Source organism: Aristolochia californica, unplaced genomic scaffold, assembly GCF_029961685.1.
Source record: "Aristolochia californica isolate CCGP_79_NKW_82.1479 unplaced genomic scaffold, dmAriCali1.0.hap1 SCAF_6, whole genome shotgun sequence".
NCBI lineage: Eukaryota > Viridiplantae > Streptophyta > Magnoliopsida > Piperales > Aristolochiaceae > Aristolochia > Aristolochia californica.
In genome coordinates, this window is record NW_027182257.1 from 8,643,140 (window position 1) to 8,787,318 (window position 144,179).

Below are 144,179 nucleotides of genomic sequence, written 5' to 3' on the forward strand. Positions count from 1 at the left end.
GAGTCAACACTCAGTTTAAAAATCACCCTTTTCCCGATGATTGCAAAACCTAATATATAAAAACTAAAAAGAGTTTACAATCCCTAAAAATTACAGACATTTTTTAGAATTATCACCTTCTACATTTGTGCATTATGCATTTCCATTTTAGATGTTTGATTTTTTCTTAAATCAAAACTTGAGTTTCCACTTCCCCTTCTTCTCATAAACAAGAAAAGAGATGAAAACGGATACAGATCAAAACAAAATAAAAATTTTAGAATTTATGTATGGAAAAATTTTAAAACAATAACAAATGTAAGTAAAGAAAATTTATTCACACACCACAAATGAACACCAAAGTTTTGTTATCCAAGTTGCGAAAAATCCACTAGTTCAACCCTAATAGCTTGGAACTTTATAAGAGAGAGATTTCTACACATGTTTTAGTAATGGATATGCATGCTTGAAACATGTTAAATATGAAAATGACCTATGGATCCAAACCTTTTAAAGAGAATCACAAACGCTCATTAAATTCTCAAGTGAACGTGCGGTGGGATATTTACCTGAGTCAAACAAGCCATTATTTTACCCACTTAAAAAAATTTGACCTAACAATCAGAGATGATTGTAAAGTGATTTATCATGCGTAATGGGCTATATTTTTATATGAAATGACTTATGGATTGGGAATCAACACTCAGTTTAAAAATCCCCCTTTTCCCGACGATTGCAAGACCTAATATATGAAAATAAAAAAAAGTTTACAATCCCTAAAAATTACAGACACTTTTTGGAATTATCTCCCTCTACATTTATATATTGTGTATTTTCATTTCAGATGTATACTTTTTTCTTTAATCAATACTTGAGTTTCCACATCCCCATCATCTCGTAAACAAGAAAAGAGATGAAAAAGCAAATAGATCACAAAAAAAATGAAAATTTTAGAGTTTAGGTATGGAAAAACTTTAAAACAATAAAAATTTTAAGTAAATAAAATTTACTCACACACCACAAATGAACACAAAAGTTTTGTTATCCAAGTTTGGAAAATTCCACTAGTTCAACCCTAATAGCTTGGCATTTTATAAGAAAGAGATTTCTACACATGTTTTAAAAATAGATATGCATGCTTGAAACATGTTAAAGATGTAAATGACCTATGGATCCAAACCTTTTCAAGAGAATCACAAATGCTCATTAAATTCTCAAGTGAACGTGCAGTGGGATATTTACCTGAGTCTAACATGCCATTATTTTGTCCACTTACAAAAAGCTGACCTACGATCAGAGATGATCGTAAAGCGATTTATCATGCATAACTGACTATATTTTTCTAAGAAATGACTTTTGGATTGGGAGTCAACACTCAGTTTAAAAATCCCCCTTTTTCCCGACGATTGCAAAACCTAATATATAAAGACAAAAAAGAATTTAAAATCCCTAAAAATTACAGACTCTTTTTGGAATTTTCCCCCTCTACATTTGTGCATTGTGCATTTCCATTTTAGATGTATACTTTTTTCTTTAATCAAAACTTGAGTTTCCACTTCCCCATCATCTCATAAACAAGAAAAGAGATGAAAAAGTAAATAGATCACAACAAAATGAAAATTTTAGAGTTTATGTATGGACAAAGTTTAAAACAATAGCAAATGTAAGTAAAGAAAATTTATTCACACACCACAAATGAACACAAAAATTTTGTTATCTAAGTTTGGGAAATTCCATTGTTCAACCTTAATAGCTTTGAATTTTATATGAAAGTGATTTCTACACATGTTTTAAAAATGGATATGCATACTTGAAACCAGTTTAAGATGCAAATGACCTATGGAACCTTTTAAAGAGAATAACAAACGCTCACTAAATTTTCATGTGAACATGCGGTGGGATATTTAGCCGAGTCAAACAAGCCATCATTTTGCTCACTTAAAAAAAGATGACCTAACAATCATAGATGATTGTAAAGCGATTTATCATGCGGAATGGGCTATATTTTTTTAAGAAATGACTTATGGATTGGTTGTCAACACTCAGTTTAAAAATCCCCCTTTTCCCGACGATATCAAAACCTAATATATAAAAAGTAAAAGGAGTTTACTATCCCTAAAAATTACAAACACTATTTGGAATTATCTCCCTCTACATTTGTGCATTGTGTATTTCCATTTTAGATGTATACTTTTTTCTAAAATCAAAACTTGAGTTTGCACTTTCCCTTCATCTCATAAACAAGAAAAGAGATGAAAACACGAATAGATCACATAGAAATGAAAATTTTAGAGTTTATTTATGGAAAAGGTTTAAAAAAATAACAAAATTAAGTAAAGAAAATTTATACACACATCACAAATGAACACAAAAGTTTTGTTATCCAAGTATGGGAAATTCCTCTAGTACAATCCTAATAGCTTGGAATTTTATAAGAAAGAGATGTATGCACAGGTTTTAAAAATGGATATACATGCTTGAAACATGTTAAAGATGCAAATGACCTATGGATCCAAACCTTTTCAAAAGAATCACAAACGCTCATTAAATTCTCAAGTGAACGTCCAGTGGGATATTTACCTGAGTCAAAAAAGCCATTATTTTGCCCACTAACAAATAAAATCGACTTTAAGCTTAAGATCACGTACCCAGGTTAAAGGTAAGGGATAAGATCCATAAAAGGTGGAACAATTTGTTAAAAACTGGATCTTTCCGTCATCAAAATATGTGGTATAGGGGTTGTACGTGCCATCTACCTATTGGCTAAAGACTTGCTTACTAGTATGTTTGAGATACTTACGGGGAACGAGTCTGCGGTGAATGATACATTTGGTGCAGCCGGAGTCAACTAAAGCATCTAAAACAAGAGAATGTTTATCTGGAAAAGTAATCTTGGCTCTAACTAGGATACTGGAGAAGGATTTATCTTGATTACAGACTAAAGAGGTTTCTGGTTCATCTAATCCTACTGTGATACCGTCATAAGTATCTTTCTCAATAGTATCTAGTCTGTGTTTAAGCAAGGATATTTCTGCTTCACAATTATCTATTTTTCTAGCCATAATTTCTAATTTTTTATTATAAATTTTATTAGGTTGAGGTTGATCTGTGGGAGTGATGCCTAACTGTTTAAGGCAAGGAAGACAGGCTTCTAGGAAGCATAAGGAACATTTGGCGCGTTGTTTCTTACTGGGATACCATTTACATTGGAAACAAGGGTTACTATCTAATCCTGTATACCATAACCACGAATGTGTGCAGTCTAAGGTTGTATCCATGAGTTCTAGGTGTTCTTCTAAATCTAGATCCAAAATAAGGTCTTCGTCAGAATCTGATGTCTCAGATGGACCGTTGGGGATACTGACTATGCTATAGATAGATTCTGTGTCTGACATGTACTCATCTACTTCAATAAGGTCTTGTTGAACATTTTCTACTAGAGTTGATCTTCTAGAATTAATATTTTGGTGTTTTGGACAGGTGTTAGCTAAATGTTCTGTCTGACCATAGATATAACATGAAAGCCTATTTTTATAAGTTCTTTTAGGGTTAAATCGCCTAACATGTCTATCTTTATTAAGATATGGTTTTCTACTTTTGGATCTTCTAGTAAAGTATCCTTTTCTGACCAATCTTTTGGGTTTCCTTGCTTTTTGCCTAGAATCTTTGAAGCCATAAGCTTGTGTAGTGTATATTTGTTTACAAAATCCAAAATCATCTCCTGTTAGTTGCCTCTGGATTTGAATATTTGTACATTTTTCTTGTAATACTGTCATAATAAACTTAGTCCTTTGCCCTATGGAGTATACGGAAGTATGGTTAGTGTTTTCTATATTTTGCCATTTCTCATATATTTCTTTTCCTAGGGCTCCAGGTAATTTTCTAAAGAGTTTAATTCCTAAATCTTTGTTAAATGCATTTCCTGAAATGCAAGTATAATAAAAATAATCTTGTAGGAATTTTTTAACATATTTGTAATTATGTAAGCTAAGTTGTTCTAGATAGATTACTGCATCTTTCTGTAGTGTGATAGAACCTAAATTCGGGTCATCCCCTGTTACTAGTTGGAAAACCTTATTTACAAAATTATAGGGATTTGATCCTAAGCTCATTAATTGTCCAAATTCTTCCGGATTGCACCTTTTATAACTTTCCAAAAAAGCTTTAACACTTTCTCCTAAAAATGTTTCTAAATACCTATACATTTCTTCTACATCTTGGGAAAAGGAAAAATTCTAAATCTACCAGCTCATGATCCCCAAGAGTGGACTACTGTTTTAGACTTAGGGAAAAACCTAGTATCAGACTATATTTTGCCTTTATTACTATATTTCGCCTTCCTTTCTATATTTTTACTCTTTTTCTATATTTTGTCTTTCTTTATTTATTTCATCGTTCTTTCTATATTTCGTATTTCTTTATCTATTTCGCCTTTCATTCTATATTTTGTCTTTCTTTCTATTTGTTCGTCTTTGTTTCTGTATTTGACCTATTCTTTCTATATTTTCACCTTTTATTTCTATTTTTCTTCTTACTTTCTATATTTCGTCTTTCTTTTTATATTTTGCCTTTCATTATATATTTTTCCTTTCCTTTTTAAATTTCACCTTTTCTTTCTATATTTCACCTTTTCTTTCTAAATAATTTCACCTTCCATGGCTCTGACGTGGAAGAGGTCTCCAAGGTTCCTGACGAGTCTTTTGATGAGACTGTCTTTTGGGATATCTTCTACTCTGGTGTGAGTAGGGTTCCGATCTCTTAGAATGAGAGACTTTCCCTTTGCCCTTCTTTGATGGGAAGGTGGTGTTTCTGTGTCACAAGCAAATTGATCACAGAATTCACCAAGCTCACGCTTTCCAGTAAGATTTTGTTTCTTAAGCTGAGCTTGAAGCTTTAAATCATTACATAAGGTCAGTCCTTCTTGAATGACAGCACTGATAAGGAGACCGTATGTATATTGTTGGTAGTTGATTATTCCTACCTCATTACTTAACCTTTTGTGTACCTTATTAGCAAAAAGTGTGGGTAATCCATCAATAAATTTAGCTTTCCAATATTCATTATTGGCATCGGTTCTTTGCATAACCTTAGTAAGGAAAACGTCTTTATACCATCTAAAATGGCTAAGTGTTCTACACCTCAGATTTTGCAAAACCTCTCGTCCCTTGTCAGTAGTGGACATCAAATTGCCAATAAAATGGTGGACAATACATGAAATCAAGGTATAAATTGCATCATCCTCGCCTAGGTAGGCTTGGCCTGCTTCAGTTTTAATTACCTTTTTTGAATTATAAATTTCATGATGTTGTGTGGGAGTAAGGATATTATCCCACCAACCTTTTAAGTGTCCAGAAAATCCAGCAGTTATCATTTATGCTATACCTTGATCTGAATTCTTATGTTGTCTATAAATAGTAGCATACATAAGCATTCTTCGACAATGTTCTAAAATCTGATATTCAGACAGAGCATCGATGTTCCATTCATAAATGGATCGACCATCATAAGCTTTTTGATCTAAATACGCATTCTCTTCATAGAATAGGTCCTGAGGTGTAGGCCTATGATAATAGATTTTGCGATTTAGATCCCAATCCCGAGTAGATACTTTTGTATAATTCAATTTGTGTATACTCGGTTGGTCCTTAATCATTTCCTGAAGAATTGCTTCAGTCTGATTATTATTGGTTAAACCCAAATCATGAAGGTTAGGGTTTTGGCCTATATCAGAATCAGAATATGCTGAAGGAGTGAAATCCTCAGTATTATTTTGCGATAAAGATTCTTCTTGAGACTCTTCATCATTAGATTCGTCAGCTTCCAAAACATGGAGACTTTTGCGAACCATATTAGCTTGGGCTTCATGAGCCTGTTGGGCTTGTTTGATTTGATCATCGGAAAGATTTAATTTGCCCAATCTGGATAACAATTCCTCAACGACTTCGGAAGTATTATCCAATTTAAAGTTCCTGATTGGAACAGGTGGTTTGATGAGTGGTTTACCATCCATCAACAAAGGTAATTTCCGAGAAGATAAGTCAAAAGGGTTGTGACAAGATTTCTCGGGTGTATCTTTGTCCAATAAATCTTCAATACGAGTAAGCTGTTGGCCTATCGTTTGGAGATTTAAATTGGTGAAGTTGTTTTGTCTACTAATTTGGCCCATTGGAGTTTTGGCCAATTCGGGGTTGACAAAAGCAACTGTTTCTATTATTTCAGGGGATTTCCCTGACGGACCTGGAAATTCCAGTCGAATTGGATCAGTAGGAGGATGAACTGATCTGATATTACGGCCAGACATAAGCTGCCATTCTTTCGTTAAAGTAGAAAGAGTAGGGGCATGGGAAGAAACTAAGGGTCGTTTCTCCGCTTGCTTGAATCTGGTTTGCACCAATCAACAAAGGACATAATAACTTTATTTGTTTCCAAATAAAGATAAAAGTCATTTGAAAATTCCATGCGTTCTGCGGCCCCATAGGTGTCAAAAAAAAAATTTGAAACCTAGATTATTGGGGCGAAATAATTCAGCTTTGATTGCTGCTCTGTCCACCACAAAAGGTGGTGGATCTGGGTTACTCTGGTAAGGTGTAAAAATCATAATCACAGAGTAAAACCAGTCATTTCACTGGGAGTGGGAGAAGTCCGGTCTTGCTCCCTTACTCGGTAGACCCCATGAGGTATCTGGGTGTTTGATAGGTGGATTCCTTTTAATGAGGAATCATCCTTTATGGATTGTTTTTCATCCAATTCCTGTAGGCGAGTAGAGGGACCTACATCCGAATATCGGGATGACGTGGGTGGTAAAGAGACTCGATATGGAGTCTTGTCTTTGAAATTGATTACCACATCGCCATCGGTTGATTGGATTACATGATCAATATCCTGATTAATCAGTAGACGTGGAGGAACAGCCTGAGGAATAGTCCAGTTGGTTGGGAAATGAATTTTCTCCCAATTGATCATCCTTGGAGTAGCAACATTTGCACTCATAAGATCGTCTCGATCAAAACAGTCTTACCTTGATCTGGTAAGTGTAATACCTTAGGGACTAGGGTATTCATAATTTTGAAATGAATCCTTGCAATTACTGCAATGGTTTCAGTTCCAGGGATAAAATTGTACCCTTGTGTTAGAATCCTCAACTGGATAGATTCTAACAAATTCCTATCTGTTAATGATAGGGTAAGGTTTGGATGAACATTAAAATAAACAGGTCCCCTACTGAGACTTGTTTCCACAATACCCATTAATGAGGGTTTCCAATCCAAACAGCGACCATCGCGAAGTATGGCCTGCAGACATGTGTTCATCCCTAGTAAGGTCAAGGGTTTGAACGCAATCTGTATGCATCCAATATGCATATATTTCTTCTCAGTATCTGCTAGATACTTATTGAGATCTGTTAACTCTAATAATTTAAGAGTTGAATCTTGATTTTCAAGATTAATTGTTTGTTCCATGGTTTTAATTCCCATGGTACTCGAAAGGGTGAAAGTTCCTTTCTTATAGATTGATGTAGGTTTAATGGACGGAATTGTCCAATCATTCAATTGTTGTTGAACTTTATATTCAACTAAAGATGCATTCTTAACCGATCCAGTACTCCTACTACTGGATGCCATCTTTGGACTAATTAAAGCAAATTTAAAACACAAATTAAACTAACAGTAAACTAAATTAACCTACAGCAAAGAGTGGTAGAGAACCAGAAGGAGGAATATCCTAGTATGAAGTAAACATATTATAAACTTATTATATGAGAATCATGAACGAAGCAAACTTTGATTCCTAATATCATAATTAATTTAATGTTCATCATCTTCTTGATCAGATACACGTCTGTCAACGATTTAAGAGTATAGCGGCCCTTCAACGCCTATGCCTATCCATGGCAACGGCAACACGGGCATACCTCAACGCGACTTGGGTGACGTCCCATATCATAACAAGAACGAAGATGAATAGTAAAAGTATTATAACATTACCAACTAAGTTAACTCCCCTGATGATTAAGATATAAAAAATTTATAATAGCTTACTCCATACTTGGATATTCAAGGTTTAGCCTTCCATGGCTCTTGTCCTCATCTCAATCATGGAGATAAAGATGATAAAGATGATAAAGATGACTCATCCAAGAATCACAATTATAAAGATAATGACTCACAACCACCTCAATCATAGAGGTTACTTTTATGTTTATTGGTGGATGTCAAATGTTTCCAATCCACTTATGGTTGACTCCGTCTATATAAGGAGTTAGTTTCATTAGGTAAGGCATAACTTGAAAAACCTTCCCTTTTGTCATCAAGGTTGCCTACTTGTGTGTTTCCATTACTGAGAATTTATTGTAAGTACTTTATGATTTTGTGAATAAATTAGTAGTGAGTTAAAGTTATTCTCTGCCTATGCTTACAATCCCGAGTAGAAGAATTGGTATCAGAACCATGGAAGGCTAAACCTTGAATATCCAGGTATGGAGTAAGCTATTATAAATTTTTTATATCTTAATCATCAGGGGAGTTAACTTAGTTTGTAATGTTATAATACTTTTACTATTCATCTTCGTTCTTGTTATGATATGGGACGTCACCCAAGTCGCGTTGAGGTATGCCCGTGTTGCCGTTGCCGTGGATAGGCGTAGGCGTTGAAGGGCCGCTATACTCTTAAATCGTTGACAGACGTGTATCTGATCAAGAAGATGATGAACAGTAAATTAATTATGATATTAGGAATCAAAGTTTGCTTCGTTCATGATTCTCATATAATAAGTTTATAATATGTTTACTTCATACTAGGATATTCCTCCTTCTGGTTCTCTACCACTCTTTGCTGTAGGTTAATTTAGTTTACTGTTAGTTTAATTTGTGTTTTAAATTTGCTTTAATTAGTCCAAAGATGGCATCCAGTAGTAGGAGTACTGGATCGGTTAAGAATGCATCTTTAGTTGAATATAAAGTTCAACAACAATTGAATGATTGGACAATTCCGTCCATTAAACCTACATCAATCTATAAGAAAGGAACTTTCACCCTTTCGAGTACCATGGGAATTAAAACCATGGAACAAACAATTAATCTTGAAAATCAAGATTCAACTCTTAAATTATTAGAGTTAACAGATCTCAATAAGTATCTAGCAGATACTGAGAAGAAATATATGCATATTGGATGCATACAGATTGCGTTCAAACCCTTGACCTTACTAGGGATGAACACATGTCTGCAGGCCATACTTCGCGATGGTCGCTATTTGGATTGGAAACCCTCATTAATGGGTATTGTGGAAACAAGTCTCAGTAGGGGACCTGTTTATTTTAATGTCCATCCAAACCTTACCCTATCATTAACAGATAGGAATTTGTTAGAATCTATCCAGTTGAGGATTCTAACACAAGGATACAATTTTATCCTTGGAACTGAAACCATTGCAGTAATTGCAAGGATTCATTTCAAAATTATGAATACCCTAGTCCCTATGGTATTACACTTACTAGATCAAGGTAAGACTGTTTTGATCGAGACCGATCTTATGAGTGCAAATGTTGCCACTCCAGGGATGATCAATTGGGAGGAAATTCATTTCCCAGCCAGCTGGACTATTCCTCAGGCTGTTCCTCCACAACTACTGATTAATCAGGATATTGATCATGTCATCCAATCAACCGATGGCGATGTGGTAATCAATTTCAAAGACAAGACTCCATATCGAGTCTCTTTACCACCCACGTCATCCCGATATTCAGATGTAGGTCCCTCTACTCGCCTACAGGAATTGGATGAAAAACAATCCATAAAGGATGATTCCTCATTAAAAGGAATCCACCTATCAGACACCCAGATACCTCATAGGGTCTACCGAGTAAGGGAGCAAGACCGGACTTCTCCCACTCCTAGTGAAATGACTGGTTTTACTCTGTGATTATGATTTTTACACCTTACCAGAGTAACCCAGATCCACCACCTTTTGTGGTGGACAGAGCAGCAATCAAAGCTGAATTCTTTCGCCCCAATAATCTAGGTTTCAAAAATTGGTTTTTTGACACCTATGGGGCCGCAGAACGCATGGAATTTTCAAATGACTTTTATCTTTATTTGGAAACAAATAAAGTTATTATGTCCTTTGTTGATTGGTTCATGCAAACCTGACTCAAGCAAGCGGAGAAACGACCCTTAGTTTCTTCCCATGCCCCTACTCTTTCTACTTTAACGAAAGAATGGCTGCTTATGTCTGGCCATAATATCAGATCAGTTCATCCTCCTACTGATCCAATTCGACTGGAATTTCCAGGTCCGTCAGGGAAATCCCCTGAAATAATAGAAACAGTTGCTTTTGTCAACCCCGAATTGGCCAAAACTCTAATGGGCCAAATTAGTAGACAAAACAACTTCACCAATTTAAATCTCCAAACGATAGGCCAACAGCTTACTCGTATTGAAGATTTATTGGACAAAGATACACCCGAGAAATCTTGTCACAACCCTTTTGACTTATCTTCTCGGAAATTACCTTTGTTGATGGATGGTAAACCACTCATCGAACCACCTGTTCCAATCAGGAACTTTAAATTGGATAATACTTCCAAAGTCGTTGAGGAATTGTTATCCAGATTGGGCAAATTAAATCTTTCCGATGATCAAATCAAACAAGCCCAACAGGCTCATGAAGCCCAAGCTAATATGGTTCGCAAAAGTCTCCATGTTTTGGAAGCTGACGAATCTAATGATGAAGAGTCTCAAGAAGAATCTTTATCGCAAAATAATACTGAGTATTTCACTCCTTCAGCATATTCTGATTTTGATATAGGCCAAAACCCTAACCTTCATGATTTGGGTTTAACCAATATTAATCAGACTGAAGCAATTCTTCAGGAAATGATTAAGGACCAGCTGAGTATACACAAATTGAATTATACAAAAGTATCTACTCGGGATTGGGATCTAAATCGCAAAATCTATTATCATAGGCCTACACCTCAGGACCTATTTTATGAAGAGAATGAGTATTTAGATCAAAAAGCTTATGATGGTCGATCCATTTATGAATGGAACATCGATGCTCTGTCTGAATATCAGATTTTAGAACATTGTCGAAGAATGCTTATGTATGCTACTATTTGTAGACAACATAAGAATTCAGATCAAGGTATAGCAGAAATGATAACTGCTAGATTTTCTAGACACTTAAAAGGTTGGTGGGATAATATCCTTACTCCCGCACAACATCATGAAATCTATAATTCAAAAAAGGTAATTAAAACTGAAGCAGGCCAAGCCTACCTAGGCAAGGATGATGCAGTTTATACCTTGATTTCATGTATTGTCCACCATTTTATTGGCAATTTGATGTCCACTACTGACAAGGGACGAGAGGTTTTGCAAAATCTGAGGTGTAGAACACTTCGCCATTTTAGATGGTATAAAGATGTTTTCCTTACTAAGGTTATGCAAAGAACCGATGCCAATAATGAATATTGGAAAGCTAAATTTATTGATGGATTACCCACACTTTTTGCTAATAAGGTACGCAAAAGGTTAGGTAATGAGGTAGGAATAATCAACTACCAACAATATACATACGGTCTCCTTATCAGTGCTGTCATTCAAGAAGGAATGACCTTATGTATTGATTTAAAGCTTCAAGCTCAGCTTAAGAAACAAAATCTTACTGGAAAGCGTGAGCTTGGTGAATTCTGTGATCAATTTGCTTGTGACACATAACCACCACCTTCCAATCAAAGGAAGGGCAAAGGGAAAGTCTCTCATTCTAAGAGATCGGAACCCTACTCACACCAGAGTAGAAGATATCCCAAAAGACAGTCTCATCAAAAGACTCGTCAGGAACCTAGGAGACCTCTTCCACGTCAGAGACCTCCTCCTAGGAGAAATCCCCCAGACAAAAAGAAAATTGTCTATTATAAATGTGGTAAATTAGGCCACTATTCAAATAGATGCAAAACAAAAGAGAAATTAAACCAACTCCAAATAGATGAAGGATTGAGAATCCAGTTGGCTAAAATTCTCTTAAATTCTGATTCTGGAGATGATATTGATTATGCCTCATCCAGCCAATCAGAAGATGATCCAGATTGCAGTTATTCTCATCTCTAATCTGTAGCTCAAATGCATCAGATTAATGTTCTGACCAATGATCAACAGCTTATGCTTAAGAACATTGATCAAGAGGAAGATCCTCATACAAAAAGATATTTAATAAAAGAATATCTTGATCAAATTCAAAGTACTTCAAAGAGTGTGCAAGGAGTCAAACCTTATTCTTTGATGGAAATTCTTGGTCGTAATGGGGAACTTAATTCTCCAAAACAACCTATATCTATCTCCTCATTACAAGGAGAAATTAAAGCAATCAAGCAAGAATTAAAAGAATTAAAATCTTTATATAAAAAGCTTGAACAAAAATCAGAGCAAAAACATTTGCCTCCCGAAAAGAAATCTGGGGATTCTTTTCTAAATCAAATTACCAAAGTCATCCATCAAAGATGGCATACTATGATTAATTTGGTTATTGATCAGAACTTTGTCATTCCTAAATTGACAGCTCTGATTGATAGTGAAGCAGACTTAAACTGCATCCAGGAAGGGTTGATTCCAACCCAATATTTTGAGAAAATAACTCAAACTTTAGCTAATGCTAATGGAGACAAAATGAAGATTAAATATAAACTCAATAATGCCTCCATCTGCACTAATAATCAGTGCATTATTACTGACTTTTTATTAGTCAAAAATATGACACAACAGGTCATATTAGGTACTCCTTTTTTGGAGAAAATTATGCCAATAAAAGGCATAGATAACCATGGAATTCATGGACAGGTTAATAATAAACCTATATATTTCTCTTTCAAATCTCCTCCTCAAATTAGTTTTATCAATGAGATTTCCGAATTGAGAAATGTAAAAGAACAGCATCTTAGTTTCCTGCATAAAGAAATACAATTTTTAACCCTTGAACAGCAGTTGGAAACCCTAGAGATCAAAGAGAAAATTAGTTCTCTTCAAAAATTATTAACCCAAGAAATTTGTAGTGACATTCCCACAGCATTCTGGGATCGACATAAATATATTGTGTCTTTACCATATATTGATGGGTTCAATGAAAGAAACATCCCCACCAAAGCCAGACCTAGCCAAATGAAACATGCTTTACTAGATCTGTGCAAGAAGGAAATCCAAAATCTCTTGGATAAGAAATTAATTAGAAAATCTTACTCCCCATGGAGTTGTACTGCTTTTTATGTCAATAAAAATGCAGAAAAGGAATGAGGTGTTCCAAGATTAGTGGTTAATTATAAACCACTCAATGACTGTTTGAGATGGATTCGCTATCCTATCCCAAACAAAAAATATTTATTAGACAAATTATTTTCTGCTAAAATCTTTTCCAAATTTGATTTGAAATCTGGATATTGGCAAATTCAAATTAATGAAGAGGATAAATATAAAACTGCATTCACTATCCCTTTTGGTCACTTTGAATGGAATGTTATGCCTTTCGGTTTGAAAAATGCTCCATCTGAATTTCAAAATATCATGAATGATATATTTGCTCCTTATTCTGAATTTACCATTGTTTATATTGATGACATCCTTGTTTATTCAGAATCTATTGATGCTCATTTTAAGCATGTACATGTTTTCAAATCAGTTATTAGAACACATGGGTTGGTGATATCAGCACCGAAAATGAAATTGTTTCAGACCTCTGTTCGATTTTTAGGTCACAATATTCACAAGGGAAAAATAGTTCCCATTGATCGAAGCATTGAGTTTGCCTCTAAGTTCCCGAATGAACTACTAGAGAAAACTCAACTTCAGAGATTTCTAGGAAGTCTCAATTATATTGCGGATTATTATCCTCATCTTGCACAAGACTCCGCAATATTGCATAAAAGACTCAGAAAGAATCCTGAGCTTTGGACTCCCAAACATACACAGGCAGTCCAATTAATTAAAAGTAAGGTTAAACAACTTCCTTGTCTTAACCTAACCAACCCTTCTTATCCGAAGGTTGTAGAGACCGATGCTTCCCATATAGGCTATGGTGGCATCTTAAAACAAAGAAATCCATCAGGTAAAGAAGAACTTGTTCGATTTACCTCTGGAAATTGGCATGATGCACAGGTTAATTATTCCACTATGAAACAGGAAATATTGGCAATAATTAAGTGCATTCATAAATTCCAGGATGATTTATTAAATCAGAAATTCCTTTTAAGAGTTGATTGTTCAGCAGCCAAATCGATTCTTAAGAAGGATGTGAAGAATCTTACTTCCAAACAAATCTTTGCCAGATGGCAGGCGGAATTAAGCGCCTTTGATTTTGATATAGAACATATCAAAGGAGAATTAAACTCCTTACTTGATTTTCTAACCCGTGAATTTCTCCAGGTCAAAATCATGTATAACCCCGCAAGGGGCAATCCACTCCCAATGAGAGGACGTGGTAATCAACAATCCAGAGGCCGAGGCCGAAAGAATCCATAAAGAGGAAATTCCTCAGACAAGAAGGGCAAAGCCCCAGTGTCGTATAAGGAGACACTTGAAATAGAGCCAGAGTATATTACTCTTTCGGATACGGAGATAATTTTGCTCCTCAATAAAGAGGACCTTGAGGGTACATTGGATTCCTAGAAGATGTTACAGAAATGGCTTGGAGAAGCCTACTGTCCCATCCGTGCAGGAAAACGATGGTATTCCTTTGAATCTATTTTGGTTCATCTGAATTCTATATCAGTGCATCATACACTGACAAATGTGGCTAAATGGGATAGCCCAAGAGCGTACAGCAAATGTACAATACAAAGATTCATGCATCCCTCAACATGGGGAAAATTTGATTTAGCTAAAGCAGCTAATCTTCCTAATGATAAGGAATTTAATTATTGGGATTATATGGATTCTAGGTATAATACCTTTTATTACCAAAATCCTTCCCATAGGCATTCTTGGTTTTTCCAATGGGAAAAGAATGTCTTTCAGAGGTCATTACCTCTACCCAGTTGGGTATTTGCATGGTGGAACAAATTTGGGCCACCCATTTCAATATTACCTGAGCCCAATATGGCTTGTTTTATTAAATGGACTCAATCCAGTCTTGAGCTTAAAGCTCTGGGTTATGAAAAACCCCCAAAGAATTGGGACAATCTTATCTTCTTTATGGTATTTTCTCTACCATGGATTTGGAGATGGGATTGTACTACAGGCTTTAATGATAAAAGCCTACCAGTATTATTACGAACTTTTCATGTTCGATGGTGGAAAAATTTCCCCAATATTGATACCAAAGTTGCAGAAATTAAGTCTGCTATCATGCAAAATGAAAACAATATTGGATTGCATCGCGTCTCGGAAGTCCATTATGACTCCGATAATTTATTTGCAAGCTTCAAAACTCAATTGAAGAGTTTGATTCCGAATATATCGGAAAAAGATATTATGAAAAAATTATTAGAATCAATGAAGGATTCTATGGCTCCTAAGTGCAATGAAGGCACATCTTCTTCTCACGATGACAACATGTCCATTTCGGCACCGTCAGCTGCAGAAGATGAAGATATTGATGACTTTACTAGTACTGAGCATGATGATAATGCTAATGAATTTCTACCGGATAGTCAGCCACCCGATGAGGATCCGAAAGAATATATTAATCTTATGTTGCAGGCATTCAAAGCAACATCTAAAAAGAAATAATTTCTGCAGGATATGACTATGACAGACACATCTGTTCCAGATTCGTCGGCCAAGTCCGTCCAAAAGCAGCAGAGGAAATCTTATCCTCCGGCCCACAGTTGGCCTATTTGTCACATGACACCAGGCTCCTATAGTATATTTGGTCGGCCATTTTCCATAAAGTCACATTCATGGGATGCCGCCAATAGCCGCCTGCATTGGATAAGAGTGAAAGCTCTTCGTCAACAAAAGATGCTATGGGACCAAGCCCATCAAAGGTCTTGTCCTCATCTCAATCATGGAGATAAAGATGATAAAGATGATAAAGATGACTCATCCAAGAATCTCAATTATAGAGATAATGACTCACAACCACCTCAATCATAGAGGTTACTTTTATGTTTATTGGTGGATGTCAAATGTTTTCCAATCCACTTATGGTTGACTCCATCTATATAAGGAGTTAGTTTCATTAGGTAAGGCATAACTTGAAAAACCTTCCCTTTTGTCATCAAGGTTGCCTACTCGTGTGTTTCCATTACTGAGAATTTATTGTAAGTACTTTATGATTTTGTGAATAAATTAGTAGTGAGTTAAAGTTATTCTCTGCCTGTGCTTAGTTTATTTGCCTTCTGTCAATTTCCCTTCTTCCCGCTGTAATTGGTATCAGAGCAGGTGATTTTCCTAATGAAACCAATTAGGTAAGGGAAATTTCTTTTATTGTTTATGTTTCTTTCATTTATTTTTCTCTATTTCTTTCTTAATTTCTTCAGCTTTCTTTCAATCTTTCCAATTTCTTTCTTTGTTCTTTCTTTATTTCTTTCTCCCTCTCTTCTTCTATCTTTCTTTTTTATTTCAATCTTTATTTCTATCTTGTTTCTTGCATTTTTATTTCTTTTTTTCTTTCTTTCTTATTCTTCCTATCTATCAATCTTTCTTTTTCCCATCTTTCTTTGTTACAATGATTTGTCTTTATTTTTTTGTTTTCTTTATTTCTTATTTTTATTTTTCCTTTTCTTTTTAATCATTCATTCATTCCTTCTTTCTTTCTTTCTTTAATCTTTCTTGTTTCTTTCCTTATTGATTCTTTCTTTTCTCTTCTTTCATTTTTGTTCTTTTGTCTTTCTTTCTTACATCTTCTTTGTTTCTATCTTTTGTCTTTCTTTTGTTTGTTTGTTTGTTTCTTCATCTTTTTTAATCCTATTTCTTTCTTTGTTTCTTTAATCTTTCTTTACTCTTTCTTGCTTCATTCTTTCTTGATTCTTTATTTTCTCTTCTTTCACTTTTTATTATTTTTTTCTTTCTTTCATTCTTCTTTCTATCTTTTTGTCTTCTTTGTTTCTTTCTTCCTCTTTTCTTGTCTCTATCTTCTTTATTTTCATCTTTCTTTCTATCTTGTTTCTTGTTTTTTTGTTTCTTTTTTTTTTTTGGGTCCTTATTCTGTCTATCTATCTTTCTTCTTTTTATCTTACTTTCTTTCTATATTTTGTCTTTCTTTATTTATATCATCGTTCTTTCTATATTTCGTATTTCTTTATCTATTTCGCCTTTCATTCTATATTTTGTCTTTCTTTCTATTTGTTCGTCTTTGTTTCTGTATTTGACCTATTCTTTCTATATTTTCACCTTTTATTTCTATTTTTCTTCTTACTTTCTATATTTCGTCTTTCTTTTTATATTTTGCCTTTCATTATATATTTTCCCTTTCCTTTTTAAATTTCACCTTTTCTTTCTATATTTCACCTTTTCTTTCTAAATTTTGCCTTTTCTTTCTATATTTCACTTTTTCCTTCTATATTTCTCCTTTTCTTTCTACATTACAGATTAGCAAGAAACAAGATTGAAAGAAAGATAAAAATAAACAAGAAAGACACAAGAAGTGAGGAAGAAAGAAAGAAAGAAAGAAAGAAAGAAAGAAGAATGAAAGAATGAAAGACAAAAGAAAAAAATGAAAGAAGAGAAAAGAAAGAATCAATAAGGAAAGAAATAAGAAATATTAAAGAAAGAAAGAAAGAAAGAAATAATGATTAAAAATAAAAAGGAAAATAAAAATAAGAAATAAAGTAAACAAAAAAATAAAGACAAATCATAGAAACAAAGAAAGATAGAAAGAAGAAAGATTGGTAGACAGAAAGAATAAGAAAGAAAGAAAAAAAGAAACAAAAAGCGCAAGAAACAAGATAGAAAGAAAGATGAAAATAAAAAAGAAAGAAAAAAGAAGAGAGGAAGAAAGAAAGAAGAAAGAAGAAAGGAAGAAAAGAGAAGAAGAGCAAAGAAAGAAATTGGAAAGATTGAAAGAAAGTTGAAGAAATGAAGAAAGAAACATGGAAAAACGAACGAAAGAAACATAAACAATGAAAGAAATAAGCAAAAAAGAACAAATGAGAGAATGAGAGAGAAGAAATAAAGAGAAAAGAATAAATAAAGAAATAAGGCACATTGACAGAAATAGGAAAGAAGAAAGAATGAATGAAGAAAGAAAAAAACAAGAAAGTACAAATAAAGAAGGCACATAGAAATACATAAGTAATATGGAAAGAAGAAGAAAGAAAGAATCACGATAGAAAAAAACAAACAAACAAACAACAAGTCAGAAAGAAAGAATAAGAAAGTAAGAAAAAATAAAGAAAGAAAAAATGAAATAGAAAGGAAGAATAAAAATAAAAAAATAAAAAAATGAAAGAATGAAAGAAGAAAAAAGAAAGAATCAAGACCAAAAGAAGCAAGAAAAAACAAGAAACAAAGAAGAAGAAAGAAAGAAAAATAAGAAAGATATAAGGCAAGAAACAAGAAAGGAAGAATGATGAAAGAAAGAAAAAGGATAGAAGAAAGAAAAAAAGTAAGAAAGAAAGACAGAAATAAGAAAGATAAAGGATAAAACAAAGAAACATAAAAAAAAGAAAGAAAGAAACTAGAAAGAAAGAATAAAAGAAAGAAATAAGGAAAGAAATAAGCAAGAATCAAGAAATAAAGAGAAAATAAGGAAAGAAGACAAAAAGAAAGAATGAAGAAAGAAAGAAAGAAAGAAAAAATGAAAGAATCAAGAAAGAAAGAAGCAAGAAATAAAGAAGCAGAAAACAAAGAAATAAGAAAGAAACATGAAAGAAAGAAAGAAATAAGAAAAAAAATTAAAAAATAATAAAGATATAAAGCAAGAAACTAGAAACAAAGAATTAGGATAGAAACAAACAAACAAGTCTGAAAGAAAGAAGAAAGAAAGAAAGAAAGAAAGAAAGAAAGAAAGAAAGAAAGAAAGAAAGAAAGAAAAATGAAAAAAAAGAAGAAGAAGAAAGAAACAAGATGAAAAATAAAGAAACAAGATGAAAAGAAAGAAAGACGAAATAGAGAAAGAAAGAAAAAATAATGGAAGAAGAAAGAACAAAATAAAGAACAAGAAAAAATAAATAAATAATCAAAGAAAAAAGAGAGAAACAAGAAAGATAAGAATGAAAAAGGAAAGAAAGAAACTAGAAAGAAGGAATAAAAGAAACAAATAAATACATGAGAAAGAAAGAAACAAAGAATAAAATAAATAAAGAAAGAAAGAAGATAGATAAGCGAAAGAAAGAAAGAAACAACAATGAAAAGAAAGAAAGGGGACGAAAAGAAAGAAGTCCTAAAGAAAGAAAGAAGAAAGAAAGATGAAATATATTTGTTGTTTCATTCTTTATTTTTTATTTTATTTATTTTCTTCTTTGTTTAATTATGAAAGAAAGAAAGAAAGTTGGAAGAAAGAAAGAACAATAAACAAAGAAAAATAAATAAAAAAATAAAAAAGAAAAAACTAGACAGAAAGAAAGAAAAAATAAGAAACAACAAAAAATAAATAAACAAAGAAAGAAGAACGAAACAAGAAAGATAAGAAAGAAAGAAGATGAAATATATTTTTTTGTTTCATTCTTTATTTCTTTATTCTTTTTTCTATCTTGATTCTTTCTTTCTTCTTGTCTTCTTTCTTATTTTTTTCAATGTGCCTTATTTCATTATTTATTCTTGCTCGTTTCTTTCTTTCTTTTTTCTTGTTTCTTCATAGAAAGAAAAAGGAATGAAACTAGCAAGGAGGAAAGAAAGACAAAGTTAAAGAAAGAAACATGAAATAAATAAACAAGAAAGATCAAATAAATAAAAGGCACCTAGAAAGAAATAAGAAATAAATGAAGAAGAAGAAAGAATCACAATAGAAACAAATAAATAAACAAGTCAAAAAAAGAATAAGAAAGAAATAAGAAAAAGTAATGAAAAAAATCACAATAGAAACAAATAAACAAACAAGTCAAAAAAAGAATAAGAAAGAAATAAGAAAATGTAATGAAAAAAATGAAACAGAAAGGAAGAAAGAAAGAAAGAAGACAAAAATAAAGAAAAAAAAGAAAAAAGTGAAAGAAGAAAAAAGAAAAATCAAGAAAGAAAGAAGCAAGAAAGAAAGAAATAAGCTAGAAAGAAAAAAAAAATATAGGAACAAGAAAGAAAGAAAGAAAGACCAATAAACAAAAAAAGAAAAGAAAAAAAAAGAAACAATAAAGAAACAGACAAGAAAGATAAGAAAGAAAGAAGATGAAAAGAAATAAAGAATAAAGAAAGACGATTCTTCTTCTTCTTTCTTTTTTCTTTCTTCTTGTTTATATATCCTTGGCTAACAAGAGTAAATTAAAATATAGAAAGTAAAATGAATTAAAGAATGAAAGACAAAATATAGAAAATAAAAGAAATATAGGAAGAAAGATGAAATATATAAAGTAACATTTCTTTCATTTATTTTCTATATTTTATCTTTATTTCAATATTTCATTTTACTTTCTATATTTCAACTACCTTTCTATATTTCATATTACTTTCTATATTTCATCTTTCTCTCTATTTTTCATTTTACTTTTTGTATTTCATCTTCTTTCTATATTTCATTTTACTTTCAATATTTCAACTTTCATTATATATTTAATTTTATTTTCTATATTTCATCTTTCTTTCCATATTTCATTTTTCTTTCGATATTTCATCTTTCTTTCAATATTTCATTTTACTTTCTATATTTCAACTGCTTTTCTATATTTTATTTTAATTTCTATATTTCATCTTACTATCTATTTTTCATTTTACTTTCTATATTTCATCTTCTTTCAATATTTCATCTTTCTTTCTATATTTCTTCTTTCTCTCTTTATTTCATTTTACTTTCTATAGTTCATCTTTCTTTTTGTATTACATTTTAATTTCTATATTTCATCTTTCTATCTGTATTTCATATTACTTTCTATATTTCATCTTACTCTCTATTTTTTATTTTACTTTTTATATTTCATCTTCTTTCTATATTTTATTTTACTTTCAATATTTCAACTTTTATTTTATATTTAATTTTACTTTCCATATTTCATCTTTCTTTCCATATTTTATTTTTCTTTCGATATTTCATCTTTCTTTCCATATTTCAACTGCTTTTCTATATTTCATTTTACTTTCTATATTTCATCTTACTACCTATTTTTCATTTTACTTTCTATATTTCATCTTCTTTCAATATTTCATCTTTCTTTCTATATTTCTTCTTTCTCTCTTTATTTCATTTTACTTTCTATAGTTCATCTTTCTTTTTGTATTACATTTTAATTTCTATATTTCATCTTTCTATCTGTATTTTATTTTAATTTCTAAATCTCATCTTCATTTCTATATTTCATTTTACTTTCTATATTTCAACTTTTTTTCTATATTTCATATTTATTTTTAAATTTCTTCTCTATTTATGTATTAAATTTTTACTTTCTTTCTATATTTCATTTTGCTTTCTATATTTCATTTTACTTTCTGTATTTCATCTTTCTTTCTATATTTTATTTTACTTTCTATATTTTATCTTTTATTCTATATTTCATCTTTATTTCTATATTATATTTTACTTTCTATATTTCACTTTTCTTTCTAAATTTCATGTTACTTTCTATATTCCATCTTTCTTTCTATATTTCATTATATATTTCGTCTTTCATTCTATATTTCATTTTACTTTCTATCTTTCTAATTTTTTTTCTATATTTCATATTTATTTTTATATTTTTTCTTTATTTATATATTAAATTTTACTTTCTATATTTCATCTTTCTTTCAGTATTTCATTTTAATTTCTATATTTCATTTTACTTTCATTATTTCATCTTTCTTTTTATATTCCATTTTACTTTCTTTATTTCATCTTTCTTTTAGTATTTCATTTTACATTGTCTATATCATCTATCTTTATATACATCATTTTACTTTATATATTTTATCTTTCTATCTATTTTTCTTTGTACATTCAATATTTCATTTTACTTTCAATATTTCATTTTACTTTCAATATTTCATTTTTCTTTCTATATTGCATGTTGCTTTCTACATATTATTTTTCTTACTATTTTTTATTTTACTTTCTATATTTCTTCTTTCATTCTATATTTCATTTTACTTTCTATATTTCATCTTTCTTTCTGTATTTCATTTTACATTCTATTTTTCATATTTCTTACTATATTTGATTTTACTTTCTATATTTCATCTTCCTTTCTATATTTCGTCTTTCTTTCAATATTTCATTTTACTATCAATATTTCAACTGCCTTTCTATATTTCATTTTACTTTCTATATTTCATCTTACTCTCTATTTTTCATTTTACTTTCTATATTTCATCTTCTTTCTATATTTCATTTTACTTTCAATATTTCATCTTTCTTTATATATTTTATTTTACTTTCTTTATTTCATCTTTCTTTCTATATTTCATCTTTGTTTGTTTCATCTTTCTATCTATATTTCATTTTTCATTCTATATTTCATTTTTATTTTTATATTTTATCTTTCTTTCAATATTTCATTTTACTTTCTATATTTCAACTGTCTTTCTATATTTCATTTCACTTTCTATTTTTCATCTTACTTTCTATTTTTCATTTTACTTTCTATATTTCCTCTTCTTTCTATATTTCATCTTTATTTCTATATTTCATCTTTCTTTATTTATTTCATTTTACTTTTTTTATTTTATCTTTATTTCTATATTTCATCTTTCTTTCTATATTTCATCTTTCTTTCCATATTTCATTTTTCTTTCAATATTTCATCTTTCTTTCAATATTTCATTTTACTTTCTATATTTCAACTGCCTTTCTATATTTCATTTTACTTTCTATATTTCATCTTACTTTCTATTTTTCATTTCACTTTCTATATTTCATCTTTTTTCTTTATTTGAACTACCTTTCTATTTTTCAATTTACTTTCTATATTTCATTTTACTTACAATTTTTCATTTTACTTTCTATATTTCACCTTCTTTCTATAATTCATTTTACTTTCAATATTTCATCTTTCATTATATATTTAATTTTACTTTCTTTATTTCAGCTTTCTTTCTATATTTCATCTTTCTTTCCATATGTAATTTTTCTTTCTATATTCATCTTTCTTTCAATATTCCATTTTAATTCCTATATTTCAACTGCCTTTCTATATTTCATTTTACTTTCTATATTTCATCTTATTTTCTATTTTTATTTTACTTTCTATATTTCATCTTCTTTCTATATTTCAAGAAATATTGTAAGAAAAAATATATATAGAAAGTAACATGAAATAAATAAAGAAAGATGAAATATAGAAAGAACGATGAAATACATAAAGAAAGATGAAATAAATACAAAGTAAAATGAAATATAGAAAGAAAGACGATATATTGAAAGTAAAATGAAAGATAGAAATAAAGGTGAAATAAAGAAAGTAAAATAAAATACTGAAAGAAGGATGAAATATAGAAATATAAAATTTAATATATCAAGAAAGAAGAAATATAAAAATAAATATGAAATATAGAAAAAAATCAAAATATAGAAAGTAAAATGAAATAAAGAATGAAAGACGAAATATATAAAATAAAAGAAATATAGGAAGAAAGATGAAATATAGAAAGTAACATGAAATTTAGAAAGAAAGATAAAATATAGAATGAAAGATAAAATATAGAAAGTCAAAAGAAATATTGAAATAAAGATGAAATATAGAAAGTAAAATGAAATACATAATTAAAGATGAAAAATAGAAAGTAAAATGAAATATAGAAAGAAAGATGAAATATAGACAGTAAAATGAAATATAGTAAGAAAAATGATATATAGAAAGTTACATGAAATATAGAAAGTAAAATGAAATATAGAAAGTAAAATGAAATATAGAACGAAAGATAAAATACATAAAGAAAGATGAAATATATACTAAGTAAAATGAAATATAGAAAGAAAGATAAAATACATAAAGAAAGATGAAATATATACTAAGTAAAATGAAATATAGAAAGTATGATGATATAAAGAAAGTAAAATGAAATATAGAAATAAACGTGAAATAAAGAAAGTAAAATAAAATATATAAAAAAGATTAAATATAGAACGTAAAATTAAATACAGAAGGTAAAATTTAATATATAAAAATAAAAATGAATTATAGAAAAAAGTTAAAATATAGAAAGTAAAATGAAATATAGAATGAAAGACGAAATATAGAAAATAAAAGAAATATAGGAAGAAAGATGAAATATAGAAAGTAAAATGAAATATAGAAAGAAAGATGAAATATAGAAAGTAAAATGAAATATAGAAAGAAAGATGAAATATAGAAAGTAAAATGAAATATAGAAAGTATGATGAAATATTGAAAGTAAAAAGAAATATAAAATGTAAAATAAAATATAGAAAGAAATATGAAATATAGAAAGTAAGATGATTTATAGAAAGTAAAATTAAATATAGAAAGAAAGATGAACAATAGAAAGTAAAATGAAATACAGAAAGAAAGATGAAAAGTAGAAAGTAAATGAAATACAGAAATAAAAATGAAATATAGAAATAAAGCTAAAATATAGAAAGTAAAAATAAATATATTAAGAAAAATGATATATAGAAAGTAACATGAAATAAATAAAGAAAGATGAAATACAGAAAGTATGATGATATAAGGAAAGTAAAATGAAATATAGAAAGAAAGATAAAATTTTGAAAGTTAAATTAAATATAGAAAGAAAGATGAAATAAAGTAAGTAAAATGAAACATATAAAGAAAGATGAAATAAAGAAAGTAAAAAGAAGTATAGAAAGAAAGATGTGATATAGAAAGTAAAATGAAATACTGAAAGTAAAATTTAATATATAAATAAAATAAAAATAAAAATAAAATTGAAATAATGAAAAAAAGTAGAAATATAGAAAGTAAAATAATATATAGAATTAAAGATGAAATATAGAAAATAAAATAAAATATAGAAAGAAAGATGAAATATAGAAAGTAAAATGAAATATAGAAAGTATGATGATATTTAGAAAGTAAAATGACATCTAGTAAAAAATATGAAATATAGAGAGTAAAATGAAATATAGAAATTAAGATGATATATAGAAAGTAAAATTAAATATAGAAAGAAAGATGAAATATAGAAAGTAAAATGAAATATAGAAAGAAAGATGAAATAAAGAAAGAAAAATAAAAAGTAGAAAGAAAGATGGAAAATAAAAAAATAAAATAAAATATTGAAAGAAAAAGGAAATATATAAAGAAAGATGAAATAGAGAAAGTAAGATGAATTATAGAAAGTAAAATAAAATATAGAAATAAAGATGAAATATAGAACGAAAGATAAAATATAGAATGGTGGGCCCATAACCCACAGGTCCCAGGATCTTTATCGCAAAATAATATTGAAGAGATAACTCCTTCAGCATACTCTGATTCTGATATCAGTCAAACTCCTAATCTCCATGATTTGGGATTAACTAATATTAGACAGACTGAAGTATTTCTTCAGGAAATGATTCAAGATCAACCGAGTATCCAAAAATTGGATTTTACAAAATCATCTACTCGGGCATGGGATCTAAAAAAAAAAAAAGATATTACCATAGGCCTACACCACAGGACCTATTGTATGAAAAAAATTTGTATTTAGATCCAAAATCCTATGATGGGAGAACCATCTATGAATGGAGTATAGATGGCTTATCTGAATATCAGATAATGGAAGAGAGGTTTTGCAAAACTTAAGGTGTAAAACACTTAGCCATTTTCGGTGGTATAAAGATGTTTTTCTCACCAAAGTTATGCAAAGAACTGATGCCAATAATGAATATTGGAAAGCCAAATATATCGATGGATTACCTACTCTTTTTGCTAGCAAAGTAAGGAAGAGAATCGGTAATGAAGGTGGTGCAATCAACTACCACCAATATACATATGGCCTCCTCACCAATGCTATTATCCAAGAAGGATTGGCCTTATATAATGATTTAAAACTTCAAGCTCAACTTAAACAACAGAATCTTTCTGGTAAGCGTGAGCTTGGGGAATTCTGTGAACAATTTGCTTGTGACACAGGACCCCAACCTTCCCATCAAAGGAAGGGTAAAGGAAAGGCCTCTTATTCAAAGAGACCGGAACCCTACTCACACCAGAGTAGGAGATATCCCAAAAGACACTCTCATCAAAAGACTCGTTAGGAACCTAGGAGACCCCCTCCTCGCCAGAGACCTCCTCCTAGAAGGACTCCTCCAGACAAAAAGAAAATTGTCTGTTACAAATGTGGTAAATTAGGCCACTATTCAAATAGATGCAAAACAAAAGAGAAATTGAACCAACTTCAAATTGAAGAAGGATTAAGAGTTCAGTTGGATAAAAATTCTCTTAAATTCTGATTCTGGGGATGATATTGATTATGCCTCATCCAGTCAATCAGAAGATAACCCAGATTGCAGTTGTTCTCACCTACAATCTGTGGCCCAGATGCATCAGATTAATGTTCTCACCACTATGCAACAAATCATGCTAGAGCACATTGATCAAGAAGAAAATTCTCAAACCAAGAGATATTTAATTAAAGAATATCTTGAGCAAATTCAAAGTACTTCAAAGATTGTTCCTCCCATCCATGGAGTAAAACCATATTCTTTGAAGGAAATTATTGGTCGTTATGAAGCAGAAACCTCTTCAAAACAACCAATATCCATCTCCTCATTACAAGGAGAAATTAAAGAGATCAAGTAGGAATTAAAAGAATTAAAATCTTTGTATAAAAAGCTTGAACAAAAATGTGCACAAAATAATGTACAACAAGAAAAGAAATCTGACGACTCTTTTCTTAATCAAATCACCAAAGTCATCCATCAAAGGTGGCATACTGTGATTAATGTGGTCATTGATCAGAACTTTGTCATTCCTAAATTGACAGCTCTGATTGATAGTGGAGCAGACTTAAACTGCATCCAGGAAGGGTTAATTCCAACCCAATATTTTGAGAAAACAACTCAAACTTTAGCTAATGCTAATGGAGACAAAATGCTAATTAAATATAAACTTAATAATGCCTCCATCTGCACTAATAATCAGTGCATTATTACTGACTTTTTATTAGTCAAAAATATGACACAACAGGTCATATTAGGTACTCCTTTTCTGGAGAAAATAATGCCAATTAAAGGCATCGACAACCATGGAATACATGGACAGGTTAATAATAAACCTATTTATTTCTCTTTCAAATCTCCTCCTCAAATTAGTTTTATCAATGAGATTTTCGAATTGAGAAATGTGAAAGAAAATCACCTGAGTTTCCTGCATAAAGAGTTACAGTTGTTAACCCTTGAACAACAGTTGGAAACTATTGGGATCAAAGAGAAAATTAGTTCTCTTCAGAAATTATTAACCCAAGAAATTTGTAGTCATATTCCTACAGCTTTTTGGGATCGACATAAATATATTGTGTCTTTACCATATATTGATGGGTTCAATGAAAGAACCATTCCCACCAAAGCCAGGCCTAGTCAAATGAAACATGCTTTACTAGACCTCTGCAAAAAGGAAATCCAAAATCTGTTGGATAAGCAATTAATTAGAAAATCTTACTCCCCATGGAGTTGTACTGCTTTTTATGTCAATAAAAATGCAGAAAAGGAACGAGGTGTTCCTCGACTGGTGGTTAATTATAAACCATTGAATGACTGTTTGAGATGGATTCGCTATCCTATCCCAAATAAAAAAAGATTTATTAGACAGATTGTTTTCTGCTAAAATCTTTTCCAAATTTGATTTGAAATCTGGATATTGGCAAATTCAAATTAATGAAAAGGATAAATATAAAACTGCATTCACTGTCCCTTTTGGTCACTTTGAATGGAATGTTATGCCTTTCGGTTTGAAAAATGCTCCATCTGAATTTCAAAATATCATGAATGATATATTTGCTCCTTATTCTGAATTTACCATTGTTTATATTGATGACATCCTTGTTTATTCAGAATCTATTGATGCTCATTTTAAGCATTTACATGTTTTCAAATTAGTTATTAGAAAACATGGGTTGGTGATATTGGCACCGAAAATGAAATTATTCCAGACCTCTGTTAGATTTTTAGGTCACAATATTCACAAGGGAAAAATAGTTCCCATTGCTAGAAGCATTGAGTTTGCCTCTAAGTTCCCAGATGAACTACTAGAGAAAACTCAACTTCAGAGATTTCTAGGAAGTCTCAATTATATTGCGGATTATTATCCTCATCTTGCACAAGATTCCGCAATCTTATATAAAAGACTCAGAAAGAATCCTGAGCCTTGGACGCCCAAACATACACAGGCAGTCCAATTAATTAAGAGTAAGGTTAAACAACTCCCTTGTCTTAACCTCACTAACCCTTCTTATCTGAAGGTTGTAGAGACTGATGCCTCCCATATAGGTTATGGTGGCATTTTGAAACAAAGAAATCCATCAGGTAAAGAAGAACTTGTTCGATTTACCTCTGGAAATTGGCATGATGCACAGCTTAATTATTCCACTGTGAAACAAGAAATATTGGCAATAATTAAGTGCATTCATAAATTTCAGGATGATTTATTAAATCAAAAATTCCTTTTAAGAGTTGATTGTTCAGCAGCCAAATCGATTCTTAAGAAGGATGTGAAGAATCTTACTTCCAAACAAATCTTTGCCAGATGGCAGGCGGAATTAAGCGCCTTTGATTTTGATATAGAACATATCAAAGGAGAATTGAACTCCTTACCTGATTTTCTAACCCGTGAATTTCTCCAGGGTCAAAATCATGTATAACCCCGCAAGGGGCAATCCACTCCCAATGAGAGGACGTGGTAATCAACAATCAAGAGGCCGAGGCCGAAAGAATCCAGAAAGAGGAAATTCCTCAGACAAGAAGGGCAAAGCCCCAGTGTCGTATAAAGAGACACTTGAAGTAGAACCAGAGTATATTACTCTTCTGGATACGGAGACAATTCTACTCCTCAATAAAGAGGACCTTGAGGGTACATTGGATTCCTGGGAGATGTTACAGAAATGGCTTGGAGAGGCCTACTGTCCCATCCGTGCAGGAAAACGATGGTATTCCTTTGAATCTATTTTGGTTCATCTGAATTCTATATCAGTGATTAGAAAAAACATATTTCAAGGACAAGAGAAAACTCAAAATATTGGGTTGAAAGAAAAAATATAAAAAGAAATATGAAATATAGAAAGAAAGATGAAATATAGAAAGTAAAATGAAATGTAGAAAGTAAAATGAAATATAGAATGAAAGATGAAATATAGAAAGTAAAATGAAATACAAAAATAAAGTTAAAATATAGAAAGTAAAATGAAATATAGAACGAAAGATGAAATATAGACAATAAAATGAAATATTGTAAGAAAAATGATATATTGAAAGTAACATGAAATAAATAAAGAAAGATGAAATATAGAAAGAAAGATGAATTGCATAAAGAAAACTGAAATGTATACAAAGTAAAATAAAATATAGTAAGAAAGACGATACATTGAAAGTAAAATGAAAGATAGAAATAAAGGTGAAATAAAGAAAGTAAAATAAAATACTGAAAGAAGGATTAAATATAGAAATATAAAATTTAATATATAAATAAAAAAGAAATATAAAAATAAATATGAAATATAGAAAAAAATTAAAATATAGAAAGTAAAATTAAATAAAGAATGGAAGACGAAATATAGAAAATAAAAGAAATATAGGAAGAAAGATGAAATATAGAAAATAACATGAAATTTAGAAAGAAAGATGAAATATAGAATGAAAGATAAAATATAGAAAGTTAAATGAAATATTGAAAGAAAGATGAATTATAGAAAGAAATATGAATTATAGAAAGAAAGATGAATTATACAACGAAAGATAAAATATAGAAAGTAAAATAAAATATAGAAAGAAAGATGAAATTTAGAAAGTAAAATGAAACATAGAAAGTAAAATCAAATATAGAAAGTAAAATGAAATATAGAAAGAAAGATGAAATATAGAAAGTAAAATGATATATAGGGAGAAATATTAAATAAAGAAAGAAAGATGAAATCTAGAAAGTAAAATGAAATATAGAAAGAAAGATGAAATATAGAAAGTAAAATGAAATACAGAAATAAAGATGAAATATAGAAAGTAAAATAAAATATAGAAAGAAAGATGAAATATAGAAAGTAAAATAAAACATAGTAAGAAAAATGATATATAGAAAGTAAAATGAAATAATTAAAGAAAGATGAAATATAGACAGTAAAATTGAATATAGAAAAAAAAGATGAAATACAAAAAGAAAGATGAAATATATACAAATTAAAATGAAATATAGAAAGTATGATGATATAAAAAAGGTAAAATGATATATAGAAATAAAGGTGAAATAAAGAAAGTAAAATAAAACATTGAAAAAATATTAAATATAGAGAGTAAAATTAAATACTGAAAGAAGGATGAAACATAGAAATGTAAAATTTAATATATAAAGAAAGAATAAATATAAAAATAAAAATGAAATATAGAAAAAATTTAAAATATAGAAAGTAAAATGAAATATAGAATAGAATGAAAGATGAAATATAGAAAATAAAAGAAATATAGGAAGAAAGATGAAATATAGAAAGAACGATGAAATATAGAATGAGAGATAAAATCTAGAAAGTAAAATAAAATATAGAAAGAAAGATGAAATATAGAAAATAAATTGAAATATTAAAAGTATGATGATGTAAAGAAAGTAAAATGAAATATAGAAAGTAAAATGAAATATAGAAAGAAAGATGAAATGTAGAAAGTAAAATGAAATACAAAAAGAAAGATGAAATATAGAAATTAAAATGAAATACAGAAAGAAAGATGAAATATAGAAAGTAAAATAAAATATAGTAAGAAAAATGATATATAGAAAGTGACATGAAATAAAGAAAGAAAAATGAAATATAGAAAGAAAATGAAATATAGAAAGAAGGTTAAAATAAACAACGAAAAATGAAATATATAAAGAAATAGGAAATATAGAAATTAAAATTATATATAGAAAGAAAGATGAAAATAAATATTGAAAAAAAAGTAAATATAGAAAGAAAATGAAATACAGAAAGAAAGACGAATTATAGAAAGTAAAATGAAATATAGAAATAGAGATGAATCATAGAACGAAAGATAAAATATAGAAAGTAAAATAAAATATAAAAAAATGATGGAATATAGAAAGTAAAATAAATATTGAAATAAAGATGATCTATAGAAAGTAAAATGAATATTGAAAGTAAGATGATCTATAGAAAGTAAAATGAAATATAAAAAGTAAAATAAAATATAGAAGGAAAGGTAAAATAAATAAAGAAAGATGAAATATATAAAAATTAAAAAGAAATATAGAAAGAAAAATGAAATAGAAAAATAAAGATGAAATATATAAACTAAAATGAAATATAGAAAGAAAGATGAAATATAGAAAGTAAAATGAAATACAGAAAGAAAGATGAATTATAGAAAAAAGATGAAATATAGAAAGAAGATGAAATTTAGAAAGAAGGTTAAAGTAAAGAAAGAAAAATAAAATATAGAGAGAAATAGGAAATATAGAAAGTAAAACGAAATATGAAAAGAAAGATGAAAAAAATATTGAAAGAAAAAGTAAATATAGAAAGAAAGATGAATTATAGAAAGTAAAATGAAATATAGAAATAAAAATGAAATATAGAACGAAAGATAAAATATAGAAAGTAAAATAAAATATAGAAAGAAAGATGAAATATAGAAAGTAAAACGAAATATAGAAATAAAGATGATATATAGAAAGTAAAATAAAATATAGATAGTAAAAAGAAATATAGAAAGAAAGATAAAATACATAAAGAAAGATGAAATATATAAAAAGTAAAAAGAAATGTAGAAAGAAAAACGAAATAGAGAAATAAAGATGAAATACAGAAAGCAAAATGAAATATAGAAAGAAGATAAAATATAGAAAGCAAAATGAAATACAGAAAGCAAAATAAAGTATAGAAAGAAAATGATATAGAAAAGAAGTGTTTCATCTTTCTTTCTTTATTTCATGTCATTTTCTATATATCATTTTTCTTACTATATTTTATTTTACTTTCTATATTTCATCTTTCTGTCTATATTTCATTTTAATTTTTATATTTCATCTTTCTTTCTGTATTTCATTTTACTTTCTATATTTCATCTTTCTTTCTATATTTCATTTTACTTTCTATATTTTGTATTTCTTTCTATATTTAATTTTACTTTCTATATATCATCTTACTTTCTTTATTTTATTTTACTTTCTATATTTCATCTTTCTTTCTATATTTCATTTTACTTACTATATTTTATTTTATTTCTATATATCATCATACTTTCTATAATTCAATTTACTTTCTATATTTTATATTTCTTTCTATATTTCATTTAACTTTCTATATTTTATCTTTCATTCTATATTTCATCTTTCTTTCTATATTTCAAGTTACTTTCTATATTTTACCTTTCTTCCTATATTTCTTTTATTTTCTATATTTTGTATTTCATTCTATATTTTATTTTACTTTCTATATTTTAACTTTTTTCTATAATTCATTTTTATTTTTATATTTCTTCTTTCTTTATGTATTAAATTTTACATTTCTATATTTCATCCTTCTGTCAGTATTTAATTTTAATTTCTATGTTTAATCTTTTTTCTATATTTTATTTTACTTTCTTTATTTCACCTTTATTTCTTTATTTCACTTTTATTTCTATATTTCATTTTACTTTCTTTATATCATCATACTTTCTATATTTCATTTTACATTCTTTATATTTCATCTTTCTTTATGTATTTCATCTTTCTTTCTATATTTCATTTTAATTTCTATATTTCATCTTTCTTTATTTATTTCATGTTACTTTCTATAAATCATTTTTCTTATTATATTTCATTTTACATTCTATATTTCATCTTTCTTTCTATATTTCATTTTACTTTCTATATTTCATCTTTTTTCTGTATTTCATTTTACTTTCTATATTTCATCTTTTCTTCTATATTTCATTTTACTTTCTATATTTCATCTTTCTTTCTATATTATACTTTTCTTCATATATATCATTATACTTTCTATATTTTATCGTTCTTTCTATATTTCATTTTACCTTCTATATTTCATTTTACTTTCTAAATTTCATCTTTCTTTCTATATTTCATTTTACTTTCTATATTTTATCTTTCGTTCTATATTTCATCTTTCTTTCTACAATGCATCTTTCTTTCTATAATTCATCTTTCTTTCAATATTTCAACTTTCCTTCTATATTTCATTTAACTTTCTATATTTTGTCCTTCATTCTATATTTCATCTTTCTTTCTAAATTTCATGTTACTTTCTATATTTCATCTTTCTTCCTATATTTCTTTTATTTTCTATATTTCGACTTTCATTCTTTATTTCCTTTTACTTTCTATATTTTAATTTTTTTCTATATTTCATGTTTATTTTTATATTTTTTCATTCTTTATATATTAAATTTTGCATTTCTATATTTCATCCTTCTTTCACTATTTAATTTTACTTTCTTTACTTAATCTTTTTTCTATATTTTATTTTACTTTCTTTATTTCACCTTTTTTTCAATCTTTCATTTTACTTTCAATAGAACGTCTTTCTTACTATATGTCATTTTACTTTGTATATATTACATCTTTCTTTATTTATTTCATGTTACTTTCTATATATCATTTTTCTTACAATATTTCATTTTACTGTCTATATTTCATCTTTCTTTCTATATTTCATTTTACTTTCTATATTTCATCTTTATTTCTGTATTTCATTTTACTTTCTATATTTCATCTTTATTTCTATATTTCATTTTACTTTGTATATATTACATCTTTCTTTATTTATTTCATGTTACTTTCTATATATCATTTTTCTTACAATATTTCATTTTACTATCTATATTTCATCTTTCTTTCTATATTTCATTTTACTTTCTATATTTCATCTTTATTTCTGTATTTCATTTTACTTTCTATATTTCATCTTTATTTCTATATTTCATTTTACTTTCTATATTTCATCTTTCTTTCTATATTTCATTTTACTTTTTATATTTCTTCTTTCTTTCTATATTTCATATTTATTTTTATATTTCTTCTTTCTTTATATATTAAATTTTACATTTCTATATTTCATCCTTCTTTCAATATTTCATTTTACTTTCTATATTTCATTTTACTCTTTGTATTTTATCATTATTTCTATATTTTATTTTTCTTTCTATATTTCATTTAATTTTGTATAGGTTTCATTTTTCGTTATGTATTTCATCTTTCTTTCTACATTTACATTTACATTCTACATTTCGTCTTTGTTTATTTGATTCATGTTACTTTCTATAAATCATTTTTCTACTACATTTCATTTTACTTTCTTTATTTCATCTTTATTTCTATATTTCATTTTACTTTCTATATTTCATTTTACTTTCTATATTTTATCTTTCTTTCTATATTTCTTTTTACATTGTATATATTTCATCTTTCTTTTTGTATTTTATCTTTCTTTCTATATTTCATTTTACTTTCATCTTTCTTTCTATATTTCATCTTTCTTTATATATTTCCTTTTCCTTTCAATATTTTATTTTATTTTTTATTTTCCATCTTTTCCTCTATTTTTCATATTTCTTACTGTATGTCATTTTACTTTCTATGTTTCATTTTACTTTCTAAATATCATTGTACTTTTTATATTTCATTTTACTCTCTAAATTTTATCTTTCTTTCTATATTTCGTCATTAATTCTATATTTTATTTTACTTTCTATAGTTCCTTTTTTTATATATTAAATCTTACTTTCAGTATTTCATTTTACTTTCTATATTACATCTTTCTTTCTATATTTCTTTTTACTTTCTTTATTTCATCTTTCTTTCTATATTTCATTTTACTTTCTTTATTTCATCTTTCTTTCTATATTTCATTTTACTTTCCTTATATCATCATACTTTCTATATTTCATCTTTCTTTATTTATTTCATGTTACTTTCTATATTTCAGCTTTTTTCTATATTTAATTTTACTTTCTATAGATCATCTTACTTGCAATATTTCATTTTACTCTCTATATTTCATCTTTCTTTCCATATTTCATTTTACTTTCTACGTTTCTTTTTACATTCTATATATCATCATACTTTGTATATTTCATTTTACTTTCTAGATTTCATCTTTCTTTCTATATTTTATTTTAATTTCTATATTTTATCTTTCATTCAATATTTCATCTTTCTTTCTATATTTCATTTTACTTTCTATATTTCATCTTCTTTCTAAATTTCAAGCTACTTTCTATATTTCATCTTTCTTTCTATATATCATTTTATTTTCTTTATTTCGTCTTCCATTCTATATTTCATTTTACTTTCTATATCTCAACTTTTTTTCAATATTTCATTTTATTTTATATTTCTTTTATTATGTTAAATTTTACTTTCTATATTTTATCTTTCTTTCAGTATTTCATTTTACTTTTTATATTTCATCTTTCTTTCTATATTTCATTTTACTTTCTTTATTTCATCTTTCTTTCTACATTTTATTTTACTTTCTTTATTTTATCTTTATTTCTATATTTAATTTTACTTTCTAAATTTCATCTTTCTTTCTAAATTTCATTTTAATTTCTATATATCATCATACTTTCTATATTTCATTTACTTTCTATATTTGATCTTCTTTCTATATTTCATTTTACTCCCTGTATTTCATCTTTATTTCTATATTTCATTTTACTTCATATATGTTTTATTTTTCATTATGTATTTCATCTTTCTTTCTACATTTCATTTTACTTTCTATATTTCATCTTTGTTTATTTATTTCATGTTACTTTCTATATATCATTTTTTCTTACTATATTTCATTTTACTTTCTTTATTTCATCTTTATTTCTATATTTAATTTTACTTTCGATATTTCATCTTTCTTTCTATATTTCTTTTTACTTTGTATATATTTTATTTTAGTTTTTATATTTCATCTTTTTTTCTATATTTCATTTTACTTTCTATATTTCATCTTTCTTTCTATATTTCAATTTACTTTCTATATTTTATCTTTCGTTCTATATTTCATCTTTATTTCTATATTAAATTTTACTTTTTATAATTCATCTTTCTTTCTATATTTCATCTTTCTTTATATATTTCCTTTTTCTTTCAATATTTTTTTTATTTTCCATCTTTCTTTCTATTTTTTATTTTACTTTCTTTATTTCATCTTTCTTTCTATTTTTCATTTTACTTTTTATATTTCATCTTTCTTTCTATATTTAATTTTACTTTCTATATATCATTTTAATTTCTATATTTCATTTTACTCTCTGTATTTCATCTTTCTTACTATATGTCATTTTACTTTCAATATTTTATTTTACTTTCTAAATATCATCATACTTTCTATATTTCATTTTACTTTCTATATTTCACCTTTCTTTCTATATTTTATTTTATTTTCTATATTTCCTCTTTATTTCTATATTTCATTTTACTTTCTATATTTCAACTTTTTTTTCAATATTTCATTTTTATTTTTATTTTACTTTTTATTTATATAATAAATTTTACTTTCTTTATTTCATTTTACTATCTATATTACATCTTTCTTTATATATTTCATTTTACTTTCTTTATTTCATCTTTTTTTCTATATTTCATTTTACTTTCTTTATTCCATCGTTTTTTCTATATTTAATTTTACTTTCTAAATTTCATTCTATATTTCGTTTTAATTTCTATATATCTTCATACTTTCTATATTTCATTTTACTTTCTATATTTCATCTTTCTTTCTATGTTTCATTTTACTTTCTATATTTTATCTTTCATTACATATTTCATCTTTTTTTCTATATTTCATTTTACTTTCTATATATCATCTATCTTTTTATATTTCTTGTTTCTTTCTATATTTCATCTTTCTTTCTATGTTTCATTTTACTTTCTATATTTTATCTTTCATTACATATTTCATCTTTTTTTTTTATATTTCATTTTACTTTCTATATATCATCTATCTTTTTATATTTCTTGTTTCTTTCTATATTTCATCTTTCTTTCTATTTTTCATTTTATTTTCTATATTTTATTTTTCATTCTATATTTCCTCTATCTTTTAGTGTTTCTTTTTTGTTTCTCTATTTTATCTTTCTTTCTATATTTCATCTTTCTTTCTATATTTCATTTTACTTTCTATTTTTTATATATCTTTCTATATTTCGTCTGTCTTTCTATATTTCATGTTGTTTTCTATATTTCATCTTTATTTTTATATTTCATATTACTTGCTATATTTCATCTTTCTTTCTATATTTCATTTTACTTTCTATATCTCATCTTTCATACTATTTTTTATTTGTGATCTTTTTTTTTTCAGTTTTTCATTTTACTTTCTATATTTCATCTATCTTTCTATAGTTCATTTTTCTTTCAATATTTCATATTACTTTCCATTTTTCATTTTTCTTTCTATATTTCATTTTGTTTTCTATATGTCATCTTTCTTTTTTTATTTCATTTTACTTTCTATATATCTCCATACTTTCTAAGTTTAATTTTACTTTCTATATTTCATATTTCTTTCTATATTTATTTTACTTTCTATATTTTATCTTTCATCTTATATTTTATCTTCCTTTCTATATTTCATTATACTTTCGATATATCTTCTTAATTTCTATAATTCATTTTCCTTTCTATATTTCATCTTTCTTTCTATATTTATTTTTTATTTATTTAATTTAACCTTCTTTCTATATTTCATCTTTCTTTTTGTACTTCATTTTACTTTCTATATTTCATCTTTCTTTCTTTATTTCATTTTACTTTCTATATATCATTTTTCGTACTATATTTTATTTTACTTTCTACATTTCATCTTTCTTTCTATATTTCATTTTACTTTCTATATTTCATCTTTTTTCTATAATTAAATTTACTTTCTATATATCATCTTACATTCAATATTTCATTTTACTCTCTATATTTCATCTTTATTTCTATATTTAATTTTACTTTTATATATCAACTTACTTTCAAAATTTCATTTTACTCTCTATATTTCATCTTTCTTTCTATATTTCATGTTTCTTTATTTATTTCAAGTTACTTTCTATATATCATTTTTCTTACTATATTTCATTTTACTTTCTATATTTCATCTTTCTTTCTATATTTCATTTTACTTTCGTTATTTTATCTTTTTCCTGTATTTCATTTTACTTTGTATATTTCATCTTTCTTTCTATAATTCATTTTACTTTCTATATTTCATCTTTCTTTCTATACTTCATTTTACTTTCTATATTTCAGCTTTTTTCTATATTTTATTGTACTTTCTATATATCATCTTACATTCAAGATATCATTTTACTCTCTATATTTCATCTTTCTTTCTATATTTAATTTTTCTTTCTATATATCATCTTACTTTCAATATTTTATTTTACTCTCTATATTTCATCTTTCTTTCTATATTTCTTTTTAATTTCTATATCATCATACTTTGTATATTTCATTTTACTTTCTATATTTCATCTTTCTTTCTATATTTTATTTTAATTTCTTTATTTATCTTTCATTCTATATTTCATTTTTCTTTCTATATCTCATTTTATTTTCTATATTGCATCTTCTTTCTAAATTTCAAGATACTTTCTATATTTCATCTTTCTTTTTATATATCATTTTATTTTCTATATTTCCTCTTCCATTCTATATTTCATATTTATTTTTATATTTCGTTTTATTTTTATCTTAAATTTTACTTTCTATATTTCATCTTTCTTTCAGTATTTCATTTTAGTTTTTATATTTCATCTTTCTTTCTATATTTTATTTTACTTTTCTTTATTTCATCTTTCTTTCTACATTTTATTTTACTTTCTTTATTTCATCTTTATTTCTATATTTAATTTTACTTTCTATATTTCATTTTACTTTCTATATATCATCATACTTTCTATATTTCATTTTATTTTCTATATTTCGTTTTTCATTCTATATTTTATTTTACTTTCAGTATTTCATTTTACTTTCAGTATTTTCATTTTACATTCTATATTTTTTCTTTCTTTCAATATTTCATTTTACTTTCTATATTTCATCTTTCTTTCTATATTTCATTTTAGTTTCTTTATATCATTATACTTTCTATATTTTATTTTACTTTATATATTTTGTCTTTCTTTCTATATTTCAATTTACTTTCTTTATGTATTTCATTTTACTTTCTTTATTTCATCTATCTATCCATATTTCATGTTACTTTCTATATTTCATCTTTCTTTCTATATTTTGTCTTTCATTCTATATTTCATGTTACTTTCTATATTTCATCTTTCTTTCTATATTTCATTTTACTTTCTATATTTCATTTTTTTTATTTTTTTCAAATTTATTTTTATATTTCTTCTTTCTTTATATATTAAATTTTACATTTCTAATTTTCATCCTTCTTCCAGTATTTTATTTTACTTTCTATATTTTATTTTACTCTCTTTATTTCATCTTTTTTTCTATATTCATTTAACTTTGTATATGTTTCATTTTTCGTTATGTACTTAATTTTTTTTCTACATTTCAATTTACTTTCTATATTTCATTGTTGTTTATTTATTTCAGGTTACTTTCTATATATCATTTTTCATACTATATTTCATTTTACTTTTTTTTTTTCATCTTTATTTCTATATTCCATTTACTTTCTATATTTCATCTTTCTTTCTATATTTCTTTTTACTTTGTAGATATTTCATCTTTCTTTATGTATTTTATATTTCTTTCTTTATTTCATTTTACTTTCTATATTTCATGTTTATTTCTATATTTCATTTTACTTTCTATATTTTATCGTTCGTTGTATATTTCATCCCTATTTCTATATTTCATTTTACTTTCTATAATTCATCTTTCTTTCTACATTTCATTTTACTTTCTAAATATTTTCACACTATCTCTATTTCATTTTACTTTCTATAGTTCATATTCCCTTCTATATTTCATTTTTCTTTCTTTATTTGAACCTTCTTCTATATTTCATCTTCTTTCTATATTTCATTTTAATTTCTATATTTCATCTTTCTTTCTTTATTTCTTGTCAATTTCTATATATCATTTTTCTTACTATATTTCATTTTACTTTCCATATTTCATCTGTCTTTCTATATTTCATTTTAATTTCTATATTTCATCTTTCTTTCTTTATTTCATTTTACTTTCTATATTTCATCTTTCTTTCCATATTTCACTTTACTTTCTATATTTTGTCTTTCTTTCCATATTTCATTTTACTTTCTATATATCAACTTACTTTCTATATTTCATTTTACTTTCTATATTTCACCTTTCTTTCTATATTTCATTTTACTTTCTATATATCATCATACTTTCTATATTTCAATTTACTTTCTATATTTTATCTTTCTTTAAGTATTTCATTTTACTTTCTATATTTCATCTTTCTTTCTATATTTTACTTTACTTTATATATTTTATCTTCCTTTCGATATTTTATTTTACTTTCTATATATCTTCTTAATTTCTATATTTCATTTTACTTTCTATATTTCATGTTACTTTCTATATTTCATCCTTCTTTCTATATATCATTTTATTTTCTATATTTCGTCTTTCATTCTATATTTCATTTTACTTTCTATATTTCCACTTTTTTTCAATATTTCATATTTATTTTTATATTTCATTTTATTTATATATTAAATTTACTTTCTATATTTCATCTTTCTTTTAGTATTTCATTTTACTTTCTGTATTTCATCTTTATTTCTATATTTCATTTTACTTTCTTTATTTCATCTTTCTTTCTATATTTCATTTTACTTTTCTTTATTTCATATTTCTTTCAATATTTAATTTTACTTTCTAAATTTCATCTTTCTTTCTATATTTCATTTTACTTTCTATATATCATCATACTTTCTATATTTCATTTTACTTTCTAAATTTCATGTTACTTTCTATATTTTATTTTATTTTCTTTACTTCGTCTTTCATTCTATATTTCAAATGTTTTTCAATATTTCAAATTTAATTTTATATTTCTTCTTTATTTATATATTAAATTTTACTTTCTATATTTCATCTTTCTTTCAGTATTTCATTTTAGTTTCTTTATTTAATCTTTCTTTCAATATTTCATTTTACTTTCTTTATTTTATCTTTCTTTCTATATTTAATTTTACTTTCTTCATTTCATCTTTGTTTCTATATTTAATTTTAGTTTCTAATTTTTTTCTTTCTTTTTATAATTAATTATACTTTCTATATTTCGTCCGTCTTTCTATATTTCATTTTATTTTCTTTATTTCATCTATTTTCTATATTTCATGTTACTTTCTATATTTCGTCTTTTTTTTTATATTTCATGTTACTTTCTATATTTCAAGTTACTTGCTTGTTTTCCCTTTTACTTGCCTTCTGTCAATCTTCCATCTTCTCGCTGTAATTGGTATCACAGAGTAAAAATAATTCCCATTGATCGAAGCATTGAGTTTGCCTCTAAGTTCCTGGATGAACTACTGGAGAAAACTCAACTTCAGAGATTTCTAGGAAGTCTCAATTATATTGCAGATTATTATCCTCATCTTGCCCAAGATTCTGCAATATTGCACAAAAGACTCAGAAAGAATCCCGAGTCGTGGACGCCCAAACATACACAGGCAGTCCAATTAATTAAGAGTAAGGTTAAACAACTTCCTTGTCTTAACCTCACTAATCCTTCTTATCCGAAGGTAGTAGAGACTGATGCTTCTCATATAGGCTATGGTGGCATCTTAAAACAAAGAAATCCATCAGGTAAAGAAGAACTTGTTCGATTTACCTCTGGAAATTGGCATGATGCACAGCTTAATTATTCTACTGTTAAACAAGAAATATTGGCAATAATTAAGTTCATTCATAAATTCCAGGATGATTTATTAAATCAGAAATTTCTTTTAAGAGTTGATTGTTCAGCAGCCAAATCGATTCTTAAGAAGGATGTGAAGAATCTTACTTCCAAACAAATCTTTGCCAGATGGCAGGCGGAATTAAGCGCCTTTGATTTTGATATAGAACATATCAAAGGAGAATTGAACTCCTTACCTGATTTTCTAACCCGTGAATTTCTCCAGGGTCAAAATCATGTGTAACCCCGCAAGGGGCAATCCACTCCCAATGAGAGGAAGTGGAAATCAACAATCAAGAGGCCGAGGCCGAAAGAATCCAGAAAGAGGAAATTCCTCAGACAAGAAGGGCAAAGCCCCAGTGTCGTATAAAGAGACACTTGAAGTAGAACCAGAGTATATTACTCTTCCGGATACGGAAACAATTCTACTCCTCAATAAAGAGGATCTTGAGGGAACATTGGATTCCTGGGAGATGTTATAGAAATGGCTTGGAGAAGCCTACTGTCCCATCCGTGCAGGAAAACGATGGTATTCCTTTGAATCTATTTTGGTTCATCTGAATTCTATATCAGTGCATCATACACTGACAAATGTGGCTAAATGGGATAGCCCAAGAGCGTACAGTAAATGTACAATACAAAGATTCATGCATCCCTCAACATGGGGAAAATTTGATTTGGCTAAAGCAGCTAATCTTCTTAATGACAAGGAATTTAATTATTGGGATTATATGGATTCTTGGTATAATACCTTTTATTACCAAAATCCTTCCCATAGGCATTCCTGGTTTTTCCAATGGGAAAAGAATGTCTTTCAGAGGTCATTACCTCTACCCAGTTGAGTCTTTGCATGGTGGATCAAATTTGGGCCACCCATTTCAATATTACCTGAGCCCATTAAGGCTTGTTTTAGTAAATGGACTCAATCCAATCCTGAGGTTAAAGCTCTGGGTTATGAAAAACCCCCAAAGCATTGGGACAGTCTTATCTTCTTTATGGTATTTTCTCTACCATGGATTTGGAGATGGGATTGTACTACAGGCTTTAATGATAAAAGCCTACCAGTATTATTACGAACTTTTCATGTTCGATGGTGGAAAAATTTCCCCAATATTGATACCAAAGTTGCAGAAATTAAGTCTGCTATCATACAAAATTAAAACAATCTTGGTTTGCATCGCATCCCGGAAGTCCATTATGACTCCGACAATTTATTTGCAAGTTTCAAAACTCAATTGAAGAGTTTGATTCCGAATATCTCGGAAAAGGATATTATGCAAAAATTATTAGAATCAATGAAGGATTCTATGGTCACTCATTGCACCGGAAGTCCATTATGACTCCGACAATTTATTTGCAAGTTTCAAAACTCAATTGAAGAGTTTGATTCCGAATATCTCGGAAAAGGATATTATGCAAAAATTATTAGAATCAATGAAGGATTCTATGGTCACTCATTGCAATGAAGGCACTTCTTCTCACCATCCAGCAGACGACAACATGTCCGTATCTGAACCTTCTGCTGCTGGAGATGAAGATATTGATAATAATAGCACTGAGCAAGATGATAATGCTCAAGACTCTTTACCGGATAGTCAGCCACTTGATGAGGATCCGGAAGAATATATTAATCTCATGTTGCAAGCATTCAAGGCAACATCTAAAAAGAAATAATTTTGCAGGATATGACTATGACAGATAAATCTGTTCCAGATTCGTCGGCCAAGTCCGTCCAAAAGCTACAGAGGAAATCTTATCCTCCGGCCCACATCTGGCCTATTTGTCACATCAATCAAGCTCCTACAGTATATTTGGTCGGCCATTTTCTATAAAGTCTCACTCATGGGATGCCGCCAGTAGCCGCCTGCATCGGATAAGAGTTAAGGCTCTTCGTCAACAAAAGATGCTTTGGGACCAAGCCCATCAAATGTCTCTTTCCAATCCCCATCATGGAGAGTTCCATGCGTTCTGCGGCCCCATAGGTGTCAAAAAACCAATTTTTGAAACCTAGATTATTGGGGTGAAAGAATTCAGCTTTGATGGCTGCTCGGTCCACCACAAAAGGTGGTGGATCTGGGTTACTCTATTGAGGTGTAAAAATCATAATCACAGAGTAAACCAGTCATTTCACTGGGAGTGGGAGAAGTCCGGTCTTGCTCCCTTTCGCGATAGATAGGTGGATTCCTTTTAATGAGGAATCATCCTTTAGGGATTGTTTTTCATCCAATTCCTGTAGGCGCGTGGATGGACCTACATCCGAATATCGGGATGACATGGGTGGTAAAGAGACTCGGTATGGAGTCTTATCCTTGAAATTGATGACCACATCGCCATCGGTTGATTGGATGACATGATCAATATCCTGATTAATCAGGAGGCGGGGAGGAACAGCCTGTGGAATAGTTCAGTTGGCTGGGAAATGAATTTCCTCCCAATTGATCATCCTTGGAGTGGCAACATATTATATTTCATCTTTCTTTCAATATTTCATTTTACTTTCTTTATTTTATCTTTCTTTCTATATTTAATTTTACTTTCTTCATTTCATCTTTGTTTCTATATTTAATTTTAGTTTCTAATTGTTTTCTTTCTTTTTCTAATTAATTTTACTTTCTATATATCATCGTACTTTTTATATTTCATTTTACTTTCTATATTTTGTCTGTCTTTATATATTTCATTTTACTTTCTTTATTTCATCTATCTTTCTATATTTCATGTTACTTTCTATATTTCGTCTTTTTTTCTATATTTCATGTTACTTTCTATATTTCAAGTTGCTTTCTATATTTCCTCTTTCTTTTTATACTTTATTTTATTTTGTATATTTCGTCTTTCATTCTATATTTAATTTTACTTTCAATATTTCATCTTGTTTTCTATATTTCATATATTTTTTTATATTTCTTCTGTCTTTATATATTAAATTTTACATTTATATATTTCATCCTTCTTTTAGTATTTCATTTTACTTTCTATATTTCATCTTCTTTCTGTATTTTATTTTACTTTCTGTATTTCATCTTTATTTCTATATTTCATTTTAGTTTCTAATTTTTTTCTTTCTTTCTATAATTAATTTTACTTTCCTTATATCATCGTACTTTCTATATTTTATTTTACTTTCTATATTTCGTCTGTCTTTCTATATTTCATTTTACTTTCTTTATTTCATCTATCTTTCTATCTTTCATGTTATTTTCTATATTTCGTCTTTTTTTCTATATTGCAAGTTACTTTCTATATTTCCTCTTTCTTTTTATATTTTATTTTATTTTGTATATTTCTTCTTTCATTCTATATTTAATTTTACTTTCAATATTTCATCTTGTTTTCTATATTTCATATATTTTTTTATATTTCTTCTGTCTTTATATATTAAATTTTACATTTATATATTTCATCCTTCTTTCAGTATTTCATTTTAGTTTCCTTATTTCATCTTCTTTTTATATTTCATTTTACTTTATGTATTTCATCTTTATTTCTATATTTCATTTTACTTTGTATATTTCAACTTTCTTTATTTATTTCATTTTACTTTGTATATGTTTCATCTTTCTTTATGTATTTCATGTTTATTTTTATATTTTATTTTACTTTCTATATTTCCTCTACGTTTATTTATTTCATGTTACTTTCTATATATCTTTTTTCTTACTATATTTCATTTAACTTTCTTTATTTCATCTTTCTATCTATATTTCATCTTTATAGAAATTAAGAAGATATATCGAAAGTATAATGAAATATAGAAAGGAAGATAAAATATAAAATGAAAGATAAAATATAGAAAGTAAAATAAATATAGAAAGAAATATGAAATATAGAAAGTAAAATTAAACTTAGAAAGTATGGAGATATATAGAAAGTAAAATGAAATATAGAAAGAAAAATGAAAAATGGAAAGTAATATGAAATATTGAAAGAAAAATGAACTATAGAAAGATTAAATATAGAAAGTAAAATGAAATAATGAAAAAAATAAAAAATAAAAAATAGAATGAAAGACAAAATATAGAAAGTAAAATGAAATACGAAAAGAAAGATGAAATATAAAAATAAAGATGAAATATAGAAAGCAACATGAAATACAGAAAGACAGATGAAATATAGAAAGAAATATAAAAAATAGAAAGTAAAATGAAATATAGAAAGAAAGATGACATATGGAAAGAAAGATTAAATATAGAAACAAAAATGAAACACTAAAAGAAAGAGGAAATATAGAATGAAAAACGAAATATAGAAAATAAAATGAAAATAGAAAGAAAGATGAAATATAGAAAGAAACAAGAAATATAAAAAGATAGATGAAATATAGAAAGTAAAGTGAAATATAGAAAAAAAGATGAAATATATAATGAAATATAAAATATAGAAAGTAAAATGAAACATAGAAAGAAAGATGAAATATAGAAAGTAAAATGAACTATAGAAAGTATGATGATATATAGAAATTAAAATATCAAAATGTGTTCGTATAATCTTGGATTGCATCGCGCCCTGGAAGTCCATTATGACTCCGATAATTTATTTGCAAGTTTCAAAACTCAATTGAAGAGTTTAATTTCGAATATATCGGAAAAAGATATTATGAAAAAATTATTCGAATCAATGAAGGATTCTATGGCTACTAAGTGCAATGAAGGCACATCAGCTCACCCTACAGATGACAACATGTCAGTTTCGGAACCGTCCGCTGCAGATGATGAAGACATTGAGGAAATATAGAAAGTAAAATGAAATACAAAAATAAAGTTGAAATATAGAAAGTAAAATAAAATATAGAACGAAAGATGAAATATAGACAATAAAATAAAATATTGTAAGAAAAATGATATATTGAAAGTAACATGAAATAACTAAAGAAAGATGAAATATAGAAAGAAAGATGAATTACATAAAGAAAAATGAAATGTATACAAAGTAAAATAAAATATAGTAAGAAAGACAATACATTGAAAGTAAAATGAAAGATAGAAATAAAGGTGAAATAAATAAAGTAAAATAAAATACTGAAAGAAGGATGAAATATAGAAATATAAAATTTAATATATAAATAAAAAATAAATATAAAAATAAAAATGAAATATAGAAAAAAATTAAAATATAGAAAGTAAAATTAAATAAAGAATGGAAGATGAAATATAGAAAATAAAAGAAATATAGGAAGAAAGATGAAATATAGAAAGTAACATGAAATTTAGAAAGAAAGATGAAATATAAAATGAAAGATAAAATATAGAAAGTTAAATGAAATATTGAAAGAAAGATGAATTATAGAAAGAAAGATGAATTATACAACGAAAGATAAAATATAGAAAGTAACATGAAATATAGAAAGAAAGATGAAATTTAGAAAGTAAAATGAAATATAGAAAGTAAAATGAAATATAGAAAGTAAAATGAAATATAGAAAGAACGATGAAATATAGAAAGTAAAATGATATATAGGGAGAAATATTAAATAAAGAAAGAAAGATGAAATCTAGAAAGTAAAATGAAATGTAGAAAGAAAGATGAAATATAGAAAGTAAAATGAAATACAGAAATAAAGATGAAATATAGAAAGTAAAATAAAATATAGAAAGAAAGATGAAATATAGAAAGTAAAATGAAATATAGTAAGAAAAATGATAGATAGAAAGTAAAATGAAATAATTAAAGAAAGATGAAATATAGAAAGTAAAATGAAATATAGAAAAAAAGATGAAATACATAAAGAAAGATGAAATATATACAAAGTAAAATGAAATATAGAAAGTATGATGATATAAAAAAGGTAAAATGATATATAGAAATAAAGGTGAAATAAAGAAAGTAAACTAAAACATAGAAAAAATATTAAATATAGAAAGTAAAATTAAATACTGAAAGAAGGATGAAATATAGAAATGCAAAATTTAATATATAAAGAAAGAATAAATATAAAAATAAAAATGAAATATAGAAAAAATTTAAAATATAGAAAGTAAAATGAAATATAGAATAGAATGAAAGACGAAATATAGAAAATAAAAGAAATATAGGAAGAAAGATGAACTATATAAAGAAACTTGAAATATAGAAAGAACGATGAAATATAGAATGAGAGATAAAATCTAGGAAGTAAAATGAAATATAGAAAGAAAGATGAAATATAGAAAATAAATTGAAATATTAAAAGTATGATGATGTAAAGAAAGTAAAATGAAATATAGAAAGTAAAATGAAATATAGAAAGAAAGATGATATATAGAAAGTAAAATAAAATATATAAAGTAAGATGATATATAGAAAGTAAAATTAAATAGAGAAAGAAAGACAAAATATAGAAAGTAAAATGAAATATAGAAAGAAAGATGAAATGTAGAAAATAAAATGAAATACAAAAAGAAAGATGAAATATAGAAATTAAAATGAAATACAGAAAGAAAGTTGAAATATAGAAAGTAAAATGAAATATAGTAAGAAATTCCATTTTAGATGTATTCTTTTTTCATAAATCAAAACCGGAGTTTTGACTTTTTCATTTATCTCGTAAACAAAGAGATAAAATGGCAAATAGATCACAACAAAATGAAAATTTTAGAGTTTATGTATGCAAAAAATTTAAAACAACAACAAATGTAAGAAAAGAAATTTTATTAATACACTACAAATGAACACAAAAGTTTTGATATCCAAGTTTGGGAAATTCCACTAGTTCAACCCTAATTGCATGGAAATATAAAAGAAAGATATTTCTAATTGATCCTACACATGTTTTAAATATGGATATGCATGCTTGAAACATGTTAAATTTGCAAATGACCTATGGGATCCAAAGCTCATTAAATTCGCAAGTTAACATGCGGTGGGCTATTTACCCGAGTCAAACAAACCATTATTTTTCCCATTTACAAGAAAGCTGACTTAATAATCATAGATAATTGTAAAGTGATTTAATGCTCAAACATGTGTAAGGGGCTATATTTTTGTAAAAAATGACTTATGGATTGGTAGTCAACACTGAAATAAAAATCCCCCGCCTCGCCCTTTTCCCGATGATTGCGAAACCTAATATATAAAAACTAGAAAGAATTTGCAATCCCTTAAAATTAAGAACATATTTTGGAATTATCTCTTTCTACATTTGAGCATTTCCATTTTAGATGTCTAGTTTTTTATTAAATCAAACTTTGAGTTTTCACTTTTTCCTTTATCTTGTAAATAAAGATATAAAAAGGCATGTAGATCACAATAAAATGAAAATATTAGAGTTTATGTATGAAAAAAAATTTAAAACAACAACAAATGTAAGTAAAGAAAATTTATTCACACAATACAAATGAACGCAAAAATTTTCATATCCAAGTTTGGGAAATTCCACTTGTTCAACCCTAATAGCTTCGAATTTTATAAGAAAGAAGTTTCTAATTGATCTTACACTTGCTTTAAATATGGATATGCATGCTTGAAACATATTAAAGATGCAAATGACCTATGGGATCCAAACCTCATTAAATTCTCAAGTGAACGTGTGGTGGGATATGTACCCGAGTCAAACAAGCCATTATTTTGTCCATTTAAAAAAAAGCTAACCTAACAATCATAGATGACTGTGAAGTGATTTATCGGTCAATCATGCATAACCGGCTATAATTTTATAAGAAATGACTTATGCTCCCCCTTTTTCCCGATGATTGCGAAACCAAATATATAAAAACTAGAAAGAGTTTGCAATCACTAAAAATTTCTGGCACTTTTTGGAATTATCACTCTTTACATTTGTGCATTTCCATTTTAGTTGTATACTTTTGTCTTAAATCAAAACTTGGGATTTCACTTTTCTTTTTATCTCGTAAACAAAGACATAAAAAGGCAAATAGATCACAAAAAAATAAAAATTTTAGAGTTTATAAATGCAAAAAATTTAACACAACAACAAATTAAAGTAAAGAAAATTTATTCACACAATACAAATGAAGACAAAAGTTTTGATTTCCATGTTGGGGAAATACCACTTGTTCAACCCTAATAGCTTGGAATTTTGTAAGAAAGAGATTTCTAATTAATCCTACACTTGTTTGAAATATGGATATACATGCTTGAAAAGTGTTAAATATCAGAATGACCTATGGGATCCAAACCTCATTAAATTCTCAAGTGAACGTGGGGTGGGATATTTACCCGAGTCAAACAATCCAATATTTTGCACATTTAAAAAAAGCTGACCTAATAATCATAGATGACTTTAAAGTGATTTATCGGTCACTCATGCGTAACGGGCTATATTTTTTTAAAAAATGACTTATGGACGGGGGAGTCAACACTCAGTTAAAAATCCCCCACCTCCCCTTTTCCTGACATGAAGCCTAATATATGAAAAACTAGAAGAGTTTGCAATCCCTAGAAATTACTGGAACTTTTTGGAATTTTCTCTCTCTATATGTGTGCATTTCCATTTTAGATGTATATTTTTTTTCATAAATCAAAACCTGAGTTTTCACTTTTCCTTTTATCTCGTAAACAAAGACATAAAAAGGTAAATATATCACAACAAAATGAAAATTTTAGAGTTTATATATGCAAAATATTTAAAACAAATAGAAATGTAGCTAAAGAAAATTTATACACACAATACAAATGAAGACAAGTTTTGATATGCAAGTTTGGAAAATTCCACCAGTTCAACCCTAATAGCTTGGTATTTTATAAGAAAGAGATTTCTAATTGATCCAACACATGTTTTAAATATGGATATGTATGCTTGAAGCATGTTAAAGATGCAAATGACCAAAGGGATCCAAACGTCATTAAATTCTCTTATGAACATGCGTTGGGATATTTACCAGAGTCAAACAAGCCAATATTTTGACCATTTTAAAAAAAAAAAAGACCAAACAATCATAGATGATTTTAAAGTGATTTATCGGTCAATCATGCGTAATGGACAATATTTTTGTCAGAAATGACTTATGGATTGGGAGTCAACACTGAGTTAAAAATTCCCCACCTCCCCCTTTTCCCGACGATTGCGAAACCGAATTTATAAAAACTTGAAAGAGTTTGCAATCCATAAAAATTTCAGGCACTTTTTCAAATTATCTCTCTCTACAATTGTGCATTTCTATTTTAGATGCAGACTTTTTTCTATAATCAAAACCGGAGTTTGCAGTTTTTTCTTTTTTTTCGTAAACAAAGAGATAAAAAGGCAAATAGATCACACCAAAATGTAAATTTTAGAGTTTATGTATGGAAAAAATTTAAAACAACAACAAATGTAAGTAAAGAAAATTTATTCACACACCACAAATGAATTCAAAACTTTTGATATCCAAGTTTGGGAAATTCCACAAGTTCAACCCTAATAGCATGGAATTTTAAAAGAAAGAGATTTCTAATTGCTCCTACACATGTTTTAAATATGGATATGCATATTTGAAATATGTTAAAGATGCAAATGACCTAAGGGATCGAAACCTCATTAAATTCTCAATTGAACGTGTGGTGGGATATTTGTCTGAGTAACAAGCCATTATTTTGCCCATTTACAAGAAAGCTGACTTAAAAATCATAGATAATTGTAAAGTGATTTATCGGTCAATCAACCATAACGAGCTATATTTTTGTAAAAAATGTCCTATGGATTGGGAGTCAACACCCAGTTAAAAATCCCCCACCTCTCCCTTTTCCCGATGATTGCGAAAGCTTATATATAAAAACAAGAAAGAGTTTGCAATCCCTAAAAATATTGTGCATTTTTTCGAATTATCTCTCTCTACATTTTTGCATTTCCATTTTAGATGTATTCTTTTTTCATAAATCAAAACCTGAGTTTTGACTTTTTCGTTTATCTCGTAAACATAGAGATAAAATGGCAAATACATCACAACAAAATGAAAATTTTAGAGTTTATGTATGCAAAAAATTTTAAACAACAACAAATGTAAGAAAAGAAAATTTATTCACACACTACATATGAACACAAAAGTTTTGATATCAATTCCACTAGTTCAACCCTAATAGCATGGAATTTTAAAAGAAAGATATTTTTAATTGATCCTACACATGTTTTAAATATGGATATGCATGCTTAAAACAAGTGAAATATGCAACTGACCTATTGTATCCCAACCTCATTAAATTTGCAAGTGAACGTGCGGTGGGATATTTATCCGAGTCAAACAAGCCATTATTTTCCCCATTTACAAGAAAGTTGACCTAACAATCATAGATAATTGTAAAGTGATTTATTGGTCAATCATGCGTAAGGGCTATATTTTTGTGAGAAATGACTTATGGATTGGTAGTCAACACTAAAATAAAAATCCCCCGCTTCCCCCTTTTCCTGATGATTGCGAAACCTAATATATAAATACTAGAAAGAATTTGCAATCCATTAAAATTAAGGACACCTTTTGTAATTATCACTATCTACATTTGAGCATTTCCATTTTAGATGTCTAGTTTTTTCTTACATCAAACTTGAGTTTTCGCTTTTTCCTTTATCTTGTAAATAAAGAGATAAAAAGGCAAGTAGATCACAACAAAATAAAAATTTTAGATTTTATGTATGAAAAAAAATTAAAACAACAACAAATGTAAGTAAAGAAAATTTATTCACACAATACAAATGAACGCAAAAGTTTTTATATCCAAGTTTGGAAAATTCCACTAGTTCAACCCTCGTAGCTTGGAATTTTATAAGAAAGAAATTTCTAATTGATCTTACACTTGCTTTAAAGATGGATATGCATGCTTGAAACATATTAAAGACGAAAATGACCTATGGGATCCAAACCTCGTTAATTTCTCAAGTGAATGTGCAGTGGGATATGTACCCGAGTCAAACAAGCCATTATTTTGCCCATTTAAAAAACAACTGACCTAACAATCATAGATGATTGTGAAGTGATTTATCTGTCAATCATGCGTAACGGGCTATAATTTTGGAAGAAATGACTGATGCTCCCCCTTTTTTTCCGACGATTGTGAAACCTAATATATAAAAACTAGAAAGAGTTTTTAATCACTAAAAATTTCTGGCACTTTTTGGAATTATCACTCTCTACATTAGTGCATTTTCATTTTAGTTGTATACTTTTTTCTTAAATCAAAATCGGGGATTTCACTTTTTCTTGTATCTCGTAAACCAAGACATGAAAAGGCAAAAAGATCACAACAAAATGAAAATTTTAGAGTTTATATATGCAAAAAAATTAAAACAACAACAAATTAAAGTAAAGAAAATTTATTCACACAATACAAATGAAGACAAAAGTTTTGATTTCCAAGTTTGGGAAATACCACTAGTTCAACCCTAATAGCTTGGAATTTTATAAGAAAGAGATTTCTAATTGATCCTACACATGTTTTAAATATGGATATACATGTTGGAAAATTGTTAAAGATTAGAATGACCTATGGGATCCAAACCTCATTAAATTCTCAAGTAAATGTGTGGTGGGATATTTACCCAAGTCAAACAAACCAATATTTTTCACATTTAAAAAAGCTTACCTAACATTCATAGATGACTTTAAAGTGATTTATCGATCACTCATGCGTAACGAGCTATCTTTTTTAAAGAAATGACTTATGGATGGGGAGTCAACACTCAGTTAAAAAGCTCCCACCTCCCCCTTTTCCTGACGATTGCGAATCCTAATATATGAAAAACTAGAAAGAGTTTGCAATCCCAAGAAATTACGGGAACTTTTTGGAATTTTCTCTCTCTACATTTGTGCATTTCAATTTTAGTTGTATATTTTTTTCTTAAATCAAAACCTGAGTTTTCACTTTTCCTTTTATCTCGTAAACAAAGACATAAAAAGGTAAATAAAACAAAACAAAATGAAAATTTTAGAGTTTATATATGCAAAATATTTAAAACAACCAAAAATGTAAGTAAAGAAAATTTATTCACACAATACAAGTGAAGACAAAAGTTTTGATATGCAAGTTTGGGAAATTCCACTAGTTCAACCCTAATAGTTAGGTATTTTATAAGAAAGATATTTCTAATTGATCCAACACATGTTTTAAATATGGATATGTATGCTTGAAACATGTTAAAGATGCAAATGACCGATGGGATCCAAACCTCATTAAATTCTCTAGTGAACATGCGGTGGGATATTTACCCGAGTTAAACAAGCCAATATTTTGCCTATTTAAAACAAAATCTGACCATACAATCATAGATGATTTTAAAGTGATTTATCGGTCATCCATGCGTAACGGGCAATATTTTTGTCAGAAATGACATATGGATTGGGAGTCAACACATAGTTAAAAATCCCCCACCTCCCCCTATTCCCGACGAATGCTAAACCTAATATATAAAAACATGAAAGAGTTTGCAATCCATAAAAATTATAGGCACTTTTTCTAATTATCTCTCTCTATAATTGAGCATTTCCGTTTTAGATGTAGACTTTTTTCTAAAATCAAAACCGGAGTTTTCAGTTTTTCCTTTATCTCGTAAACAAAGAGATAAAAAGGCAAATAGATCACAACAAAATGAAAATTTTAGAATTTATATATGCAAAAAATTTAAAACAACAACAAATGTAAGTAAAGAAAATTTATTCACACACTACAAAGAAACTCAAAAGTTTTGATATCCGAGTTTGGGAAATTCCACGAGTTCAACCCTAATAGCATGGAATTTTAAAAGAAAGAGATTTCTAATTGCTCCTTCTCATGTTTTAAATATGGATATGCATGCTTGAAATATGTTAAAGATGTTAATTACCTATGGGATCGAAACCTCATTAAATTCTCAATTGAACTTGCGGTGGGATATTTGTCCAAGTAAAAAAAGCCATTATTTTGGCCATTTACAAGAAAGCTAACCTAACAATTATAGGTAATTGTAAAGTGATTTATCGGTCAATCATGTGTAACAAGCTATATATTTTTTTTAAAATGTCTTATGGATTGGGAGTCAACACTCATTAAAAATCCCCCACCTCCCCCTTTTCCCGATCATTGCGAAACCTAATATATAAAAACAAGAAAGAGTTTGCAATCCCTAAAAATTATGTGCACTTTTTCAAATTATCTCTCCCTACATTTTTGCATCTCCATTTTTGATGTATTCTTTTTTCATAAATCAAAACCTGAGTTTTGACTTTTCCGTTTATCTCGTAAACAAAGAGATAAAATGGCAAATAGATCACAACAAAATAAAAATTTTAGAGTTTATGTATGCAAAAAATTTAAAACTACAACAAATGTAAGAAAAGAAAATTTATTCACACACTACAAATGAACACAAAATTTTTGATATCCAAGTTTGGGAAATTCCACTAGTTCAACCGTAATAGCATGGAATTTTAAAAGAAAGATATTTCTAATTGATCCTACACATGTTTTAAATATGGATATGCATGCTTGAAAAAAGTTAAATATGCAAATGACCTATGTGATCGAAACCTCATTAAATTAGCAAGTGAACGTGCGGTGGGATATTTACCTGAGTCAAACAAGCCATTATTTTGCCCATTTATAAGAAAGTTGATCTAACAATCATTGATAATTGTAAAGTGATTTATCGATCAATCATGCGTAAGGGGCTTTATTTTTGTAAGAAATGACTTATGGATTGGGAGTCAACACTGAAATAAAAATCCCCCGCCTCCCCCTTTTCCCAATGATTTGTGAAACCTAATATATAAAAAAAAGAAAGAATTTGCAATCCCTTAAAATTACCGATATTTTTTGGAATTATCTCTATCTACATTTGAGCATTTCCATTTTAGATGTCTAGTTTTTTCTTAAATCAAACTTGCGATTTCTCTTTTTCCTTTATCTTGTAAATAAAGAGATTAAAAGGCAAGTAGATCACAAGAAAATGAAAATTTTAGAGTTTATGTACAATTTTTTTTAAATAACAACAAATGTAAGTAAAGAAAATTTATTCACACAATAAAAATGAACGCAAAATTTTTTATATCCAAGTTTGGAAAATTCCACTAGTTCAACCCTCATAGCTTGGAATTTTATAAGAAAGAAATTTCTAATTGATCTTACACTTGCTTTAAATATGGAGATGCATGCTTGAAACATATTAAAGATGCACATGACCTATGGGATCCAAACCTTGTTAAATTCTCAAGTGAACGTGCGGTGGGATATGTACCCGAGTCAAACAAGCCATTATTTTGCCCATTTAAAAAAAAAGCTGACCTAACAATCACAGATGACTGTGAAGTGATTTATCGGTTAGTCATGCGTAAAAGGATATATTTTTTTAAGAAATGAGTTAGGCTCTCCCTTTTTCCCGACGATTGTGAAACCTAATATATAAAAACTAGAAAGAGTTTGCAATCACTAAAAATTTCTGGCACTTTTTGGAATTATCACTCTCTACATTTGTGCATTTTCATTTTAGTTGTATACTTTTTTCTTAAATCGAAACCTGGGTTTTCACTTTTCCTTTTATCTCGTAAACAAAGACATAAAAAGGTAAATAGATCACAAAAATAAGAAAATTTTAGAGTTTATATTTGCAAAATATTTAAAACAACCAGAAATGTTAGTAAAGAAAATTTATTCACACAATACAAATGAAGACAAAAGTTTTGATATGCAAGTTTGGGAAATTCCACTAGTTCAACCCTAATAGCTTGGAATTTTATAAGAAAGAGATTTCTAATTGATCCAACACATGTTTTAACTATGGATATGTATGCTTGAAGCATGTTAAAGATGCAAATGACCTATGGGATCCAAACCTCATTAAATTCTCTAGTGAACATGCGATGGGATAGTTACCTGAATTAAACAAGCCAATATTTTGCCCATTTAAAAATAAAAGCTAACCAAACAATCATAGATGATTTTAAAGTGATTTATCGGTCAATCATGCATAACGGGCAATATTTTTTTCAGAAATCACTTATGGATTGGACGTCAACACTCAGTTAAAAATCCCCCACCTCCCCCTTTTCCTGACGATTGTGAAACCTAATATATAAAAACATGAAAGAGTTACCAATCCATAAAAATTACAGGCACTTTTTCAAATTATCTCTCTGTACAATTGTGCTTTTCCATTTTAGATGTATACTTTTTTCTTAAATCAAAACCGGAGTTTTCAGTTTTTCCTTTTATCTCGTAAACAAAGACATAAAAAGGTAAATAGATCAGAACAAAATGAAAATTTTAGAGTTTATATATGCAAAATATTTAGAACAACCAGAAATGTAAGTAAAGAAAATTTATTCACACAATACAAATGAAGACAAAAGTTTTGGTAAGCAAGTTTGGGAAATTCCACTAGTTCAACTCGAATAGATAGGGATTTTATAAGAAAGCAAATTCAAATTGATCCTACACATGTTTTAATGAAGGATATGCATGCTTGAAACATGTTAAAGATGCAAATGACCGATGGGATACAAACCTCATTAAATTCTCAAGTGAACGTATGGTGGAATATTTACCCCAGTCAAACAAGCCAATATTTTGCCCATTTACAAAATAGCTGACCAAACAATCATAGATGAATTTAAAGTGATTTATCGGTTAATCATGCATAACGCGCAGTATTTTTGTGAGAAATGACTTATGGATTGGGAGTACTTTTCCCTACGATTGCGAAACCCAATATGCTAACACTTGAAAGAGTTTATAATCCCTAAAAATAACAAACACTTTTTCAAAATATCTCTCTCTACATTTGTGCATTTCCATTTTAGATGAATACGTTTTTCTTAAATCAAAACTTTTGTTTTCACTTTTCCCTTTTCTCGTAAACAAAGAGATAAAAAGGCAAATATATCACAACAAAATAAAATATTTCGAATTTATGTATGCAAAAAATTTTAAACAACAAAAAACGTAAATAAAGAAAATTTATTCACACACTACAAATTAATACAAAAGTTTTGATATCCAAGTTTGGGAAATTCCACTAGTTCAACCCTACTAGCTTGGAATTATATAAGAAAGAGATTTGAAAATGTTCCTACTCATGTTTTAAATATGGATATGGATGCTTGAAACATGTTAAAGATGCAAAAGACCTCTGGGATCCATACCTCATTAAATTCTCAAGTGAACGTGCGGTAAGATATTTACCCGAGTCAAACAAGCCATTACTTTGCCCATACACAAAAAAGCTGACCTAATATTAAATTGATGATTGTAAAGTGATTTATTGGTCAATCATACGTAACGGGCTATATTTTTGTAAGAAATGACTTATGGATTGGGTGTCAACCCTCCTCCCCCTTTTCCCAATGATAACGAAACCTAATATATAAAAACTTGAAAGATTTTTTAATCCCTAAAAATTGCGGACACTTTTTGGAATTATCTCTCTCTACATTTGTGCATTTCCTTTTTAGATGTATAATTTTTTCTTAATTCCAAACTTGAGTTTTCAATTTTCCCTTTATCTAGTAAACAAAGAGATAAAAAGGCAAATGGATCACAACAAACGTATGCAAAAAATTTAAATCAACAACAAACGTATGTACAGAAAATATATTCACGCACAACAATTGAACACAAAAGTTTTGATATCTGAGTTTGGGAAATTCCTCTAGTTTGACCATAATAGCTTGGAATTTTATAAAAAAGAGATTTCTAATTGATCCTACACATGTTTTAAATATGGATATGCATGCTTGAAACATGTTAAAGATGCAAATGACCTATGGGATCCAAACCACATTAATTTCTTAAGTGACCGTGCGGTGGGATATTTACCTGAGTCAAACAAGCCATTATTTTTCCCATTTACAAAAAAGCTTACCTAACAATCATAGTTGAATGTAAAGTGATTTATTGGTTAATCATGCCTAATGAGCTATATTTTTAGTAAGAAATGACTTATGGATTGGGAATCAAAGCTCAGTTAAAAATCCCCCGCCTCGCCCTTTTCTTGACGATAGCGAAAACTCATTTATAAAAACTAGAAAGAGTTTGCAATCCCTAAAAAGTAATCATAGTTTTTGGATTTATCTCTCTCTACATTTGTGCATTTCCATTTTAGATGTATACTTTTTTCTTAAACCAAACTTGAATTTTCACTTTTCCCTTGATCTTATAAACAACGAGATAAAAAGGCAAATAGATCACAATAGTATGAAAATTTTAGAGTTTATGTATGCTAAAAATTTAAAACAAAAAGAAAAGTTCGTCAAGAAAATTTATTCACACACAAATGAACACAAAAGTTTGGGAAATTCCACTAGAGCTTGGAATTTTATAAGAAAGAGAGTTCTCATTGGTCCTACCCATGTTTTAAATATGGATATGCATGCCTGAAACATGTTAAAGATGCAAATGACCTATGGGATCCAAACCTTATTAAATTCTCAAGTAAACGTGCAATGGGATATTTACTCGAGTCGAATATGCCATTATTTTTCCCATTTAAAAAAAATCTGACTTAACAATCATATTTGATTGTAAAATGATTTATCGGTCAATCATGCGTAACGGGATATATTTTTGTAGGAAATCACTTATGGGTTGGGAGTCAACACTCAGTTAAAAATCCCCACCTCCCCTTATTCCCGACGATTGTGAAACCTAATTTATAAAAAATACAAAGAGTTTGCGATCCCTAAAAATTATAGACACTTTTTGGAATTATCTCTCTCTACATTTGTGCATTTCCATTTCAGATGTCTACTATTAAGTAAAAAAATTTATTCACACACCACAATTGAGCACAAAAGTTTGGATATCTAAGTTTGGGAAATTCCACTAGTTCAACCCTAATAGCTTGGAATTTTATAAGAAAGAGATTTCTAATTGATCCTACACATGTTTTAAATATGGATATGCATGCTTGATACATATTAACGATGCAAATGACCTATGGGATCCAAACCTCATTAAATTTTCAAGTGAAAATGCGGTTGGATATTTACCCGAGTGAAACAAGCCATTTTTTTCCCATTTACAAAAAACCTTACCTAACAATCATATATGATTGTAAAGTGATTTATCGGTTAATCATGCGTAACGGGATATATTTTTGTAAGAAATGACTTGTTGGAATATATGATGTAATTGGGGTGGCACTGATGTAATTAGTTTAAGTTTCCTGTCTCTTCTTCACTCTTATTAGGGTGAAGGGTTTATTTGTAATATTGGTAGTTTTGATATATAAAAATATACCTTATGGGTGAGGGTTTGGATCAAGTCCATAACCTCCTGTTTTCTCCCAATATTGTCTCTCTTATTTTTCTCCATGACCTAAATCATGGAGTCCTGAAAATCAACAAGGTATCAGAGCATAGATTTTTAGGACTCACATCTATGGTTTTCTGGATTGGAAAAAACAAATCATTTTTTATTGATTTCATATTCCTGTTTTGTTTTTCGTCATTAATGTAAGTCCCTTTTTGTTGCTGAGTTTTTCATATTTCTGGCGAGTTATTGCTGTGTGTGGCGAGTTTTTAATTTTATTGGTTCCGTTGCTGGGATAATCTTTCTTTTATTGGTTCCGTTGGTAACAGACTGTTACGGGCACAAATCATTTTACACTGCACAGAAGAAAGTGCACTGAGATTGGGATTTTATTTTTGTTTCAGACTCTGTTTATCGTTTCATACTCAGAAAGTTTCCTAAGTTTTTATTTCGTTGCTTTTTCGGGATATCACTGCTAGCACTGTTGCATGTGGAAGTTTCGTCGTCATTCCACACTATTTTAAGATTGTCTTATCTGAGTCTCTCTCTGATTGAAAGCGAAAGGGGAAGAAGGTCGGCTCTCTGATGTTAATCTGCTTAACAGAAGATTCTGGAAACACCTCTCATTGCCATCTCTATTTTTCTACTGCCTCCGACATTTCCATACTGAGTTACAAATCCGAAGATCGTGATTGCTTTCCTCGATTTTCACTGCTCGTTGCTCTCTGGTTTTGTTTGGCACCATGGTGAAGAATCACAATTACCAAATTAATATTTCTTCCTAAGTTTGGAAGCGCCGATTAAATCCAGGCCAAGCCTATTCTGGCCAACCCAGACCATGATGAGTTAATTCGGGTCAACCCAGACCGTATCATCGTCTCTCCCGACGCTGCCGCCCATCGCCATCGAAAAGCACAGCCACCATCGATGCTCTCTTCATCGTCGCGTCCGTTCACCTTGACGGCCACAACGTCGACCATCTCTAGCCAACCGGCGTCATAGTACAGAACCCCCTTATCAAAGCAGGGGCTCCACCTCTACTGATTTCGCTCCCGTGTTCGGCCAAGAGGTTGAGCAGGGGCTTTGTTGCCATTTACGTAAAATAATCTCACGGATTTGTGAGAATCTCAGTCCCGTTGCCATTGTCAGAGAAGACGACCCCAGACACCACCAAGTCATCTTGTTGCGACGCTGACTCTCTGTAATCAACGGCACCACGAGGAGGAAGACGAAGACGTCTATCTGCCGATGATTTATTTTAGGCGCTGTTGATTTTTCTTTTTGAAACTATTTTCCTCAACTAGCGTCGCGACAATCTTTCCCTCTGGTTTGCTGTCGTTCCCCTTTATCGAAGGAAGATCAGGAAAAATCAGATTTCTAAGTTAGTGAACCAAGATGTCTGTCTAGATGTTGTTGAGCAGTACCAGTTTATCGAACCGCACCAGATTTTGCTGGGTTAACTCGAGCCAACTCTGTCAAGGTCAACCCTACTTGACCCACTTGTTTATTGCCTCCATTATATGGGTTCGGGTCGCGAGTTTCATATATCTTTCTTCTGCGACTCGGCTATATTAGTTTGATATTTATCTTGGCGCAATTCAATTCTTTTTCTCCGGCTGGATTATTATTTTGGATTATTACCTGGATTTGGTGTAACTTCCTTATTTACTAATGGATTCGCTGCATACTATTTCATATGTCCTTATTACTCTTTAAGGACTTCTATTATTTACCGGTTATCCAATACTATACAACTGCACATATGGTGCTTGTTATCTAGGCATTGGCCTATTTCCATTGCTGCTATTATGTCTCTTTGATTGAGACATTATTTTTTAAGAAGAACTCCTCGGTTGCTTGCCTTGAGTTCATTATTTGCTGACTGTCGTTGGCATTGGTTTGTTTGATGCAAATTTTGAATTTCTTAGAAAAGTAAATCACATGGTTGCCCTAACATTGTATATTCCTCTTTACCCATTACCCATTACCCTGTGGCAGCCTTCATCCTATATTTGACTCACACTTACCCTTATTGGCCAACCCACTTTAAAGCATTGCTTTGGTTGTCCCTTTTATTCATATGGGTGTTTAAGTCCATTGAGACATCTTATTGGTACCCGGGGTCTTTTTATGGCCGTCTTGTGAATGACCGACATTACCCACTCTTGTGATTATTGTCACTATATTCGTTTGAAATCCTTCGATTTTGGTTTCGACTTATGTGTCATCTCCCATTTTTTACCTTTTGAGAGTTCGTGTCCAGTTTCATACTTATCCTTGGGACACCATGATGGAGGAGATTATTATTACATTTACATTATTTGGTTCAAGCTGGGTTCACTGCCATTACCTCCAAGCTTGAGGGGGGTGTTGGAATATATGATGTAATTAGGGTGGTACTCATGTAATTAGTTTACCTTTCTTGTCTCTTCTTCACTCTTATAAGGGTGAAGGGTATATTTGTAATATTGGTAGTTTTGATATCTATAAATATACCTTATGGGGGAGGGTTTGGATCAAGTCCAAAACCTCCCATTTTCTCTCAATGGTGTCTCTCTTATTTTTCTCCATGACCTAAATCATGGAGTCCTGAAAATCAACATGACTTATGGATTGGGAGTCAACACTGAGTTAAAAATCCCTTGCCTCCCCCTTTTCCTGAAGATTGCGAAACCTAATATATAAAAAATAGAAGGATGTTGAAATCCCTAAAAATTACAGACACTTTTTGGAATTATCTCTTTCTACATGTGTTCATTTCCATTTGAGATGTATACTTTTTTCTTAAATCAAAACTTGAGTTTTCACTTTTCCCTTTATCTCGTAAACAAAAAGATAAAAACCCAAATAGATCACATCAAAAATGAAAATTTTACAGTTTATGTATGCAAAAAAAATTAAAACAACAACAAATGTACGTAAAGAAAATTTATTCACACACCACAAATGAACACAAAAGTTTGGATATCCAAGTTTGGGAAATTCCAATAGTTCAACCCTAATAGCTTGGAATTTTATAAGAAATAAATTTCTAATTGGTCCTACACATGTTTTAAATATGGATATCCATGGTTGAAACATGTTAAAGATGCAAATGGCCAGTGGGATCCAAACCTCATTAAATTCTCAAGTGAAAGTGGGGTGGGATATTTACACGAGTCAAACAAGCCATTATTATGCCCATTTAAAAAATAGATTACCTAACAATCATAGATGATTATAAAGTGATTTATTGGTCAATCATGTGTAACAAGCTATAGTTTTGGAAGAAATTACTTATGGATTTTGAGTAAACACTCACTTAAAAATCCCCCACCTCCTGCTTTTCCCGACGATTGCGAAACCTAATATATAAAAACTAGATCTGCAATCCCTATAAATTATGGACACTTTTATGAATTATCTCTCTCTACATTTGTGCATTTCCATTTTAGATGTATAATTTTTTCTTAAATCAAAACTTGAGTTTTCACTTTTCCCTTTATCTCGTAAACAAAGAGATAAAAAGGCAAATAGATCACAAAAAAATAAATTTTTTTGAATTTATGTATGCAAAAAATTTAAAACAACAAGAAATGTAAGTAAAGAAAATTTATTCACACACCACAAATGAAATAAGTTTTGATATCCATGTTTGGTAAATTCCACTAGTTCAACCCTAATAGCTTTGAATTTTATAAGAAAGAGATTTCTAATTGATCCTACACATGTTAAAGATGCAAATGACCTATGGGATCCAAACCTCATTAAATTCTCAAGTGAACGTACGGTGGGATATTTGCTTGAGTCAAACAAGCCATTATTTGGCCCATTTACAAAAAAACTTACCTAACAATCATATCTGATTGTAAAGTCATTTATCGACCAATCATGCATAACGGGATATATTTTTTTAAGAAATGACTTATGAATTGCGAGTCAACATTGAGTTAAAAATCCCTCGACTCCCCCTGATCCGGACGATTGTGAAACTTAATATATAAAAACTAGAAAGATTTTTCAATCCCTAAAAATTACGAACACTTTTTGGAATTATCTCTCTCTACATTTGTGCTTTTCCGTTTGAGATGTACACTTTTTTCTTAAATCTATACTTGAGTTTTCACTTTTCCCTTTATCTCGTAAACAAAAAGATAAAAAGGAAAATAGATCACAACAAAATGAAAATTTTACAGTTTATGTAGGCAAAATGATTTAAAACAACAACAAATGTAAGTAAAAAAAATTATTCACACACCACAATTGAACACAAAAGTTTGGATATCCAAGTTTGGGAAATTCCACTAGTTCAACCCAAATAGCTTGGAATTTTATAAGAAAGAGATTTCTAATTGATTCTACACATGTTTTAAATATGGATATGCATGCTTGAAACATGTTAAAGATGCAAATGGCATGTGGGATCCAAACCTCAATAAATTCTCAAGTGAAAGAAGGGTGGGATATTTACTCGAGTCAAACAAGCCATTATTTTTCCCATTTACAAAAAGCTTACCTAACAATCATAGATGATTGTAAAGTGATTTATCGGTCTATCATACGTATTGGCTATAGTTTTAGAAGAAATTACTTATTGATTTTGAGTAAAAACTCAGATAAAAATCCCCCACCTCCCCCTTTTCCCGACGATTGAAAAACCTAATATTTAAAAAATAAAAAGAGTTTGCAATCCCTAAAAATTATTGACACTTTTATGAATTTTCTCTCTCTACATTTAAGCATTTCCATTTTAGATGTATACTTTTTTCTTAAACCTAAATTGAGTTTTCAATTTTCCCTTTATCTCGTAAACAAAGAGATAAAAAGGCAAATAGATCACAACAAAAGATTTTTTTTTTAATTTATGTATGCAACAAATTTAAAACAACAACCAATGTAAGTAAAGAAAATTTATTCACAGACCACAAATGAACAAAATTTTTTTGATATCCAAGTTTTGGAAATTCCTCTAGTTCAACCCTAATAGCTTGGATTCTTATTAGAAAGAGATTTCTAATTGATCCTACAAAAATTTTAAATATGGATATGCATGCTTGAAACATGTTAAAGATGCAAATGACCTATAGGATTCAAAGCTCAATAAATTATCATGTGAACATGCGGTGGGATATTTACCCTAGTCAAGCAAGCCAATATTTTGCTTATTTACAAAAAAACTGACCTAATATTCATAGATGATTGTAAAGTGATTTATCGGTCAATCATGTGTAATGGGGTATATGTTTATAAGAAATCACTTATGGATTGGGAGTCAACCCTTAGTAAAAATTCCCTTGCCTCTCCCTTTTCCCGAGGATTGCGACACCCAATATATAAAAACTAGAAAGAGTTTGCAATCCCTAAAAAATACTAACACTTTTTGGAATTATCTCTCTCTACATTTGTGCATTTCCATTTTAAATGTATGCTTTTCCTTTATCTCGTGAACAAAGAGATAAAAAGGTAAATAAATAAAAAAATAAAAAAAATTGGACTTTATGTATGCAAAAATATTTAAAACAGCAAAAAATGTAAGTAAAGAAAATTTATTCAAATGAACACAAAAGTTTTTCTATCCATGTTTGGGCAATTCCACTAGCTGAAACCTAATAAATTTGAATTTTATAAGAAAGAGATTTCTAATTCACCCTACACATGTTTTAAATATGGATATGCATGTTGGAAACATGTTAATTTATTCACACACCACAAATGAAAAAAAAAGTTTTGATATCCAAGTTTGCGAAATTCCACTAGTTCAACCCTAATAACTTGGAATTTTATAAGATACAGATTTCTAATTGATGCTACACATGTTTTAAATATGGATATGCATGCTTGAAACATGCTAAAGATGAAAATGACCTATGGGATCCAAACCTCATTAAATTCTCAAGTGAATAAGCGATGGGATATTTACTCGAGTCAAACAAGCCATTATTTTGCCATTTACAAAAAGCTGACCTAATATTCATAGATGATTGTAAAGTGATTTATCGGTCAATCATGGTAGTGGGTTATATTTTTGTAAGAAATGACTTATGGATTGGGAGTCAACTCTCAATAAAAATTTCCTTGCCTCCTCCTTTTCCCGACGATAGCAAAACCTAATATATTAACACTAGAAAAACTTTACAATCCTTAAAAATAACAGACACTTTTTCGAATTATCACTCTCTACATTTGTGCATTTCCATTTTAGATGTAAATTTTTTTCCTAAATCAAAACTTGAGTTTTCACTTTTCCCTTTATCTCGTAAATAAAGAGATAAAAAGGCAAATAGATCACAAAAAAATAAAAAATTTTGAATTTATGTAGGCAAAAAATTTAAAACAACAACAAACCTAAATTATGAAAATTTTTTCTCTCACCACAAATTAACACAAAATTTTTGATATCCAATTTTGGGAAATTCCACTAGTTCAACCCTAATAGCTTGGAATTATATAACAAAGAGATCTGAAATGATCCTACACGTGTTTTAAATATGGATATGGATGCTTGAAACATGTTAAAGATGCAAATGATCAGTGGGATCCATACCTTAATAAATTCTCAAGTGAACGTGCGGTAGGATATTTACCCAAGTCAAACAAGCTTTTATTTTGCCCATATACAAAAAAGCTGACCTAATATTAATAGATGATTGTAAAGTGATTTATCGGTCAATCACGCGTAACGGGCTATATTTTTGTAAGAAATGACTTATGGATTGGGAGTCAACCATCCTCCCCCTTTTCCCGACGATTGAGAAACCTAATATATAAAAACTAAAAAGAGTTTTCAATCCCTAAAAATTACGGACAATTTTTGGAATTATCTCTCTCAAAATTTTTGCATTTCCATTTTAGATCTATACTTTTTTCTTAAATCAAAACTTGACTTTTCACTTTTCCCTTTATCTCGTAGAAAAAGCGATAAAAAGGCAAAAAGATCACAACAAAATAAATATTTTTTTATTTATGTATGCAAAAAATTTAAAACAACAACAAATATAAGTAAAGAAAATTTATTCACACACCACAAATGAACACAAAAATTTTGATATCCAAATTTGGGAAATTCAGCTAGTTCAACCCTAATAGCTTGAAATTTGATAAGAAAGAGATTTCTAATTGATCCTACACATGTTTTAAATATGGATATGCATGCTTTAAACATGTTAAAGATGCAAATGACCTATGGGATCCAAGCCTCATTAAATTCTCAAGTGAACGTGCGGTGGGATATTTTCCCTAATCAATTAAGCCATTATGTTGCCCATTTACAAAAACGCTTACCTATCAATCATATATGATTGTAAATTGATTTATCGGTCAATCATGCATAACGGTATATATTTTTGTATGAAATGACTTATAGATATGGAGTCAACACTGAGTTAAAAATCGTACGCCTCCCCCTATTCCCAACGATTGCGAAACCTAATATATAAAAACTAGAAAGATTTTGCAATCCCTAAAAATTATGGACTATTTTTGGACATATCTCTCTCTACATTTGTGCATTTCCTTTTGAGATGTATACTTTTTTCTTAAATCAAAACTTGAGTTCTCACTTTTCCCTTTATCTCTTAAACAAAAAGATAAAAAGGCAAATAGATCACAACAAAATGAAAATTTTACTGTTTATGTGTGGAAAAAAATTTAAAACAACAACAAATGTAAGTAAATGAAATTTATTCACACACCACAATTGTACACAAAAGTTTGGATATCCAATTTTGGGAAATTCCACTAGTTCAACCCTAATAGCTTGGAATTTTATACGAAAGAGATTTTTAATTGATCCTACACATGTTTTAAATAAGGATATCAATGCTTGAAACATATTAAAGATGCAAATGGCCTGTGGGATCCAAACCTCATTAAATTCTCAAGTGAACGTGGGGTGGGATATTTACCCGAGTCAAACAGGCCATTATTTTGCCCATTTACAAAAAAGCTTACCTAAAAATCATAGATGTTTTTAAAGTGATTTATTGGTCAATCATGCGTAATGAGCTATAGTTTTGGAAGAAATTACTTATGGATTTTGAGTAAACACTCAGTTAAAAATCCCTCGCCTCCCCTTTTTCCCGACAATTTCGAAACCTAATATATAAAAATTAGGAAGAGTTTGCAATCCCTAAAAATTATGTACACTTTTATAAATTATCTCTCTAAAAATTTATGCATTTCTATTTTAGATGTATACTTTTTTCTTAAGCCTAACTTGAGTTTTCATTTTTCCCTTTATCTCGAAAACAAAGAGATTAAAAGGCAAATAGTCACTACAAAATAAAAAATTTTGAATTGATGTATGCAAAAAATTTAAAACAAAAAAAAAATGTAAGTAAAGAAAATGTATTCCCACACCACCAATGAACAGAAAAGTTTTGATATCCAAGTTTGGGAAATTCCACTAGTTCAACCTTAATAGCTTGGAATTTTATAAGAAAGAGATTTCTAATTGATCCTACACATCTTTTAAATATGGATATGCATTCTTGAAACACATTAAAGATGAAAATGACCTATGGGATCCAAACCTCATTAAATTCTCAAGTGAACGTGCGGTGGGATATTTACTCGAGTCAAACAAGCCATTATTTTGCCAATTTACAACAAAATGACCTAACAATCATAGATGATTGTAAAGTGGTTTACCAGACAATCATTCGTTACGGGATATATTTTTGTATGAAATAACTTATGGATTGGGAGTCAACACTTAGTTAAAAATCCTCCACCTCTCTCTTTTCCTGACGATTGCGAAATCGAAAATATAAAAACTTGAAAGAGTTTACAATCCCTAAAAAATATGGACACCTTTTGGATTTATCTCTCTCTACATTTGTGCATTTCCATTTGAGATGTATACATTTTTGTTAAATCAAAACATGAGTTTTCACTTTTCCCTTTATCTCATAAACAAAAAGATAAAAAGGCAAATAGATCATAACAAAATGAAAATTTTGCAGTTTATGTATGCAAAAAAGTTTTAGAACAAAAACATATGTAAGTAAAGAAATATTTTCACCCACCAATATTGAACACAAAAGTTTGGATATCCAAGTTTTGGAAATTCCACTAGTTCAACCCTAATTGCTTGGAATTTTATGAGAAAGTGATTTCTAATTGATCCTACACATGTTTTAAATATGGATATGCATGCTTAAAACATGTTAAAGATGCAAATGCCCTATGGGATGCAAACTACATTAAATTCTCAAGTGAACGTGCGGTGGGATATTTACCCGAGTCAAACAAGCCATTATTTTTCCCATTTACAAAAAAAGCTTACCTAACAATCATATATGATTGTAAAGTGATTTATCGGTCAATCATTCGTATCGGGCTATTTTTTTTGTAAGAAATGACTTATGGATTGGGAATCAACATGCAATTAAAAATCCCCCAACTCCCCCTTTTCTCGACGATTGCGAAACCTAATATATAAAAATTAGAAAGAGTTTGCAATGCCTAAAAAATACTGACAATTTTTGGAATTATCTCTCTCTACATTTGTGCATTTCCATTTTTTATGTATACTTTTTTTCTTAAACCTAACTTGAGTTTTCACTTTTCCCTTTATCTCGTAAACAAAGAGATAAAAAGGCAAATAGATCACAAAAAAATGAAAATTTTAGAGTTTATGCTTGCAAAAAGTTTAAAACAACAACAAAAGTACGTAAAGAAAATTTATTCACACACCACAAATGAACACAAAAATTTTGATATCCAAGTTTGGGAAATTCCACTAGGTTAACCATAATAGCTTGGAATTTTATAAGATAGAGATTTCTAATTGATCCTACCCGTGTTTTAAATATGGATATGGATGCTTGAAACATGTTAAAGATGCAAATGGCCCATAGGATTCAAACCTCAATAAATTCTCAAGTGAACGTGCGGTGGGATATTTACCTGAATCAAACAAGCCATTATTTTGCCTTTTACAAAAAAGCTGACCTAATATTCATAGATGATTGTAAAGTGATTTCTTGGTCAATCATGCGTAATGGGGTGTATTTTTATAAGAAATGACTTATGGATTGGGAGTCAACCCTCAGTAAAAATTCCCTTGCCTCCCCTTTTTCCCGATGATTGCGACACCTAATATATATAAACTAGAAAGTGTCTGCAATCCCTAAAAAGTACAGACACTTTTTTGAATTCTCTCTCTTTACATTTGTGAATTTCTATTTTAGATGTATACTTTTTTTTGTGAAATCAAAACTTGAGTTTTCTCTTTTTTTTTTAATCTCATAAACAAAGAGATTAAAAGGCAAATAGATCACAACAAAATAAAAATTTTAATGTTTATGTTTGCAAGAAAATTTAAAACAAAAATAAATGTAAGTAAAGAAAATTTATTCCAACACCACGAATGAACACAAAAGTTTTTTTATCCAAGTTTTGGAAATTCCGCTCGCTCAAACCTGATGGCTTTGAACTTTATCAGAAAAAGATTTCTAATTGACCCTACACGTGTTTTAAATATGGATATGCATGCTGGAAACATGTTAAAGATGCAAATGACTTATGGGATCCAAACCTCATTAAATTCTCAAGTGAACATGCTGTGGGATATTTACATGAGTCGAACAAGCCGTTATTTGGAAAATTTACAACTAAAAGACTTATCAATCATTGATGATTGTAAAATGGTTTATCGGACAATCATTCGTAATGGGATATATTTTTTTAAGAAGTGACTTATGGATTGGGAGTCAACACTCAGTTAAAAATCCCATGCCTCCCTCTCTTACTAACGATTGCAAAACCTAATATATTAAAAATAGAAAGATTTTGCAATCCCAAAAAATTACAGACACTTTTTGGAATTATCTCTCTCTAAATTTGTGTGTTTCCATTTTATATGTATATTTTTTTCTTAAATCAAAACTTGATTTTTCACTTTTAACTTTATCTCATAAACAAAGAGATAAAAAGGCAAATAGATCACAACAAAACAAGAATTTTAGAGTTTATGTATGCAAAAAAATTTAAAACAACTACAAATGTCAGTAAATCAAATTTTTTCACTCACCACAAATGAACTCAAAATTTTTTATATCCAAGTTGGGAATTTCCACTAGTTCAACCCTAATAGCTTGGAATTTTATTACATGCTTGAAGCATGTTAAAGATGCAAATGACCTATGGGATCCAAACCTCATTAAATTCTCAAGTGAACATGCAGTGGGATATATACCCGAGTCAAACAAACCATTATTTTTCCCATTTACAAAAAAGATGACCTAACAATCATAGAAGATTGTAAAGTGATTTATCAGTCAATCATGCGTAACATGACATATTTTTTTAAGAAATGACTTATGGATTCGGATTGACACTCAGTTAAAAATCCCTCGCCTCCCCCTTTTCCCGACGATAGCGAAACCAAATATATAAAAACAAGAAAGAGTTTGCAATCCAAAAAAATTATGGACACTTTTTGGAATTATCTCTCTATGCATTTGTGCATTTCCATTTTACATGTATCCTTTTTTCTTAAATCAAAACTTGAGTTTCCACTTTTCCCTTTATCTCGTAAACAAAGAGATTAAAAGGAAAATAGATCACAACAAAATGATAATTTTAGAGTTTATGTATATAAAAAAATTTAAAACAATAAAAAATTTAAGTAAAGAAAATTTATTACACACCACAAATGAACACAAAAGTTTTGATATCCAAGTTTGGGATATTCCACAAGTTCAACCCTAATAACTTGGAATTTTATAAGAAAGAGATTTCTAAATCATTCTCCACATGTTTTAAATATGGATATGCATCTTTGGAACATGACCTATGGGATCCAAACCTCATTAAATTCTCAAGTGAACATGCGGTGGGATATTTACCCAAGTCAAACAAGCCATTATTTTGCCTATTTACAAAAAAACTTACCTAACAATAATAGATGATTATAAAATGATTTATCTGTCAATCATGCAAAAACGGAATATATTTTTGTAAGAAATGACTTATGGATTGGGAGTCACTACTCAGTTAAAAATCCCCTGCATCCCCCTTTTCCAGATGTTTGTGAAACCTAATATATAAAAACTAGAAAGAATCACTATTTTCCAGACACTTTTTGGAATTATCTCTCTCTACATTTGGGCATTTCCATTTTAGATGTATATTTTTTTCTTAACTCAAAACTTGTGCCTTCACTTTTCCCTTTATCTCGAAAACAAAGAGATAAAAGGGCAAATAGATCAAAACAAAATTAATATTTTAGAGTTTATGCATGCAAAAAAATTTAAGTTGAGAAAATTTATTCACACACCACAAATGAACACAAAAGTTTTGAAATCCAAGTTTTGGAAATTCCACTAGTTCAACCTAATAGCTTGGAACTTTATAAGAAAGAGATTTCTAATTGACCCTATAGTTGTTTTAAATATAGATAGGCAAACTTCAAAATGTTAAAGATGCAAATGACCTATGGAATCCAAACCTCATTAAATTCTCAAGTGAAGGTGCGGTGGGATATTAACCCGAGTCAAACAAGCCATTATTTTTCCCATTTAAAAAAAAAGATGACCTACCAATCATAGATGACTATAAAGTGATTTATCAGTCAATCATGCTTATCGGGCTATATTTTTTGTAAGAAGTGAGTTATGGATTGGGAGTCAAAACTAGGTTAAAACTCCTCTCCCTCCCCCTTTTCTCGTGTGAAACCTAATATATAAAAACTAGAAATAGTTTGCAATCCCTAAAAATTAAAAACACTTTTTGGAATTATCTCTCTCAAATTTTTGCATTTCCATTTTAGATGTATACTTTTTTTTAAGTCAAAACTTGTGTTTTCACTTTCCCCTTTATCTCCAAAGTAAAAAGATAAAAAGGCAAATAGATCACAACAAAATGAAAATTTTAGAGTTTATGTATGTAAAAAAATTTAAAACAACAAAAAATGTCAGTAAAGAAAATTTATTCACACACCACAAATGAACACAAAAGTATTGATATCAGAGTTTAAGAAATTCCACTAGTTCAACCCTAATTGCTTGAAATTTTATAAGAAAGATATTTTTAATTGGTCCTACACATGTTTTAAATATGAATATGCATGTTTGAAACATATTAAATATGCAAATGACCTAAGGGATCGAAACCTCTTTAAATTCTCAATTGAACCTGCGCAGGGATATTTACCCGAGTCAAACAAGTCATTATTTTACCCATTTACAAAAAAACTGACCTAACAATCTTAGATGATTGTAAATTGATATATCGGTCAATAAAGCGTAACGGGATATATTTTTGTATGAAATGACTAATGTATTGGGTGCCAACACTTAGTTAAAAATCCCCCGCCTCCACCTTTTCCCAACGTTTGTGAAATCTTATATATAAAAACTAGAAAAAGTCCCAAAAATTACTAAGACTTTTTGGAATTATCTCTCTCTACATTTTTGCATTTCCATTTTAGATGTCTATTTTTTCTTAAAAAAAAACTTGAGTTTTTACTTTTCCCTTCATCTCGTAAACAAAGAGATAAAAAGGTAAATAGATTACAACAAAATGAAAATTTTAGATTTTAAGTACACAAAAAAATTGAAAACAACAACAAATGTAAGTAAAGAAAATTTATTCACACATTACAAATTCACACAAATTTTTTTATATTTAAGTTTGAGAAATTCCAATAGTTCAACCCTAATACCTTGGAATTTTATACGAAAGAGATTTCTAATTGATCCTACACAAGTTTTAAATATGGGTATGCATGCTTCAAACATGTTAAAGATGCAAATGACCAACAAGATCCAAACCTCATTAAATTCTCAAGTTAACGTGCGGTGGGATATTTACTCGAATCAAACAAGCTGTTATTTTGCACATTTAAAAAAAAGTTTACCTAACAATCATGATGATAAAGTGAATTATCGGCCAGTCATGCCTAACGGGCCATATTTTTGTATGAAATGGATTGAGAGTCAACACTCAATTAAAAATCGGTCGTCTCCCCCTTCCGAATCAAACAAGCCATTATTTTACCCATTTACAAAAAAGCTAACCTAACAATCATACATGATTGTAAAGTGATTTATCGTTCAATCACGGGTAATGGGGTGTATTTTTATGGATTGGGAGTCAATCCTCAGTAAAAATTCCCTTACCTCCCCCTTTTCTTGACGATTGCGACACCTAATATATAAAAAAGGGAAAAAGTTTGCAATCCCTAAAAATTACGGATACTTTTTTGAATTCTCTCTCTCTCTATATTTGTGAATTTCCATTTTAGATGTATACTTTTTTCTTAAATCAAAACTTGAGTTTTCTCTTTTTCCTTTATCTCGTAAACAAAGACATAAAAAAGCAAATAGATCACAACAAAATAAAAATTTCAGAGTTTATGAATGTAAAAAAATTTAAAACAACAACAAATGTAAGTAAAGAAATTTTTTTCAAACACCACAAATGAACACAAAAGTTTTTATATCCAAGTTTTGGAAATTCCACACGCTCAAACCTAATGGCTTTAAACTTTATAAGAAAAAGATTTCTAATTGACCCTACGCATGTTTTAAATATGGATATACATGCTGGAAATATGTTAAAGAAGCAAATGACCTATGGGATCCAAACCTCATTAAATTCTCAAGTGAACTTGCGGTGGGATATTTACTTGAGTCGAACAAGCCATTATTTTGAAAATTTACAACAAAATGACCTAACAATCATAGATGATTGTAAAGTGGTTTAACAGACAATCATTCGTAATGGGCTATATTTTTGTACGAATTGACTATCGATTGGGAGTCAACACTCAGTTAAAAATCCCATGCCTCCCCCTCTTACCGACAATTGCAAAACCTAATATATAAAAAATAGAAAGATTTTGCAATCCCAAAAAATTACAATCACTTTTGGAATTATCTCTCTCTAAATTTTTGCGTTTCCTTTTTATATGTTTATTTTTTTCTTAAATCAAAACTTGAGTTTTCACTTTTAACTTTATTTCGTAAACAAAGAGATAAAAAGGCAAATAGATCACAACAAAACGAGAATTTTAGAGTTTATGTATGCAAAAAAATTTAAAACAACAACAAATGTCAGTATAGAAATTTTTTTTGCACACCACAAATGAACACAAAATTTTTTATATCCAAGTTGAAAAATTCCACTTGTCCAACCCTAATAGCTTGGAATTTTATTACATGCTTGGAACATGTTAAAGATGCAAACGACCTATGGGATTCAAACCTCATTAAATTCTCAAGTGAACGTGCAGTGGGATATATCCCTTAGTCAAACAAACCATTATGTTTCCCATTTACAAAAGAGATGACCTAACAATCAGAAGATTTTGAAGTGATTTATCAGTCAATCATGCATAATGTGACATATTTTTTTATGAAATGACTTATGGATTTGGATTGACACTCAGTTTAAAATCCCCCGCCTCCCCCTTTTCCCAATGATAGCGAAACCAAATATATAAAAACTAGAAAGATTTTTCAATCCCATAAAATTATGAACACTATTTGGAATTATCTCTCTATACATTTGTGCATTTCCATTTTACATGTATCCTTTTTTCTTAAATCAAAACTTGAGTTTTCACTTTTCCTTTTATCTTGTAAACAAAGATATTAAAAGGAAAATAGATCACAACAAAATGATAATTTTAGAGTTGTATGCAAAATTTTTTTAAAACAACAACAAATGTAAGTAAAGAAAATTTATTACACACCACAAATGAACACAAAAGTTTTGATATCCAAGTTTGGGATATTCCACTAGTTCAACTCTAACAGCTTGGAATTTTATAAGAAAGAGATTTCTAAATGATCCTACACATGTTTTAAATATGGATATGCATCTTTGAAACATGACCTATGGGATCCAAACCTCATTAAATTCTCAAGTGAACCTGCGGTGAGATATTTACCCAAGTCAAACAAGCCATTATTTTGCATATTTAAAAAAAAACTTCTGTAACAATCATAGATGATTATAAAATGATTTATCTATCAATAATGCATAATGGAATATATTTTTGTAAGAAATGACTAATGGATTGGGAGTCAACACTCAGTTAAAAATCCCCCGCCTCCCCTTTTCCCGACATTTGTGAAACTTAATATATAAAAACTAGAAAGAGTCTCTATTTTGCAAACACTTTTTGGAATTATCTCTCTCTACATTTGTGCATTTCCATTTTAGATGTATATTTTTTTCTTAAATCAAAACTTGTGCTTTCACTTTTCCCTTTATCTCATAAACAAAGAGATAAAAGGGCAAATAGATCAAAACAAAATTAATATTTAAGAATTTATGCATGCAAAAACATTTAAAACAACAACAAATTTAAGTTGAGAAAATTTATTCAAACACCACAAAGGAACACAAAAGTTTTGAAATCCAAGTTTGGGAAATTCCACTAGTTCAACCCTAATAGCTTGGAACTTTATAAGAAAGCGATTTCTAATTGACCATACACATGTATTATATATAGATATGCAAGCTTGAAAAATTTTAAAGATGCAAATGACCTATGGGATCCAAACCTAATTAAATTCTCAAGTGAACGTGCAGTGGGATATTTACCCAAGTGAAACAAGCCATTATTTTGCCCATTTAAAAAAAAGCTGACCTCACAATCATAGATGATTATAAAGTGATTTATTGCTCAATCATGCATATCGGGCTATATTTTTGTATGAAATGACTTATGGATTAGGTGTCAAAACTCAGTTAAAACTTCTCTGCCTCCCCCTTTTCTCGAAAATTATGAAACCTAATATATAAAAACTAGAAAGAGTTTGCAATCCCGAAAAATTAAGGATATTTTTTGGAATTATCTCTCTCAAATATTTGCATTTCCATTTAGATGTATACTTTTTCTGAAATCAAAACTTGAGTTTTCACTTTCCTTTATATCTCCTAAGCAAAAAGAGAAAAAGGCTAATAGATCACAACAAAATGAAAATTTTAGAGTTTATGTATGCAAAAAAATTTATAACAACAACAAATGTGAGTAAAGAAAATTTATTCACACACCACAAATGAACACAAAAGTATTGATATCAGAGTTTAGGAAATTCACTAGTTCAACCCTAATTGCTTGGAATTTTAATTGATCCTACACATGTTTTAAATATGAATATGCATGTTTGAAACATATTAAAGATGCAAATGACCTATGGGATCGAAACCCCTTTAAATTCTCAATTGAACCTATGCAGGGATATTTACCAGAGTCAAACAAGTGATTATTTAACCCATTTACAAAAAAGCTGACCTTACAATCTTAGATGATTGTAAATTGATATATCGGTCAATAAAGCTTAACTAGATATATTTTTGTAAGAAATGAATAATGTATTGGGAGTCAACACTCAGTTAAAAATCCCCAGCCTCTCCCTTTTCCCGACGTTTGCAAAACCTTATATATAAAAACTAGAAATAGTCCCTAAAAATTACTAACACATTTTGGAATTATCTCTCTCGATATTTGTGCATTTCCATTTTAGATGTATATTTTTTTCTCAAATAAAAACTTGAGTTTTTACTCTTCCCTTCATCTCGTAAACAAAGAGATAAAAAGGCAAAAAGATTACAACAAAATGAAAATTTTAGAGTTTAAGTATGCAAAAAAGTTCAAAACAACAAAAAATGCAAGTAAAGAAAAATTATTCACACACCACAAATTAACACAAAAGTTTTGATATCCATGTTTGGGAAATTCCACTAGTTCAACCCTAATAGCTAGGAATTTTATACGAAAGAGATTTCTAATTGATGCTACACAAGTTTTAAATATGGGTATGCATGCTTGAAACATGTTAAAGATGCAAATGACCTACGGGATCCAAACCTCATTAAATTCTCAAGTGAACGTGCGTTGAGATATTTACCTGAGTCAAACAAGCCATTTTTTTGCACATTTAAAAAAAAATTACCTAACAATCATGATGATTGTAAAGTGAAATATCGGTCAATCATGCCTAACGGGCTATATTTTGTGTGAAATGACTTATAGATTGAGAGTCAACACTGAGTTAAAAATCCCCCGCCTCCCCCTTTTCTCGACAATTGTGAAACTTAATATATAAAAACATGAAAGAGTTTACAATCCCTAAAAATTACGGACACTTTTATGAATTATCGCTCTCTACATTTGTGCAATTTCATTTTAGATGTATGCTTTTTTCTTAATCAAATTTTGAGTTTTCACTTTTCCATTTATCTCGTAAACAAAAAGATAAAAAGGCAAGTAGATCACAACTAAAAGAATATTTTAGAGTTTATATATGCAAAAAATTTAAAACAACAACAAATGTAAGTAAAGAAAATTTATTCCCACACCACAAATGAACACAAAAGTTTTGATATCCAAATTTGGTAAATTCCACTACTTCAACACTAATAGCTTAGAATTTTATAAGAAAGAGATTTCTAATTGATCCTACACATGTTTTAAATTGGATATGCAAGCTTGAAACCTGTTAAACATGCAAATGACCTATGGGATCCAAACCTCATTAAACTCTCAAGTGAACGTGTGGTGAGATATTTACCTGAGTCAAACAAGCCATTATTTTTTCCATTTACAAAAAATCTTTGCTAACAATCATAGATGACTGCAAAGTGATTTATCTGTCAATCTCGAGTAATGGGCTATATTTTCGTAATAAATAACTTATTGATCGAGAGAAAACACTCAGTTAAAAATCCCCAGCCTTCCCCTTTTCCCGAATATTGCTAAACCTAATATATATAAAATAGAAAGAGTTTGCGATCGTAAAAAATTAAGGACACTTTTTTCAATTATCTCTCTCTACATTTGTGCATTTCCATTTTTGACGTATACATTTTTCTTAAATCAAAACTTGAGTTTTCACTTTTCCCTGTATCTCATAAATAAAGAGATAAAACGGCATATAGATCACATCAAAAAGAAAGTTTTAGAGTTTATATGTGGAAAAAATTTTAAACAATAACATATATAAATAAAGAAAATTTATTCACACACCACAAATGAATACAAAAGTTTTTATATCCAAGTTAGGGAAGTTCTACTAGTTCAACTCTAATAGCTTGACATTTTATAATAAAGAGATTTCTAATTGATCCTACACATGTTTTAAATATGGATATGCACGATTGAAACATCTTACTGATGGAAATGACCTATGGGATCCAAACCTCATTAATTTCTCATGTGAACAAGCGGTGGGATAGTTACCTATGTCAAACAATCCATTATTTTTCCCATTTACAAAAAAGTTGACCTAACAATCATAGATGATTGAAAAATGATTTATTGGTCAATCATGCATAACGGGCTATATTTTTGTAAGAAATGAACTAAGGATTGGGAGTTAACACTCAAATAAAAATCCCCCGCCTCCCCCTTTTCCTGACGATTGCAAAACCTAATATATAAAAACAAGAAAGAGTTTGCAATCCCTAAAAATTACGGACACATTTTGGAATTATCTCTCTCTACATTTGTGAATTTCCTTTTTAGATATATACTTTTTTCTTAAATCAAATCTTGAGTTTTCAATTTTTCATTTATCTCGTAAACAAAGAGATAAAAAGGTAAATAGATTACAACAAAATCAAAATTTTAGAGTTTATGTATGCAAAAAATATAAAATAACAACAAATGTAAGTAAAAGAAAATTTATTCACACACCACAAATGAACACAAAAGTTATGAAATCCAAATTTGGTAAATTCCACTACTTCAACCCTAATAGCTTGGAATTTTATAAGAAAAAGATTTCTAATTGATCCTACACATGTTCTAAATATGGATATGCAAGCTTGAAACATGTTAAAGATGCAAATGACCTATGGGATCCAAACCTCATTAAATTCTAAAGTGCAAGTGCGGTGGGATATTTACCAGAGTCAAACAAGCAATTATTTTGCCCATTTAAAAAAAATCTGACCTAACAATCATAGATGATAGTAAAGTGATTTATCGGTCAAGGATGCGTAAGGGTCTTTATTTTTTTGAGAAAGGACTTATCTATTGGGAGTCAACACCCAGTTAGAAATACCCGCCTCCTCCTTTTCGCGACTATTGCGAAACCTCAAATATAAAAAAAAAAGAAATAGTTTGCAACCCTAAAAATTATGGACACATTTTGGAATTATCTCTCTCTACATTTGTGCAATTCCATTTTAGATGTATACTTTTTTCTAAAATCAAAACTTGAGTTTTCAGTTTTCCCCTTATCTTGTAAACAAAGAGATAAAAAGACAAGTAGATCACAATAAACAAAAAATTTTAGAGTTTATGGATGCTAAAAATTTAAAACAACTAGAAATGTAAGTAAAAAAAATTTATTCAGACACCACAAATGAACATAAAAGTTTTGATATCCAAGTTTGGTAAATTCTACTAGTTCAACCGTAATACTTTGGAATTTTATAAGGAAGAGATTTTGAATTGATCCTACGCATGTTTTAAATATGGATATGCATGCTTGAAACATGTTAAGGATGCAAATGACGTATGGGATCCAAACCACATTAAATTCTCAAGCGAACGTGTGGTGGAACATTTACCTGTGTCAAACAAGCCATTATTTTTCCCATTTACAAAAAAGCAGACCAAAAAATCACAGATGATTGGAAAGTGATTTATCGGTCAATCATGCGTAACAGGCTATAAATTTGAAGGAAATGACTTATGGATTGGGAGTCATCACTCAATTAAATATCCCCCGCCTCCCCCTTTTTCTCGATGATTGTGACACCTAATAAATAAAAAATAGAAAGAGTTTGCAATCCCTAAAATTTACAGACACTTTTTTGACTTACCTCTCTTTACAATTGCGCATTTCCATTTTATATATATACTTTTTTGTTAAAGCAAAACTTGAGTTTTCACTTTTTCCCTTATCACGTAAACGAAGAGATAAAAAGGCAAATAGATCACAACAAAATTAAAATGTTATAGTTTATGTATGCAAAAAAATTAAAAAAATAAAAAATATAAGTAAAGAAAATTTATTCACACACCACCAATGAACACAAAAGTTTTCATATACAGGTTATGGAAATTCCACTAGTTCAACCCTAATAGCTTAGAATTTTATAAGAGAGTGATTTCTAAATAATCCTACACATGTTTTAAATATGGATATGCATGCTTGAAACATGTTGAGATGTAAATGACGTATAGGATCCAAACCACATTAAATTCACAAGTGAACGTGAGGTGGAATATTTACCCAAGTCAAACAAGCCATTATTTTACCCATTCACAAAAAAGCTGACCTAACAATCATAGATTCGTGTAAAGTGATTTATCAAACAATCATGCATTACAAGCTATATTTTTGTAAGAAATGACTGATGGATCTGGAGTCAACACTCAGATAAACATCCCCCGCCTCCCCCTTCTCCCAACGATTGCGAAACCTAATATATAAATATTAGAAAGAATTTGCAATCCCTAAAAATAAAAGACACTTTTTGGAATTATCTCTCTCTACTTTTGTGCATGCTTAAAACATGTTAAAGATGAAATGACCAGTGGGATCCAAACCTCAATAAATGCTCAAGTGAGCGTGCGGTGGGATATTTACCCGAGTTAAACAAGCCATTATTTTGCCCATTTGAAAAATAGATGACCTCACAATCATAGATGATTGTAAACTTATTTATCGGTCAATCATCCATAACAGGCTATATTTTTTTTAAAGAAATGACTTATGGATCGGGAGTCAACCCTCAGAAAAAAATGCCCCTCATCCCCCTTTCCCCGACGATTGCGAAACCTAATATAAAAAAAACTAGAAAAGAGTTTGCAATCCCTAAAAATTATGCACACTTTTTGGAATTATCTCTCTCTACATTTGTACAATTCCATTTTAAATGTATTCTTTTTTCTTAAATAAAAACTTGATTTTTCGCTTTTCCCCTTATCTCGTAAACAAAGAGATAAAAAGGTAAATAGATCACAACAAAATTAAAATTTTAGAGTTTATGTATGCAAAACATTTAAAAAAACAACAAATATAAGTAAAGAAAATTTATTCACGCAGCACAAATGAACACAAAAGTTTTGATATATAGGTTATGGAAATTCCACTAGTTCAGCCCTAATAGCTTATAATTTTATAAGAAAGTGATTTCTAAATGATCCTACACATGTTTTAAATATGGATATGCATGCTTGAAACATGTTAAAATGCAAATGACCTATGGGATCTATACCACATTAAATTCACAAGTGAACGTGAGGTGGAATATTTACACGAGTCAAACAAGCCATTATTTTGCCCATTTACAAAAAAGCTGACCTAACAATCATAGATTCGTGTAAAGTGATTTATCAGACAATCATGCATCACAAGCTATATTTTTGTAAGAAATGACTGATGGATCTGGAGTCAACACTCAGATAAAAATCCCCCGCCTCCCCCTCCTCCCAACGATTGCGTAACCTAATATAAAAAAATTAGAAAGAGTTTTCAATCCCTAAAAATTATAGACACTTTTTGGAATTATCTCTCTCTACTTTTGTGCATGCTTAAAACATGTTAAAGATGAAATGACCAATGGGATCCAAACCCCAATAAATTCTCAAGTGAGCGTGCGGTGGGATATTTACCCGAGTTAAACAAGCCATTATTTTGTCCATTTGAAAAAAGATGACCTCACAATCATAGATGATTTTAAAGTTATTTATCGGTCAATCATGCATAACAGGCTATATTTTTTGAAGAAATGACTTATGGATCAGGAGTCAACCCTCAGTAAAAAATGCCCCTCGTCCCCGTTTTCCTGACGATTGCGAAACCTAATATAAAAAAACTAGAAAGAGTTTGCAATCCCTAAAAATTACAGACACTTTTTAGAATTATCTCTCTCAACATTTGTACAATTCCATTTTAATTGTATTCTTTTTTCTTAAAACAAAACTTGAGTTTTCACATTTCTCTTTAACTCGTAAACAAAGAGGTAAAAAGGAAAATAGATCACAGCAAAATGAAAATTATAGAATTGATGTATGCTAAAAATTTAAAAAAATAAAAAATGCAAGTGACGATAGTTTATTCACATGCCACAAATGAACACAATTTTTTATGTCCATGTTCGGGAAGTTCCACTTGTTCAACCCCAATAGCATAGAATTTTATAAGAAAGAGATTTCTAATTGATCCTACTCATGTTTTAAATATGGATATGCATTCTTGAAAGATTTTAAAGATGCAAATGACCTATGGGATCCAAACCTCATTAAATTCTAAAGTGCAGGTGCGGTGGGATATTTACCCGAGTCAAACAAACCATTATTTTGCCCATTTACTAAAAAGCTGACCCAACAAGCATAGATGAATGTAAAGTGATTTATCATTCAAGGATGCATAAGGGTCTTTATTTTTTTGAGAATGGACTTATCTATTTGGAGTCAACACCCAGTTAAAAATACCCGCCTCCCCCTTTTTGCGACGATTGCAAAACCTCAAATATAAAAACAAGAAACTTTTTGAAATCCCTAAAAATTATGGACACATTTTGGAATTATCTCTCTCTACATTTGTGCAATTCCATTTTAGATGTATACTTTTTTCTTAAATCGAAACTTGAGTTTTCACTTTTCCCTTTATCTTGTAAACAAAGAGATAAAAAGGCAAATAGATCACAGTAAATAGAAAATTTTAGAGTTTATGGATGCTAAAAATTTAAAACAACAAGGAATGTACATAAAGGGAATTTATTTAGACACCACAAATGAACACAAAAGTTTTGATATCCAAGTTTGGGAAATTCCACTAGTTCAACCCTAATAGCTTGGAATTTTCTAATGAAGAGATTTCGAATTGATCCTACGCATGTTTTAAATATGGATATGCATGCTTGAAACATGTTAAAGAAGCAAATGACGTATGGGATACAAACCTCATTAAATTCTCAAGTGAACGTCCGGTGGAATATTTACCCGTGTCAAAGAAGCTATTATTTTTCCCATTTACAAAAAAGCAGACTTAACAATCATAGATGATTGGAAAGTGATTTATCGGTCAATCATGCGTAACATGCTATATATTTGAAGGAAATGACTTATGGATTGGGAGTCAACACTCAATTAAAAATTCCCCGCCTCCCCCTTTTTCTCGATGTTTGTAACACCTAATAAATAAAAAATACAAAGAGTTTGCAATCCCAAAAATTTATAGACACTTTTTTTATTTACCTCTCTCTACATTTGTGCATTTCCATTTTTGAAATATACTTTTTTGTTAAAGCAAAACTTGAGTTTTCGCTTTTCCCCTTATCTCGTAAACGAAGAGATAAAAAGGTAAATAGATCACAACAAAATTAAAATTTTAGAGTTAATGTCTGCAAAATATTTAAAAAAATAACAAATATAAGTAAAGAAAATTTATTCACGCAGCACAAATGAACACAAAAGTTTTAATATACAGGTTATGGAAATTCCACTAGTTCAACCCTAATAGCTTAGAATTTTATAAGAAAGTGATTTCTAAATGATCCTACACATGTTTTAAATATGGATATGCATGCTTGAAACATGTTAAGATGCAAATGACCTATAGGATCAAAACCACATTAAATTCACAAGTGAACGTGAGGTGGAATATTTACACGAGTCAAACAAGCCATTATTTTGCCCATTTACAAAAAAGCTGACCTAACAATCATTGATTCGTGTAAAGTGATTTATCAGACAATCATGCATCACAAGCTATATTTTTGTAAGAAATGACTGATGGATCTGGAGTCAACACTCAGATAAAAATCTCCCGCCTCCCATCTCCCAACGATTGCGAATCCTAATATATAAAAATTAGAAAGAGTTTGGAATCCCTAAAAATTACAGACAGTTTTTGGAATTATCTCTCTCTACTTTTGTGCATGTTTAAAACATGTTAAAGATGAAATGACCAATGGAACCCAAACCTCAATAAATTCTCAAGTGAGCGTGCGGTGGGATATTTACCCAAGTTAAACAAGCCATTATTTTGCCCATTTTAAAAAAAGATGACCTCACAATCATAGATGATTGTAAAGTTATTTATCGGTCAATCATGGATAACAGGCTATATTTTTTGAAGAAATGACTTATGGATCAGGAGTCAGCCCTCGGTAAAAAATGCCCCTTGTCCCCATTTTCCTGACGATTGCGAAACCTAATATAAAAAAACTAGAAAGAGTTTGCAATCCCTAAAAATTACTGACACTTTTTGGAATTATCTCTCTACATTTGTACAATTCGATTCTAAATGTATTCCTTTTTCTTAAATCAAAACTTGAGATTTCACATTTCCCTTTAACTCGTAAACAAAGAGGTAAAAAGGCAAATAGATCACAACAAAATGAAAATTATAGAATTTATTTATGCTAAAAATTTAAAAAAACAAAAAATGTAAGTGACGATAGTTTATTCACACGCCATGAATGAACACAAAATTTTTTATGGCCACGTTCGGGAAGTTCCACTAGTTCAACCCTAATAGGTTGGAATTTTATAAGAAAGATATTTCTAATTGATCCTACTCATGTTTTAAATATGGATATGCATGCTTGAAAGATGTTAAAGATCCAAATGACCAATGGGATCCAAACCTCATTAAATTCTAAAGTGCAAGTGCAGTGGGATATTTACCCGAGTCAAACAAGTCAAACAAGCCATTATTTTGCCCATTTACTAAAAAGCTGACCTAACAATCTTAGATGATTCTAAAGTGATTTATTGGTCAAGGATACGTAAGGGTTTTTATTTTTTTGAGAAATGACTTATCAATTGGGAATCAACACCCAGTTAAAAATACCCGCCTCCCCCTTTTCGCGACGATTGCGAAACCTCAAATATCTCTATCTATATTTGTGCAATTCCATTTTAGATGTATACTTTTTTCTTAAATCGAAACTTGAGTTTTCACTTTTCCCTTTATCTTGTAAACAAAGAGATAAAAAGGCAAATAGATCACAATAAACAGAAAATTTTAGAGTTTATGGATGCTAAAAATTTAAAACAACAAGGAATGTACGAAAAGAAAATTTATTCAGACACCACAAATGAACACAAAATTTTTGATATCCAAGTTTGGGAAATTCCATTAGTTCAACCCTAGTAGCTTGGAATTTTATATGGTAGATATTTCAAATTGATCCTACGCATATTTTAAATATGGATATGAATGCCTAAAACATGTTAAAGATGAAAATGACCTATGGGATCCAAACCTCATTAAATTCTCAAATGAACGTGTGGTGGAATATTTACCCGTGTCAAACAAGCCATTATTTTGCCCATTTAAAAAAAAAGCAGACCTAACAATCATAGATGATTGGAAAGTGATTTATCGGTCAATCATGCATAACAGGCTATATTTTTGTAAGAAATGACTTATGGATTGGGAGTCAACACTCAATTAAAAATCCTCCGCCTCCCCCTTTTTCTAGATGATTGTCACACCTAATAAATAAAAAATAGAAAGAGTTTGCAATCCCTGAAATTTACTGACACTTTTTTGACTTACCTTTCTCTACATTTGTGCATTTCCATTTTAGATATATACTTTTTTGTTAAAGCAAAATTTGAGTTTTCACTTTTCCGCTTATCTCGTAAACGAAGAGATAAAAAGGAAAATAGATCACACAAAAATTTAAATTTTAGAGTTTATGTATGCAAAACATTTAAAAAAATAACAAATATAAGTAAAGAAAATTTATTCACGCAGTACAAATGAACACAAAATTTTTGATATCCAAGTTATGGAAATTCCACTTGTTCAACCCTAACAACTTAGAATTTTTTAAGAAATTGATTTCTAAATGATCCTACACATGTTTTAAATATGGATATGCAAGCTTGAAACATGTTAAGATGCAAATGACCTATGGGATCCAAACCACATTAAATTCACAAGTGAACGTGAGGTGGAATATTTACCTGAGTCAAACATGCCATTATTTTGCCCATTTACAAAAAAGCGAGCCTAACAATCATTGATTCGTGTAAAGTGATTTATCAGATAATCATGCGTCACATGCTATATTTTTGTAAGAAATGACTGATGGATCAGGAGTCAAAACTCAGTTAAAAATCCACCGCCTCCCCCTTTTCCCGACGATTGCGAAACCTAATATATAAAAATTAGAAAGAGTTTGCAATCCCTAAAAATTACAAGCACTTTTTGGAATGATCTTTCTCTACATTTGTGCATGCTTAAAACATGTTCAATATGCAAATGACCTATGGGATCCAAACCCCAATAAATTCTCAAGTGTGCATACGGTGGGATATTTACCCGAGTTAAACAATCCATTAGTTTGCCTATTTGAAAAAAAGCTGACCTCACTATCATAGATGATTGTAAAGTTATTTATCGTTCAATCATGCATAACAGGCTATATTTTTTAAAGAAATGGCGTATGTATCGGGAGTCAACCCTCAGTAAAAAATTTCCCGCCTTCCCTTTTTCCCAATTATTGCGAAACCTAATATAAAAAAAAGTAGAAAGAGTTTCCAATCCCTAAAAATTACGAACACTTTTTGGAATTATCTCTCTCTACATTTGTGCATTTCCATTTTAAACGTATTCTTTTTTCTTAAATCAAAACTTGAGTTTTCACATTTCCATTTAACTCGTAAACAAAGAGGTAAAAAGGCAAATAGATCACAACAAAACGAAAATTATAGAATTGATGTATGCTAAAAATTTTAAAAACAAAAAATGTAAGTGACGATAGTTTATTCACACACTACAAATGAACACAAAATTTTTAATGTCAAAGTTCGGGAAGTTCCACTAGTTCAACCCTAATAGCTTGGAATTTTATAAGAAAGAGATTTCTAATTGATCCTACTCATGTTTTAAATATGGATATGCATGCTTGAAAGATGTTAAAGATCCAAATGACCAATGGGATCCAAACCTCATTAAATTCTAAAGTGCAAGTGCGGTGGGATATTTACCCGAGTCAAACAAGTCAAACAAGCCATTATTTTGCCCATTTACTAAAAAGCTGACCTAACAATCTTAGATGATTGTAAAGTGATTTATCGGTCAAGGATATGTAAGGGTTTTTATTTTTTTGAGAAATGACTTATCAATTGGGAATCAACACCCAGTTAAAAATACCCGCCTCCCCCTTTTCGCGACGATTGCGAAACCTCAAATATAAAAACAAGAAACAATTTGAAATTCCTGAAAATTATGGACACATTTTGGAATTATCTCTCTCTACATTTGTGCAATTCCATTTTAGATGTATACTTTTTTCTTAAATCGAAACTTAAGTTTTCACTTTTCCCTTTATCTTGTAAAAAAAGAGATAAAAAGGCAAATTGATCACAATAAACAAAATTTTTTAGAGTTTATGGATGCTAATAATTTAAAACAACAAGAAATGCAAGTTTATAAAGAAAATTTATTCAGACACCACAAATGAACACAAAAGTTTTGATATTCAAGTTTGGGAAATTCCACTAGTTCAACCCTAATAGCTTGGAATTTTATAAGGAAGAGATTTTGAATTGATCCTACGCATGTTTTAAATATGGACATGCATGCTTGAAACATGTTAAAGTTACAAATGACTTATGGGATCCAAACCTCATTAAATTCTCAAGTGATCGTGCGGTGGGATATTTACTCGAGTCAAACAAGCCATTATTTTGCCTTTTTACAAAAAAATAGAAAGAGTTTGCAGTCCCAAAAAATTATGGAAACTTTTATGGAATTATCTGTCTCTATATTTTTGCATTTCCATTTTTAATCTATATTTTTTTCTTAAATCAAAACTTGAGTTTTCACCTTTCCCTTTGTCTCGTAAATAAAGAGATAAAATGGAAAATAGATCACATGACCTGTGGGATCCAAACCTCATTAAATTCTCAAGTGGACGTGCGGTGGGATATTTACCCGTGTCAAACATGCCATTACTTTTCCCATTTACAAAAAAACTGACCTAACAATCGTAGATGATTGTAAAGTAATTTTTCGGTCAATCATACCTAACATGCTATATTTTTATACGAAATGACTTATGGATTGGGATTTAACACTTAGTTAAAAATCCTCTGCCTCCCCATTTTCCCGACAATTGTGAAACCTAATATCTAAAAACAAGACAGAGTTTGCAATCCCTTAAAATTACGAACACATTTTGGAATTATCTCTCTCTACATTTGTGCATTTCTATTTTAGATGTCTACTTTTTTCTAAAATGAAAACTTGAGTTTTCACATTTCCATTTATCTCATAAACAAATAGAAGAAAAGGCAAATAGATCACAAAAAATGAAAATTTTAGAGTTTATGTATGCAAAAATTTTAAAACAAATAAAAATGGTATAAAGAAAATTTATTCACACACCACAAATGAACACAAAAGTTTCGATATCTAAGTTTGGAAAATCCAACTAGTACAACCCTAATAGGTTGGAATTTTATAAGAAAGAGATTTCTAATTGATCCTACACATGTTTTAAATATGGATATGCTTGCTTGAAATATTTTAAAGATGAAAATGAACTATGGGATCCAAACCTCATTAAATTCTAAAGTAAACGTGTTGTGGGATATTTACCCGAGTCAACAAGCCATTATTTTGCGTATTTACAAAATCGATGACCTGTGACCTAACAATCATAGATGATTGTAAATAGATTTATCGGTCAATCATGCGTAACGGGCTATGTTTTTGTAAGAAATGACATATGGATTGGGAGTGAACACTCAGTTAAAAATCCCTTGCCTCCCCCTTTTCCCGATGATTGCGAAACCTAATATACAAAAACTAGAAAGAGTTGGCCAACCCTAAAAATTACGGACACTTTTCGGAATTATCTCTCTCTAAATTTGTGCATTTCCATTTTAGATGTATAATTTTTTCTTAAATCAACACTTGAGTTTTCACTTTTCCCTTTATTTCGTAAACAAAGAGATAAAAAGGTAAATAGATCACAACAAAATGAAAATTTTAGAGTTTATGTAAGCAAAAAAATTTAAAACAAAAACAAATGTCAGTAAAGAAAGTTTATTCACACACCACAAATGAACAAAAAAGTTTTGACATCCAACTTTGGGAAATTCCACTAGTTCAACCCTAATATCTTGGAATTTTATAAGAAAGATATTTTAATTGATCCTACATAATTTTTTAAATATGGATATACATGTTTGAAACATGTTAAAGATGCAAATGACCTATGGGATCCAAACCTCATTAAATTCTCAAGTGAACGTGCGGTGGGATTTTTACCCGAGTCAAACAAGCCATTATTTTACAGTTTTACAAAAAAGTTGACTTAACAACCATAGATGATTGTAAAGTGATTAATCGATCAATAAAGCGTAATAGGCTATATTTTTGTAATAAGTGACTTATGGATCGGGAGTCAACACTCAGTTAAAAATACTCTGCCTCCCCCTTTTCCCTAAGTTTGCAATCCCAAAAAATTATGGACACTTTTTGGAATTATCTCTCTCTACTTTTGTGCATTTCCATTTTTGAAGTATACTTTTTTCTTAAATAAAAAATTGAGTATTCACTTTTCCCTTTATCTTGTAAATAAAGCGATAAAAAGGCATATAGATCACAGCAAAATGAAAATTTTGATAGTTTATATATGCAAAAATTTTTAAAACAACAAAAAATATAAGTTAAGAAAATTTATTCTTAGTCCACAAATGAACACAAAAGTTTTGATATCCAAGTTTTGGAAATTCTACTAGTTCAAACCTAATAACTTGGAATTTATAAGAAAGAGATTTCTAATTGATCGTACACATGTTTTAAATATGGATATGCATACTTGAAACATGTTAAAGTTGAAAATGACCTATGGGATCAAAACCACATTAAATTCTCAAGTGAACTTGCGGTGGGATATTTACTCAAGTCAAACAAGCCATTATTTGCCCATTTACAAAAAAAAAGACCAAACCATCATAGATGATTGTAAAGTGATTTATTGGTCAATCATGCATAACGGGCTACATTTTTGTAAGAAACGACTTATGGATTGGGAGTTAATACTCAGTTAAAAATCCCCCGCCTCCCCCTTTTCCTGATGATTGCGAAACCTAATATATAAAAACTAGAAAATTTTTGCAATCCCTAAAAATATGGACACATTTTGGAATTATCTCTCTCTACATTTGTGCATTTCCATTGTAGAAGTATACTTTTTTCTTAAATCAAAACTTGAGTTTTCACTTTTCCATTTATCCAACAACAAATAGATGAAAAGGCAAATAGATCACAAAAAAATAAAATTTTAGAGTTTATGTATGCAAAAATTTAAAAAAACTACAAATGTAAGTAAAGAAAATTTATTCAAACACCACAAATGAACGCAAATGTTTCTACATCCAAGTTTTGGAAATTCTACTTGTTCAACCTTAATAGCTTGTAATTTTATAAGAAAGAGATTTTGAATTTATCCTACACATGTTTTAAATATGGATATACTTGATAGAAACATTGTAAAGATGAAAATGACATATGGGATCCAAACCTCATTAAATTCTCGAGTAAACGTGTTGTGGGATATTTACCCGAGTCAAACAAGCCATTATTTTACCCATTTACAAAAAAGCTGACCGAACAATCATAGATGATTGTAAAGAGATTTTTCGGTCAATCATGCGTAATGGGATATATTTTTGTAAGAAATGACTTATGGATTGGGACTCAACATTCAGTTAAAAATCCCTTGCCTTCCCCTTTTCCCAACAATTCCCAAACCTAATGTATAAAAACTAGAAAAGGTTTGCAATCCCTAAATTTTTTTTGGAATTATCTCTCTATATTTGTGCATTTCCATTTTAGATGTATACTTTTTTCTTAAATCAAAACTTGAGTTTTCACTTTTCCCTTTATCTCTTAAAAAATGGATAAAAAGGCAAAAAGATCACTACAAAATGAAAATTTTAGAGTTTATGTATGAAATTTTTTTAAAACAACTACTAATGTAAGTTAATAACTTTTATTCAAACACCACAAATGAAAACAAAAGTTTTGATATCCAAGTTTGGGAAATTCTACTAGTTCAACCCTAATAGCTTGGAATTTTATAAGAAAAAAATTTCTAATTGATCCTACACTTTTTTTAGCTATGGATATGCATTCTTGAAACATGTTAAAGATTCAAATGACATATGGGATCCAAACCTCATTAAATTCTAAAGTGAACGTGGGTGAGAAATTTACCCAGGTCAAACAAGCCATTTACAAAAAAAACTGACCTAACCAGCATAGATGATTGTAAAGTGATTGATTGGACAATCATGCATAACGGGCTATAGTTTTGGATGAAATTACATATGGATTTGAGTAAACACTCAGTTAAAAATCTCCACTCCATTTTCCCAACGATTGCGAAACCTAATATATAAAAACTAGAAAGAATTTGCAATTCCAAAAATTGTGGACACTTTTATGAATTATATCTCTCTACATTTGTGCATTTCCATTTTAGATGTATAATTTTTTATTTAATAAAAACTTGAGTGTTCACTTTTCCCTTTATCTCATAAACAAAGAGATAAAAACGCAAATCGATCACAACAAAATAAAAATTTTAGAGATATTATTTGAAAAGAAATTAAAACAACAACGAATGTAAGTAAAGAAATCTTATTCACACACCACAAATGAACACAAAAGTTTTGATATCCAAATTTTGGAAATTCCACTAGCTCAACCCTAATAGCTTGGAAATTTATAAGAAAAAGATATCTAATTGATCCTACACATGTTTTAAATATGGATATGCATGCTTGAATCATGTTAAAGATGCAAATGACCTATAGGATCCAAACCTCATTAAATTCTCATGTGAACGTGTGGTGGGATATTTACCCGAGTCAAACAAGCCATTATTTTACCCATTTACAAAAAAGCTGACCTAACAATCATAGATGATGTTAGAGTGATTTATCGATCAATCATGTGTAACGAGCTATATTTTTGTAAGAAATGACTTATGGATTGGGAGTCAACACTCAGTTAAAAATCCCCCACCTCCCCTATTTCCCAGCGATTACGAAACCTAATATATATGAGGATTTTCAGGACTCCATGAATTTAGCTCAAGGCGAAAAAAGAAAGAAACCCATTCGGAGAAAAAAGGAGGAAGAAGGGTTGTGGAATTGATTATTCCTTACCCTCCCCCTGAAGCTCTATTTATAGATGTTTGAAACTACAATATTACAGTAATAACCCAGAAGTTTGGGTTTGGGGTTTACGGTTTTAACCCTAGAACTTTAACATAATTACATCAATGCAATCTCTTTGAGATAACCCTTTATTTACCATCCTGCTATCAGTGTATGTGGGCCTATGGGCCTTCTTCTTGATCTATGGCCCTTGAGCCCATCTTCAATCAAACGTAATGGGCTATATTTTTGTCAGAAAATACTAATGGATTGGGTGTCAACACTTAGTTAAAAATCCCCCACCTCCCCCTTTTCCCGATGATTGCGAAACCTAATATATAAAAACTACAACTAGTTTGCATTCCCTAAAAATTACGGACACTTTTTTGAATTATGTCTCTCTACATTTGTGAATTTCCATTTTATATGTATTTTTTTTCTTAAATCAAAACTTGAGTTTTCACTTTTCCCTTGATCTCGTAAAAAAAGAGATAAAAAGCCAAATATATCACAACAAAATGAAAATTTTAGAGTTTATGTATGCAAAAAAATTAAAACACCAACAAATGTAAGTAAAGAAAATTTATTCACATACCACAAATGAACACAAAAGTTTTGATATCCAAGTTTGGGAAATTCCACTAGTTCAACCTTAATAGCTTGGAATTTTATAAGAAAGAGATTCCTAACTGATCCTACACATGTTTTAAATTCTCAAGTGAATGTGCGGTGGGATATTTACACGAGTCAAACAAGTAACTATTTTGCCCATTTACCAAAAAGCTTACATAACAATCGTTGATGATTGTAAAGTGATTTATCGATCAACCAAGCTTAACGGGCAATTTTTTGTAAGAAATGGCTTATGGATTGGGAGTCAACACTCAGTTAAAAATCCCCAGCCTCCCCCTTTCTCGACGAATGCGAAACCTAATATATAAGTTGATTTTCAGGACTCCATGAATTTTGCTCATGGAGAAAAAAATAAAGAAACCATTGGGAGAAAAAAGGAGGAAGAAGGGTTATGGAATTGATTATTCCTTACCCTCTCCCTGAAGCTTTATTTATTGATTTATGAAACTACAATATTACAATAGTACCCCTGAACTTACGGTTTAGGGTTTTGGATTTTAACTCTGAAACTTTAACATAAATACATCAATGCCATCTTTATGAGATGATCCTTTATTTACCATCCTACCATCAATGTATGAGGGCCTATCGGCCTTCTTCTTGATCTATAGGCCTTGAGCCCATTTTCAATCTCTCTGGGATGCATGGTTCTTCCTTGGTCTTATGGGCTTGGGCCCATCTTCTAATACACTTTGATATGTAGGTCTTCCTTTGTCGTGTGGGCATGGGCCCTGTCTTCCAACACTCCCCCTTAAGATGGGGGTGAGAGAACAGCATGAACTCCCAGCTTGATGTAAATGATGTATACAATAGTTCTTGTATATTATGCCTCCATCTTCCAACACTCCCCCTCATGGTGGTACTTTCGTTCATGAGGCCTAGCTGATATAATATCAGTGAGAGTAAATCACTTCTAGCCGCTAAGACATTGTTCTGAAGTGTCCACCTCCACCACCGTGTCCCTCCACAGGACAACGACTCTCATGTGGTAGAGTAATATATGATATTAATGTGGGTAAGAACATAAATATAACAATAACTTCCTCTGTCATGGAGTTCTAACCATAAAAATTTTGATTTTTTTTTACGGTGATGAAGTTCCTCCATCATGAACTCCCAACCAAAAAAAATTGATATTTTTGACAGGAATGAAGTTCCTCCGTCATGGACTCCCAACCACACATAAATTTGATATTTTTTACGGGGATGAAGTTCCTCCGTCATGGACTCCCAACCACAAATAAATTTGATATTTTTTACGGGGATGAAGTTCCTCCGTCATGGACTCCCAACCACATATAATTTGATATTTTTTATGGGGATGAAGTTCCTCCGTCATGGACTCCCAACCAAAAAAAAGTTAATACTTTTTATGGGGTTGAAATTAAATAATGGTATGAGGCTACCTCTTCTTCAATAATACTGTCTCATCAAAAGAGACACAATAGCAGCAACTTAAATGGGCTTGGCTTGGGCCCACTTAACACGACCCAAAATAATTCTTGTAAAATAACCCATGAAATAGTCCAATGCACATATCTAGACCAAAAAATATGTTGACCAAAGAATAATCTATCAATTCTTTTAAAATAATAATCCAACCAGAGAAAAAAAAATTATCGAGTCGTACTAAAATCTTGGGTATGCATCCCGAGGCAAAAATAAAATGGCCAAAGTCAAATTGACCCAGACCCGAGTTCACCACATCCGGGTTGACCTGGACCGAGTTGATCTGAGTTGACTTGGGCGAGTCCGAATTGTGCTGGTGTTGAACTAGCTCTGATTAAATTTCCAAACTTAGGAAATATTTTTTGAGCATATCTTCTTCTTCTTCCTCCCACGAACGGCAACGTAAATCTCTTCTTCCGAAATGGCAACATGGCAAGAGAGCTCAGTGAAGAGCGGCCAAAAATGACAACCTAGTGATTTCCGAGCAATGCGGGATGAGCGGCAGAATCAGCTCTGTGATTTCCGCAAAAATAGCAGCAATGAATCCAGCTGAAGGAAACTTTTTGATAGCTATAGTGAGTCTCTCGGCAGAGACAGTCCAGAGACGCATGACACCGAATAGAGTGGCCGTCTTCCCGTGCGGCTCTGAACAGAGCGACAATCGTCTTCTCGGCAATGGCTGGTCGTCATCCTTGCTTCCGAACTGAGCGGATCATCTTCATCCTTAAAAAATGGAAACAAATTTTCCCGACGAGCAAGACTGTGGTTGTAGATTATATTTGGCAAGATTAAAGATGATGCCAGCACAGAACAGCTGAGAGACAGCAGAGCTCCTCCACGCCGTTTCTCCTACTCCTCTACACCGACAACGGAAGAGAGGGCGGAGGAATGGTTCCATCTAGCATAGTTCTTTCTCACAAATGCATCATATCTTGCAATGTTGAGCACAACAAATACACATCCTATTACACCAAACCCCAATGATGAGTTTGGGAACCTTAAATGCTCTTATTTGGTGGAATAAGTTCCCAATGACAAAAACCATTCGATAGTTATCTCACAAATATCAAATATAGGCTACTCAAATCCAACATTTTTAGTAGTTATAGAACGTGCAGGCATCAAAGAAACATTGAAGGAGTCAAGACTCCACCTGTATAACTAATGATATTTTGGAGTTTGAAGATTCAACTTTGTGATAGATTCGTAGTGCATGTATTTGATTATGATATATCGCTGACAGATTGAAATTTATTGTTTTAGAAAAATATAGAACACTACATGAGAAAGGAAGAAATACAGACTTAGCTACAAACGAGAGGCATAAAAAAACAACAAGACACAAGGCTGATTGTGCTTACTTCCCAACCTTAGTGAATATCCTACATTCAACAACAAATAGTTTCCACATCAACACAACTTGACTAATCAAGAAGAACCACAATTCCCATTAAAAGTTTCATATTTGATATGGCTTAGGATTTGAGATCCTATTGGATTTTTTGTTTTCTTTTTAGAGAGATAAAATTTCCAACTCCATTTGTTGAGTGGGGAAAAATACTACATTGAAAAATGAGAAAAAAGGTTAATTGGTTATAAGGTTGAGCAACAATTGTCCTAAGTGGCTAAGTATTTTGGGATGGTAGCGGATTCAACCCAACACCCAACAATGGCATCAAAACATGTTCTGTGAGTTGACTTGGCCTACCCACAAATTATGCTTTTTCTTATCCGGCATAGGTCTATTGTTTAGCTTAGTTACTTTTCTTTTATTAGAATGTCTCTTTATTTTCATTAGTTCTATGTCCCTACATTGACTCCCCAGCAAACCTCTCTAAGGGTTTACCTTGTCTTCTCAATAGAATATCAATGAGTGGAAGTGATGGTGTGGCAAAAGTGGATCTTTTCCCTTGGACTTTGGTTTGAGGGAAGAGAGGGCAGAGGTGTTGGGAACCCTCTCATCCGAAACACAACCGAAGCGCCTGCAACTTATTCTTCATCGAGAAACATTCCACGCTCAAAGTACTATACCCGCAGTGAGAATGTGAATTCAGTAAAAAGATTTCGTCGCGTCATGGAAGAAGCTGACGGAGGAAGAGATGAAGAGAAAAAATAATACTATAACTAAAAAAGACAATGCATGAGTACTAAGTGAGGAAGAGTGAAAAAAAAATTCTAACGAAGGATGAGAATGAACTTTGAAAAACCCATAGTAGGAGTCTTGAAAATCAAAGCTCTAATACCATGTTGATTTCAGTTATCTCATGGAAAAAAAAAACCAATTGGGAGAAAAGGAGGAAGAAGGGTTATGGAATTATTCCTTACCCTCCCCCTGAAGCTCTATTTATAGATTTATTAAACTATAATATTACAATAATAACCCTGAACTAAGGGTTTAGGGTTTAGGGTTTTAACCCTGGAACTTAACATAATTACTTCAATGCCATAACTATGAGATGACCCTTTATTTACCACCCCGCCATCAGTGTATGTGGGCCTATGGGCCTTCTCCTTGATGAATGGGCCTTGAGCTCCTCTTAAATCTCTCTCGGATGCATGGGTCTTCCTTGGTCTTATGGGTTTGGGCCCATCTTCTAATACAATTTGATATGTCGGTCTTCCTTGGTCATGTGGGCATGGGCCTTGTCTTCCAACAATATAAAAACTAGAAAGAGTTTGTAATCCCTAAAAATTACGAACACTATTTGGAGTAATCTCGCTCTACATTTGTGCATTTCCATTTTAGATGTAGACTTTTTTCTTAAATCAAAACTTGAGTTTTCACTTTTCCCTTTATCTCGTAAACAAAGAGATAAAAAGGCAAATACAACACAATAAAACGAAAATTTTAGAGTTTATGTATGCAAAAAATAAAAATAAAAATGTAAGTACAAAAAATTTATTCACACAACACAAATGAACACAAAAAGTTTTGATATCCAAGTTTGGGAAATTCCACTAGTTCAACCCAAATAGCTTGGAATTTTATAAGAAAGAGATTTCAAATTGATCCTACACATGTTTTAAATATGGATATGCATGCTTGAAACATATTAAAGATGCAAATGACCTCTGGGATCCAAACCTCATTAAATTCTCAAGTGAATGTGCGGTGGGATACTTACCCGAGTCGAACACTCATAGATGATTGTAAAATGATTTATCAGTCAATCATGCATAACGGGCTATATTTTTGTAAGAAAATACTTATGGATTGTGAGTTAACACTCAGTTAAAAAACCACCGCCTCCCCCTTTTCTCGATGATTGCAAAACCTAATATATAAAAACTAGAAAGAGTTTGTAATCCCTAAAAATTATGGACACTTTTTGGAATTATCTCTCTCAACATTTGTGCATTTCAACTTTAGAAGTATTTTTTTTCTTAAATCAAAAATTGAGTTTTCACTTTTCCCTTTATCTCGTAAACAAAGAGATAAAAAGGCAAATACATCACAACAAAATAAAAAAAATTTAGATTATATGTACGCAAAAAATTTAAAACAACAACAAATGCAAGTAAAGAAAATTTATTCACACACCACAAATGAACACAAAAGTTTTGAAATCCAAGTTTGGGAAATGCCACTAGCTCAACCCTAATAGCTTGGAATTTCATCAGAAAGAGATTTCTAATTGATTCTACACATTTTTTAAATATGGATATGCATGCTTGAAACAAGTTAAAGATGCAAATGACCTATGGGATCCAAGCCTCATTAGATTCTCAAATGAATGTGCGGTGGGATATTTACATGAGTCAAACAAGCGATTATTTTGCCATTTACTAAAAAGTTGTCCTAACAATCATAGATGATTGTAAAGTGATTTATCGGTCAATCATGCATAACGGGCTATATTTTTGTAAGAAAATATTTATTGATTGGGAGTCAACACTCAGTTAAAAAACCACTGCCTCCCCCTTTTTTCGACGATTGCAAAACCTAATATATAAAAACTAGAAAGAGAATCCCTAAAAATTATAGACACTTTTTGGAATTATCTCTCTTTATTTGTCAATTTCCATTTTAGACATATACTTTTTTCTTAAATCAAAACTTGAGTTTTCACTTTTCCCTTTATCTAGTAAACAAAGAGTTAAAAAGGCAAGTAGATCACAACAAAATGAAAATTTTAGAGTTTATGCATGCAAGAAATTTCAAAGAACAAAAAAAGCGAGTAAAGAAAATTTATTCACACACCACACATGAACACAAAAGTTTTGATATCCAGGTTTGGGAAATTCCACAAGTTCAACCCAAATAACTTGGAATTTCTTAAGAAAGAGATTTCTAATTGATCCTACACATGTTTTAAATGTGGATATGCATTCTTGAAACATGTTAAAGATGCAAATGACCTATGGGATCCAAAGTTCATTAAATTCTCAAGTGAACGTGTGGTGGGATATTTACTTGTGTCCAACAAGGAATTATTTTGCCCATTTAAAAAAAAGCTAACCTAACAATCATAGATGATTGTAAACTGATTTATCGGTCAATCATCTGTAACAGGCTATATTTTTATAAGAAATGACTTATGGATTGGGAGTCAACACTTAATTAAAAATTCCCTGCCTCCCCCTTTTTCCAACGATTGTGACACCTAATATATAAAAACTAGAAAGAGTTTGCAAACCCTTAAATTATGGACACTTTTTTGGAATTATCTCTCTCTAAATTTGTGCATTTCCATTTTAGATGTATACCTCTTTCTTAAATTAAAACTTGAGTTTTCACATTTCCCTTTATATAGTAAACATAGTGATAAAAAAGAAAATAGATCACAATAAAATGAAAATTTTACAGTTTATGTATGAAAAAAATTTAAAACAAAAACCAATGTAAGGAAAAAATATTTATTCACACACCACAAATGAACACAAAAGTTTTGATATCCAAGTTTGGGAAATTCCACTAGTTCAATCCCACTAGTTCAACCCCAATAGCTTAGAGTTTTATAAAAAAGAGATTTATAATTGATCCCACGTGTTTTAAATATGTTTTTGCATGCTTGAAATATGTTAAAGATGCTAATGACCTATGGGATCCAAACCTCATTAAAATCTCAAGTGAACATGAGGTGGGATATTTACCCGAGTAAAATAAGCCATTATTTTTCCCTTTTACAAAAAAGCTGACCCAACAATCATAGGTGATTGTAAAGTGATTTATCTATCAATCATGCGTAACGGGCTAATTTTTTTGTAAGAAATGACTTATGGATTGGGAGTCAACACTCAGTTAAATTCCCCCACCTCCCCCTTTTCCCGATGATTGAGAAACCTAATATACAAAAACTAGAAAGAGTTTGCAATCCATAAAAATTACAGACACTTTTAGGAATTATCTCTCTCTACATTTGTGCATTTCCATTTTAAATGTACACTTTTTTCTTAAATCAAAACTTGAGTTTTCCTTTTTCCCTTTATCTCGTAAACAAAACGATAAAAAGGTAAATAGATCACAACAAAAAGGAAATTTTAGAGTTTATGTATGCAAAAAATTTAAAACAACAACAAATGTATGTAAAAAAAATTTATACAGCCACCACAAATGAACACAAAAATTTTGATATCCAAGTTTGGGAAATTCCACTAGTTCAACCCTAATTGCTTGGAATTTAATAAAAAAGAGATTTCTAATTGATCCTACACCTATTTTAAATATGGATATGCATGCTTGAAACATGTTAAAGATGCAACTTATGGGATTGAAACCACATTAAATTCTCAAGTCAACGTGTGGGGGGATGTTTACCTGAGTCAAACAAGCCATTATTTTTCCCATGTACAAAAAAGCTGACTTAACAATCATTGATGATTGTAAAGTGATTTATCGGTCAATCATGCATAATGGGCTATATTTTTGTAAGAAAATACTTATGGATTGGGAGTCAACACTCAGTTAAAAATCCACCGCCTCCCCCTTTTCTCGACTATTGCAAAACCTAATATATAAAAACTGGAAAGAGTTTGCAATCCTTAAAAATTATAGACACTTTTTGGAATTATCTTTCTCTACATTTGTCCATTTCCACTTTTGATGTATTCTTTGTTCTAAATCAAAAATTGAGTTTTAACTTTTTCCTTTTTCACGTAAACAAAGAGATAAAAAGGCAAATACTTCACAACAAAATAAGAAATTTAGAGTATATGTATGCAAAAAATTTAAAAAACAACAAATGTAAGTAAAGAAAATTTATTCACACACCACAAATTGACACATAAGTTTTGATATCCAAGTTTCGGAAATTCCACTAGTTCAACCCTAATAGCTTGAAATTTTATATGCTAGAGATTTCTAATTGATCCTACAGATGTTTTAAATATGGATATGCATGCTTGAAACAAGTTAAAGATGCAAAAGACCTATGGGATCCAAACCTCATTATATTCTTAAGTGAATGTGCGGTGGAATATTTACACGAGTCAAACAAGCGATTATTTTGCCCATTTACCAAAAAGCTGACCTAACAATCATAGATGATTGTAAAGTGATTTATCGGCCAATCATGCATAACGAGCTATATTTTTGTTAGAAAATACTTATGGATTGGGAGTCAACACTCAGTTAAAAAACCACCACCTCCCCCTTTACTCGATGATTGTAAAACCTAATATATAAAAACGAGAAAGAGTTTGCAATTCCTAAAAATTATAGACACTTTTTGGAATTATCTCTCTATACATTTGTGCATTTCCACTTTAGATGTATTCTTTTTTCTTAAATCAAAAGTTGAGTTTTCACTTTTTCCTTTTTCTCATAAACAAAGAGATAAAAAGGAAAATACATCAGAACAAACTAAAAATTTTAGAGTATATGTACACAAAAAATTTAAAACAACAACTAATGTAAGTAAAGAAAATTTATTCACACACCACAAATGAACACAAAAGTTTTGATATCCAAGTTTGGGAAATTCCACTAGTTCAACCCTAATAGGTTGGAATTTTATAAGAAAGAGATTTCTAATGTATCATACACATGTTTTAAAAATGGATATGCATACTTGAAACAACCTAAAGATGCAAATGACCTATGCGATCCAAACCTCATTAGATTCTCAAGTGAACGTGCGGTGGGATATTTACACGAGTCAAACAAGTGATTATTTTTCCCATTTACCAAAAAGAAATCCTAACAATCATAGATGATTGTAAACTGATTTATCGGTCAATCATGCATAACGAGCTATATTTTTGTAAGAAATGGCTTATCTATTGGGAACCAACACTCTGTTAAAAATAGCCCACCTCCCTCTTGTCCTAACGATTGAGAAACCTAATATATAAAAACTAGAAAGAGTTTGCATTCCCTAAAAATTATGGACACTTATTAGAATTATCTTTCTTTGCATTTGTGCATTTCCATTTTAGATGTATTCCTTTTTCTTAAATTAAAACTTGAGTTTTCACTTTTCCTTTTAGCAAGTAAACGAAGAGATAAAAAGGAAAATAGATATTAACAAAATGAAAATTTTAGAGTTTATGTATACAAAAAATAAAAAACAACAAAAAATGTAAGTAAAGAAAATTTATTCACACACCACAAATGAAAACAAAAGTTTTGATATCCAAGTTTTGGAAATTCCACTTGTTCAACCCGAATAGCTTGGAATTTTATAAAAAAGATATTTCTAATTGATCCTACACATGTTTTAAATATGAATATGCATGCTTGAAACATGTTAAAGATGCAAATGACCTAAGGGATCCAAACCTCATTAAATTCTCAAGTGAACGTGAGGTGGAATATTTACCCGAGTCAAAAAAGCCATTATTTTGCCCATTTCCAAAAAAAATGATCTAACAATCATAGATGATTGTAAAGTGATTTATCGGTATATCATGTGTAACGGGTTATATTTTGGTATGTAGTGACTTATGGATTGGGAGTCAACTCTCAGTTAAAAATCATTCGCCTCCCTCTTTTCCTGACAATTGAGAAACCTAATATATAAAATCATGAAAGAGTTTGCAATCCCTAAAAATTACGGACGCTTTTAGGAATTATCTCTCTCTACATTAGAGTATTAACATTATAGATGCATACTTTTTTCTTCAATCAAAACTTGAGCTTTCACTTTTCCCTTTATGTCGTAAACAAAGAGATAAAAAGGCAAATAGATCACAACAAAATGGAAATTTTAGAGTTTATGTATATGAAAAATTAAAAACACCAAAAAATGTAAGTAAAGAAAATTTATTCACCCACCACAAATGAACACAAAATTTTTGATATCCAAGTTTGGGAAATTCTACTAGTTCAACCCTATTACCTTGGAATTTATTAACAAAGAGATTTCTAATTGATCCTATACATGTTTTAAATATGGATATGCAAGCTTGAAACATGTTAAAGATGCAAATGACTTATGGGATCCAAACCTCATTAAATTCTCAAGTGATCGTGCGGTGGGATATTTACCCGAGTCAAACAAGCCATTATTTTGCCTATTTACAAAAAAAGCTAACCTAACAATCATAGATGATTGAAATTTTGATTGATCGGTCAATCATGCATAACGGGCTATATTTTTTTAAGAAAAAACATTTGGATTGGGAGTCAACACTCGGTTAAAAAACCGCCGCCTCCCTCTTTTACCCGATGATTGCAAAACCTAATATACAAAACATGATAGAGTTTGCAATCCCTAAAAATTACAAACAGGTTTTGGAATTATCTCTCACTACATTTATGCATTTCCATTTTAGATGTACGATTTTTTTTTAAATCAAAACTTTAGTTTCCACATTTCCGTTTATGTCGTAAACAACAGGATAAAAAGGCAAATATATCACAACAAAATGAAAAATTTTAGAGTATATGTACGCAAAAAATTTATAACAACAACAAATGTAAGTAAAGAAAATATATTCACATACCACAAATGAACACAAAAGTTTTGATATCAGAGTTTGGCAAATTCCACTAGTTCAACCCTAAGAGCTTAGAATTTTATAAGAAAGAGAATTGTAATGTGATTTATCAGTCAATCTTGCGTAACGGGCTATATTTTTTGTAAGAAAAGACTTATCTATTGGGAGTCAACAATTAGTTAAAAATCCGCCGCCTCCCCCTTGTCCCAACGATTGTGAAACCTAATATATACAAACTCGAAAGATTTGGCAATCCCTAAAATTATGGACACTTTTAGAAATTATCTCTCTCTACATTTGTGCATTTCTATTTTAGATGTATACTTTTTTCTTAAATATAAACTTGAGTTTTTAATTTTCCCTTTATCTCGTTAAAAAAGAGATAAAAAGGCAAAATAGATCACAACAAAATGAAAATTTTGGAATTTATGTATGCAAATATTTTAAAACAACAACAAATGTAAGTAATGAAAATTTATTCACCCACAACAAATAAACACATAAGTTTTGATATCCAAGTTTGAGATATTCCACTAGTTCAACCCTACTAGCTTGGAACATTATAAGAAAGAGATTTCAAATTGATCCTACACATGTTTTAAATATGGATATGCATGCTTGAAAGATGTTAAAGATGCAATTGACTTATGGGATCCAAAACTCATTAAATTCTCAAGAGAACGTGCGGCCATATTTATCCGAGTCAAAGAAGCAATTATTTTGCACATTTACAAAAAAACTGACCTAACAATCATAGATGATTGTAAAATGATTTATCGGTCAATGATGCAAAAGGGGTTTTATTTTTGTGAGAGATGACTTATCTATTGGGAGTCAACACCCAGTTAAAAATACCCGCCTCCCCTTTTTGCGACGATTGAGAAACCTCAAATATAAAAACAAGAAATACTTTGCAATCCCTAAAAATTATGGATACATTTTGGAATTACCTCTCTCTACATTTGTGCAATTCCATTTTAGATGTATACTTTTTTCTTAAATCAACACTTTAGTTTTCACTTTTCCCTTTATCTTGTAAACTAAGAGATAAAAAGGCAAATAGATCACAATAAACAGAAAATTTAAGAGTTTATGGATGCTAAAAATATAAAACAAAAGGAAATGTACGCAAAGAAAATTTATTCGGACACCACAAATGAACACAAAAGTTTTGATATCCAAGTTTGGGAAATTCCTCTAGTTCAATTCTAATACCTTGGAATTTTATAAGGAAGAGATTCGAATTGATCCTAAGCATGTTTTAAATATGGATATGCATGCTTGAAACATGTTAAAGATGAAAATGACCTATGGGATCCAAACCTCATTAAATTCTCAAGTAAATGTGCGGTGGAATATTTACCTGTGTCAAACAAGCCATTATTTTACCCATTTACAAAAAAGTAGACCTAACAATCATAGATGATTGGAAAGTGATTTATCGGTCAATCATGCGTAATAGGCTATATTTTTGTAAGAAATGACTTATGGATTAGGAGTCAACACTCAATTAAAAATCCCCCGCCTCCCCCTTTTTCTCGATGATTGTGACACCTAATAAATAAAAAATAGAAAAAGTTTGCAATCCCTAAAATTTAGAGACACTTTTTTGACTTACCTCTCTCTACATTTGTGCATTTCCATTTTAGATATATACTTTTTTGTTAAAGCAAAACTTGAGTTTTCACTTTTCCCCATATCATGTAAACGAAGAGATAAAAAGGCAAATAGATCACAAAAAAATTAAAATTTTCGAGATTATGTATGCAAAACATTTAAAAAATATATAAGTAATGAAAATTTATTCACGAACCACAAATGAACACAAAAGTTTTGATATACAGGTTATGGAAATTCCACTAGTTCAACCCTAATAGCTTAGATTTTTATAAGAAAGTGATTTCTAAATGATCCTACACATGTTTTAAATATGGATATGCATGCTTGAAACATTTTAAGATGCTAATGACCTATGGGATCCAAACCACAATAAAGTGAACGTGAGCTGGAATATTTACCCGAGTCAAACAAGCCATTATTTTGCCCATTTACAAAAAAGTTGACCTAATTATCATAGATTCGTGTAAAGTAATCTATCAGACAATCATGCATCACAGGCTATATTTTTGTAAGAAATGACTGATGGATATGGAGTCAACACTCAGTTAAAAATCCCCCGCCTCCCCCTTCTCCCAACGATTTCGAAACCTAATATATAAAAATTAGAAAGACACTTTTTGGAATTATGGCTCTCTACATTTGTGCATGCTTAAAGCATGTTAAAGATGAAATGACCAATGGGATCCAAACCTCAATAAATTCTCAAGTGAGCGCGTGGTGGGATATTTACCCGAGTTAAACAAGCCATTATTTTGCCCATTTGAAAAAAAAACTCACCTCACAATCATAGATGATTGTAAAGTTATTTATTGATCAATCATGCATAACACGCTATATTTTTTTTAAAAAATGACTTATGGATTGGAAGTCAACCCTTAGTAAAAAATGACCCGCGTCCCCCTTTTCCCGACGATTGCGAAACCTAAAATAAAAAAACTAGAAAGATTTTGCAATCCCTAAAAATTACGGACACTTTTTGGAATTATCTGTCTCTACATTTGTACAATTCCATTTTAAATGTATTCTTTTTTCTTAAATCAAAACTTGAGTTTTCACATTTCCCTTTAACTAGTAAACAAAGAGGTAAAAAGGCAAATAGATCACAACAAAATGAAAATTATAGAATTTATGTATGCCAAAAATTTTAAAAAACAACAAATGTCAGTGACGATAGTTTATTCACACGCCACAAAAGAACACAAAATTTTTTATGTCCAAGTTCGGGAAGTTCCACTAGTTCAACCCTAATTGCTTGGAATTTTATAAGAAAGAGATATCTAATTGATCCTACTGATGTTTTAAATATGGATATGCATGCTTGAAATTTGTTAAAGATGCAAATGACCTATGGGATCCAAACCTCATTAAATTCTAAAGTGCAATTGCGGTAGGATATTTACCCGAGTCAAACAAGCCATTATTTTGCCCATTTACTAAAAAGCTGACCTATCAATCACAGATGATTGTAAAGTGATTTATCGGTCAAGGATGTGTAAGGTCTTTATTTTTGGAGAAATGACTTATCTATTGGGAGTCAACACCCTGTTAAAAATACCCGCCTCCCCCTTTTCGCGACGATTGTGAAACCTCAAATATAAAAACAAGAAATAGTTTGAAATCCCTACAAATAATGGACACATTTTGAAATTACCTCTCTCTACATTTGTGTAAATCCATTTTAGATGTATACTTTTTTCTTAAATCGAAACTTGAGTTTTCACTTTTCCCTTTATCTTGTAAACGAAGAGATAAAAAGGCAAATAGATCACAATAAACAGAAAATTTTGGAGTTTATGGATGCTAAAAATTTAAAACAACAAGAAATGTACGTAAAGAAAATTTATTCAGATACCACAAATGTACACAAAAGTTTTGATATCCAAGTTTGGGAAATTCCACTAGTTCAACCCTAATAGCATGGAATTTTATAAGGAAGAGATTTCGAATTGATTGTACGCATGTTTTAAATATGGATATGCATGCTTGAAACATGTTAAGATGCAAATGACCTATGGGATCCAAACCACATTAAATTCACAAGTGATCGTGAGGTGGAATATTTACCTGTGTCCAACAAGCCATTATTTTGCCCATTTACAAAAAGCAGACCTAACAATCATAGATTCGTGTAAAGTGATTTATCAGACAATCATGCGTCATTGGCTATATTTTTGTAAGAACTGACTGATGGATTAGGAGTCAAAACTCAGTAAAAAATCCCCCGCCTCCCCCTTTTTTCGACGATTGAAAAACCTAATCTATAAAAATTAGAAAGAGTTTGCAATCCCTAAAAATTAAAAACACTTTTTGGAATTATCTCTCTCCACATTTGTGCATGCTTAAAACATGTTAAAGATGCAAATGACCTACGGGATCCAAACCTCAATAAATTCTCAAGTGAGTGTGTGGTGGGATATTTACACGAGTTAAACAAGCCATTATTTTGCCTATTTGAAAACAAGCTGACCTCACAATCATAGATGATTGTAAAGTTATTTATTTGTCAATTATGCATAACAGGCTATATTTTTTAAAGAAATGACTTATGGATCGGGAGTCAACCCTCAATAAAAAATGACCCGCCTCCCCCATTTCGCGACTTTTGCGAAACCTAATATAAAAAAAATAGAAAGAGTTTGCAATCCCAAAACATTACGGACACTTTTTGGAATTATCTCTCTCTACATTTGTACAATTTCAGTTTAAATGTATTGTTTTTTCTAAAATCAAAACTTGAGTTTTCACATTTCCATTTAACTCGTAAACAAAGAGGTAAAAAGGCAAATAGATCACAACAAAATCAAAATTATAGAATTGATGTATGCTAAAAATTTAAAAAAACAAAAAATTTAAGTGATGAGAGTTTATTCACACGCCACAAATGAATACAAAATTTTTTATGTCCATGTTCGTGAAGTTCCACAAGTACAACCCTAATAGCTTGGAATTTTATAAGAAAGTGATTTCGAATTGATCGTACGCATGTTTTAAATATGGATATGCATGCTTGAAACATGTTAAGATGCAAATGACCTATGGGATCCAAACCACATTAAATTCACAAGTGATCGTGAGGTGGAATATTTACTTGTGTCCAACAAGCCATTATTTTGCCCATTTACAAAAAGCAGACCTAACAATCATAGATTCGTGTAAAGTGATTTATCAGACAATCATGCGTCATTGGCTATATTTTTGTATGAACTGACTGATGGATCAGGAGTCAAAACTCAGTAAAAAATCCCCCGCCTCCCCCTTTTCCCGACGATTGAAAAACCTAATCTATAAAAATTAGAAAGAGTTTGCAATCCCTAAAAATTAAAAACACTTTTTGGAATTATCTCTCTCTACATTTGTGCATGCTTAAAACATGTTAAAGATGCAAATGACCTACGGGATCCAAACCTCAATAAATTCTCAAGTGAGCGTGTGGTGGGATATTTACACGAGTTAAACAAGCCATTATTTTGCCTATTTGAAAAAAAGCTGACCTCACAATCATAGATGATTGTAAAGTTATTTATTGGTCAATTATGCATAACAGGCTATATTTTTTAAAGAAATGACTTATGGATCGGGAGTCAACCCTCAATAAAAAATGCCCCGCCTCCCCCTTTTCGCAACTTTTGCGAAACCTAATATAAAAAAAATAGAAAGAGTTTGCAATCCCAAAACATTACGGACACTTTTTGGAATTATCTCTCTCTACAATTGTACAATTTCAGTTTAAATGTATTGTTTTTTCTAAAATCAAAACTTGAGTTTTCACATTTCCATTTAACTCGTAAACAAAGAGGTAAAAAGGCAAATAGATCACAACAAAATCAAAATTATAGAATTGATGTTTGCTAAAAATTTAAAAAAACAAAAAATTTAAGTGATGAGAGTTTATTCACACGCCACAAATGAATACAAAATTTTTTATGTCCATGTTCGTGAAGTTCCACAAGTACAACCCTAATAGCTTGGAATTTTATAAGAAAGTGATTTCGAATTGATCGTACGCATGTTTTAAATATGGATATGCATGCTTGAAACATGTTAAGAAGCAAATGACCTATGGGATCCAAACCACATTAAATTCACAAGTGATCGTGAGGTGGAATATTTACCTGTGTCCAACAAGCCATTATTTTGCCCATTTACAAAAACAGACCTAACAATCATAGATTCGTGTAAAGTGATTTATCAGACAATCATGCGTCATTGGCTATATTTTTGTATGAACTGACTGATGGATCAGGAGTCAAAACTCAGTAAAAAATCCCCCGCCTCCCCCTTTTCCCGACGATTGAAAAACCTAATCTATAAAAATTAGAAAGAGTTTGCAATCCCTAAAAATTAAAAACACTTTTTGGAATTATCTCTCTCTACATTTGTGCATGCTTAAAACATGTTAAAGATGCAAATGACCTACGGCATCCAAACCTCAATAAATTCTCAAGTGAGCGTGTGGTGGGATATTTACACGAGTTAAACAAGCCATTATTTTGCCTATTTGAAAAAAAGCTGACCTCACAATCATAGATGATTGTAAAGTTATTTATTGGTCAATTATGCATAACAGGCTATATTTTTTAAAGAAATGACTTATGGATCGGGAGTCAACCCTCAATAAAAAATGCCCCGCCTCCCCCTTTTCGCGACTTTTGCGAAACCTAATATAAAAAAAATAGAAAGAGTTTGCAATCCCAAAACATTACGGACACTTTTTGGAATTATCTCTCTCTACATTTGTACAATTTCAGTTTAAATGCATTGTTTTTTCTAAAATCAAAACTTGAGTTTTCACATTTCCATTTAACTCGTAAACAAAGAGGTAAAAAGGCAAATAGATCACAACAAAATCAAAATTATAGAATTGATATATGCTAAAAATTTAAAAAAACAAAAAATTTAAGTGATGAGAGTTTATTCACACGCCACAAATGAATACAAAATTTTTTATGTCCATGTTCGTGAAGTTCCACAAGTACAACCCTAATAGCTTGGAATTTTATAAGAAAGTGATTTCGAATTGATCGTACGCATGTTTTAAATATGGATATGCATGCTTGAAACATGTTAAGATGCAAATGACCTATGGGATCCAAACCACATTAAATTCACAAGTGATCGTGAGGTGGAATATTTACCTGTGTCCAACAAGCCATTATTTTGCCCATTTACAAAAAGCAGACCTAACAATCATAGATTCGTGTAAAGTGATTTATCAGACAATCATGCGTCATTGGCTATATTTTTGTATGAACTGACTGATGGATCAGGAGTCAAAACTCAGTAAAAAATCCCCCGCCTCCCCCTTTTCCCGACGATTGAAAAACCTAATCTATAAAAATTAGAAAGAGTTTGCAATCCCTAAAAATTAAAAACACTTTTTGGAATTATCACTCTCTACATTTGTGCATGCTTAAAACATGTTAAAGATGCAAATGACCTACGGGATCCAAACCTCAATAAATTCTCAAGTGAGCGTGTGGTGGGATATTTACACGAGTTAAACAAGCCATTATTTTGCCTATTTGAAAAAAAGCTGACCTCTCAATCATAGATGATTGTAAAGTTATTTATCGATCAATTATGCATAATAGGCTATATTTTTTAAAGAAATGACTTACGGATCGGGAGTCAACCCTCAATAAAAAATGCCCCGCCTCCCCCTTTTCCCGAATTTTGCGAAACCTAATATAAAAAAAATAGAAAGAGTTTGCAATCCCAAAATATTACGGACACTTTTTGGAATTATCTCTCTCTACATTTGTACAATTTCAGTTTAAATGTATTGTTTTTTCTAAAATCAAAACTTGAGTTTTCACATTTCCATTTAACTCGTAAACAAAGAGGTAAAAAGGCAAATAGATCACAACAAAATCAAAATTATAGAATTGATGTATGCTAAAAATTAAAAAAAACAAAAAATTTAAGTGATGAGAGTTTATTCACACGCCACAAATGAATACAAAATTTTTTATGTCCATGTTCGTGAAGTTCCACAAGTACAACCCTAATAGCTTAATTTTATAAGAAAGTGATTTCGAATTGATCGTACGCATGTTTTAAATATGGATATGCATGCTTGAAACATGTTAAGATGCAAATGACCTATGGGATCCAAACCACATTAAATTCACAAGTGATCGTGAGGTGGAATATTTACCTGTGTCCAAATAGCCATTATTTTGCCCATTTACAAAAAAGCAGACCTAACAATCATAGATTCGTGTAAAGTGATTTATCAGACAATCATGCGTCATTGGCTATATTTTTGTATGAACTGACTGATGGATCAGGAGTCAAAACTCAGTAAAAAATCCCCTGCCTCCCCCTTTTCCCGACGATTGAAAAACCTAATCTATAAAAATTAGAAAGAGTTTGCAATCCCTAAAAATTAAAAACACTTTTTGGAATTATCTCTCTCTACATTTGTGCGTGCTTAAAACATGTTAAAGATGCAAATGACCTACGGGATCCAAACCTCAACAAATTTTCAAGTGAGCGTGTGGTGGGATATTTACACGAGTTAAACAAGCCATTATTTTGCCTATTTGAAAAAAAGCTGACCTCTCAATCATAGATGATTGTAAAGTTATTTATCGATCAATTATGCATAACAGGCTATATTTTTTAAAGAAATGACTTACGGATCGGGAGTCAACCCTCAATAAAAAATGCCCCGCCTCCCCCTTTTCGCGACTTTTGCGAAACTTAATATAAAAAAAATAGAAAGAGTTTGCAATCCCAAAACATTACGGACACTTTTTGGAATTATCTCTCTCTACATTTGTACAATTTCAGTTTAAATGTATTGTTTTTTCTAAAATCAAAACTTGAGTTTTCACATTTCCATTTAACTCGTAAACAAAGAGGTTAAAAGGCAAATAGATCACAACAAAATCAAAATTATAGAATTGATATATGCTAAAAATTTAAAAAAACAAAAAATTTAAGTGATGAGAGTTTATTCACACGCCACAAATGAATACAAAATTTTTTATGTCCATGTTCGTGAAGTTCCACAAGTTCAACCCTAATAGCTTGGAATTTTATAAGAAAGTGATTTCGAATTGATCGTACGCATGTTTTCAATATGGATATGCATACTTGAAACATGTTAAGATGCAAATGACCTATGGGATCCAAACCACATTAAATTCACAAGTGATCGTGAGGTGGAATATTTACCTGTGTCCAACAAGCCATTATTTTGCCCATTTATAAAAAGCAGACCTAACAATGATAGATTCGTGTAAAGTGATTTATCAGACAATCATGCGTCATTGGCTATATTTTTGTAAGAACTGACTGATGGATCAGGAGTCAAAACTCAGTAAAAAATCCCCTGCCTCCCCCTTTTCCCGACGATTGAAAAACCTAATCTATAAAAATTAGAAAGAGTTTGCAATCCCTAAAAATTAAAAACACTTTTTGGAATTATCTCTCTCTACATTTGTGCATGCTTAAAACATGTTAAAGATGCAAATGACCTACGGGATCCAAACCTCAATAAATTCTCAAGTGAGCGTGTGGTGGGATATTTACACGAGTTAAACAAGCCATTATTTTGCCTTTTTCAAAAAAAGCTGACCTCACAATCATAGATGATTGTAAAGTTATTTATCGGTCAATTATGCATAACAGGCTATATTTTTTAAAGAAATGACTTACGGATCGGGAGTCAACCCTCAATAAAAAATGCCCCGCCTCCCCCTTTTCGCGACTTTTGCGAAACCTAATATAAAAAAAATAGAAAGAGTTTGCAATCCCAAAACATTACGGACACTTTTTGGAATTCTCTCTCTCTACATTTGTACAATTTCAGTTTAAATGTATTGTTTTTTCTAAAATCAAAACTTGAGTTTTCACATTTCCATTTAACTCGTAAACAAAGAGGTAAAAAGGCAAATAGATCACAACAAAATCAAAATTATAGAATTGATGTATGCTAAAAATTTTAAAAAACAAAAAATTTAAGTGATGAGAGTTTATTCACACGCCACAAATGAATACAAAATTTTTTATGTCCATGTTCGTGAAGTTCCACAAGTTCAACCCTAATAGCTTAATTTTATAAGAAAGAGATTTCTAATTGATCCTTTTCATGTTTTAAATATGGATATGCATGCTTGAAAGATGTTAAAGATGCAAATGACCTATGGGATCCAGACCTCATTAAATTTTCAAGTGAACGTGCGGTGGGATATTTACTCGAGTCAAACATGCCGTTATTTTGCCCATTTACAAAAAAGCTGACCAAACATTCATAGATGATTGTAAAGTGATTTATCGGTTAATGATGCGTAACGGGCTATATTTTTGTAAGAAATGACTTATGGATTGGGAGTCAACACTCAGTTAAAAATCCTTTGCCTCCCCCTTTTCCCGACGATTGCGAAGGCTAATATATAAAAATTAAAAAGAGTTCGCAATCCCTAAAAATTACGTACAGTTTCTAGAATTATTTCTTTCTATATTTGTGCATTTCAAATTTAGATGTATTCCTTTTTCTTAAATGAAAACCTGAATTTTCAATTTTCCTTTTATCTCGTAAACGAAGTGATAAGAAAGCAAATATATCACAAAAAATGAAAATTTTACAGTTTGTGTATGCAAAAAATTTAAAAAAACAACAAATGTAATGAAAGAAAATTTATTCACACACCACAAATGAACACAAATGTTTTGATATCCAAGTTTTGTAAATTCCACTAGTTTAACCCTTATTGCTTGGAATCTTATAAGAAAGAGATTTCTAATTGATCCTACACGTGTTTTAAATGTGGATAAGCATGTTAGAAACATATTAACGATGCAAATGACTTATCGAATCCAAACCTCAAATAATTCTCAAGTGAACGCGCAGTGGGATATTTACCAGAGTCAAACAAGACGTTATTTTCCCCATTTAAAAAAAAGATGACCGGACAATCATAGATTATTGTAAAGTGATTGATGGGTCAATCATTCGTAACGGGCTATATTTTTGTAAGAAATGACTTATCAATTGGGAGTCAACACTCAATTAAAAATCCCCAGCCTCACCCTTTTCCCGACGATTGCAAAACCTAATATATAAAAAATAGAAAGAGTTTGCAATCCCATAAAATTACAGACACTTTTTGGAATTATCTCTTTGTACATTTGTGCATTTCCATTTTAGATGTATATTTCTTAAATCCAAACTTGAGTTTTCACTTTTCGCTCTATCTCTTAAACAAAGAGATAAAAAGGCAAATAGAACACTACAATATAAAAATTTTAGAGTTTATGTATGCAAAAAATTTAAAACAACAACAAATGTAAGTAAATAAAATTTATTCACACACCAAAAATGAACACAAAAGTTTTGATATCCAAGTTTGGGAAATTCCACTAGTTCAGCCCTACTAGCTTGGAATTTTATAAGAAAGAGATTTCTAATTGATCCTACACATGTTTTAAATATGGATATGCATTCTTGGAACATGTTAAAGATGCAATTGACCTATGGGATCTAGACCTCATTAAATTGTCAAGTGAACGTACAAAAAAACATGCCATTATTTTGCCCATTTACAAAAAAACTGACCTAACAATCATAGATGATTGTAAAGAGATTTATCGGTCAATCATGTGTAACGGGCTATATTTTTGTAAGAAACGACTTATGGATTGGGAGTCAACACTTAGTTAAAAATCCTCTGCCTCCTCCTTTTCCTGACGATTGCGAAACCTAATATATAAAAATTTAAAAGAGATTGCAATCTCTTACAATTACGAACACTTTTTGGAATTCTGTCTTTCTACATTTGTGCATTTCAAATTTGCATGCATCCCTTTTTCTTAAATCAAAACCTGAGTTTTCACTTTTCCCTTTATCTCGTAAACAAAGAGATAAAAAGGCAAATAGATCACAACAAAATGAAAATTTTAGAGTTTATGTATGCAAAAAATTTAAAACAACAAAAAATGTAAGGAAAAAAAATTTATTCAGACACCACAAATGAACACAAAAGTTTTTTATATCCAGGTTTTGTAAATTCCACTACTTCAACCCTTTTAGCTTGGAATTTTATAAGAAAGATATTTCTAATTGATCGTACACATGTTTTAAATGTGGATATGCATGTTTGAAACATATTAAATATGCAAATGACTTATCGGATCCAAACCTCATTAAGTTCTCAAGTGAACGTGTGGTTGGATATTTACCTGAGTCAAACTAGCCGTTATTTTCCCCATTTACAAAAATGATGACGACACAATCATAGATTATTGTAAAGTGATTTATGGTTCAATCATTCGTAACGGGCTATATTTTTGTAAGAAATGACTTATGGATTGATATCCAAGTTTGGGAAATTCCACTAGTTCAACCCTAATAACTTGAAATATTTTAAGAAAGTAATTTCTAATTGATCCTACACATGTTTTAAATATGGATATGCATGTTTGAAACATGTTAAAGATGCAAATGACCAATGGGATCCAAACCTCATTAAATTCTCAAGTGAACGTGTGTTGGGATATTTACCTGAGTCGAATAAGCCAGTATTTTGCCCATTGACAAAAAAGTTGACCTAACAATCATAGATGATTGTAAAGTGATTTATCAGTCTATCATGCGTAACAGGCTATTTTTTTTTGTAAGAAATGACTTATGGATTGGGAATCAACACTCAATTAAAAATCCCCCGCCTCCCCCTTTTCCCGATGTTTGCCAAACCAAATATAAACAAACTAGAAAGAGGTTGCAATCCCTAAAAATTACGGAAATTTTTTGGAATTATGTCTCTCTACATTTGTGAGTTTCAATTTTAGATGTATTCTTTTTACTTAAATCAAAACTTGAGTTTTTACTTTGATAAAAATGCAAATAGATCACAACAAAATCAAAATTTTAGAGTTTATGGTGGCTAAAACATTAAAACAACAACAAATGTAAGTAAAGAAAGTTTAAACCTAATTGCTTGGAATTTTATAAGAAAGAGATTTCTAATTGACCCTACACAAGTTTTAAATATGGATATGCATGCTTGAAACATGTTAAAGATGTAAATGACCTATGGGATCCAAATCTCATAAAATTTTCAAGTAAACGTGCGTTGGGATATTTACCCGAGTCTAACAAGCCACTACTTTGCCCATTTACAAAAAACTTGACCTAATGATCATAGATGATTGTAAAGTGATTTATCAGTCAATCATGCGTAACTTGCTATATTTTTGTCAGAAATGACTTATGGATTGGGTGTCAAAACTCAGTTAAAAATCCCCTGCCTCCCCATTTCCCGACGATTGCGAAACCTAAAATATAAAAACAAGAAAGATATTGCAATCCATAAAAATTATGGGCACTTTTTGGAATTATCTCTCTCTCCAATTGTGCATTTCCATTTTAGATATAACTTTTTTCTTAAATCAAAACCTGAGTTTTCACTTTTCCCTTTATCACATAATTAAAGAGATAAAAAGACAAGTATGTCACAACAAAATGAAAATTTTAGATTTTATGTATGCAAAAAATTTTAAACAGCAACAACTGTAAGTAAAGAAAATTTATTCACATACCACAAATGAACACAAAAGTTTTGATATCCAAGTTTGGGAAATTCCACTAGTTCAACCATAATAACTTGGAATTTTATAAGAAAGTGATTACTAATTGATCCTACACAGGTTTTAAATATGGATGTGCATGCTTGAAACATGTTAAAGATGAAAAATACCAATGGGATCCAAACCTCATTAAATTCTCAAGTGAACGTGTGTTTGGATATTTACCCGTGTCGAACAAGCTAGTATTTTTCCCATTTACAAAAAAACTAACCTAACAATCATAGATGATTGTAAAGTGATTTATCAATCAATCATACGTAACGGGCTATATTTTTTTTAAGAAATGATTGCTGGATTGGGAATCAACACTCAATTAAAAATCCCCCTCCTCCCCCTTTTTCCGACGATTGCGCAACCAAATATATAAAAACTAGAAAGAGTTTGCAATCCCTAAAAATTATGGAGAAGTTTTGGAATTATCTCTCTCTACATTTGTGAATTTAAATTTTAGATGTATTCTTTTTACTTAAAATCAAAACTTGTGTTTTCACTTTTCCCTTTATCTCATAAACAAAGAGATAAAAATGCAAATAGATAACAACAAAATCAAAATTTTAGAGTTTATGTATGCAAAAACTTTAAAACAACAACAAATGTAAGTAAAGAAAGTTCAACCCTAATAGCTTGGAATTTTATAAGAAAGAGATTTCTAATTGACCCTACACATGTTTTAAAGATGGATATGCAAGTTTGAAACATGTTAAAGATGCAAATGACCTATGGGATCTAGACCTCAAGAAATTCTTAAGTGAACGTGCGTTGGGATATTTACCCGAGTCAAACAAGCCACTATTTTGCCCATTTACAAAAAGCTGACCTAACAATCATAGATGATTGTAAATTGATTTATCGGTCAATCATGCGTAACGGCCTATATTTTTGTCAGAAATGATTTATAGAATTTGAGTCAACACTCAGGTAAAAATACCCCGCCTCCCTCTTTTCCTGATGATTACGTAACCTAAAAGATAAAAACTAGAAAGAGTTTGCAATCCCTAAAAATTAAAAACACTTTTTGAAATTATCTCTCTCTACATTTTTTCATTTCCATTTTAGATGTATAATTTTTTCTTAAATCAAAATGCGAGTTTCAACTTTTCCCTTTATCTCGTAAACAAAGAGATAAAAAGGCAAATAGATCACAAAAAAAAAAGAAAATTTTATAGTTTATGTATGCAAAAAATTTAAAAAAACTATAAATGTTAGTAAAGAAAATTTATTCACACACCACTAATGAATCCAAAAGTTTTGATATCCAAGTTTCAAAAATTCCACTAGTTCAACCCTTATAGCTTGGAATTTTATAAGAAAGAGATTTCTAATTGATCCTACACATGTTTTAAATATGGAAATGCATGCATGAAACATGTTAAAGATGCAAATGACCTATGGGATCCATACCTCATTAAATTCTCAAGTGTACGAGTCGTGGGATATTTACCCGAGTCAAACAAGCCAATATTTTTCCAATTGACAAAAAAACTGACCAAACAATCTTAGATGATTGTCAAGTGATTTATCGGTCAATAATGCGTGACGGGCTATATTTTTGTAAGAAATGACATATGGATTGGGAGTCGACACTCAGTTAAAAATCCTCTGCCTTCCCCTTTTCTCGATGATTGTGAAACCTAATATATAAAAATTAGAAAGAGTTTGTTGTCCCTAAAAATTATGGAGACTTCTTGGAATTCTCTCTTTCTAAATTTGTGCATTTAAAATTTAGATTTATACCTTTTTCTTAAATCAAAACCTGAGTTTTCACTTTTCCTTTTATCTCGTTAACAAAGAGTTAAAAAGACAAATAGATCACAACAAAATGAAAATTTTAGAGTTTTTGTAAGTTAAAAATTTAAAACAACAACAAATGTAAGTAAAGAAAATTTATTCACACACCACAAATGGAGACAGAAGTTTTGATATCCAAGTTTTGGAAATTCCACTAGTTCAACCCTAGTAGCTTGGAATTTTATAAGAAAGAGATTTCTAATTGATCCTACAAATGTTTTAAATATGGATATGCATGCTTGAAATATGTTTAAGAGGAAAATGACTTATAATATCTAAACCTCATTAAATTCTCAAGTCTACGTCCGGTGGGATATTTACCCGAGTTAAAACATGCCATTATTTTGCCCATTTACAAAAAAATTGACCTAACAATCATAAATGACTGTAAAGTGATTTATTGGTCAATCATGAGTAACTGGCTATATTTGTGTAAGAAATGATTTATGGATTAGGAGACAACACTCAGTTAAAAATCAACCACCTCCCCCTTTTCCCGATGACTGCAAAACCTAACACATAAAAACAAGAAAGAGTTTGCAATCCTTAAAAATTACGGGCACTTTTTAGAATTATCTCTCTCTCCAATTGTGCATTTCCATTTTAGATGTATAATTTTTTCTTAAATCAAAACCTGAGTTTTCACTTTTCCCTTTATCTCGTAAACAAAGAGATTAAAAGGCAAATGGATAACAACAAAATGAAAATTTTAGAGTTTATGTATGTAAAAAATTTAAAACAATAACAAATGTATGTAAAGAAAATTTATTCACTCACCAAAAATGAAGACAAAAGTTTTGATATCCAAGTTTGGGAAATTCCACAAGTTCAACCTAAAAGCTTGGAATTTCATAAGAAAGAGATTTCTAATTGATCCTACACATGTTTTCAACATGGATATGCATACTTGAAACATGTTAAAGATGCAAATGACAAATGGGATCAGAAACTCATTAAATTCTCAAGTTAACGTGAGTTGGGATATTTACCCGAGTCAAATAAGCCACAATTTTGCCCATTTACAAAAAAAAAACTGACCAAACAATCATTGATGATTGTAAAGTGATTTATCAGTAAATCATGCATAAGGGGATATATTTTTTTTAACAAATAACTTATGGATTAGGAGTCAACACTTAGTTAAAAATCCCCCGCCTCCCCCTTTTCCCGACAATTTTGAAACCTAATCTATAAAAACAAGAAAGAGTTTTCAATCCCTAAAAATTACACAAAACTTTTGGGAATTATCTCTCTCTTCATTTGTACATTTACATTTTAGATGTATACTTTTTTCTTAAATCAAACCTTGAGTTTAAACTTTTCCCTTTATCTCGTAAAAAAAAAGAGAGAAAAAGGTAAATAGATCACAACAAAATGAAAATTTTAGAGTTTATGTATGCGAAAAATTTAAAACAACAACAAATGAAAGTAAAAAAAATTTATTCACACTCCACAAATGAACACAAAGTTTTGATATCCAAGTTTGGGAAATTGCACTAGTTCAACCCTAATAGCTTGGAATTTTGTAAGAAAGAGATTTCCAATTGATCCTACACATGTTTTAAATATGGATATGCATGCTTGAAACATGTTAAAGATGTAAATGACCTATGGGATCCAGACCTCATTAAATTATCAGGTGAATGTGAGTTGGGATTTTTACCCGAGTCAAACAAGCTATTATTTGGCCCATTTACCAAAAAGCTAACCTAACAATCATAGATGATTGTAAAGTGATTTATCGGTCAATCATGCATAATGGGATATATTTTTGTAAGAAATGATTATGGATTGGGAGTCAACACCCAGCGAAAAATCCTTCGCCTCCCCCTTTTTCCAACGATTGCAAAACCTAATATATAAAAATTAGAAAGAGTTTACAATCTCTAAAAAATACGGACAGTTTTGAGAATTATCTCTTTCTACATTTGTTTATTTCAAATTAATATGTACACCTTTTTTCTTAAATCAAAACCTGAGTTTTCACTTTTTCATCTATCTCGTAAACAATGAGATAAAAAGGCAAATACATTTCAATAAAATGACAATTTTAGAGTTTATGTATGCAAAAAATTTAAAAGAACAACAAACGTAAGTAAAGAAAATTTATGCACACACCTCAAATGAAGACAAAAGTTTTGATATCCAATTTTGGGAAATTCCACTTATTCAACCTTAGTGGCTTGGAATTTTATAAGAAAGAGATTTCTAATTGATCCTACACGAGTGTTAAATATGGATATGCATGTTTGATATATGCTAAAGTTGCAAATGACTTGTAAAATCCAAACCTCATTAAATTCTCAAGTCAACGTGTTGTGGGCTATTTACCTGACTCAAACAAGCCATTAGTTTGCTCAATTAAAAAAAAGTTGACCTAACAATCAATGATGATTGTAAAGTGATTTATCTGTCAATCATGTGTAACGAGCAATATTTTTGTCAGAAATGGCTTATGGATTTGGAGTCAACACTCACTTAAAAATCCCCCATATCCCCTTTTCCTTGCGATTGTGAAACCTAATATATAAATACTACAAAGAGTTAGCAATCCCTAAAAATTACATACAGTTTTTGGAATTATATCTCTCTACATTTGTGCATTTCCATTATAGTTGTAAACTTTTTTCTTAAATCAAAACTTCAGTTTTCAATTTTTCCTTTATCTCGTAATTAAACAGATTAAAAGCCAAATAGATCACAACAAAATGAAAAGTTTAGAGTTTATGTGTGGAAAATATTTAAAACAACAACAAATGTTACTAAAGAAAATTTATTTACACACTACAAATGAACACAAAAGTTTTGATATCAAAGTTTGGGAAATTCCACTAGTTCAACCCTAATAGCTTTGAATTTTATAAGTAAGAGATTTGTAATTGATCCTACACATGTTTTAAATATGGATATGCATGTTAGAAACATATTAAAGATGCAAATGACTTATCAGATCCAAACTTCATTAAATTCTCAAGTGAATTTGCGGTGGGATATTTGCCCGAGTCAAACAAGCCATTATTTTGCTCATTTACATAAAAGCTAACCTAACAATCATATATGATTGTAAAGTGATTTATCTGTTTAATCATGCGTAATGGTCTATATTTTTGCAAGAAATGACTTATGGATTGGGAGTCAACACTCAGTTAAAAATCCGTCGCGTCCCCCATTTCCCAACGATTGTCAAACCTAATATATAAACACAAGAAAGAGTTTGCAATCCCTAAAAATTACGGGCACTTTTTGGAATTATCTCTCTCTACATTTCTGCATTTCCATTTTAGATGTATACTTTTTTGTTAAATCAAAATTTGAGTTTTCACTTTTTCCTTGCTCTCATAAACAAAGAGATAAAAAGGCAAATAGATCACAACAAAATCAAAATTTTATATTTTATGCATGCAAAAAAATTAAAACAACAACATATTTAAGTAAAGAAAATTTATTCACACACCACAAATGAACACAAAAGTTTTGATATCCAAGTTTGGGAAATTCCGCTAGTTCAACCCTAGTAGCTTGGAATTTTATAAGAAAGAGATTTCTAATTGATCCTAAACATGTTTTAAATATGGATATGCATGCTTGAAACATGTTAAAAATGCAAATGGCATATGGGATCACAACCTCATTAAATTCTCAAATGAACATGCAGTGGGATATTTACCCAAGTCAAACAAGCCATTATTTTGCCCATTTACAAATAAGCTGACCTAGAAATCATTGATGATTGTAAAGTGATTTATCGGTCAATCATGCATAACGGGCTATGTTTTTGTGAGAAATGCCCAATGGATTGGATGTCAACACTCGGTTAAAAATCCCACGCTTCCCCTTTTCCTGACGATTGTGAAACCTAATATATAAAAACTAAAAAGAGTTTGCAATCCCTAAAAATTATAGTCACTTTTTGGAATTATCTCTCTCCACATTTTTTCATTTCCATTTTAGATGAAAACTTTTTTCTTAAATCGAAACTTGAGTTTTGACTTTTCCCTTTATCTTGTAATAAAAGGATAAAATGGCAAATAGATCACAACGAAACTAAAATATTAGAGTTTATGTATGCAAAAAATTTAAAACAAAAACAAATGTATGTAAAAAAATTTATTCACACGCCACAAATGGATGCAAAAGTTTTCTTATCCAAGTTTGGGAAATTCCACAAGTTCAACCCTCATAATAAGAAAGAGATTTCTAATTGATCCTACACATGTTTTAAATATGGATATGCATGCTTGAAATAAGTTAAAGATTAAAATGACCAATAGGATCCAAACCTCATTAAATTCTCAAGTGAACGTGCGTTGGGATATTTACTCGAGTCAAACATGCCACTATTTTGCACATTTACAAAAAAGCTGACCTAACAATCATAGATGATTTTAAAGTGATTTATCAATGAATCATGCGTAACGGGCTATATTTTTTTGTAAGAAATGACTTATCGATTGGGAATCAACACTCAGATAAAAATCCCCTGCATCCTCCTTTCCCCGACGACTGTGAAACCTAATGTATAAAAACAAGAAAGAGTTTGCAATCCCTAAAAAATAGATAAACTTTTTGGAATTATCTCTCTCTACATTTATGAATTTCTATTTTAGATGTATAATTTTTTCTTAATTCAAAATGTGAGTTTTAACTTTTCCCTTTATCACATAAACAAAGAGATAAAAAGGCAAATACATCACAACAAATTGAAATTTTTTTTGTTTATTTATGTAAAAAATTTAAAAGAACAACAAATGTATGTAAAAAAAATTTATTCACACCCCACAAATGAACACAAAAGTTTTGATATCCAAGTTTGGGAAATTCCACTAGTTCAACCCTAATAGCTTGGAATTTTATAAGAAAGGGATTTCTAATTGATCCTACACATGTTTTAAATGTGGATAAGCATGCTTGAAACATGTTAAAGATGAAAATGACCTATGAGATCTAGACCTCATTTTATTCTCAAGTGAACGTGAGGTGGGATATTTACCCGAGTCAAATAACCCATTATTTTGCCCACTTACAAAAAACAAGACCTAACTATCATAGATGATTGTAAAGTGATTTATCAGTCAATCATGCCTAAGGGGCTATATTTTGTAAGAAATGACTTATGGATTGGGAGTCAACACTCAGTTAAAAATCCCCCGCTTCCCCCTTTTCCCAACGATTCTGAAACCTAATATATAAAACGAAGAAAGAGTTTGCAATCCCTAAAAATTATGGGCACTTTTTGGAATTCTCTCTCTCTACATTTCTGCATTTCCATTTTAGATGTATACTTTTTTATTAAATCAAAACTTGAGTTTTCACTTTTCCCTCTATATCTTAAACAAAGAGATAAAAAGGCAAATAGATAACACAAAATGAAAATTTTAGAGTTTATGTAAGTTAAAAATTTAAAACAACAACAAATGTAAGTTAAGAAAATTTATTCTCACTTCACAAATGAAGACAAAAGTTTTGATAACCAAGTTTGGGAAATTCCGCTAGTTCAACCCTTGTAACTTGAAATTTTATAAGAAAGAAAATTTTAATTGATCCTACACCTGTTTTAAATATGGATATGCATACTTGAAACATGTTCAAGATGAAAATGACTGATGAGATCCATACCTTATTAAATTCTCAAGTGAACGTGTGGTAGGATATTTACCCGAGTCAAATAATCCATTATTTTGCCCACTTACAAAAAAGCTGACCTAACTATCATAGATGATTGTAAAGTGATTTATCAGTCAATCATGTCTAAGGGCCTATATTTTTGTAAGATATGACTTATGGATTGGGAGTCAACACTCAGTTAAAAATCCTTCGCCTCACCCTTTTCCCGACAATTGTGAAACCTAATATATAAAAACTAGAAAGAGTTTGCAATCCTTAAAATTACAGACACTTTTTGGAATTATCTCTCTCTATATTTGTGCATTTCTATTTTAGATGTATACTTTTTTTCTTAAATCAAAACTTCAGTTTACACTTTTCCCTCTATCTCTTAAACAAAGAGATAAAAAGGTAAATAGATCACTACAAAATCAAAATTTTAGAGTTTATGTTTGCAAAAAAATTAAAACAACAGCAAATGTAAGTAAAGAAATTCTTTTCACACACCACAAATGAACGCTAAAGTTTTGATATCCTATTTTGGGAAATTCCACTAGTTCAACCCTAATAGCTTGGAATTTTATAAGAAAGAGATTTCTAATTGATCTTACACATGTTTTAAATATGGATATGCATGCTTGAAACATGTTAAATATGAGAATGACCAATGGGATCCAAACCTCATTAAATTCCCATGTGAACGTGTGTTGGCATATTTACCCGAGTCAAACTAGCCAGTATTTTGCTCATTTACAAAAAAATTTGCCCTAACAATTATATTTGATTGTAAAGTGATTTATCAGTAAATCATGTGTAACGGGCTATATTTTTTTAAGAAATGACTAATGGATTGGGAATCAACACTCAGATAATAATCCCCCACCTCCCCCTTTGCCCGACGGTTGTAAATAAAAACTTGAAAGAGTTTGCAATCCTTAAAAATTACAGAAATGTTTTGGAATTATCTCTTGTTAAATTTGTGCATTTCCATTTTAGTTGTAATATTTTTTCTTAAATCAAAACTTGAGTTTTCACTTTTCCCTATATCTCGTAAATAAAGAGATAAAAAGGCAAATAGATCACAACAAAATGAAAATTTTAGAGTTTATGTATGTAAAAAATTTAAAAAAACAACAAATGTAAGTAAAGAAAATTTATTCATAGACCACAAATGAAGACAAAAGTTTTGATATCCAAGTTTGGAAAATTCCACTAGTTCAACCCTAGTAACTTGGAATTTTATAAGAAAGAGATTTCTAATTGATCCTACACATGTTTTAAATATGGATATGCATGCTTGAAACATGTTAAAGATAAAAATGACCTATGAGATCCAGACCTTATTAAATTCTCAAGTGAACGTGTGGTGGGATATTTACCTAAGTCAAATAAGCCATTATTTTGCCCACTTACAAAAAAGCTGACCTAACTACCATAGATGATTGTAAAGTGATTTATCAGTCAATTATGTGTAAGTGGCTATATTTTTGTAAGAAACGACTTATGGATTGGGAGTCAACACTCAGTTAAAAATTCCCGCCCTCACCCTTTTCCCGATGATTGCCAAACCTAATATATAAAAACTAGAAAGAGTTTTCAATCCCTTAAAATTATAGATACTTTTTGGATTTATCTCTCTCTACATTTGTGCATTTCCATTTTAGATGTATACTTTTTTCATAAAAAAAAACCTGAGTTTTCATTTTTCCCTTTATCTCGTAAACAAAGATAAACAGGCAAATAGATCACAACAAAATGAAATATTTAGAGTTTATGTATGCAAAAAAATTACAACAACAACAAATGTAAGTAAAGAACATTCAACCCTAATAGCTTGGAATTTTATAAGAAAGAGATTTCAAATTGACCCTACACATGTTTTAAATATGGATATGCATGCTTGAAACATGTTAAAGATGAAAATGACCTATGGGATCCAAACCTCTAGAAATTCTCAAGTGAACGTGCAGTGGGATATTTATCCGAGTCAAACAAGCCATTTTTATGCCCATTTACAAAAAAAATATGAAATAACAATCATAGATGATTGTCATGTGATTTATCGGTCAATCATGGGTAATGGTCTATATTTTTGTAAGAAATGACTTATCAATTAGCTGTCAACACTCACTTAGAAATCCTCCGCCTCCCCCTTTTCTCAACGATTGCGAAACCTAATATATAAAAATTAGAAAGACTTTGCAATCCCTAAAAATTACGGACACTTTTTGGAATTATCTCTCTCTACATTTGTGCATTTCCATTTTAGATATATACTTTTTTCATAAAAAATAACGTGAATTTTCACTTTTCCCTTAATCTCGTAAACAAAGATAAACAGGCAAATAGATCACAACAAAATGAAATATTTAGAGTTTACGTATGCAAAAAACTTAAAACAACAACAAATGTAAGTAAAGAAAGTTCAACCCTAATAGCTTGGAATTTTATAAGAAAGAAATTTCTAATTGACCCTACACATGTTTTAAATATGGATATGCATGCTTGAAACATGTTAAAGAGGCAAATGACCTATGGGATCTGGACCTCATGAAATTCTCAAGTGAACGTGCAGTGGGATATTTACCTGAGTCAAACAAGCCATTATTATGCCCATTTAAAAAAATGTTGAGCTAACAATCATAGATGATTTTCATGTGATTTATCCGTTAATCATGCATAATGCTCTATATATTTTTAATAAATGAATTATCGATTAGGAGTCAACTCTTAGTTATAAATCCTTTGCCTCCCCCTTTTCCCGATGATTGCGAATCCTAATTTATAAATATTAGAAAGAGTTTGCAATCCCTAAAAATTACGGACACTTTTTGGTATTATCTATCTCAACATTTGGGCATTTTCCAATTTAGATGTATACCTTTTTTCTTAAATCAAAACCTGAGTTTTCACTTTTCCCTTAATCTCAAAACAAATAGATAAAAAGGCAAATAGATCACAATAAAATGAAAGTTTTAAAGTTTATGTCTGCAAAACAAGTCAAAGAAGTCATTATTTTGCCCAATTAAAAAAATGCTGACCTAATAATCATAGATGATTGTAATGTGATTTATCGGTCAATCATGCTTCACGGGCTATATTTTTTTAAGAAATGACTTTTGGATTGGGAGTCAACACTCAGTTAAAAATCCCTCGCCTCCCCCTTTTCCTGACGATTGCAAAACCGAATACATAAAATCAAGAAAGAGTTTGCAATCCTTAAAAATTTTGGGCACTTTTTGGAATTATCGCTCTCTACAATTGTGCATTTCCATTTTAAATGTATACTTGTTCTTAAATAAAAAGTTGAGTTTTCACTTTTCCCTTTGTCTCAGAAATAAAAAAATAAAAAGGCAAATAGATCACTTCAAAATAAAAATTTTAGTGTTTTTGGATGCAAAAAATTTAAAACAACAACAAATGTTAGTAAAGAAAATTTATTCACACACCACAAATGAAAACAAAAGTTTTGATATCCAAGTTTGGGTATTCCACTAGTTCAACCCTAATAGCTTGAAATTATTTAAGAAAGAGATTTCTAATTGTTCCTACACATGTTTTAAATGTGGATATGCATGGTTGAAACATGTTTAAGATGCAAATGACTTATGGGATCCAAACCACATTAAGTTCCTAAGTGAACATGTACTGGGATATTTACCCGAGTCAGACAAGCCATTAGTTTTCCCATTTATGAAAAAGGTGACCTAACAATCATAGATGATTGTAAAGTGATTTATCGGTCAACCATGTGTGACGAGCTTTATTTTTGTGAGAAATGCCTTATGGATTGGGAGTCAACACTTAGTTAAAAATCCCCCACCTCCCCCTTTTCCCGACAATTGCGAACCGAATACATAAAAGCAAGAAAGAGTTTGCAATCCTTAAAAATTTCAGGCACTTTTTGGAATTATCACACTCTACAATTGAGCATTTCCATTTTAGATGTATATTTTTTTCTTAAATCAAAACTTGAGTTTTCATTTTTCCCTTTGTCTCGTAAACAAAAAAAAAAGGCAAATAGATCACATCAAAATGAAAATTTTAGTGTTTTTGGATGCAAAAAAATTTAAACAACAAAAAATGTAAGTAAAGAAAATTTAGTCACACACCACAAATTAACACAAAAGTTTTGATATCCAAGTTTGGGTATTCCACTAGTTCAACCCTAATAGCTTGAAATTATTTAAGAAAGAGATTTCTAATTGTTCCTACACATGTTTTAAATGTGGATATGCATGGTTGAAACATGTTAAAGATACAAATGACTTATGGGATCCAAACCACATTAAATTCCTAAGTGAACATGTGGTGTGATATTTACCCGAGTCAGACAAGCCATTATTTTGCCCATTTACAAAAAAGGTGACCTAACAATCATAGATGATTGTAAAGTGATTTATCGGTCAATCATGTGTAACACGCTTTATTTTTGTGAGAAATGCCTTATGGATTGGGAGTCAACACTGAGTTAAAAATCCCCCGCCTCCCCCTTTTCCCAACGATTACGAAACCAAATACATAAAAACGAGAAAGAGTATGCAATCCTTAAAAATTTTGGGCACTTTTTGGAATTATCGGTCTCTATAATTGTGCATTTCCATTTTAGATGTATACTTTTTTCTTAAATTAAAACTTGAGCTTTCACTTTTCCCTTCGTCTTGTAAACAAAAAAATAAAAAGGCAAATAGATCACATTAAAATAAAAATTTTAGTGTTTTTGGATGCAAAAAATTTAAAACAACTACAAATGTAAGTAAAGAAAATTTATTCACACACCACAAATTAACACAAAAGTTTTCATATCCAAGTTTGGGTATTCCACTAGTTTAACCCTAATAGCTTGAAATTTTTTAAGAAAGAGATTTCTTATTCTTCCTACACATGTTTTAAATGTGGATATGCATGGTTGAAATATGTTAAAGATGCAAATGAGTTATGGAATCCAAACCACATTAAATTCCCAAGTGAACATGTGGTGGGATATTTACCCAAGTCAAATAAGCCATTATTTTGCCCATTTACAAAAAAAGTGACCTAACAATCATAGATGATTGTAAAGTGATTTATCGGTCAATCATGTGTAACGGGCTTTATTTTTGTGAGAAATGCCTTATGGATTGGGAGTCAACACTCAGTTAAAAATCTACTGCCTCCCCTTTTCCCGACTATTACAAAACCTAATATTCAAAAACTAGAAAGAGTTTGCAATCCGATAAAATTCCGAACACTTTTTGGAATTATCTCACTCTACATTTGTGCCTTTCTGTTTTAGATGTATACTTTTTTCTTAAATCAAAACATGAGTTTTCAAATTTCACTTTTTCTTGTAAATAAAGAGAGAAAAAGGCAAATAGATCACTACAAAATGAAAATTTTAGAGTTTATGTAAGCAAAAATTTTAAACAACAACAAATGTATGTAAAGAAAATTTATTCACACACCACAAATGAACACAAAAGTTTTGATATCCAAGTTTGGAAAATTCCACAAGTTTAACCCTAAGAGCTTGGAATTTTATAAGAAAGAGATTTCTAATTGACCCTACACATGTTTTAAATATGAATATGCATGCTTGTAATATGTTAAAGATGCAAATGACCTTATGGGATCCAAACCTCATTAAATTCTCAAGTGACTGTGCGTTGGGATATTTACCTGAGTCAAAGAAGCTACTATTTTGACCATTTACTAAAACACTGACCTAACAATCATAGATGATTGTAAAGTGATTTATCCATCAATCATGCATAATGGTCTATATTTTTTTAAGAAATAACTTATGGATTGGGAGTCAATACTCGGTTAAAAATCCCCCGCCTCCCGATTTTCCCAACGATTGTGAAACCCCATATTTAAAAACAAGAAAGAGTTTGCAATCCCTAACAATTACGGACACTTTTTCAAATTACCTTTATTTACAATTTTGCATTTCTATTTTAGAGGTATACTTTTTTCTTATATTAAAACCTGATTTTTCACTTTTCCCTTTATCCCGTAAAGAAAGAGATAAAAAGGTAAATAGACCAAAACAAAATAAAAATTCTAGAGTTTATGTATGCAAAAAATTTAAAACAAAAACAAATGTACGTAAAGAAAATTTATTCACACACCACAAATGAACACAAAAGTTTTCATATCCATGTTTGGGAAATTCCACAAGTTCAACCCTAATAGCTTGGAATTTCATAAGAAACAGATTTCTAATTGATAATACACATGTTTTAAATATGGATATGCATGCTTGAAACATGTTAAAGATGCAAATGACCTTTGAGATCCAAACCACATTAAATTCTAAAGGGAACGTGCGGTGGTATATTAACCCGAGTCAAACAAGCTATTGTTTTGCCTATTTACAAAAAAGCTAACCTAGTGATTTATCGGTCAATCTTGTGTAACAGGCTATATTTTTGTGAGAAATGCCTTATGGATTGGGAGTCAACACTCACTTAAAAATCCCCCGCATCCCCTTTTCCTTGCGATTGTGAAACCTAATATATAAAAACTAGAAAGAGTTTGCAATCCCTAAAAATTACAAACACTTTTTGGAATTATCTCTCTCTACATTTGTGCATTTGCATTATAGATGTAAACTTTTTTTTAAAATCAAAACTTGAGTTTTCACTTTTCCCTTTATCTCATAAATAAAGATATTATAAGGTAAATAGATGACAACAAAATGAAAATTTTACACTCTATGTATGGAAAAAATTGTAAACAACAACAAATGTAAGTAAAGAAAGAAAATTTATTCACACACCACAAATGAATACAAAAGTTTTGATATCCAAGTTTGGGAAATTCCACTAGTTTAACCCTAATAGCTTGAAATTTTATAAGAAAAAGATTTCTAATTGATCCTACACATGTTTTAAATATGGATATGCATGTTAGAAACATATTAAAGATGCAAATGACTTATTGGATCCAAACCTCATTAAATTCTCAAGTGAACGTGTCGTGGGATATTTGCCTGAGTCAAACAAACCCTTATTTTGCTCATTTACAAAAAAGCTGACCTAACAATCATAGATGATTATAAAGTGATTTATTAGTCAATCATGCGTAATGGTCTATATTTTTGTAAGAAGTGACTTATGGATTGGGTGTCAACACTTGGTTAAAAATCCCCATCCTCCCCCATTTCCCCACGATTGCGAAACCTAATATATAAAAACAAGAAAGAGTTCGCAATCCCCAAAAATTACGGGCACTTTGTGGTATTATCTCCCTCTACGTATCTGCATTTCCATTTAAGATGTATACTTTTTAGTTAAATCAAAACTTGAGTTTTCACTTTTCCCTTTATCTTGTAAACAATGAGATAAAAAGGCCAATATATCACAACAAAATCAAAATTTTATATTTTATGTATGTAAAAAATTTAAAACAACAACGAATGTAAGTAAAGAAAATTTATTCACACACCACAAATGAACACAAAAGTTTTGATATCCAAGTTTGGGAAATTCCACTAGTTCAACCCTAATAGCTAGGAATTTGATAAGAAAGAGATTTCTAATTGATCCTACACATGTTTTAAATATTGATATGCATGCTTGAAAGATGTTAAAGATGCAAATGACCTATGGGATCCAAACCTCATTAAATTCTCAAGTGAACATGCGGTGGGATATTTACCCGAGTAAAATTAGCCATTATTTTGCCCATTTACAAAAAAGCTGACCTAACAATCATAGATGATTGTAAAGAGATTTATCGGTCAATCATGCGTAACGGGCTATATTTTTGTGAGAAATACCTTATGGATTGAGCGTCAAAACTTAGTTAAAAATCTCCCGCCTCCCCTTTCCCCGATGATTACGAAACCTAATATGTAAAAACTAAAAAGCCTTTGCAATCCCTAAAAATTATGGACACTTTTTGGAATTATCTCTCTCTACATTTTTGCATTTCCATTTTAGATGTAAACTTTTTTCTTAAATCACAAATTGAGTTTTCACTTTTCCCTTTATCTTGTAAATAAAGAGATAAAAAGGGAAATAGATCACAACAAAACTAAAATTTTAGAGTTTATGTATGCAAAATATTTCAACAACAACAAATGTAAGTCAAGAAAATTTATTCACACACTACAAATGAACACAAAAGTTTTGATATCCAAGTTTCGGAAATTCCACTAGTTCAACCCTAATAGCTTCGAATTTTATAAGAAAGATATTTCTAATTGATCATACACATGTTTTGAATATAGATATGCATGCTTGAAACAAGTTAAAAATGCAAATGACCAATGGGATGCAAGCCTCATTAAATTCTCAAGTGAACGTGCGTTGGGATATTTACCCGAGTCAAACATGCCACTATTTTGCACATTTACAAAAAAACTGACCTAACAATCATAGATGATTGTAAAGTGATTTATCAGTCAATCATGCGTAACGGGTTATATTTTTGTAAGAAATGACTTATCGATTGGGAATCAACACTCAATTAAAAATCCCCCGTCTCCTCCTTTTCCCGATGATTGTGAAACCTAATATATAAAAAAAAGAAAGATTTTGCAACCCCTAAAAAGTATAGAAATTTTTTGAATTATCTCTCTCTACATTTGTGAATTTCCATTTTAGATATATTCTTTTTTCTTAAATCAAAATGTGAGTTTTTACTTTTCCCTTTATCTCGTAAACAAAGAGATAAAAAGGCAAATGGATCACAACAAAATTAAAAATTTGTTGTTTATGTATGCAAAAAATTTAAAACAACGACAAATGTAAGTAAAAAAAATTTATTCACAACCACAAATGAACACAAAAGTTTTGATATCCAAGTTTGGGAAATTCCACTAGTTCAACCCTAATAGCTTGGAATTTTATAAGAAAGGGATTTATGTTGAATTTGTGGAAAAGGAAAATACTTCATTGACATCAATAACTTGTTGTAATCAGAGTACATGAACATCTATTTATAATAGAGGAAGGTTGTAGAGTCCAATTACAATAAAACTACCTTGTCCCAATTACACCCAAACTCTAACACCTAAGGTAAGTCCTAACATAATTAAATAACTCAATATAGATAAAAGACAAATAGAACTCAAACTAAAACTCTTCTTGGTCGTGACCCTAAGATAAAGATACTTTTGTGAGTCCTTCTTGATCTTCCAACTAATGTGATGAGGATGCCAACTCATGGTAATCATTGTGAGTCCTACTTCTTATGGGTTTGGGCCCATCTTGTGGGCTTTCCTTGGTTATGTGGCCCATGTGATGATAATCTTACATATGTGGGCCTTCCTTGGTCGTTTGCGCTTGAGCTTATCTTCCAACACTCCCCCTCAAGCTGGGGGTGAGAGAACAACATGAACTCCCAGCTTTCTGCAAATGATGTATAAAATATTTTTGTATAAAATGGCACATCTTCCAACATTCCCCTTCACGTTGTTGCGTCCTTCCATGAGGCCCTGTGCATTATATAAGTGAGAGTGAAAATCACTCCTAGTCGGTAAGCCATTGTTCCATAATCCAGTCTTAATGTCATAGAATCCTTCATTGATTCTAATAATTTTGTCATAATGTCTTTTTCCGATATATTCATAATCAAACTCTTTAATTGAGTTTTAAAACCTTCAAATAAATTTTTGGAGTCATAATGGACTGTTGGGATTCTGTGTAATCCAAGATTATTTTCATTTTGAATGATAGAAGACCCAATTTCTGCTACTTTAGTATCAATGGTTGGGAAATTTTTCCACCAATGAACATGAAATGTTCTTAATAAGACTGGTAGGCCTTTGTCATTAAAGCCTATAGTACAATCCCATCTCCAAATCCATGGTAAAGAAAATACCATAAAGAAGATAAGACTGTCCCAATTCTTTGGGTGTTTTTCATAAGCCAGACTGGATTGAGTTCATTTCACAAAACGAACCTTAATGGGTTCAGGTAATATTGAAATGGGTGGAACTACACTACAACAGGAGTGCTAAAAGAAAACCAGAAGGAGGAATATCCTAGTATGAAGTAAACATATTATAAACTGATTATATGGTAATCATGAATGAAGCAAACTATTGTTCATAATATCATAATTAATTTACTGTTCATTATCTTCTTGATCAGATACACGTCTGTCAACGATTTAAGGGTATAGCAGCCCTCAATGCCTACGCCTATCCACGGCAATGGCAACATGGGCGTACCTCAACGCGACTTGGGTGACGTCCCATATCATAACAAGAACGAGGATGAATAGTAAATCATTATAATATTGCGAAGTAAGTTAACTCCCCTGATGATTAAAATATAAAAAATTTATAATAGCTTACCCCATACCTGGATATTCAAGGTTTAGCCTTCTATGGCTCCAATACCAAATTACAGCGGGAAGTAAGAAATTAAAATTAAATAGCACAAAGACAGAAGGCGTAACACACAGACAAAAACTCAAGTATTATTCATAGCTTTTCACAATAACATAAAATACTTACAGAAAACTCCAAGTCTTACAAACACACGAGTAGGCAACCTTGCTAACAAAGGGGAAGATTTTTCAAGTGATGCCAACATAAATGAAAGTAACTCCTTATATAGACGGAGTAAGCAAATGTGGATTATAAAACATTTGACATCCACCACTAATACAAAAAGAGCCTCTGTGATTGAGGCAGTTGTGAATCCTTATCTCTATAATTGAGATGCATTTGTGAGTCATCCTTATCTCCATGATTGAGATGAGAACACGACCTGAGATGGGCCTGGTCCCAAAAAAACTTTTGTTGTCTAAGAGCTTTAACTCTTATTCGATGAAGGCGGCTACTGGCGACATCCCATGATTGTGACTTGATAGAAAATGGCCAACCAAAGATATTGTAGGAGCCTTGGTTGATGTGACAAATAGGCCAATTGTGGGCTGGAGGACAAGATTTCCTCTGTTGCTTGTGGACGGACTTGGCCGACGAATCTGATACAGATGTGTCTATCATAGTCATATCCTGCAAAATTATTTTCTTTTAGCGGTTGCATGAAACATCTGCAACATGGCATTAATATATTCGTCAGGATCCTCCGGAGGCTGACTATCTGGTAATGAGTCATGAGCATTATCATCCTGTTCAGTATTATTGTAATCAATTTCTTCATCATCTTCGGCAGCAGATGGTTCTGATACTGACATGTTATCGTCTGCTGGTTGGGAGGAAGTGCCTTCATTGCACTGAGTTACCATAGAATCCTTCATTGATTCTATTAATTTTGTCATAATGTCTTTTTTCGATATATTCGGAATCAAACTCTTTAATTGAGTTTTAAAACTTTCAAATAAATTGTTGGAGTCATAATGGACTTCTGGGATTCTGTGTAATCCAAGATTATTTTCATTTTGAATGATAGCAGACCCAATTTTTGCTACTTTAGTATCAATGTTGGGGAAATTTTTCTACCAACGAACATGAAATGTTCTTAATAACACTGGTAGGCCTTTGTCATTAAAGCCTATAGTACAATCCCATCTCCAAATCCATGGTTAAGAAAATACCATAAAGAAGATAAGACTGTCCCAATTCTTTGGGGTTTTTTCATAACCCAAAGCTTTAAGCTCAGGACTAGATTGAGTCCATTTCACAAAACGATCCTTAATGGGTTTAGGTAATATTGAAATGGGTGGCCCAAATTTGTTCCACCAAGGAAATACCCAACTAGGTAGAGGTAAGGACCTCTGAAAGACATCCTTTTCCCATTGGAAAAACCAGGAATGCCTATGGGATGGATTTTGGTAATAAAAAGTATTATACCAGGAATCCATATAATCCCAATAATTAAATTCCTTATCATTAGGAAGGTTACCTGCTTTAGCTAAATCAAAATTTCTCCAAGTTGAGGGATGCATGAATCTTTGTAATGTACATTTATTGTACGCTCGTGGGCTATCCCATTTAGCCACATTGGTCAGTGTATGATGCACCAATATGGAATTAAGGTGAACCAAAATAGATTCAAAGGAATACCATCATTTTCCTGCACGGATGAGACAGTAGGATTCTCCATGCCATTTCTGTAACAGCTCCCAGGAATTCTTTGTGCCCACTAAGTCCTCTTTATTGAGGAGCAAAATAGTCTCCGTATCGGGAAGAGTAATGTACTCTGGTTATACTTCAAGTGTCTCTTTATACGACACTGGGGCTTTACCCTTCTTGTCTGAGGAATTTCCTCATTCTGGATTCTTTCGGCCTTGGCCTCTTGATTGTTGATTACCACGACTTCTCATTCGGAGTGGATTGCCCCTTGTGGGATTATACATGATTTTGACCCTAGATAAATTCACGGGTGAGAAAATCAGGTAGGGAGTTTAATTCTCCTTTGATATGTTCTATATCAAAATCAAAGACGCTTAATTCCGCCTGTCATCTGGCAAAGATTTTTTTGGAAGTAAGATTCTTCACATCCTTCTTAAGAATTGATTTGTCAGAATAAATCATCTTGGAATTTATGAATGCACTTAATTATTGCTAAAATTTTCTATTTAACAGTAGAATAATTAATTTGTGCATCATGCCAATTGCCAGAGGTAAATCTAATTAGTTCTTCTTTACCTGCTGGATTTCTTTGTTTTAAGATACCACCATAGCCTATATGGGAGGCATCAGTCTCTACTACCTTCGGACATGAAGGATTGGTTAGGTTAAGACAAGGGAGTTGTTTAACCTTACTCTTGATTAATTGGATTGCCAGTGTATGTTTAGGAGTCCAAGGCTCAGGATTCTTTCTAAGTCGTTTATGTAATATTGTGGAGTCTTGAGCAAGATGAGGATAATAATCCGCAATATAATTGAGACTTCCTAGAAATCTCTGAAGTTGAGTTTTCTCCAGTAATTCATACGAAAACTTGGTGGCAAACTCAATGCTTCTATCAATGGGAACTACTTTTCCCTTGTGAATATTGTGACCTAAATCTGAAACAATTTCATTTACGGTGCTGATATCACCAACCCATGTTTTCTAATAACTGTTTTGAAAACATGTAAATGCTTAAAATGAGCATCAATAGATTCTGAATAAACAAGGACATCATCAATATAAACAATGGTAAATTTAGAATAAGAAGGAAATATATCATTCATGATATTTTGAAATTCAGATGGAGCATTTTTCAAACCGAAAGGCATAACATTCCATTCAAAATGACTGAAAGGGACAGTGAATGCAGTCTTATACTTATCCTTTTCATTGATTTGAATTTGCCAATATCCAGATTTCAAATCAAATTTTGAAAAGATTTTAGCAGAAAACAATCTGTCTAATAAATCTTTTTTATTTGGGATAGGATATCGAATCCATCTCAAACAATCATTTAGTGCTTTATAATTAACCACTAATCTTGGAACACTTCGTTCCTTTTCTGCATTTTTATTTACATAAAATGCAGTACAACTATATGGGGAGTAAGATTTTCTATTTAATTTCTTATCCAACAGATTTTGGACTTCCTTCTTGCAAAGGTCTAGTAAGGTATGTTTCATTTGACTATGTCTTGCTTTTATCGGGATGGTTCTTTCATTGAACTCATCAATATATAGTAAAGACACAATATATTTATGTCGATCCCAAAAAATTGTAGGAATGTCACTACAAATTTCTTGGGCAAATATTTTCTGAAGAGAACTAATTTTCTCTTTTATATCTATAGTTTCCAACTATTGTTCAAGGGTTAAAAATTGAATTTCTTTATGCAGGAAACTAAGATGATGTTCTTTAACATTTCTTAATTCGGAAATCTCATTGATAAAACTAATTTGATGAGGAGATTTGAAAGAGAAATATATCGGTTTATTATTATCCTGTCCAAGAATTCCTTGATTATCAATACCTTTAATTGGCATGGATTTATCCAAAAAAGGAGTGCCTAATATGACATGTTGAGTTATATTCTTGACTAATAAAAAGTCTGTATTAATACACTGATTATTAGTGCAAATGGAGGCATTATTTAATTTTTATTTAATTTTCATTTTGTCTCCATTGGCATTAGCCAAAGTTTGAGTTGTTTTCTCAAAATATTAGGTTGGGATTAACCCTTCCTGGATGTAGTTTAAATCTGCTCCACTATTAATCAGAGCTGTCAGTTTAGGAATGACAAAGTTCTGATCAATTACCAAATTAGTAACAGTATGCCACCTTTGATGGATGACTTTGGTAATTTGATTAAGAAAAGATTCCTCAGATTTCTTTTCTTTATGTGAACTACTTTGTTCACATTTTTGTTCAAGCTTTTTATAAAGAGATTTTAATTCTTTTAATTCAAGCTTGATTTCTTTAATTTCTCCCTTTAATCAGGAGATGGATAAGGGTTGTTTTGAAGAATCTGTTTCTTCATAACGACCAATAATTTCCTTCAAAGAATATGGTTTTACTCCTTGAATGGGAGGTATCTTTGAAGTAGTTTGCATTTGAACAAGATATTCTTTGATTAAATATCGTTTTGTTTGAGGATACTCCTCCTGATCAATGTTCTCTAGCATACGTTGTTGATCATTGGTAAGAACATTAATCTGATGCATTTGTGCCACAGATTGAAGATGGGAACAACTACAATCTTGGTCATCTGATTGATTGGATGAGGCATAATTGATAGATGCCATATTCTGACATGAGAACTAGGTTAATTATAATAGAATAACCTTTATAATTGTGTTATAGGTGGTTATTTATCGGTTTTCAAATGAAATGAGCATTTATTGAATTTGGCATTAATCACTGTCGATATTGCATATTTCTCTCTCCTGATTTATATTTCATTATTTTTTAGTTTTATTTCTTCCTAAAATGCTTTTTATAGATTCAATTATGGAATATCAGGAGAATTTGGGTGGAGAAGAAGATATTTACCAAAATGCCCTTAGTGAAATGGAGGTAATTTCTTGGGCAAATCGTTTTAAAATAAGAAAAATCATACTTAAAGAAAAGAAGGAGACCCGAGGGTAGAGACCCGGGAGGGAAAACCCGAGAGGGGGAAGCGTGAAGAGAAAACAGAGACGGAGACCAAAACAGAGGACTTTGACCGGAAACAGGGGAGGACCCGAGAGGAGTTCCCCACCGTCGTTCGCCGGGCCAATACCTTTTGCCGCGCCACCGTCGTCCACCTCTGTCCACTGCCGTCCAGCAACCGAGAACAAACCCGAGGAGAGCTCGAGAGAGTCTCCGTCGAGGTGAGTTTGACAGTCGTCGCTTGCCAGGCTGAGAAGTGATCCGAGAGGGCTTCTCCGGTGCCAACTCCGCTTTCCGACCATCCTCCGGCGTCGGTTACGTTTTTCCGACCATTCTCGGAGCGATTCCGACTCTGATCGAGATTCGAGAGAGCCGGTTAGAGAACTTCATCTCTATTTCGTTCTTCGCCAGACGTAACCTCCGTCCATCGGCTTCTATTCGTCGTCGCCAGCGTTGTCTCTACCTCCGGTCACTCACTATTGCTACCCGACCCCACCAATTTCCGAAAATTGCAGCACCCGTGAGAACGAGTTGCTGCCCGAGCGAGAGGAAGGAGAAGGGGAGTAATTCGTCATTATTGAATTTAATTTTTTATATAGTTTGAAGTTAGGTTTTGAATGTTAATTGAATCTGATTTGATAATTAATGTTTATTTAAGATTTGTTTTCTGGATATTTGATTAAATTCGCTAATTAGGGTAGGATTATAATTGAGGTTGGATTTTGGTATTTTAATCCAATTTTTGTCTTTCACTCTATGCGCCCGAGAGAGGCTAGACGCAAGGATTGAGAAATCAGATTCGTGATTACGTGGCGCTCGAGAGAGGCACGAATCACGGTAAAATCCAGAGTTGATAATTTTAGCATCATCACAATAAGAAATTGATTCTCTGCATTCTATTGTAATCTGCTCTTTGTCATTAACTCTAGTAGCCCGAGAGGGGCTAGACGCAAGGTTTGAGAATCCGGATTCATGGTTTCGTGGCGCTCGAGAGAGGCATGAATCACGGTAAAATCCAGAGTTGACGTTTCCTGTTGTGTAAGTAGTTAATTAGATTATTGCTTGATAATGCAGGATATAATTAGTGTTTAGTTCAGATTAATTCACATATTTGGTTAGGCTAGTTGACTGAAGAATACACAAAATTCAATCCTTCCTGTGGATATGACCCTCGCTTACTGCTAGATTACATGAACGATTCGTACGCTTGCGAGGTATTAAAGTCGATGTAATTAAATTTTACATTAAGTTTTTGGCACCGTTGCCGGGGAGGCACGTATTAAGCATTTTTCTTTGTTCTCCATGGTCTTAGGTTAGATTTATTTTTATTTTATTTAATTATTTATTATTTTATTTAATTTTTATTTTTTATTTTCTTTTTTATTTTTTATTTTTTTATTTTTTTTGCTTTCATAATTTTAGCTTGGTGATTTTTTTTATGGAATTATTTTTATTTCTTCTAGTTAGTTCATATTTTTAGTAGTGAGTTTGTTAGCTTAATTTGATAGTTCGTTTTGTTTCTTTTTGCATTTTTATGCACGGGCGCCGCTCCCTAGGTGGACCATTAGCTCCCTTTGTTGAAGAGGTAGAACAGATTTGTAGGAAAACACACGAAGTCAAAGTAGGAGCTACCATGGCCAATCAGGGTGAACCATTACAGTTACCTGCAACAGGGAAGCTAAGATCCAGGTGGTTCGGTCCATTTGAGGTCACACAGGTGTTTCCTCATGGCGCTATTGAGATCCGCAATCACAGAGATGGGTCGGTCTTCAAAGTTAACGGTCAGAGGCTCAAACCATATCTTGAGAATATCCCCACACCGGAGGAGGTCATGGTGATTTTCTTGGAAGAACCTGTCATTTTATCTTGAATGCGTCAGAGTCTTGCTTACGACTATAAACTTAGCACATTGTGGGCAATCCCCACGTTTCTATCCCTTTGTACATTACAGTTTTATTTTTATTTTTATTTTATTTTATTTTATTTATTTATTTATTTATTTTTTATTTTTTGGTTTATTCATTCTTATTTGCCGGTTGAGAGCATAAATGGTTCCGGTAGTCGATGACTAGACTTTTGGTCCCTAGTTTGAGAGGTCTGTACTCAAACAACCGTTCTGGGATTGACCAGTTCGATCTTGAAGTATTGAATGAAAACCTTATGGTGAGTAACTTAAGGACTTGTGTTCAGCGCGTGATTCCTGCTGCCTTCAGTGGCCAGTCACACGGAGATTTCTTCAAAGTGTTATGTGGGATAGCGGTTTCATCTACGGATGATTACCTACGGGTACGGCTGATACGAGTAAATCTTCTTCAAGGGAGACTATGTATCATTCCTGGGGGTCTTTATTGACTTTTTGGTACTATTGTTGATGACCAAACACATATGGTCCCTCCTATGGATTTAGGAGCCCTGAGGGAGCTTAACCCTCAACCTGCTGGAGTATAACTAGCTAAGTTGTTATTCCTTTTTGTAGTCGTTCTAGTGTTTTAACTTTTCCCCATTGAGGACAATATCAGGTTTAGGTTTGGGGGGGGGGGGGGGGGAGGGAAACGACTCTTTTATGTCTTAGTAATAATTTTCTTTTGATTTCTATTCCCGGTTTTGAAATTACTCCTCTTAGTATGTGGTTAACATTAGTAGAGTTAAAATAAGTTGTTCAAATGTGTTTCAAAAATTTTCGTAAATTTGTGTAGAATATGCCTATTAGAAATCTGATATCATTTGTTATGATTCATGAGAATTCTGTGGGATAACTTACTATTGCATTAGACTTGAAACTTAGTTGCAAAAGAGAACATTTAAATCTAGTGTTGATCTATGTTAGTCTGAATAGTCTTGTATGCCTGTTTGAACTCAATCTTTTTTATACCTCAGTGAAATTCCTTGTTGTAATGTATGAATGCGATTGGAAATGCTCTTGCTTGTAAAAGACAGATAACTTCAGAAATAGCCTGGGCAAACCCAGGGACATGCACCGGAGCAGTCGGTTACTTAAAAATAAGTGCATGTGCAGTGAAGACGAATACAAAATGGTGGTAATACCAAAAGTATTCAGTGAAGAAAAAAAATTACGCTGGTAATAGCATAAAATGGTTTTAAATCTGGAAGCAATGAGTTTCCTTAACTTTGATTATGAATTGTAATTTGAAAGAAGTTGCAGGTCAAGATTGAAATTAGTATATTTCTTTTGTGAGATTGTCAGACAATAGGCTTACTCTACTATTTTCTCTTAATTGTGATGTAACCAGGATTTTATTGTTATTTGTTGCCTCTTTGTTCTGTTGAAGTAATAGCTTATGGGTCACATTGGTTCAGGTGGAGTAACAATGAGTGTATTTGGATTAATAATAGGCTATATTTTACACAGGTTTTCAAATTTCGCAAGATCTCATATGATTTTCAGATATTTTACGATACTAAGTGTTAGTCATATGCTAATGAGGAGTAAATTTTCTTCAGTTTTTCTTTTATATTATTGATTTAGATGAATTTTGTGGGTAAATTCCATGCAAACTCTCACGAGACATAACTCGTCCACTACTGCAGAGTAGGGGATTAACGGCTTGTTGCATGCGCTAAATGCAATTATGCTCCCTATGAAAGTGGCATTTTGTTTTCCTAGGCTTAATTTTGGTTCGATTGTTGTTTTGCTAGGGACTAGCAAAGATTTAGGTTTGGGGGTGTGATAGATGTCATATTCTGACATGAGAACTAGGTTAATTATAATAGAATAACCTTTATAATTGTGTTATAGGTGGTTATTTATCGGTTTTCAAATGAAATGAGCATTTATTGAATTTGGCATTAATCACTGTCGATATTGCATATTTCTCTCTCCTGATTTATATTTCATTATTTTTTAGTTTTATTTCTGCCTGAAATGCTTTTTATAGATTCAATTATGGAATTTCAGGAGAATTTGGGAGGAGAAGAAGATATTTACCAAAATGCCCTTAGTGAAATGGAGGTAATTTCTAGGGCAAATCGTTTTAAAATAAGAAAAATCATATTTAAAGCAAAGAAGGAGACCCGAGGGGAGAGACCCGGGAGGGAAAACCCGAGAGGGGGAAGCGTGAAGAGAAAACAGAGATGGAGACCAAAACAGAGGACTTTGACCGAAAACAGGGGAGGACCCGAGAGGAGTTCCCCACCGTCGTTCGCCGGGCCAATACCTTCTGCCGCGCCACCATCGTCCATTGCCGTCCACTGTCGTCCAGCAACCGAGAACAAACCCGAGGAGAGCTCGAGAGAGTCTCCGTCGAGGTGAGTTCGACAGTCGTCGCTCGCCAGGCCGAGAAGTGATCCGAGAGGGCTTCTCCGGTGCCAACTCCGCTTTCCGACCGTCCTTCGGCGTCGGTTACGTTTTTCCGACCATTCCCGGAGCGATTCCGACTCCGACCGAGACTCGAGAGAGCCGGTTAGAGAACTTCATCTCTGTTTCGTTCTTCGCCAGACGTAACCTCCATCCGTCGGCTTCTATTC